General features: G+C 45.0%; 1 protein-coding gene across 2 annotated transcripts; it reads right to left on the bottom strand.

Moving 5' to 3' along the window:
* Nucleotides 1-60,036: 60,036 nt before the first annotated feature.
* On the bottom strand, nucleotides 60,037-143,018 carry DUSP10 (dual specificity phosphatase 10). 2 transcript variants are annotated; one of them, XM_077282235.1, is made up of 4 exons: nucleotides 142,901-143,018; nucleotides 140,885-141,741; nucleotides 67,990-68,358; nucleotides 60,037-60,447 (listed from the first exon to the last, which is right to left on the bottom strand). In XM_077282235.1, the coding sequence occupies exons 2-4, from the start codon at nucleotides 141,696-141,698 to the stop codon at nucleotides 60,182-60,184; spliced, it is 1,449 nt and encodes a 482-aa protein (XP_077138350.1). In that variant the 5' UTR covers nucleotides 141,699-141,741; nucleotides 142,901-143,018; the 3' UTR covers nucleotides 60,037-60,181. The 2 variants fall into 2 exon arrangements, with proteins under 2 accessions (XP_077138350.1, XP_077138349.1); XM_077282234.1 differs by having other exon boundaries at nucleotides 142,742-142,996.
* Nucleotides 143,019-144,179: the final 1,161 nt, after the last annotated feature.

The raw sequence follows: 144,179 nt of genomic DNA, 5'->3' as shown, positions 1-144,179 counted from the left end.
TGAGCCCAAGTCCAGTTCCCTACCTCCTCATAGGGACTGTGATTGTGCTATTAACTTGATTCCTGGCTGTAAGTTCCCCAAGGGTTGACTCTTCAATCTGTCTGTGCCAGAGCATGCCGCTATGCGGAGTTATGTAAAGGAGTCCTTAGAGAAGGGGCATATTCACCCGTCTTCGTCACCGTTGGGAGCGGGGTTCTTTTTTGTTGCCAAGAAGGATGGTGTCATGATTCTCAATGGCGAGAGAACATAGCCCAGCATATATGAGAACTAGCTCTTGGAAGATGGAAACTATACTGACCATGAACTAAACCTGTCGCACAACTAGAAGTGGCCGGGTAGCATGCCTACGTTTTTTATCCCTAGATGCCCAGCGCCAGCCGGAGAACTACCTAATCCTAGCAGAGGAAAAGACAGTCCTGGCTCACCTCTAGAGAAATTTTCCCAAAAGGCAGACAGAGGCCCCCACATATATTGGCGGTGATTTTAGATGAACTGACAAACGTAGTATGAAAATAGGTTTAGCAAAATCGAGGTCCGCTTACTAGATAGCATGAAGACAGAAAGGGCACTTTCATGGTCAGCAGAAAACCCTATCAAAACACCATCCAGAAATTACTTTAAGACTCTAGCATTAACTCATAACACCAGAGTGGCAATTTCCGCTCACAAGAGCTTTCCAGACACAGTAACGAAACAGCAGCTGTGAACAGGAACAAAATGCAAAAACACACAAGGACAAAAGTCCAACTTAGCTAGGAGTTGTCTAGTAGCAGGAACATGCACAGAAGGCTTCTGATTACATTGTTGACCGGCATGAAACTGACAGAGGAGCAAGGTTATATAGCGACTCCCACATCCTGATAGGAGCAGGTGAACAGAGGGGATGATGCACACAAGTACAATACCACAAGTGGCCACCGGGGGAGCCCAGAATCCAATTTCACAACAGTACCCCCCCCTCAAGGAGGGGGCACCGAACCCTCACCAGAACCACCAGGGCGATCAGGATGAGCCCTATGAAAGGCACGAACAAGATCGGAGGCATGAACATCAGAGGCAGTGACCCAAGAATTATCCTCCTGACCGTATCCCTTCCATTTGACCAGATACTGGAGTTTCCGTCTGGAAACACGAGAGTCTAAGATCTTTTCCACAACGTACTCCAACTCACCCTCAACCAACACCGGAGCAGGAGGCTCAACGGAAGGCACAGCCGGTACCTCATACCTGCGCAACAATGACCGATGAAAAACATTATGAATCGAAAAGGATGCAGGGAGGTCCAAACGGAAGGACACAGGGTTAAGAATCTCCAATATCTTGTACGGGCCGATGAACCGAGGCTTAAACTTAGGAGAAGAAACCCTCATAGGGACAAAACGAGAAGACAACCACACCAAGTCCCCAACACAAAGCCGAGGACCAACACGACGACGGCGGTTGGCAAAAAGCTGAGTCTTCTCCTGGGACAACTTCAAATTGTCCACCACCTGCCCCCAAATCTGATGCAACCTCTCCACCACAGCATCCACTCCAGGACAATCCGAAGATTCCACTTGACCGGAGGAAAATCGAGGATGAAACCCCGAATTACAGAAAAACGGGGACACCAAGGTGGCAGAGCTGGCCCGATTATTGAGGGCGAACTCCGCCAAAGGCAAAAAAGCAACCCAATCATCCTGATCTGCAGACACAAAACACCTCAAATATGTCTCCAAGGTCTGATTAGTCCGCTCGGTCTGGCCATTAGTCTGAGGATGGAAAGCAGACGAAAAAGACAAATCTATGCCCATCCTAGCACAGAATGCCCGCCAAAATCTAGACACGAATTGGGTCCCTCTGTCAGAAACGATATTCTCCGGAATACCATGCAAACGAACAACATTTTGAAAAAACAGAGGAACCAACTCAGAAGAAGAAGGCAACTTAGGCAAGGGAACCAGATGGACCATCTTAGAGAAACGGTCACACACCACCCAGATGACAGACATCTTCTGAGAAACAGGCAGATCCGAAATAAAATCCATCGAGATGTGCGTCCAAGGCCTCTTCGGGATAGGCAAGGGTAACAACAATCCACTAGCCCGAGAACAACAAGGCTTGGCCCGAGCACAAACGTCACAAGACTGCACAAAGCCTCGCACATCTCGTGACAGGGAAGGCCACCAGAAGGACCTTGCCACCAAATCCCTGGTACCAAAGATTCCAGGATGACCTGCCAACGCAGAAGAATGAACCTCAGAGATGACTCTACTGGTCCAATCATCAGGAACAAACAGTCTACCAGGTGGGCAACGATCAGGACTATCCGCCTGAAACTCCTGCAAGGCCCGCCGCAGGTCTGGAGAAACGGCAGACAATATCACTCCATCTTTAAGGATACCTGTGGGCTCAGAATTACCAGGGGAGTCAGGCTCAAAACTCCTAGAAAGAGCATCCGCCTTAACATTCTTAGAACCCGGTAGGTAAGACACCACAAAATTAAACCGAGAGAAAAACAACGACCAGCGCGCCTGTCTAGGATTCAGGCGCCTGGCAGACTCAAGGTAAATTAAATTTTTGTGGTCAGTCAATACCACCACCTGATGTCTGGCCCCCTCAAGCCAGTGACGCCACTCCTCAAAAGCCCACTTCATGGCCAAAAGCTCCCGATTCCCAATATCATAATTCCGCTCGGCGGGCGAAAATTTACGGGAAAAAAAAGGCACAATGTCTCATCACGGAGCAGTCGGAACTTCTCTGCGACAACACCGCCCCAGCTCCGATTTCAGAAGCGTCGACCTCAACCTGAAAAGGAAGAGCAACATCAGGCTGACGCAACACTGGGGCGGAAGAAAAGCGGCGCTTGAGCTCCCGAAAGGCCTCCACAGCATCAGGGGACCAATCAGCAACATCAGCACCCTTCTTAGTCAAATCAGTCAATGGTTTTACAACATCAGAAAAACCAGCAATAAATCGACGATAAAAGTTAGCAAAGCCCAAAAATTTCTGAAGACTCTTAAGAGAAGAGGGTTGCGTCCAATCACCAATAGCCTGAACCTTGACAGGATCCATCTCGATGGAAGAGGGGGAAAAAATGTATCCCAAGAAGGAAATCTTTTGAACCCCAAAAACACACTTAGAACCCTTCACACACAAGGAATTAGACCGCAAAACCTGAAAAACCCTCCTGACCTGCTGGACGTGAGAGTCCCAGTCATCCGAAAAAATCAGAATATCATCCAGATACACAATCATAAATTTATCCAAATAATCGCGGAAAATGTCATGCATAAAGGACTGGAAGACTGAAGGGGCATTTGAAAGACCAAAAGGCATCACCAAATACTCAAAATGGCCCTCGGGCGTATTAAATGCGGTTTTCCACTCATCCCCCTGCTTGATTCGCACCAAATTATACGCCCCACAGAGATCAATCTTAGAGAACCACTTGGCCCCCTTTATACGAGCAAACAAATCAGTAAGCAGTGGTAACGGATATTGATATTTAACCGTGATTTTATTCAAAAGTCGATAATCAATACACGGCCTCAAAGAGCCGTCTTTCTTAGACACAAAGAAAAAACCGGCTCCTAAGGGAGATGACGAAGGACGAATATGTCCCTTTTCCAAGGACTCCTTTATATATTCTCGCATAGCCGCGTGTTCAGGCACAGACAGATTAAATAAACGACCCTTAGGGTATTTACTACCCGGGATCAAGTCAATGGCACAATCGCACTCCCGGTGCGGAGGTAGTGAACCAACCTTGGGTTCTTCAAAAACGTCACGAAAGTCAGACAAGAATTCAGGAATCTCAGAGGGCATAGATGATGAAATGGAAACCAAAGGTACGTCCCCATGAGTTCCTTTACATCCCCAGCTTAACACAGACATAGCTCTCCAGTCGAGGACTGGGTTATGAGATTGCAGCCATGGCAATCCCAGCACCAAAACATCATGTAGATTATACAGCACCAGAAAGCGAATAACCTCCTGGTGATCCGGATTAACACGCATAGTCACTTGTGTCCAGTATTGTGGTTTATTACTAGCCAATGGGGTGGAGTCAATCCCTTTCAGAGGTATCGGAGCCTCCAATGGCTCCAAATCATACCCACAGCGTTTGGCAAAGGACCAATCCATAAGACTCAAAGCAGCGCCAGAGTCGACATAGGCGTCCGCGGTAATAGATGACAAAGAACAAATCAGGGTCACAGATAGAATAAACTTAGACTGTAAAGTGCTAATTGAAACAGACTTGTCAGGCTTCTTAGTACGCTTAAAGCATGCTGATATAACATGAGTTGAATCACCACAATAGAAGCACAACCCATTTTTTCGTCTAAAATTCTGCCGCTCGCTTCTGGACAGAATTCTATCACATTGCATATTTTCTGGTGTTTTCTCAGTAGACACCGCCAAATGGTGCACAGGTTTGCGCTCCCGCAGACGCCTATCGATCTGAATAGCCATCGTCATGGACTCATTCAGACTCGCAGGCACAGGGAACCCCACCATAACATCCTTAATGGCATCAGAGAGACCTTCTCTGAAAATCGCCGCCAGGGCGCACTCATTCCACTGAGTAAGCACAGACCATTTGCGGAATTTTTGGCAGTATATTTCAGCTTCATCTTGCCCCTGAGACAAGGACATCAAGGCCTTTTCCGCCTGAAGCTCTAAATGAGGTTCCTCATAAAGCAACCCCAAGGCCAGAAAAAACGCATCCACATTGAGCAACGCAGGATCCCCTGGTGCCAATGCAAAAGCCCAGTCCTGAGGGTCGCCCCGGAGCAAGGAAATTACAATCCTGACCTGCTGTGCAGGGTCTCCGGCAGAGCGAGACTTCAGGGACAAAAACAATTTGCAATTATTTTTAAAATTTTGAAAGTGAGATCTATTCCCCGAGAAGAATTCAGGCAAAGGAATTCTAGGCTCAGATATAGGTGCATGAACAACAAAATCTTGCAAATTTTGTACCTTTGTGGCGAGATTATTCAAACCTGTAGCTACACTCTGAAGATCCATTTGAAACAGGTGAACACAGAGCCATTCAAGGATTAGAAGGAGAGAAAGAGAGGAAGGCTGCAGTATAGGCAGACTAGCAAGTGATTCAATTAAGAGCACACTCAGAACTAGAGGGAAAAAAAAAAAAAAAAAAAAAAAAAAAATTGTAGCAGACTTCTTTTTTCTCTCCTTTCTCAGCCAGTAATTTAACCCTTTTTTGGGCCGGTCAAAATGTCATGATTCTCAATGGCGAGAGAACATAGCCCAGCATATATGAGAACTAGCTCTTGGAAGATGGAAACTATACTGACCATGAACTAAACCTGTCGCACAACTAGAAGTGGCCGGGTAGCATGCCTACGTTTTTTATCCCTAGATGCCCAGCGCCAGCCGGAGAACTACCTAATCCTAGCAGAGGAAAAGACAGTCCTGGCTCACCTCTAGAGAAATTTTCCCAAAAGGCAGACAGAGGCCCCCACATATATTGGCGGTGATTTTAGATGAAATGACAAACGTAGTATGAAAATAGGTTTAGCAAAATCGAGGTCCGCTTACTAGATAGCATGAAGACAGAAAGGGCACTTTCATGGTCAGCAGAAAACCCTATCAAAACACCATCCAGAAATTACTTTAAGACTCTAGCATTAACTCATAACACCAGAGTGGCAATTTCCGCTCACAAGAGCTTTCCAGACACAGTAACGAAACAGCAGCTGTGAACAGGAACAAAATGCAAAAACACACAAGGACAAAAGTCCAACTTAGCTAGGAGTTGTCTAGTAGCAGGAACATGCACAGAAGGCTTCTGATTACATTGTTGACCGGCATGAAACTGACAGAGGAGCAAGGTTATATAGCGACTCCCACATCCTGATAGGAGCAGGTGAACAGAGGGGATGATGCACACAAGTACAATACCACAAGTGGCCACCGGGGGAGCCCAGAATCCAATTTCACAACAGGATGGCTCCTTGAGGCCCTGTATAGATTATTGCCTTCTCAATAAGATCACGGTCAAATTCCAGTACCCTTTACCTTTGCTTTCTGATTTGTTTGCTCGGATTAAGGGGGATAGTGTCATGATCTCCATGGCCAGAGAACTAGCATAAGCCTCTATAGGAACAAGCTCTTGGAAGATGTAACTGTACTGACCATGAACTAAACCTACCGCATCATCTAGAAGTAGCCAGGTAGCATGTCCTACTTTTTATCCCTATATGCCCAGCGCCGGCCGGAGAACTAAATAATGCTAGCAGAGGGAAATATAAGACCTGACTCACCTCTAGAGAAATGCCCAAAAGGAGACAGAAGCCCCCCACATATATTGGCGGTGATATGAGATGAAACAACAAACGCAGCAGGAAAATAGTTTTAGCAAATTTGAGGTCCGCTTTCTAGATAGCAGAAGACAGAAAGCATACTTTCATGGTCAGTAGAAAACCCTAACAAAACACATCCAGAAATTACTTTAGGACTCTGGCATTAACTCATAATACCAGAGTGGCAATTCCTGATCAACAAGAGCTTTCCAGACACAGTAACGAAACTGCAGCTGTGAACTGGAACCAAAATACAAAAACAAAACATGGACGAATGTCCAACTTATCTAGTAGATGTCTGGGAGCAGGAACAAGCACAGAGAGGCTTCTGATAACATTGTTGACCGGCAAGCATCTAACAGAGAAGCCAGGTTATATAGCGACACCCAGATCTAATCAGAACAGGTGAACAGGGAAGATGATGTCACAAGTTCAATTCCACCAGTAGCCACCGGGGGAGCCCAGAATCCAAATTCACAACAGTACCCCCCCCTCAAGGAGGGGGCACCGAACCCTCACCAGAACCACCAGGGCGATCAGGATGGGCCCTATGAAAGGCACGAACCAGATCAGAGGCATGAACATCAGATGCAGTGACCCAAGAATTATCCTCCTGGCCGTATCCCTTCCACTTGACCAGATACTGGAGTCTCCGTCTGGAAACACGGGAGTCTAGGATTTTTTCCACAACGTACTCCAACTCACCCTCAACCAACACCGGAGCAGGAGGCTCAACGGAAGGCACAACCGGTGCCTCATACCTGCGCAACAACGACCGATGAAAAACGTTATGAATAGAAAAGGATGCAGGGAGGTCCAAACGGAAGGAAACAGGGTTAAGAATCTCCAATATTTTATACGGACCGATGAACCGAGGCTTAAACTTAGGAGATGAGACCCTCATAGGGACAAAACGAGAAGACAACCACACCAAATCTCCAACACAAAGCCGAGGACCAACACGACGGTGACGGTTGGCAAAAAGCTGAGTCTTCTCCTGGGACAACTTTAAATTGTCCATCACCTGCCCCCAGATATGATGCAATCTCTCCACCACCGCATCCACTCCAGGACAATCCGAGGATTCCATCTGACCGGAGGAAAATCGAGGATGGAACCCCGAATTACAGAAAAACGGGGAAACCAAGGTGGCAGAGCTGGCCCGATTATTGAGGGCGAACTCCGCCAATGGCAAAAAAGCAACCCAATCATCCTGGTCAGCAGACACAAAACACCTCAGATATGTCTCCAGGGTCTGATTAGTCCGCTCGGTCTGGCCATTAGTCTGAGGGTGAAAAGCAGACGAAAAAGACAAATCTATGCCCATCCTAGCACAAAATGCCCGCCAAAATCTAGACACAAATTGGGTTCCTCTGTCAGAAACGATATTCTCAGGAATACCATGCAAACGAACAACATCTTGAAAAAACAGGGGCACCAACTCGGAAGAAGAAGGCAATTTGGGCAGGGGAACCAAATGAACCATCTTAGAAAAACGGTCACACACCACCCAGATGACAGACATCTTCTGAGAAACAGGCAGATCTGAAATAAAATCCATCGAGATGTGTGTCCAAGGCCTCTTAGGAATAGGCAAGGGCAACAATAATCCACTAGCCCGAGAACAACAAGGCTTGGCCCGAGCACAAACGTCACAAGACTGCACAAAGCCTCGCACATCTCGTGACAGGGAAGGCCACCAGAAGGATCTTGCCACCAAATCCCTGGTACCAAAAATTCCAGGATGACCTGCCAACGCAGAAGAATGCACCTCAGAGATGACTTTACTGGTCCAATCATCAGGAACAAACAGCCTATCAGGCGGACAACGATCCGGTCTATCCGCCTGAAACTCCTGCAAGGCCCGCCGCAGGTCTGGAGAAACAGCTGACAAGATAACTCCCTCCTTAAGAATACCTGTGGGGTCAGAGTTGCCAGGTGAATCAGGCTCAAAACTCCTAGAAAGGGCATCCTCCTTAACATTCTTAGAACCTGGTAGGTACGATACCACAAAATTAAACCGAGAAAAAAATAATGACCAGCGCGCCTGTCTAGGATTCAGGCGCCTGGCGGTCTCAAGATAAATCAAATTTTTGTGGTCAGTCAATACCACCACCTGATGTCTGGCCCCCTCGAGCCAATGGCGCCACTCCTCAAACGCCCACTTCATGGCCAAAAGCTCCCGATTCCCAACATCATAATTCCGCTCAGCGGGCGAAAATTTACGGGAAAAGAAGGCACAAGGCCTCATCACGGCGCAGTCAGAACTTTTCTGCGACAACACTGCCCCAGCTCCGATCTCAGAAGCGTCGACCTCAACCTGAAAAGGAAGAGTCACATCAGGCTGACGCAACACAGGGGCAGAAGAAAAACGGCGCTTAAGCTCCTGAAAGGCCTCCACAGCATCAGGGGACCAATCAGCAACATCAGCACCCTGTCTAGTCAAATCGGTCAATGGCTTAACGACATCCGAAAAACCAGAAATAAATCGACGATAAAAGTTGGCAAAGCCCAAAAATTTCTGAAGACTTTTAAGAGAAGAGGGCTGCGTCCAATCACAAATAGCTTGAACCTTGACAGGATCCATCTCAATGGAAGAGGGAGAAAAAATATATCCCAAAAAGGAAATTCTCTGAACCCCAAAAACGCACTTAGAACCCTTGACACACAGAGAATTAGACCGCAAAACCTGAAAAACCCTCTTAACTTGCCGGACATGAGAGTCCCAGTCATCCGAAAAAATCAGAATATCATCCAGATACACTATCATAAATTTATCCAAAAAATCGCGGAAAATATCATGCATAAAGGACTGGAAGACTGAAGGGGCATTAGAAAGACCAAAAGGCATCACCAAATACTCAAAGTGGCCCTCGGGCGTATTAAATGCGGTTTTCCACTCATCCCCCTGCCTGATCCGCACCAAATTATACGCCCCACGGAGATCAATCTTAGAGAACCACTTGGCCCCCTTTATGCGAGCAAACAAATCAGTCAGCAACGGCAATGGGTATTGATATTTAACCGTGATTTTATTCAAAAGCCGATAATCAATACATGGTCTCAAAGAGCCGTCTTTTTTTGACACAAAGAAAAAACCGGCTCCTAAGGGAGATGACGATGGACGAATATGTCCCTTTTCCAAGGACTCCTTTATATATTCTCGCATAGCAGTATGTTCAGGCACAGACAGATTAAATAAACGACCCTTTGGGTATTTACTACCCGGAATTAAATCTATAGCACAATCGCACTCACGGTGCGGAGGTAGTGAACCCAGCTTGGGTTCTTCAAAGACGTCACGATAATCAGACAGGAACTCAGGGATTTCAGAGGGAATAGATGATGAAATGGACACCAAAGGTACGTCCCCATGAGTCCCCTTACATCCCCAGCTCAACACAGACATAGCTCTCCAGTCAAGGACTGGGTTGTGAGACTGCAGCCATGGCAATCCCAGCACCAAATCCTCATGTAGATTATACAGCACTAGAAAACGAATAGTCTCCTGGTGATCCGGATTAATACACATAGTCACTTGTGTCCAGTATTGTGGTTTATTATTAGCCAATGGGGTGGAGTCAATCCCCTTCAGAGGAATAAGAGTTTCCAAAGGCTCTAAATCATACCCACAACGATTGGCAAAGGACCAATCCATAAGACTCAAAGCGGCGCCAGAGTCGATATAGGCGTCAGTAGTAATAGATGACAAAGAGCAAATCAGGGTCACAGACAAAATAAATTTAGACTGTAAAGTGCCAATGGAAACGGATTTATCAAGCTTTTTAGTACGCTTAGAGCACGCTGATATAACATGAGTAGAATCCCCACAATAGAAACACAACCCATTTTTCCGTCTAAAATTCTGCCGCTCGCTTCTGGATAGAATTCTATCACACTGCATGCTTTCTGGCGTCTTCTCAGTGGACACCGCCAGATGGTGCACAGGTTTGCGCTCCCGCAGACGCCTATCGATCTGAATGGCCATTGTCATGGACTCATTCAGACCCGCAGGCACAGGGAACCCCACCATAACATCCTTAATGGCATCAGAGAGACCCTCTCTGAAAGTAGCCGCCAAGGCACACTCATTCCACTGAGTAAGCACAGACCATTTACGGAATCTTTGGCAGTAAATTTCAGCTTCATCTTGCCCCTGCGATAGGGACATCAAAGTTTTTTCTGCCTGAAGTTCCAAATGAGGTTCCTCATACAGCAAGCCCAAGGCCAAAAAAAACGCATCCACATTGCGCAACGCAGGATCCCCTGGTGCCAATGCAAAAGCCCAGTCTTGAGGGTCGCCGCGGAGCAAGGAAATCACAATCCCAACCTGCTGTGCAGAGTCTCCAGCAGAACGAGATTTCAGGGACAAAAATAGCTTACAATTATTTCTAAAATTCTGAAAGCTAGATCTATTCCCTGAGAAGAATTCCGGCAAAGGAATTCTCGGCTCAGATACCGGAGCATGAATAATAAAATCTTGCAAATTTTGTACTTTCGTGGTGAGATTATTCAAACCTGCAGTTACACTCTGAAGATCCATTATTAACAGGTGAACACAAAGCCATTCAAAGATTATAAGGAGAGAGAAAAAAAAAGAAAGACTGCAGCATAGACAGACTGGCAAGTGATCCAATTAAGAGCACAGAGAAAAAAAAAAAAAAAAAAAAAAAACTCTCAGCAGACTTCTTATTTCTCTCCTTTCTCAGCCAAGGATTTTAACCCTTTAGGGGCCGGTCAAACTGTCATGATCTCCATGGCCAGAGAACTAGCATAAGCCTCTATAGGAACAAGCTCTTGGAAGATGTAACTGTACTGACCATGAACTAAACCTACCGCATCATCTAGAAGTAGCCAGGTAGCATGTCCTACTTTTTATCCCTATATGCCCAGCGCCGGCCGGAGAACTAAATAATGCTAGCAGAGGGAAATATAAGACCTGACTCACCTCTAGAGAAATGCCCAAAAGGAGACAGAAGCCCCCCACATATATTGGCGGTGATATGAGATGAAACAACAAACGCAGCAGGAAAATAGTTTTAGCAAATTTGAGGTCCGCTTTCTAGATAGCAGAAGACAGAAAGCATACTTTCATGGTCAGTAGAAAACCCTAACAAAACACATCCAGAAATTACTTTAGGACTCTGGCATTAACTCATAATACCAGAGTGGCAATTCCTGATCAACAAGAGCTTTCCAGACACAGTAACGAAACTGCAGCTGTGAACTGGAACCAAAATACAAAAACAAAACATGGACGAATGTCCAACTTATCTAGTAGATGTCTGGGAGCAGGAACAAGCACAGAGAGGCTTCTGATAACATTGTTGACCGGCAAGCATCTAACAGAGAAGCCAGGTTATATAGCGACACCCAGATCTAATCAGAACAGGTGAACAGGGAAGATGATGTCACAAGTTCAATTCCACCAGTAGCCACCGGGGGAGCCCAGAATCCAAATTCACAACAGGATAGCTGGTTTACCAAGATCGACCTTCGAGGGGCGTATAATCTTGTTCGTATTAAACAGGGTGATGAATGGAAAACAGCATTTAATACGCCTGAAGGCCATTTTGAATATCTTGTGATGCCTTTCGGGCTCTCTAATGCTCCATCTGTGTTTCAGTCCTTTATGCATGATATTTTCCGGGATTATCTGGATAAATTCATGATTGTATATTTGGATGATATTTTGGTTTTTTCCGATGATTGGGAGTCTCATGTGAAGCAGGTCAGGATGGTATTTCAGATCCTTCGTGCTAATGCATTGTTTGTGAAGGGGTCTAAGTGTCTTTTTGGAGTTCAGAAGGTTTCTTTTTTGGGTTTCATTTTTTCTCCCTCGGCTATTGAAATGGACCCTGTTAAGGTCCAGGCTATTTATGATTGGACTCAACCCACATCTGTGAAGAGCCTTCAGAAATTTTTGGGCTTTGCTAATTTTTATCGCCGCTTCATTGCTAATTTTTCTAGTGTGGTTAAACCTCTGACCGATTTGACGAAGAAAGGTGCTGATGTGGTGAATTGGTCCTCTGCGGCTGTGGAGGCCTTTCAGGAGCTTAAACGTCGTTTTACTTCTGCCCCTGTGCTGCGTCAGCCAGATGTTTCTCTCCCTTTTCAGGTTGAGGTTGACGCTTCTGAGATTGGGGCAGGGGCCGTTTTGTCTCAGAGAAGTTCTGATGGCTCTTTGATGAAACCGTGTGCTTTCTTCTCCAGAAAGTTTTCGCCTGCTGAGCGTAATTATGATGTCGGCAATCGGGAATTGTTGGCTATGAAGTGGGCATTTGTGGAGTGGCGACATTGGCTTGAGGGAGCTAAGCATCGCGTTGTGGTCTTGACCGATCATAAGAATCTGATTTACCTTGAGTCTGCCAAGCGGTTGAATCCTAGACAAGCTCGATGGTCTCTGTTTTTCTCCCGTTTTGATTTTGTGGTCTCTTATCTTACGGGATCTAAGAATGTGAATGCTGATGCCCTTTCTAGGAGTTTTTTGCCTGATTCTCCGGGAGTCCTTGAGCCGGCTGGTATTCTCAAGGAGGGGGTGATTCTTTCTGCCATCTCCCCTGATTTGCGGCGGGTGCTTCAGGAGTTTCAGGCTGATAAACCTGACCGCTGTCCAGTGGGGAAACTGTTTGTTCCTGATAGATGGACTAATAAGGTAATTTCTGAGATTCATTGTTCTGTATTGGCTGGTCATCCTGGGATTTTTGGTACCAGAGATTTGGTTGCCAGGTCCTTTTGGTGGCCTTCCTTGTCGCGGGATGTGCGTTCTTTCGTGCAGTCCTGTGGGACCTGTGCCCGGGCCAAGCCCTGCTGTTCCCATGCTAGTGGGTTGCTTTTGCCTTTGCCGGTCCCTGGGAGGCCCTGGACGCATATTTCCATGGATTTTATTTCTGAGCTTCCTGTTTCTCAGAAGATGTCTGTCATCTGGTTGGTTTGTGACCGGTTTTCTAAGATGGTCCATTTGGTACCTTTGCCTAAGTTGCCTTCCTCCTCTGATTTGGTTCCATTATTCTTTCAGCATGTGGTTCGTTTGCATAGCATTCCGGAGAATATTGTGTCTGATAGAGGTTCCCAGTTTGTTTCTAGGTTTTGGCGGTCCTTTTGTGCTAGAATGGGCATTGATTTGTCTTTTTCGTCAGCATTTCATCCTCAGACAAATGGCAAAAATGGAGCGAACCAATCAGACCTTGGAAACCTATTTGAGATGCTTTGTGTCTGCTGATCAGGATGATTGGGAGACCTTCTTGCCGTTGGCCGAGTTTGCCCTTAATAATCGGGCTAGTTCGTCTACCTTGGTTTCGCCTTTCTTTTGTAACTTCGGTTTTCATCCTCGTTTTTCTTCGGGGCAGGTTGAGCCTTCGGACTGTCCTGGTGTGGATTCTGTGGTGGACAGGTTGCAGCAGATTTGGACTCATGTGGTGGACAATTTAACGTTGTCTCAGGAAAAGGCTCAACGTTTTGCTAACCGTCGTCGGTGCGTTGGTCCCCGGCTTCGTGTTGGGGATTTGGTCTGGTTGTCTTCTCGTCATGTTCCTATGAAGGTTTCTTCCCCTAAGTTCAAGCCCCGCTTTATTGGTCCTTATAAGATTTCTGAAATTATCAATCCGGTGTCTTTTCGTTTGGCCCTTCCAGCTTCTTTTCCCATTCATAATGTGTTCCATAGATCTTTGTTGCGGAGATATGTGGTGCCCATGGTCCCCTCCGTTGACCCTCCTGCTCCGGTGTTGGTTGAGGGGGAGTTGGAATATGTGGTGGAGAAGATTTTGGATTCTCGTCTTTCGAGGCGGAAGCTTCAGTATCTGGTCAAGTGGAAGGGTTATGGCCAGGAGGATAATTCTTGGGTTTTTGCCTCCGATGTCCATGCTGCCGATTTGGTTCGTGCTTTTCATTTGGCTCATACTGATTGGCCTGGGGGCTCTGGTGAGGGTTCGGTGACCCCTCCTCAAGGGGGGGGGTACTGTTGTGAATTCCGTTCTTGGGCTCCCTCCTGTGGTTATGAATGGTACTTTTGTGAGTTCTGCCCTTGGGCTCCCTCTGGTGGTTTCGAGTGGAACTGCTGCTCCTTGAGTTTATCCGTAGCAGCTGCTTTCACTAATCGGCTCCCCTGGCCTTGCTATTTAACTTGGCTCTTGTCTGTAGTTCATGCCAGCTGTCAATGTTCTCTGGGTTGGATTCAGATCTCTCCTTGGATTTCTCTGATGGCCTGTCCATTTCAGCATAAGATAAGTTCTTGCTAGTTCTTTGGTTGTCCATTTGCTTTGGACTTTACTGCTCAGTTTAAGTTATGTTTCTTTTTGTCCAGCTTGTCATTATGAAATATTCAGGCTAGCTGGAAGCTCTGGGGAAGCAGATTTGCTCCTCCACACCGTGAGTCGGTGTGGAGATCATTTTTGTAAATTCTGCGTGGATTTTTAGTTTTTAATACTGACCGCACAGTATCCTTTTCTATTTCTGTCTATCTAGATTAGAATTGGCCTCCTTTGCTAAAATCTGTTTTCATTTCTGTGTATGTCATTTCCCTCTCTACTCACAGTTAATATTTGTGGGGGGGCTATCTTTCCTTTTGGGAATTTCTCTGAGGCAAGATAGTTTTCTGTTTCCATCTTTAGGGGTAGTTAGTTCTTAGGCTGTGACGAGGTGTCTAGGGAGAGTCAGGAACACTCCACGGCTATTTCTAGTGTTGGTGTTAGGAATAGGAACTGCAGTCAGTAAAGCTACCACCTCCTCAGAGCTTGTCCCATGATTCATTTTACCCACCAGGTCATATCAGTGCTTCTCCGTAACCACCAGGTCATAACACACTACCCCCACCAGAGTGGACCACCGACCACGGCACCATAGATACCACTCCTGGAGTGTACGGACTCCGGCCTTTGTCCATCAGAAATACAGAGCAACGACATTGCCACCTGCAGGATGTCTTAATTGATGGATACAAAGTGTCGGGATTTAGAAACACAGGGGTATTCCTGACTATCGCTGACCCCCGTGTGGTTCGACCCAAGGCAATTCACCAGGGCCCGGGAATTCCCATTGTCCTTGCAGGGGGTGTCCACAAATATATACAGCGAGCTTTGGTACATTTGGATTATGGTTTTGGAGAAAAACTGTGTTGGATTGGAGTTATGGGAGGAGTTCCTGCAGATATCCTCCTTGGAAATGACATTGGGGAGTTACAAAGTCATTTTGTGGGAGCAGAAGGTCCGTGGGCCTCTCACTCTTCTGAAAGAACAATTGGAGGGAGATATCACAGATACCGGAATGGCCATCATTCCCTATGTTCTAGAGTTCAGAGACTGTCTCACCCAGGTTACCTTGGCTAATGAACATCAGTAAACGGCCAGTCAAAAAGCCTGGTAGAACCATAAAGTCAGGACCCGGGAATTTATGGACAAGTGCTCATGATTATTGCAACCCCTACCACTGTACAAGGAACTATATACTATTGAGCAATGTGGACTAAAGTGAGCAGGCCAGAGGTCTGTGTAGGCCTCATGGCGTGCTCACTTATTATGAGGGGGGAGAGGTTGTGATGGTGGGATATGTTATTATGTTATGTGGGTATCATTTTGTTTATATTTATATACTGATTATCATGTGTTCTCTTGTAGGATGAGTTATTTGCCAATTGATTAATTGCTGTTATTTGCCATGTGATATCAGCCCCCATAGTCCTGTACTGTTATCTCTCCACAGGGTCAGTGAATAATGTTGTTTGCTAATATGCTAATGACATATTGAACTAGCTTTTTGAAACAATGAGCCCCTGTGACCCACCCCCCTAACCTGTGAATGAGGAAGGGGGCTTGTAAATATCAGGGAGGTGACACACAGATCAGTCCTGTGTGGAATGATGATGGGTTCACAGCATATCAGAGAGAAAGAAGAGTATATGGACTGTTATCCTCAGTCTGCTGGATTGTTGGACATTTTTCCTGTTACTGAGCTGCATTCGTGTTCTGGACTATTTTATCCTTTATGTGGTGGATCGTATATGGACCTTTCATATTTTTGCCTAAATAAAGGTCTTGGAATTGTTTACTATACTCTAGCTCTGTTGATTGTGTGATAACGGAGAAGGACCCCGTGACAGTGGACAAAGAGGGCAACATTCTGTGAAAGGGCTGTGGGGACATCATACTGCTTGTGGGAAGCTGTGGTGGTATCATACTGTGGAGTGCCCGCTAGAGCCGTGGGGTACACGGACCGTGTCCGGCGATACTTAAAGGGGTGGTCACAGTGCCAGTGACCTGGTCCGTGGCACTGGGTGTCCAGTAAGAGGGGATGATTGGAAGTGGAGAATGTCTATAAAGGATAATTCGTGATGTCGCCTGTGGCATTCGGCCAGGGAAGGCCGGCGCTGCTTAAAGGCATCCAGTGGGGCTGATGTAGTTGCAGAGTTGGTATAGCTCCCCATAAGTAGAGCTTAGTCCCCAGGGCTACCGGTACAGTTGATAAGAGGGATGATAGATGGTGGGGTGCAGGATTGAGGGTGCAGGAAATAATTAAAGGACACAGGGATAGCAGTTTCCTTTACCTTTTACTGATGAAATGTAGGTACAGTCCAGGGTACTGGTAGCAGGTGGTGATGGGGTCCGGGCAGCCGGGAAACAGCTTGGGATCTGCCTAACCAGGTGGGTTCAGAGGCCTTCCTTCTGCGCTTTGTACTCTGACCCTTGCTGCCTGAAGCACTGCACAAGTTCCTCTCAGTGTCTTCCAACCCGTATGGCTGACAGCCTGAGTGTGAGATATTTTGGAACACCTGGAGTGGACCCGCAGATCCACGACAACAAACCTCCCAAGGGTGAGCAGACCAGGGAGACTATTGCCGCAGAAGCTGGAACCCGGAGACAGGTAGTAGGAGGTACAAAATAGAGAAGCTAGGACGGACAGAGCGGGGTAAGATGAAGCACAGTTTGGTAAGAGCTGAGCACAGGCGAGACCAAAGGAGCACTGGGAAGGGGGAGACACAAAGGAAGCAGGACAGAGACACTAGACTAACAGAGTACGGAGCGGACATCGGGAAGGCTAGACTGGATGAGAAGACAAGGACGTCTGAGAAAGGCAGAGAAGCTGAACTGGCTGGGGAGACTCAGAACAGGCAGTGCAAAGACAAAGATGGTCCTGAGTCACAGAAGCACAAATGACAGACAGGCAAGGAGCAGAGGAAGGAGTCGCCTTAAATACATGGAGTGCTGAAGGACTTCCGGGTCACGGTCCTCCAGGATCACAGAGAGGAGATACAGAGGGCCTGTAAATCAGAAAGAGGAAGTGCTGGAGTGAGCAGTGCGCACGCACACCCGACGAGAACCAGGGAGCGGAGAAGAATGAAGGAGAGGATGCGCGCCTGCAGGAGGAGCGCACCGCAGCGGGTAAGTATGAGCGGGTGGATCGGCGGTGGTCTCGGCAGCAGGCTCGGCCGCAGAAGTAGTGGCCGTGACACTGAGCCTGCCTTGGGCACTGCCTTCTCACTGGCAGCCCCAGGCTCCTGACCTGCTGTGTTGCCTCCTGATGTCAGTTGGGGCCAGAAGGCTTGGAATCTCCTGCCCTCTGGATTCGGTGGCTGAGTATGCAATCCGCTCACCACCATGGACTCCGGTGTCCGGTCTCTAAGCGCTTTGTCTTGGGGTGAGCCCAATCGCAGCTCCAGACCCCAGGCTCCTCTCTCTTGCTTTCTCTCCCTTCAGTGTCTCACACTAAACTCCCTAACCCCGCCTCCAGACCACAACTTATAGGGAAGCTATCCTGAAACAGGGTTTAGAGCTCCCCCTTCTGGTCTGGAGTTAGGAAGGTGTTGCATGTTTGTATTACCTGATTAGGGAATCCCTCCTTGCATCCAGGCATGACATCAACCCCCCTCTTGAGGAAGACAATGGCATTTTGGCAACCGGACCCTTGGGGTGCCACAACTGTATGTGGAAAGCTATGGAGAAATTGTGCTGTGTTTGGGGAACTGCAGAGGCATGTGGTGGACAAATAGGGCATCAACCTGTGGGGGCATCATACTCTGTGTGAGGAGCTGTGAGGAAATCATATTGTGTGGGGATCTTTGGAGAAATCATCATGTGTTTGAGAGCTGCAGGGACATCATACTGTGTACGTGGGGCATCATACTGTGTATGTGGGGCATCATACTGTGTAATAGGGAATGTACTATGGGAAACATCATACTGTAGGAGGTCATGAAAGGGGCTTCGCCCTCTATGGGAACACCAATGGTTTAGGGGACTGACACAAAATGAATTATGCCACAGAATATGTCCCTTGTTCCTACTTTTCACAGAGGGAGGTATGTAATCCTGTCTATGATGATACAGTAATGAGATGACTGCTGAGAAGTGATCTTTACAGAAGAGAACATGTCATCCTTGCACAAGGCTCAGGGGCCACTGTGAAAACTGTAACATTTCAGGATTTTTTAAATTATAGTGATTACATTTTCATAATTTAAGGATATCCGATAGAGAGGATACCTGGGGCAATGAAAGGTGGAACACAAATAAATTTGTGGCAGCAGGGAGATCCAGATGGAAGGAAGTTGGATGATGGCAGAAAGGCAACACCAGGGGCAAACGGGAACACGGGATCTGATGAAGCAGGCGAAACAGAGCTGTAGTTCTCAAGGAAGCAGAAAACTCCTAGCGATATACCACCCTCGTGGCTGGGTTACGATGGAGGTTCAAACCAGGATGGATCAGTGGTGAAGCGGTTAACTCTAAAAAGTAGCAGAATTCATCGAAATCGTAGCATCGCTGAGTTAGATACGAAGTCTCACAGATTTAGCAGAGCTGGATGTGTCATTAGATACATGTCAGAACTCATCAGATGGAAAAGCAGAGGCCCAGTGATGTAGCAGAGCTGGATTTTTCATCAGATCATAAGCAAAACTGACCAGTGGAACAGTAGAGTCACAGTGATGTAGCAGGGCTAGGTTTGTTGAAAGGTCCAAGTAAGAGCTGATTAGCAGAATAGCAGTGTCCCAGTGATGTTGCAGAACTGGGTATATTGCAACGTCCAATGTTGAGCTGATAAGCAGAATAGTAAAGTCCCAGCGATGTAGCAGACATGGCTTTTTCACTAGATCCAAGGCAAAATTGACCAGTGGAACGGCAGAGTCACAGTGATGCAGCAGAGCTAGGTTTGTTGCAAAGTCCAAGAAAATGCTGATTAGCAAAACAGCAGAGTCCCAGTGATGCTATAGAGCTGTGTAGTCGAAAGGTCCAAGACAGAGCTGATCAGCAGAGCAACAGGGTCCAGCGACGCAGCAGAGCTGAATTTGTCTCTAGGTCCTTAAAATGTAGAAAGGTATGGACAGCAAACACCTGACTATTCAGACAGCAATCTGTCACCTATACCAGCCTGGGAGTCCAGGGGGCATGACCTCAGAGATTCTTGCTAAGTTGGCATGACGTCCCAACAGGCCAAGCTAGAGCATCAGTAGGATCGAGGAAACGAGTGTGGGAAGTGACACACTTTACTCTGGACTTTAGATATAATGATGGAAAATAACCATTAAACAGCAGAGCTGCGAGCTGCTGTCTGACATTGTGCTGCCTGGTACGGCGCCTGCACCCTGCGCCACTCTGTGCAGTAGGTATAGTGGTGCCAGCTGCCGCGTTCAGTCACCAGTGGGAATTCTTCCACCTGCTGTCCCTGTGTAATCTCCACCAGCTGCTAATAATGATACCACAGTAAACCCTTTATTAACATAAAATCTTAATAATTTCATGTATGGAACAGGCGGGAGAGGAACCGGCTCTCAAATCCCAAATCTTATCCAGCTGCCTATTAATTAAAGCCGAGAACAACTGCATGGAGATTACAGTCCCAGCTTCCTGCAAAAACCACAATGAGAAATGTTAGAAAATGACATAGAATATGTACCAGAAGATGCTCATATTATACCAGCATGGTCCATGGTTATACTAGCTGTACATATAGAATTATATACAGAAGATACCCAGGTTATAACAGCTGTACATATATAATTATATACAGAAGATGCCCAGGTTATACCAGCTGTAAATATCTAATTACGGTATATACAGAAGATGCCCAGGTTATACCAGCTGTATATACACTACAGACTAAAACTTTGGACACACCTTCTCATTTAAAGATTTTTATGTATTTTCATGTATAATTATATACAGAAGATGCCCAGGTTATACCAGCTGTACGTGTATAATTATATACAGGAGATGCCCAGGTTATACCAGTTGTATGTGTATAATCATATACAGAAGATGCCCAGGTTATACCAGCTGTACATACATAATTATATACAGAAGATGCCCAGGTTATACCAGTTGTACATGTATAATTATATACAGAAGATGCCCAGGTTATACCAGCTGTACGTGTATAATTATACTAGATTGTGGCCCGATTCTAACGCATCGGGTATTCTAGAATATGCATGTCCCCGTAGTATATGGACAATGATGATTCCAGAATTCGCGGCAGACTGTGCCCGTCGCTGATTGGTCAAGGCAACCTTTATGACATCATCGTCGCCATGGCAACCATTATGACATCTACATTGATACTGTGCCCATCGCTGATTGGTCGAGGCCTGGCGGCCTCGACCAATCAGACGCGGGATTTCCATTATGACATCATCGTCGCCATGCTGTGCCCGTCGCTGATTGGTCAAGGCCTGGCGGCCTCGACCAATCAGAGATGCGGGATTTCCAGGACAGACAGACAGACAGAAAGACATACAGACAGACAGACAGACGGAAAAACCCTTAGACAATTATATATATAGATACAGAAGATGCCCAGGTTATACCAGCTGTACGTGTATAATTATATACAGAAGATGCCCAGGTTATACCAGCTGTACGTGTATAATTATATACAGAAGATGCCCAGGTTATACCAGCTGTATACTGTATACAGTACAGACTAAAACTTTGTACACACCTTCTCATTTAAAGATTTTTCTGTATTTTCATGACTATGAAAATTGTACATTCACACTGAAGGCATCAAAACTATGAATTAACACATGTGGCATTATATACTTAACAAAAAGGTGTGAAACAACTGAAATTATGTCTTATATTCGAGGTTCTTCAAAGTAGCCACCTTTTGCTTTGATGACTGCTTTGCACACTCTTGGCATTCTCTTGATGAGCTTCAACAGGCAGTCACCGGGAATGGTCTTCCAACAATCTTGAAGGAGTTCCCAGAAATGCTTAGCTCTTGTTAACCCTTTTGCCTTCACTCTGCGGTCCAGCTGTGTATCCACCAGACTTCTGCACAACACAACTGATGGTCCCAGCCCCATTTATAAGGCAAGAAATCCCACTTATTAAACCTGACAGGGCACACCTGTGAAGTGAAAACCATTCCCAGTGACTACCTCCTGAAGCTCATCAAGAGAATGCCAAGAGTGTGAATGTACAATAGTCATGAAAATACAGAAAAATCTTTAAATGAGAAGGTGTGTCCAAACTTTTGGTCTGTACTGTATATAGGGTAATTATTTACAGGAGATGCCCAGGTTATACCAGCTATACATACGGCTCTGGCAAAAATTAAGAGGCCACTGCAAAATGTTCAGTTTGTCTGATTTTTCTCTTTATAGGTATATTTTTGAGTAAAATGTAAATTGTTCATTTATTCTATTAACTTCTGACAACATGTCTCCGAATTTCTAAGCAATAAATTTTGTATTTTTTTTCTGAAAAGGAGAGATGGTCAAAATTAAAAAAAAAAAACTGCTTGTAGACCTCAAATAATGCAAAGAAAACAAGTTCATAATCATTTAAAAACAACAATAATAATGTTGTAACTCAGGAAGAGTTCAGAAATCAATATTTGGTGGAATAACCATGATTTTTAATCACAGCTTTCATGCGTCTTGGCATGCTTTCCATCAGTCTTTCACACTGCTTCTGGCGCAAAAATGTAAGCAGTTCTTCTTAGTCTGATGACTTGTGACTATCCATCCTCCTGATTACATTCCAGAGGTTTCAAATGGGGTTCAGTTCTGGAGATTGGGCTGCCCATGACAGGGTTTTGATGTGGAGGCCTCTTCATTTTTGCCAGAGCTGTATATAATTATATACAGGAGATGCCCAGGTTATACCAGTTGTACATATATAATTATATACAGGAGATGCCCAGGTTATACCAGCTGTACATATGTAATCATATGCAGATGATGCCCAGGTTATACCAGTTGTACATATATAATTATATACAGGAGATGCCCAGGTTATACCAGCTGTACATATATAATTATATACAGGAGATGTCCAGGTTATACCAGCTGTACATATATAATTATATACAGGAGATGCCCAGGTTATACCAGCTGTATGCAGCGCCCCAGAGTCCTGGTCGTTGCAGTACTGACGCTCCGCCACTAAGGGGGGCTATGGTACGTCTGATGGCACTGAAGGAGTTCATCTGACCAGGTATCACAGACACCAATACACTTCACAGTCTGGCCTCCAGGGGGAGCTAAGGGTGCTATGTATTAGGCCACTCCTCACAATCTGGTAAAACTGGGGGTTAGATAGGAAGTTAGTCAGAAGCTGATTGGGTTGGAAGCAGGCAACATCCTGTGGCAGAGGGTGTTGCAGGGGAAGATTCAGGGGGGTCCCTGTCAGGGGTGGGATCCTGACAGAGGCCTAGCGAACAGAAAGAGCGTTACGGGACCGCGCCTGCACTTCATCGCGGCGGTGCCCTAAGAAAGGACAAGAAGCGAGGTTTATTGTGCTGAGTGAGAAACGAGATCAACGCAACAAGGAGAATACCAGTAGGAGTCGTGCTGTAAGACGAGGCAACATCCTACTGAGGTGCGTAGCCGGTGGCCGGAAACGCCGAGGAAGTATTGAGCCTTACTTCAAACCTACGGCAGGACAGTCAGCTATAGGCGGGCTGTCTCACCTAAATCACCTAAGCAGACATAGGGGGCAACAATAGGAGAGGGGCGACTCTAGGGTCCCGGAAGACCTCCGAGCCTACCCGTCATACGGGTGCGTCCTAGCCATATCATCTGGGGGACGAAGAAGAACATCATAATCGAGTTGTGAGGGAACTTCAGAAACAGACACAACAGTTGTGGGGACTATCCCGTAAGCACAGCAGGGGAGGACTACAACACACAAGCGCTAGAAGGTAGGCACAGATTTCCACCTGCAAAGGGAACTCTGGAGGTGCCATCGGACCAGCCGGACTTGCGCAGCCTGGTTAACCGTATTCCGGACTGAGGATCCTGAAGCCTTCAGTAAAGAGGTAAAGAGACTGCAACCTGGTGTCCTCGTTATTCACCGCGACCTGCACCACACCACAGCATCACCACCTTTCACTGGACGCCCCTCAGCAGGGTCACGGACCGGGACTAGCCACCGTGACAACCCCAGAACCGAGACAGAGAGGCCCGGTACCGGGTGCCCCTTGGCCCTGCGGCAGTGGGGGCGCTCCAACTGCATATATAATTATATACAGGAGATGCCCAGGTTATACCAGCTGTACATATATAATTATATACAGGAGATGCCCAGGTTATACCAGCTGTACATATATAATTATATACAGGAGATGCCCAGGTTATACCAGCTGTACATATATAATTATATACAGGAGATGCCCAGGTTATACCAGCTGTACATATATAATTATATACAGGAGATGTCCAGGTTATACCAGCTGTACATATATAATTATATACAGGAGATGCCCAGGTTATACCAGCTATACATATATAATTATATACAGGAGATGCCCAGGTTGTACCAGCATGTCACAGATGAAGCTGTTCTGTGTCTCCAGTACGTCTGCATGTTGTCCTGTGCTGCTGATCATGATTAGCTCTCAGTACATGGATGTATTTTGGTTGGATGAGTTTTACCCTTTGCTCAGGCTCGGCTCGTATTTGTCGGAGACATTGACCTTTTCTAGATGTCTTTTGTGTTTCAGAACTAACAACAACACAGGTAAAATATCGATCATTTTTCCTACTGGACGTTTCACAGATGCATCAGGTCTCTGGAACGTTGGCAGCGGCTTCAACATTTCCCCTCTGTCTGGAGGGTTTTGGTTTCTGACAGATCTAACAGGACGAATTGCTAACATAAAATTTTCCCGCAATACAATATTGTTTTAATTGCAAAATGTGCAAAAACGATGATTATGTATCAATAAACTAAAAAGAGCCTCATATAAACTTGGACACCATTCTGAGGTCTAAAAACTCGTTAATCACCGGTATCAGAATTTGTTTTCCCCACTCTCTGGTGACAGCGCGGGAACAACTTCTGTGCCTGCAGCGGTTAGTAGATAGGTTCCACTGACCGTGAAGTACTATTATGTCCTGGGGTGCACAGAGGTTAGAAGGGTATCCAAAAATATGCAAGTTATGACATATCTCCATGTTCAATAGTTGCTCTTAAATTATTTCCACTGTTCCTAAGAATTCCGTTTTTGTTTTTGTTTTTAAAATGTGCCATACAGTTTGAGAAAAAGTTTTTGCATGGGCATGACTCATAGGATTCTGCGTGGGCGTGGCTCACAGGATTTTGCATGTGTGTGACTCATAAGTTTCTGCGTGGGCGTGACTCATAGGATTCTGTGTGGGCATGACTCATAGGATTTTGCATGGGCGTGACTCATAAGTTTCTGCGTGGGCGTGACTCATAAGTTTCTATGTGGGCGTGACTCATAGGATTCTGTGTGGGCTTGACTCATAGGATTCTGTTTGGGCGTGACTCATAGGATTTTGCATGGGCGTGACTCAAGTTTCTGCTTGGGCGTGACTCATAAGTTTCTGTGTGGGCGTGACTCATAGGATTCTGTGTGGGCGTGACTCATAGGATTTTGCGGGAGTGACTCATAGGATTCTGCAGGGGCGTGGCTTTAGGTGCCTCTGCATAATTACCCTGTGATCCGTGCCTGTTTTGCAAAGAGTATAAAAATTAGCACCAAATAAAAAGGCCCATAACTCTGGAACCATATGGCGAATAAAAAAAAACTAGCATCGCCACACACATAAGAACATAGGGAGCACAAAAGGGCAAAAACTGACCAGCTGACATGTCCTCTTTAAAAAAAAAAGACAGCCCAAAACCTTTCTTTTGCTATAGTGGTTATTGTTTTATTACAACTTCATGGCGGATGACCAAACATTCTGGGGTTCTTCACTTTGAATAATCTCTACTTGTTATAAATGTTCTTTGACAGTAAACTAACCGTAAAGTGTCCCCCTGTGACTCCCAGTAATTAGCTATGATGGGTTGAACACTAGAAGTAAGTGTTTATTTTTAACCCTCGAGCCTCTTCTCTGTCCGCCAAGTCACAGCAGATATACCTTCTCTCTGGGTGTTTAGGTTCTGTTATCCTTGCTTCAGTCTTTTTAGGGTGACAGGTGTTTTCATTTACTCATTTGTCTGTCCTATTACCTTTCAGGTGCGGCTTTATATACTTCCCCCAGCTGGTATTTCCTGTTGGTGATAGTCTCAGTTGGATGTCCAGCCAAACTGCTGTAGCTTAAACCAGTTAGTAGAAGACCAGCTAGGGTTTATCTCTTTGCTGTTTATGTTCTTTAAGCTACACCTAACTTCTGTTTCTTTTTAGGAAGTAGGCAGCATATTAAGTACAGTATGTACTTAATCCTTTATTTTGTATTGTGTGGTTGCTTTACTCACTCTGGGATCTTTCTATTTCAGCACACTTTCCCTTCTGTAGGTAATTCACACTCTGCTCTGCCTTTCGGTCCTTTAGGAGGAACATGAAGCGCTCGATGGCCTTCCTGGCAGCATAGGTCCAAGCTGCCATTGTCTAGTCTGTGGTTAGGGCTATCTCAGCTCACGCAGGAAGCACTAGGGACTGCGGAGACAGGATCTCTTGTCCGTACAGGAACTAGCAGGGTCAGTTGCAGTTTTTAGTGTATTTCCTATTTTTCTGAAACACGGGAAGCATGTGGTTCATATTCGCGCTGCCAGCTGGTGAAGAAATTGTCAAACACCAAAGATGATATAAAAGAAACCGTTAATTTGATATCATCTCTGGCAGTGCGGATATGAACCACAAACTTTCCATGTTTTTTATGCTTTTTTTGGTAATTTTATATATTCTATATTCTACAAGACGGATCCTCCAGTGCGAGAGTTGCTCTCTGTAACCATTCTCTATTTTGCATTAACTATGAGGATCCTAACAATAATGTTTTTAAAACCACTCTCCACTTTCATACCTCCTCCTGTACCATCCTGCCTATATTGGGGTTCCATGGTGGAAGCGGGAAACACAGATACGATTGAATGGACCAAAATCCCTAACAGATTTTGGGCATTAACCAAAAGACCCCGGACACGTCCTGGTGCCCAGTGGTTGCAAAGCCCCCTGAATTCTATTATTTTTTAAAACTATTGCCTTTAATGAGAGCAAAAACAAGTTACACACAAAAAAAAATGGGGAAAAACAACCTGGTGTGGTGCGACGCCTCCATATAACGCTGCCGCCTGTGCCTAATTCCACCCGCACAACACTTTAACATAGTTTTCCACCTGATTCATTTTGCTACTATTTAATTATAAATCCCCGTTATAAGAATGTTTTAATTCAGCCGTAGATAATCCCTCTCAATTTGTCACTGTCAGTTGCTCCGATTACACCGGGGCTTTGTTTCATCATTTGTTTGGCCACGATTCAAAGCTGAGTCTCCAAGATTTCAGCAGCGTTAATGCCGTGTACCCGGCTTTTATCATCCAGGCAAGTGGGCTCAGCACATTTATCATTAATGGGGGATTAAAGACATTTGAAAATACCTGTTTTCTATAAGGACTATAATTACGGTGAATATTCCATGAAAGTCCATTTCATGTTATTTTGGAAACATTTCTGAATTGACTATAATCGAGACGGATACAATTAAATATTAGGACGAAGTGGTCTGTGAACACTTGGGCAAAATGAGAAGTTCATTTTTTGGGTACTCTTGAAATCCTCACGCTCCTTTCATTTGAAACCATATATATTACTGTTTTCTGCCTCCATTGTTTAGCGAAGAAAGTGGTAATTGGCAGAGGAAAGTCTGCAACTTCCCAGAAAAATGATTTTCTGCATCCAGGGGTGTAATGTTCGTGGTTGCACCTCAGGCCCATGCAAGACGGGGACCCGCCAATGCCAGCACTTAATTCAGCTGGATGTGCATCGTAGGACACACATTCAACTGAAATATACTGCTTTGCGGAGCCCCACCAGCTCCCTACACACCGCTGTCCAGCTCCAGCACTTATTCCCCTTGTTAATTGTGCTGCAATTCCACTCCTTACCACTGGAGGCAGATATCGTGTTTCTGCAATTACCCTTTACCAATATGGAACTTACTCCATTGTCCTCTTTGTGAACAAGCCTACGCGAAACGTGCGTTAGAGGGGGTTAACTGAGCACCTCGGCACTTTTACCTGCCTCCATCATGGGTAAGAAAAGCATTTACTAAATGTATTACTATTTTCATGTATGCCCAAATGTGTGTCGATCACTACTATAGGCGTTTGGCACTTTTATTATAATAGAGTACGTACCCATATCCAGGTGTGAGTGACATTTACCTTTCATGCCGGGGACTCAATCGTCTTCAAAATAGGTGTTTCGTCCCTTTTATTACTTTGTGTATGTTTTGTATGTAATTCTAAATAAAGTTTACTATGTTTTTACATTACTTATGTGTATGGAACTCCAATTCCTTGCGTGGTTAAAATGTATTTTGGGAGTATACACTTACCAGTCCTATAGCATTTGGGTATAAATAGTCAAATCTGACAATTGGAACTTTATATATGGGACCCATGTTGCTTTTTCCTGTGAGTTGTTTCATACCTTTACCAATATGGCAGGTTCTGAACCTGTAGGTGCCATCTTGTTTCCTGTTTTGGCCTACTTAAAGCCACATGAAACTTTCACTCATTGCTTGAGTATTTTGTCTAGCGGTTGCCTTGTTCCAGTCTCCAGCTCCTGAACTGACTTTCAAACACTGTTCTCGCTCATTTCCGAATTGTGCCTATGACTCCCATTGCTTTATCCAAGAACTTCTACCACCGTATTCCAGCCGTTCCACCAGTATCATAACAAAGTTCTGTTTCCTGAAAAAAAAAGGAAGTTAGAGTCTAAAAAAGACCCACTATCACAAAAAATTCAACATTTAGAATCATACTTTCTGCATCAGAGGCAGGATTACAATGACAAGTAACATCTCTATATACTTCTGATAACGCAGGATCCACCAATCACAATAGTCTGAATCTGCTCTCCTTCCTTTCACAATTAACTTTTCACACTCTCATTAGACACATAAGTACAAATGATAGGGTCGAAATCTGACCATTGTACATGTGTTGTTTCCTGAACCCAAAGGAAGTTAGGACCCGATTCATGAAGACTGGCATTTCGTACAATGATTCACTCTTATGTCTTTTGGTCACAACAGACATAAGTGTTATTACTGACACAGCTCTGAACAGAAAATGTTAGGGGAGTAGCAGTACAACACAGATGACAGTTCTGTGAGAGGAGAAGAGCTGATGGAAGGGTTTGTAATGTGACACAGCTAAACCCAGCTGTGCTGCTCCTTCATCCACAAGGACCTTATCTGAAAGGTGCGAGTCATCTGTACTCTAATCTTGCAGCATTTTCCAATCATGCAGGAGGTTAGACCAGGAGATCAGAGCTGTATTACATCTCACACATTGGAAACCTGAGCTATTGTGGGGGTGTGTTCTTTTTCTACTGTTTTGCTGAATGCTCATGATTGGACAACTCATACAAGGAAAAGTACACGCCCCCAGTGAAAAATATCTGATAATATCCAGTTGGACTTAACAAAACTTAACTCATAAGGTGGCAAATACTTTGATTTGGTGAAAGGTTAACTTTGATCAATAGGTCATTTTCTGATTAGGCATTGCCTTTAAGTTTCAAAATGTTCTGGGTAGCATTAGTGGAACCAAAACAAAAAAGCATAAATCATAATGGAAGTTTCATTGCCATCTAGTTGGGTCAAGATAAATAAGTTCAGTACAAAGACAAAGGTAAAACAAATTAATAAGTAGGGATTGAACGTAGTACAGAACCTAAACACAGAACAATGGGAGACAGAAAACTTATAGACAAACTCCAGGAAGCTGATACAGGAAAATGGAGAAGATCAGCAAAAGTAGTGAGATACAAAGAGGTCAAAAACTAATTGAGTAGTCAAACACAAAGCGATCATCATAATCATCGTGCTTTTGGTGGATGGCGGTAAAGACATTAGATTGCTCTCACCGGAGAAAAGATTGTGAAGCTGTTTACTAGACAACACAATGACGAATGGGCTGCCAGGACTGAGTCACAATGAAAGAATATCTTCAGCGTGGAGTTAAAAATAGTTGCCAGAGATAACAAAAAAAGGAAGCTATCTCTTTCGACCACATAAATGTAAATTGTTAAGCAGGAAGATTTGATTTTCGAAAGTAATTAAATAAAACACTAACCTCACGTTACTAAAGCTAAAAGAGTGAAGATCACAAAAGGGGAGATACTTTTTAGCCAATTTTGTGGTTAACGTGTTTCACGACATTTTGTATCCTGGATTCCTGGCCAACAATGTTTGGTCTGATCTGATCCTGGAGTGAGAACAATTAGCTAAAAGGAACACACAAAACAAAAAGCTACACTCATCATTGGTGCCACTTTGTCTCAGACACTGGATTTGGTCCGTTGTCCCCTAGAAAAAAGATTTAAGGAAATACAATGGCAGAATAGTTAGCCTTCAGCTTTGATTCCCTGCTTCAACCATTCACTCTAGCCGACCAGAGGCCACTTTAGGTCTGTGACCTACAAGACTCACTGGATGGGTGATAGGCTCAACGGGTGAGGTGGATCCTCTAATTCTTTAGCTCGGGTAGGCACACAGACCCCAGGTGTCAATGCAGCAAGCAGGAAGACACATGAATAGTGAGGACTTGGTACACACAGGAACCTCAAGAGCAGCACGACAGATGTAGAGGTGCCCAGCAGAAATGAAATTGAAGCACAAGTAGCACAGATTGCGGAGCACACCAAACATAGGACCAGAGTCTCAATCCCAAGACACAGGTGTGTGTCTAAATGGGTCTTAGAAAATTATGTCATTGATCCACTCTGGGCAACTTGAAAACCCGAGGAGGAGCACAACATAAGGCGGCGGACCCAAGGGAAGGAAGGGGAGCCCGGATATCCAGGACAGATGTGTAACAATGGGATTCTGATCTATACAACTTAACTCAGAAGCAGGTTTGAGGAACTTATATTTTTTTAATTTCTTTTTTGGCAACGGTGGGCACAATTAACATACTGGGATTGCAAAAGGTCCTGCTGAGCCGCTGCTTCTAAGACTTTCAATGTGTTTATTCCAGCCATATTCTGGGGTGCAAAACCATCCATATTAAGGGCGTGGTCAGACAGCCACATAAATCGGATCGAGATAAAACTGCAATGTCGGAATAGCCGCGGCCAGTTTGAGCATTGGGGTCCGATCTCGATCCAATTTGTATAGCTGTCTGACTGCATCCTAACAGAGACTGACAAAGACCCTTCGACCAGCGAGTCTTATGGTGGCACCTTTACCTTGTATCTGTCCAGTTCTTCTGGATGTTTAAAAGGTACATATATAGTACAGAACTGCGCTGCAACATTTCAAAATTCTAAAAAAACAATTCATGAAAATACTATAGCTCCTTCATGATCAAAATAATGAATACGTAGCGACTGCAAAATGATATGAAATGACTACTATCTCACTTCCAATAAGAACCCTATGGAGAATGAGAGGGAAGTAATCATTATGTGTGTGGGCTGAAATGCTCTCCAATTACAGCCACTGTGTGCACTCCCACCGTAGGTTGCCTAATTAAAAACCTGGAGAAAAACAAGAATTAATTTATAAACAAAATTACTGCAGAGTGAAAAAAATAGATTTAGTTATAGAAAAGCAAAAATGTGATCATGTCTGATTGTAAGAGTAGAAGTCATTTACTGGAAGTAAATTGGAGGCTCTACCAAATCTGTAGCCAGAGGTTGACGTTGGCTTGATTTCTTGACGATGGCACGTGGATTGATAACAAATATTGGTAGTGGAATTCAAAGACTTATTAGTAGTAGTGATGAGCGAATATACTCGTTGCTCGGGTTTTCCCAAGCACGCTCGGGTGATCTCCGAGTATTTGTGACTGTTCGGAGATTTAGTTTTCATTTCCGCAGCTGAATGATTTACAGCTACTAGACAGCTTGAATACATGTAGGGATTCCCTAGCAACCAGGCAACCCCCACATGTACTCAGGCTGGCTAGCAGCCATAAATCATCCAGCTGCAGCGATGAAAACTAAATCTCCGAACACTAACAAATACTCGGAGACCACCCGAGCGTGCTTGGGAAAACCCGAGCAATGAGTATACTCGCTCATCACTAATTAGTAGTAATTATGATTTTGCATGTGTTAGGGGTCAATACACTTTAGATCTGTGGGTTAAGCAGGTAATAACCCTGGTGGACTCAGGTAGTGAAGGACCATTTACGTTTTGCAGGCACAAATGTGTTACTTTAACCATGTGGCGTACAAAGGGGGCAAAATAAAGGAGGGCACAAAAGGGGGCACTAGAACTGTATGGGGTTAGAAATGGAGGCATTATTAGGACTCCAAAAAAGTGTATATCTTTGGGACTTCAACATATGGTGGATATTTGTCAATTTTCTCTGAATGTCCAGGAGGTTCCCAGAATAAGGGAACCTACCGGACTACTAGAAGAGTCAGTAAATCTCTTACCCTCCACCAAACCTGTCTAAAAACTTTTGGAAACTCATGAAGGTTTCTTCATTCAGAGAGATGTAGAATGAGGGGGGGAGAGGCTGGGAATGGACATTGAGATGGTGGAGTCCAAAAAAAGACATAACTACAGCCTAGATCAGATCTGGGCAAAACGCACACATCACATCCGACCCTCTGGCTGTTTCAGTCCAGCCACCGGACCGAGACAACCGAAGGGCTGAAGCAATAGCCCACGTGCTGCACAGTGCCTTCCTCCGCCCGCTGTCCATCCGCCATTCGTTGTCACCGCTCTCCGCATCCTCTGAATGCAGACGGAATGAGGACAATAACGATGGCTCCAATTTCCACTAATCAGCCTGTGAGCAAGCACTCGCGATGACGTTTCATCGTGTCAGCTGTGGACTGTGGAGAGTCAATGCATTGGATAGAGCAGAGGCAAAGCACCGGGAGAACGGCAGCAAGGTGAGTGTGTTGTTGTTTTGTTTTTTTCATGTGTATGGGATATGTCACGATTCCTCCTATTTGAGTGTCTGGATGCAGTGAATGACAGGTCTTCCGTTCAATCCAGGAATGGTGCATGCTGAGCTGTGAGTGTGGTGATGGACAGCTCAGTCTTCCAGTAGAATGCTGGGGTGTGCTAAGCTGTCAGTGTCTGGAGTGACAGTCTAGATGTCCAATCAGGGCCAGGGTGTGTCGGGGCTTCATCCTTGTGTCTCTTGTCCAGAGTAATTACCCGGCTATTTAACCAAGCTCTCTGCCTTTGATTGCTGCTCATTGTGCTTGCTCTGTGCTCCTTGTCTGGTATTCTGATTTTTGCAGCTCGACCTAGGATTTGTATCAACCATTCGTTTGCCTTGCCCTTGTTGTTGTGATTCGCTACCTTCTTGGAATATTGACCTCGGACTGTTTCCTGACTACGCCCTTGTCTCACCCCTCTGTATATGACGTACTCTCTTGGCTTTTCACCTTGAACCTCTTGACTACCCCGCTTCATAGCTTATCCATGAGTAGTCGCTAGCATCACAGAATATAGGGGGCGGTGTGGTGCTCATACCGTAAATAGGAGGCTCATGCTGTATATAAAAGGCTATGTGAGGCTCATGCTGTATATAAGAGGCTATGTGGGGCTCATACTGTACATAAGGGCCTATGTGGGGCTCATAGTAGATATAAGAGGCTATGAGGGGGGCTCCTGCTGTACATAAGAGGGCTACATGGGGGACATGCTGTATTTCAGATGCTACGTGGGGCACATGCTATATATCAGAGGCAATGTGTGGGCTCATGCTGTATATAGGAGGCTATGTGGTGATTCATACTATAAATATGATGCTATGAGGGCTCTTACGGCATATAGGGTGCGTTGTGTGTTGGCTTTTACTGTATGTAAGGGGCAGTGTGTAGGCTCATATGGTATATTGGGGGTTGTGTGAGGGCTCATACAGTATATAGGGGATGTCAGCATACTTAATTCTGCTCTATATTAAGTCATTCAATTAATATTAATACAGTATAAAATAATATGTCAATATTAATATTGAATTGAATTAATTTCAGCCTATTGGTTCGGCCTCTACAACAGCCATTCCTGATCTAGATCATGGCACAAAATGACAGCACAAACCCTGAAAAGTTGGCAAATATGAAATGGGAGCCATTACCACTCTCACTGAAACATTTTACAACAGAAACCCTAATATTTCTGCAACTCGAGATACGAATGGTACAGAGGTGTTAAAGGTATGAGAATGTCGGTGCACTGCTTGGGGCTTTTGATTTAGCACATTCTAATTTTTGTCTTTTTTTTTTCTGTGGATGATAATGTATGCTGTAACCTAAACAGAATGCAATTACTTTCATAATGTTCTGTGGTCAGCTACACCCATCATGCCCCCACTAACATGCTCAATTGGCAGAGCAGAACATGCAGGAAACCTCTATAGAGGCAGGAATTCATGGATTGTCTTATTGTATGCAGATGTACAGTAAGTGTAACACCCCAGGGGACCGGTTGTTACAGTAATGTTGCCTTCCTTTCGGGGAGGGTGATATCATGCTTGGAAGCAAGGAGGATTCTCTTTACCAGGTAAGGACACACATGCACCACATTCTGAATCCAGGCTAGAAGGGGGAGCTCTGAACCCGAATTCAGGGGAGCGTCCCCCAGCTAGATGTGCTCTGGCCTGGAGGAGGAGTTAGACAGTTGGTCCAAGGAGACCAAAGCAGACAGTCTTGGCGACACAGTAGACGGAGAAGGAAGTCTGGAACTGAGTGCAGACAACGGAGTCATGCAGCCAGAGAAGTGCTGCAGCTCCAGGAAGGAAAGAGAACCTGAAGGGTGGAATTGCAGTGGAGTATTGAGGGAAGAAGCACAGGAGTGGAAAAGGGCTCAGAGGGGAACTGTGACCAGGCACCCTCAGAGCCAGAGCGCAGAAACTGGGTACCCGGAGCCCGAGGCTTTTGTGGGACTCTAAGACACAGAGCAGAACCGGAGGGCATTGAGCTGTATGCGATTTGCCCGCACTACACCTGAGGCGAAGGAGTAACTGAAGAGCCCAGGTCGTGATAGTGTAAGAGGGTGGTGCTGTTATGCATAATAAGAAACACGCTGTCACTTTAAGAGGCTGCACCCCCCTTTGTCTATGTGATGGTATGTTCTGTGGTTCTCCCCTGCTCTTGTTTTGCTATGGACTGCTCAAGGCTGAGTGAAGAGGTGGAGCTGTAGCAGCGTGCAGGAAGAAGTCTCCAGAGGGAAGATAGAAAGACTGTGTGTTGTGTTCCGTCCTGTTTTGCAAGGAAGAGACTTTGGCTGCAAGAAAGATTACACAGCTTGAGATGAACTGTGTTTGTCAGATAGACTTTCCCGTTTACAGCAAAGAGTGGCTGTTCTGCGCTGGTTGGTGAAGCCACGAAGATACTTGAAAGGGGACTTACAGTTTCCAGGAGCAAGGAGAAGACCACGCTTAGCAGAGCTGATAGGAATCCGTGCGCACCACCGTTGTGGACTTTTGGGGGCCCCCTGGGACTGGACCTGTGTCCCCAACATCACCGTGAGTCTGTTCCTGCCTGGTGCACCAGTTAGGGTCTAGTGCAGGCTACAGTAGCTAGAGCACGGTATCCGTGTGGCCTGCTTAGTAGAGGCCAGGGAGGATATATGCAGAGTAGCATTGAGATATATATGTTTTATTGTGTAAAGTTGCTGGTGAGATAGATTCTGAGTTTATGATTGTTGAAGCACTGTGCGGTTATATAGACAAGTTGACTCATGTGCATTATCTTTTGCTATTGTAAATCCGCTTTTGCATCTTCCATGTCCCCTCCATTCCCTGTCTCCCAATAAATCTATCCTTTGTTGATTGCACCTCGTCTTGTGTACAGTAGTCTCCTGCACCGTGGTGGTCCCCGGGCCATCGCTTCAAGTGGCGCTGCGAGCAGGGTCCTGTCACTAAGATGGAGGCAGCAGACAGCAATGGCGGGAATGCTAACATTAATGGGGATGCTGTGGGCATTGGTGGAACCCCTGCAAGGACACTCCCTATGGGCACCATATTTAGTGTGCTCCCAAAATTTGACGGCAAGAATATGCCACTGTCCGACTGGGTGTCTCGGCTGCAATGCACCCTGAAGATTTATAACATAAGCCCAGTCCTTGAAGTGGACATTGCTTTAACTGCCTTAGAGGGGGAAGCCCGCAGAAACGTCTGCCTACAACCAGAACTCACCCGCAGTACCCTGAAGGAGCTAGTGAAGTTCCTGGAAGAGATCTACGGTGAGACCGCTAGCGCGGGACATCTTCGCGCCAAATTTTTCTCTAGGCTGCAGCGGGAAGAAGAAGGAATTTCTCAGTATGCAACAGTACTGCAAGAAGTGTTCGAAGAGGTGCAGAGAAAGGAGGCAGATGGACTTGGCGGCATGGGCTCTAAAGACCGGATACTCCGGGAGCAATTCATTCTGGGACTACACAGTACATCCTTGAGGAGAGCACTGTCAGAACGGCCCTTACGTTTCGTCAAGTCCTGGCGGAAACAGTGGCCCGAAGTAAAGAAGAAAGCTATGCGTCTGGAGTGATGCGTGTCCAGAGCACCAATGCCAGAGGGGACCCAAACCCTCAAGAAGTGCTGGTCCAGGTAGTGCAAGATTTGCAGCGGTCCCTTGTGAACGTACAAGAGAAACTGACCCAGATGGAGCGGAGAGTGGGGGAACTACAAGAAACTGGCCCACCATACTCATACAACCATTCTTCGGCCCGATCGACAAGGGATCAGTGGGAACAAGCCCCCTCCCGTCAGACATCGGCGGCCCGAGGACAGGCTGGAAGTACCCCTCGGCGAGGGGGAGGCGTTCAATGCTGGGAGTGTAGAGGACGGGGGCACCTCGCCAGAGACTGTCGGAACTATACTCAAGGCCAGTGGAAGCCGCCGTTAAAATACCAACCCCCGCAGTAGTGCGGCACTCTGCGGGGGAGGCGAGAAGAGAGGCCGCTCCATATCATAACGAACACTTGATCGCTGGGAGCCCCATCCTACGTGCTGAATTTGAAGGAGTTCTGGTGGATTGCCTGGTAGATACCGGGTCACAAGTGACAACGATGCCAGAAGCATACTTCAAGCAGCATTTCCAGGACCTGGCCAAGCCAGAGAAAGAGACATTGATCCGGTTGTTTGCTGCCAACCAACAACCGATCCCGGTCACAGGGGTCGTGTGGATGAATATTCGAATCTGTGGCCAAGAAGTTGGGAGAAAAGGGATCCTGCTAGTCCCTGAGCCTATCAAGAAAGATGTGCCTGTAGTACTGGGAATGAATATCCTACGTGAACTCGATCAGATTATGTTTACCAAGCGGGGACCTGGATATTGGAAGAAGGCTACCCCACATAAGCCTACTCAAGAAGCCCTTCAACGACTGATCCGCGTCTGTGGGACGCAGAAGAGTGTGCCATCTTATCAGACGGTAGGGGTCATCCGGGCTCCTGGGAAAGAACCTGTAATCCTACCTCCCGAGCAAGAAACTATAGCGTACCTCCCAGTGGGGACTCACCGCAACCTTGATGGGTTGGAAGTGGTTGTTCAGCCTGTGGTAGGCGGAGGAGTGGATCAAGAAGTCATGATAGCTCGTACGATAGCTGTGGTCCAGCGAGGACATGTCCCCATAAGAGCTTTGAATGTGAGCCCCAGGGAGGTCGCCTTGCCACGAGGGACAGATCTGGCCCTGGTGTACCTGCATAAGGGTGAAGTGGTGAGTCAGAAGGAGATGTCTTTATCACCGAAAGAAGGCGTGGAGTGGGCCCTGGCAGTTGCTGCGGAAGACGAAGAGACACCATCCCCGGAGTGGAGTGGACGGGTCATCCTTGAGCAAATGGAAGTGGATGTGAAGGCTATGGGCCCTGAGCGTGTGCAAGCGATAGAAACTATGCTGTGGAAGAATCAGGCCGCATTCGCCCGTCATGCCGAAGATTTCGGCTGTACTGAAGCCATCACGCATGAGATCCCGACTGGGGAAGCTCGTCCAATTCGAGAACGATACCGGCAGATCCCGCCCAAAATGTACCAAGAGGTGAAAACATTACTGAGGCAGATGCTGGATTCAGGAGTGGTGCAGAGTAGTCAGAGCCCTTGGGCAGCCCCGGTGGTGCTCGTCAAGAAAAAGGACGGGACCATCCGGTTCTGTGTAGATTACAGAAAACTCAATGCCTGCACTGTTCGAGACTCGTATCCGTTGCCCCGCATCGAGGAATCCTTGACAGCATTGGGGAAAGCCAAGTACTTCTCCACCCTGGACCTAGCAAGCGGATATTGGCAAGTAGCCGTGGCAGAGAAAGACAGAGAGAAAACTGCCTTCATTCTCCCTATGGGACTGTTCGAGTTTAACCGGATGCCCTTCGGGCTCTCCAATGCTCCAGGCACCTTTCAACGGCTGATGGAAAAGTGTTTGGGAGATCTAAATTTCGAGGCTACCCTGATCTATCTGGATGACATCATTGTGTTTTCGTCCTCTTTCGAAGACCACCTTGCCCGGCTTGGACAGGTACTCGGAAGATTGCGTGCTCATAACCTGAAGTTGAAGCCAAAGAAATGCCACCCCACCTCTTCAAGAGGGAGATCGAGTACCTGGGTCACATTGTGTCACAAGATGGAGTTCTACCCTCGCCAGAAAAAGTGGCTGCTATCCAGAAGTGGCCAGTCCCTCAAACAGTGAGAGAACTCCAGGCCTTCCTGGGACTCGCGGGTTACTACCGTCGGTTTGTTAAAGACTTCGCGAAGATGGCCGGTCCTCTCAATGAGTTGCTGAGGGGGACCGCTGGAGTGCCGAAGACCCAGCGCATCCCCTGGGCACAGGGACAACACGAGGCCTTCCAGGCTATAAAGAGTGCCCTTACTTCGGCCCCGATTTTGGCCTACGCAGACTTCGATCAACCGTTCTTGTTGTACACCGATGGTAGCCTACATGGACTCGGTGCCGTACTTTCTCAGATACAGGATGGACATGAGAGAGTCATCGGGTATGCTAGCAGGTCCCTGCGAGACAGCGAAAGAAACCCTCACAATTACAGCTCCTTCCGGTTAGAGCTCCTGGCTCTGGTGTGGGCCATGACAGAAAAGTTTGCAGGCTTCCTGACAGGTACAAAAATTCAAGTTCGAACAGACAATAATCCCCTGGCCCACCTTGAGAATGCTAAACTGGGGGCCTTAGAACAACGGTGGATGGCTCGCCTGGCCAAGTTCGACTTTACTATCCGCTATCGCTCTGCTACCGAAAACGCAAATGCGGATGGGCTGTCCAGAGTGCCTGTGGAGACTCCAGTGGGGGATCTTGATGAACAACTTGAAGAGGAGGAAACCCCAGACTTTAATAAGTTCAAGCCCCCGATGGTTGTGGCCCAGTCAAGAAGGGAGGCCTGCGCCTTACCTCGGTCCCTGGGAAGAACCAATGAAGAATGGGGACACGTTCAGGATGAAGACGAAGGGCTGAGACAGATGAAATGGTGGGTAACGCAAAAGCGGAAGCCTGGCAAACAAGAAAGAGATGATCTGGACTCTGAAATGAGGAGTGTGTTGCACCAGTGGGATAGACTGGAAGTGAGAGAGTCAGTACTATATCGTAAGAAGCAACAGCCAAAAGATATGGAAGTAAGGTGGCAAGTGGTCATCCCAGGAAGAATGGCTCAAGAAATAGCTAAAGAAGCCCATGAATTCGGAGCGCACTTTGGCTCCACAAAGACCTACCAATGGTTGCAGCGGCATGTCTATTGTCCTCGGTTGGAGCTTGTGGTGGAAGAGGTTTGCCGGCAGTGTCGAGTATGTGACCTCATTAAGAGTACTGAACAGAGGGCACCCGTCCAGACCATACAAACTAAGGAGCCATTGGAAGTCTTGATGATCGACTATCTCCTCGCGGGACACTCGGCCCGGGGGCTGCAATATTGTTTGGTGATGACCGATCATTTTTCTAAGTTCGCAGTAGTAACCCCGACTAGAGACCAGACTGCGGAATCGGCGGCGCGAGCCATCTGCCAAGACTTCATCCGGGTGTATGGGTGCCCAAAGCGCATCCACTCCGACCAAGGCGCGTGTTTCCAAGGCAAGGTGATGGAAGAATTGTATCGCATGTATGGCATCGAGCGGTCCCGGACCACCCCTTATCATCCTCAAGGCAATGGAGCTTGCGAACGCTTTAACAGAACCTTGCTTCAGATGCTGAGAACATTGGAAGAGGATAAGAAGGTGTGTTGGCCAGACTATCTGCCGGAATTGGTCTGGACCTACAACAATCGGGTCCACTCCACCACGGGTTACACCCCCTATCTACTGTTGTTTGGAAGAGCTGGACGAGAGATCATTGAGCTGAATCTGGAACAGCCAGAGGAGCTGATGGAGCGAAATGTCACCTCATGGGTGAAAGAGCATCGACAACGTTTGCAAACGATACGGCGGTTGGCGGGTCAGCAACTGCAAGAAAAAGAACATACGGCCCGCAAACCGACTCAAGAATTACCGCTCCAACCTGGAGACCGAGTGTTGGTCAGAGAGAAACGCCCCAAGGGAAAACTAAGTGAGAGATGGGAAGTACAGCCGTACAAGGTTATCGAGAGAGTGTATGCTAACGGCCCTGTCTACAAGGTACAGATTGAGAATGGGGCATCCGCCCCTAGAGTACTTCACAGAAATATGCTGCGGCCTTGCCGGTCTGAGGTCTGTTCTACGCCATTGTCGCCTGAAGGCGCCACTCCACCTCCTGAATCTGTCATGCCTGATGGCCAAATCGATGAGGAGTGGAGGACCGTCCCTGACACAGTAGGGGGTCCTCAGCCGCCCAGAAACGGTAATCCCATGGATGTACCAGTACCGCCATGTGAAGATGAAACCAGACAAGAGCTCACAGTGTCCCCTGCAACAAGTGTTCCTCTGGAAGATAGTCAAGCCTTGCCTGACAGCCAAGAGCTTCGGAGATCCCAGAGGTCTAATGCAGGGGTTCCACCAGTCCGATATGTAGAACAGTGTGCTCTGTCTGTTTGTATACCTTTGTTGTCTCCTTCATTATACTTTTACCATGAAGCTGTGATGGCCGAGGACGACCATCATTAAGAAGGGAGGCATGTAAGAGGGTGGTGCTGTTATGCATAATAAGAAACACGCTGTCACTTTAAGAGGCTGCACCCCCTTTGTCTATGTGATGGTATGTTCTGTGGTTCTCCCCTGCTCTTGTTTTGCTATGGACTGCTCAAGGCTGAGTGAAGAGGTGGAGCTGTAGCAGCGTGCAGGAAGAAGTCTCCAGAGGGAAGATAGAAAGACTGTGTGTTGTGTTCCGTCCTGTTTTGCAAGGAAGAGACTTTGGCTGCAAGAAAGATTACACAGCTTGAGATGAACTGTGTTTGTCAGATAGACTTTCCCGTTTACAGCAAAGAGTGGCTGTTCTGCGCTGGTTGGTGAAGCCACGAAGATACTTGAAAGGGGACTTACAGTTTCCAGGAGCAAGGAGAAGACCACGCTTAGCAGAGCTGATAGGAATCCGTGCGCACCACCGTTGTGGACTTTTGGGGGCCCCCTGGGACTGGACCTGTGTCCCCAACATCACCGTGAGTCTGTTCCTGCCTGGTGCACCAGTTAGGGTCTAGTGCAGGCTACAGTAGCTAGAGCACGGTATCCGTGTGGCCTGCTTAGTAGAGGCCAGGGAGGATATATGCAGAGTAGCATTGAGATATATATGTTTTATTGTGTAAAGTTGCTGGTGAGATAGATTCTGAGTTTATGATTGTTGAAGCACTGTGCGGTTATATAGACAAGTTGACTCATGTGCATTATCTTTTGCTATTGTAAATCCGCTTTTGCATCTTCCATGTCCCCTCCATTCCCTGTCTCCCAATAAATCTATCCTTTGTTGATTGCACCTCGTCTTGTGTACAGTAGTCTCCTGCACCGTGGTGGTCCCCGGGCCATCGCTTCAATAGAGACCCTGTAAAAAGGCTCAAGCTGCCCGCTATGCAGGTACCTGTCCCAGGACAGGGGAAAAAAGGACTTTGCAAGTAAGCTTCAGGCAGCAGGGACCTCATATAACAGCGTAAGGAGGAAAGGCTTACGGACCTCACCTGGGAGAGAGATCCCCTATTGCCTCCAAGCCGGCCGGACTTCATCACCACCTGTGCGTGGTACCCTAGACTGTGGACTACTACCACCAGTAAACCAGGTAAAGACTTTATCACTCTGTGTCCTCCACTTATTCGTCGGCCTATACCATCTGGCCCATACACCTTGGGAGCCCTGGGGACCCCGCTTCACCTGTGGGAAGCGTCACCATCAAGCCGCCATACCATCACCCCAGAGGACCCCCTTTAAGCAGCGTCAGTCCCCACTGACCAAACACCACAGGTGGCATCACGACAAACTTTATTCAAAAACCCCTTTAAAGACCATTCCCCTTTAATTGAGCGCCCAGGGCACAGACCGGGTCGCAGCCACCGTGACCACCTCTTTAACTGCGACCGGACCCGGTGCCAAGTACCCCACTGCCCAGGCAGGTGACTCATAAGTGAGGGAGGAAATTGCATTTGAGGATACATATCATTCTATAATTTAAACCAGGATATCCATCTCAAAAGCTATTAAATGGTGCCTGGAGAAAGCCTGTGAGGCCTGCTTCCCTGGCCCACTCATAGAGAAAGCCTGTGAATTCTGCTCCACCCACTTATAGAGAAAGCCTGTGAGTCCTGCTTCCCTTGCCCACTCATAAAGAAAGCCTGTGAGTCCTGCTCCACCCACTTATAGAGAAAGCCTGTGAGTCCTGCTTCCTCTCATGATCATATAAAAATCCTTTGGGTCCTTCTTGCTTGCCACAGATTAGGTCACAACAATCCTTCTCTTCTGTGAACGATGACAGCTGGCAACCGAGTGAGAGCTACATGCAATTTATGATTGCCTTTCATTGGGGGTAAAATTACTTTATTCCTGTATTTGACCAAGACCTTGCCCACCCAGTCTGTAAAATACAGGTTTTTGACCTCATTTGATTGCAGGAATCCTATTATATAATCGCAAGTTGGGACTTCCGTCCGCTGTCCCCAAAATCCCATAAGGCACTGTGGCGCCCCAGGGTCCTGGTCGTCACAGTAGCATTGCTTTCCTCACGGGGAGAGTGATGTTATGTTTGGAAGCGATGAAAGATAACTCTCATCAGGTAATAATCACAATGCACACAACATGTTCACACTCCAGGCCACAAGGGGAGCTTTTGATCCTATTACTAGGTGACTCCCCTATATACATTGTGGTTTGGAGGGAAAGAGGGATCAGATTGTCAGAGAGACAGAAGAGAGCAGATGGACCTAGAGGGTGAGAATGTCTGAAGGGGCCGTGTGGTCTGAAGTACCACAGCTCCTGGAAAGAGACACACAGAAAGCCAAACGTTGTTCAGTGAGTGTGCAGGAGAGTCACGTCAGGGGAGACAAGCTGCAAATGAACTATCTCCTTCTGAAGCGCAGATAACCGGTAGCCGGACCACCAAGGTTGTAAGGGACTCTGCGACTTACATCAGAGACCGGCAGGACAGCTTAACTGCAAGTTACCTGTCCGCCACACACACCTGAGACACAGTAACACATAGAGCCCGGGGCGTGCTAGAGTCCCTATAAACAGGCTCGAGTTACCTGTCATGCAGGTATTGTCCTATCCTATATGGAGAACAGAGAGAAGAACTGTGAGGAACTTATCTGAAGCCATAGGCAGTAAGAGACTACAACACCACCGCGCTAGAGGAAGGCTTTTAACTCCACCTGGTAAAGGGGACTCTGGATTCGCTTCCAAGCTGGCCGGACCCTGCCTGCCCTGTGATCTGGTGCTCTGGACTGTGGCTGCCTGAAGTCTTCAGTAAATAAGGTAAAGAGACTGCAAACCTGTGTCCTCGTTCTTCACTGCACTTCTCACCATCTTTCATCTACACACCGGGAGCCCTGGGGATATATTTCACCTGTGGGAAGGTATACCATCTAGCTGCCATAACATCACCCCAGAGGACCCCTTAAAGCAGCGTCGGTCTCCACTGACCGAATACCACAGGTGGCGTCACGAACATAAACTTTATTCCCTTTAAAGACCTTTCCCCTTTTACATTGGCGCTCAGGGCTACGGACCGGGTTGCCACCGTGACATCCCCCTGTGAACGCAGGACCCGGTACCAAGTACCACACGGCCCTGGTGGGCGACTCAGCACCGAAGCAGTGTCACTTGCGCAGGTGCAGTTCGTGGCTGCAAGGCCACGAACTGCGCCTTCGCAAGTGACATACACGTCTCCGCTATTCCCACGCAGGCGCAGTAACAGCCGTGTCGTTACTATCCATGCGCAGGAACAGCGGTGGCATTCAGGTTACTGCTATTCCTGCGCATGCGCAGTAACAACCACAATTGTGCGCTCTACCCACGCATGCGCTGCAATGACGCGGCTGTTACTACGCCTGCGTGGGGAATAGCGGTGACGTCTATTCACCGCACTCCTGATGCAATAGCATCGGGTCTATTTCTAGTTTTACTATAAATCTGTGTTCTCCTTTGCGTAATTTCAGGGCGCTGGCTCTTTTTTGGAGAGTTGAACCAAATGATCCAGATCACCAAAAAGAGCCAGACTATCCATCACCACTGATTGACATCGCTATACGAATAAAAAAAATCATGGAGGAAAAGCTGTCAATCACTCTCTTCACTCTCCGACAATCTTTGAGCTTTTTCTTTTACACAGTTTTAATAAATTAGGCCCAAAGTCTGATTATTTAGGATTATTTTCTATGTTCGGAAGATCCTTTCTTTTACCTTTTTGAGTGTTTTCTACCAGTGCCAATCCCTGCTGCTGAAGATATTACAAAAGACGTGACCTTCATCTTGGCTTTAGCTGAAATGTGGAGTTGACGATGTGTCAAAGTAGAGCATTATAAACAAGATACGTGCTAGGAATCTTCTGATGACAGATGAAAGTGCGGGCTACCCAAAATAGCGCAGGCACCGGAGGTGACTAAAACGCTCGTCCACCGCTACATTTCTAATTAGCTCACAGATGACCCTTGAAATACTATATTATTAACATGACTCGTCTGTTACTATTAAAGTGCAAGATTTAAAGACGGCCATAGAGTGAGGATCAAGGACCGCCGAGCGCCCACCTGGGCTACACTGATCTGTCAGCACCGGCAAGCTCTGTGAAGTGGACACAAGGCCCAGGCTTCCTTCATTTTATTCTGGGCTTTGTTTGCTTTTATTAGGACACGTTAACGATGAGTATAAAATGATAATCTCGATTCTGGTGATAATTGACACTAACCACCAATATTTATCAGAGCTGGAAGCCATATGTATCACTTTCACAAGTTGGCCATTTTTAGACCTTTGCACTTTTGTTTTTTCCTCCAGTTTTTTAGAAGCTATAATTTTTCTTTTTACCATCTACACAGCCATATGAGGACTTGTCATTTTGCCTGACTGCGTATCGCCAATATTGGTCCTTCGAGATCCGCATAGGGCCTAACCCCGACCACATTCCCCCAAAGTTATTCTTCTTACCCTCAATTAAGACATGACCATTATTTCTTTGGATAATTTGGCCACAGCGGCCATTTTTATTAACAAAACAAACATAAATAACAACATTTATACATTTGTATAAAAACTTGAGGGGAGGGTTCTTGGAGCTAATAAATCTGGCACCCAATAGGCAAAAGCCGAAACCAACTTTTTAACGAAAACCTTCTTTACCCTCAGCCGTAACCACCAGCTCGAGGGCACCATGTAACCCTTTTTCTGGGCAAACAAACCCCAAAGCTCCCGAGGTAAACTCCCCATCCAGAGTCAGTAAACCAAAGCCAGATCACCCCATAAAACACCAACTCCAAGAACCCCGCCCCCCGCCAACCAGCCACTGTGACGACAGTACAACTCGAACCCCTCCGGAAAAAGACTTAATTAAAACCCGAATCCCCCTACTACTCCCCCCCAAGCCCAACAAAACACTCAAGTCAAGAACTAAAAACAAGGGAGGGTGGGTGGGCTTCTCTCTTCGCTGACCAGAAGGTAATGCCCCCCTTTCCCGCACTTTTCCCTAAAGACCCGCCCTACAAGCTCCAGACCACCCCTTTCCTCCTACCCCTTAAACCAATCCCCACTGCCCCTGACCTATTTTAAACAATGCTCCCCCAGTTCCCTTGGCAACGCAGTCAAGGGGAGCTTTCGTTTAACTGCGTTCCTACAGCCCCCCCCCGCTGGACCATTTTTTTTGTTTTGAACAACATCATTTATATTAGAAATTCCAAGTAGGGTGAAAAAAGAAGAAGCAATTTTCAACATTGTTTTTTTGGCTTTGTTTTTACGACATTTATTGTGCTTTAAAAATAACCTGAAAATATGTTTTACTACGGTGATAACAAACCTTTTTTTATGTATCACTGGTTAAAAAAAAAATTTGAACTTTGTTTAAAAAAAATTGTTTGGGGTACATATGATATTTTAATCACTTTTTATTGCATTTTTTTGGGAAAATGTGGTGACTGAAAAATGGCGGTTATATTTATTTTGCTTTTTTCCGTTTAATATGCAGTCTAAATAATTTTGTATTTTGATAGAACAGTTGGAGCGCCCCCAGACGCAGGGCCGCGGGGTACTCGGTACCGGGCCTCTCTGTCTCAGTTCTGGGGATGTCACGGTGGCTAAACCCGGTCCATGACCCTGCTAAGGGGCGTCCAATGAAAGGTGTGATGGTGGTACGTGGTGTAGGTCGTGATGAATAACGAGGACACAGGGTTGCAGTCTCTTTACCTCTTTACTAAAGGCTTCAGAATCCTCAATCCAGAGCACTGCTAACAGGGCTGGCTGAGACCGGCCGGTCCGATGGCACATCCAGAGTTCCCTTTGCAGGTGGAAATCTGTGCCTACCTACTAGCGCCTGGGTGTTGTAGTACCTCCCTGCTGAGCACCACGGGATAGTCCTCACAACTGTTGTGTCTGTTCTGATGTTCTTCTCCGTCCCCCAGATGATATGGCAAGGACGCACCCGTATGACGGGTAGGCCTGGAGTTCTTCCGGGACCCTATTGTCGCCCCTCTCCCACAATTGCCCCCTATGTCTGCTTAGGTGATTTAGGTGAGACAGCCCACCTATAATTAACTGTCCTGCTGCTGTTTGAAGTAATGCTTGGAGCCTAATACTTCCTCGGTGTTCCGGCCACCGGCTACACGCCTCAGTAGGATGTTGCCTCGATCTTACGGCACGACTCCTACTGGCTTTATCTTCTTTTTGCTGCGATCTCGTTTCTCACTTCTCCACAACAAACCTCGCTTCGTTTCCTTCCTTAGGATGCCACCGCAACGGGTGCAGGCGCGGCTCCGTAACGTTCTGTTCTGTTCGCTAGGCCACTGTCAGGATCCCACCCCTGACAGAGACCTCCCTGAATCTTCCCCTGCAACACCCTCTGCCACAGGATGTTGCCTGGTTCCAACCCAGTCAGCTTCTGACCAACTTCCTATCCAGCCCCCAGTTTTACCAGATTGTGAGGAGTGGCCTAATACATAGTACCCTTTACTCCCCCTGGTGGCCGGAGTGTGAAGTGTAATGTGTGACTGTGATACCTGGTCAGGTGAACTCCTTAAGTGCCATCAGACGTACCATCCTCCCCTTAGTGGCGGAGCGTCAGTACTGCAACGACCAGGACTCTGGGGCGCTGCAACAGACTCTACAGACACAATAATACCAAATATGTTTATTTTTTATTTCTGCATTTTTGAACAGGGAAAATGAGGGTGATTTAAACTATTTCTTTTTTTAACATTTTTTAATCCCTTTAGGGGCCTTGAACCTGCAATCACTTGATCACTGATACTATACATTGCAATGCTACAGCATTGTAGTATATTGTGAACCTGCCATTCTCCTATGAAGCCCAGTCACAGGTGCAGGCTGGGCTTCATAGGATGACTAAGATGGCAGCCATGGAGATTTTCAGGAGCCTACGGGCTGCCATGATAGCCCTTTCCTTCCCCCAAGAAGGCCTTGATGCTGTCAGAGAATAAATGTGGCATCTAAACGAGTAATCAGTACAGATCAGAGCTGGCTCCAGGTGTTGCTCCTACAGGCAGAGGCTGGCTATGTAGCACAGATGGCACCTGCCTCATATGGCTCCTGAGCCTACACTATGCATCATACATTTGTGGTGAAAATATACATAATAGGTCAAGTCTCCTTACCCTCCAGAAGATCTCTTGGAAAAGTTGCCAAATCTCCTGGATGCCTAAGCCCTCAAAAACCTCCTGAAAAACTGAACATCTGAGGGTTTCTCAGGCCTAAAGCTTCTTCATGAGATGGAGCCTGGGAGTCCAAATGATGTTCAGGGAGCAGAAAACAGAGTGTGTGGGGGGAGCAAGGAAATGTCATGGAGGATGAATTGCCTGAAAAGTGTGCATGGTTAAGGGTAAACATTTCCTACGATGGCATTAGCGAGCTTTCTGGACAAACATTACCACAAATTGGCAAGCGTGAATGTAATGTCGATATGGAAAGAGCGGTGTATGTTCACTTATCTTTTTTTTATAGCCTATAGTTATAAAAACAGCAGAGTCATCACGAACCAAAAATTCAGTAGCCAAAAACAGAATGTTTAGATGTTCCCTTGGGAATGCCAATGACCTTCTAAGGGTATGCTACCCCAGACCATCAATGGCCTACCAGAAAACCGCTTATGGTAGATGATGTTATGGTCAGCATAAAGTACAACAAGGCATCTCCAGACTTTTTTTTGCCTGGCACATGTACATACAGTCAACCTTCTTTTATTTGAGAAGAGAACGGGTGCCAATGAAGGACCTGCCAATTTTGAGGTTCTCTGATGAATGCCAATCAAGCTGCAAGTCCTGGGGAGTGACCACAGGTCCCATTGCAGAACATCAGGTTTTCATGCCACTATAAAAAGTATGTCTCTGGAAGGTTGGTCGTTCACACCAGTAGACGCTGGAGGTCATTTTGAGGGGTTCTGGTAGGGCTCCTTCTGTTCCTCATTGTGGAAAGGAGCATACACCGGTCCTACTAGTGTTGGGCTCAGGAAGAACTACGTCTTTGCTAAAGACAAGGCATGGTAATGCTAAATCACCATGTCACAGTAATGTCCCGAGTAGGCGGGGGTGGGCTCATATATGGGAGAGGTTTAGAACAAATATGGAAGAGAGTGTGGACGACAAAAGGTGCTAGACAAAGCCTCCAAATTATCATTAATGTTTCCCCAGTTTTTCTGCAGTAATTTGATCTTTATTAGTGGTGTTAGTATTTTCACCTTATTCAGAGGCTCCTCATACAGACAAATCAGATCTCCTGATTTGCACTGATGAGGGGCAGTACCCCGAAACACGTGTCTGAAAACTGAGATTCTGGTTTGAATTTTATCCTAAGTCATATTGCAAGGCTCGTTAAAGAGTCGATATTGACTTTTAGAATTGCTACATCTATAGGTGGCGCTAGAGTTCTAGTGCTCTTCCTCTGAAGAGGGAAATTACATCCTATTCTCTATAAGTTTAGCGCCATTTTTAGGTTGTCTTTCTTTTTCTTCTTCGTTTTTTCTTTGTTTATCCAAATATTTTAGACAAATTCATAGAGTGCGACTTTTCCCAAATGTAACATAAATATAATCGAGCCTCGAAGACGGAGGTAATACGACTGCTTTATCAAGAAGACGTACAGCAGCAGAGCCTCTGGCAGTGCCGGCAGTGCGAGCCGGAGTCTTGGAACCCATAAAACATATTGGACCTGATTCATAATTTAAGGATTTTTTTTCAGTCACTTTATTTTTGTGTCTTGTGTTATTCACAAGCATTTTTTTGCACTACACTCATTTGGCACAAAAGTAAAAAAAAAAAATTTTTTACCCTCTTTAACCATTTTTGAGACTCTTTTGGCTAAGTTCACACAGGGCGTTTTTTATGCATTTTTCAATGCTAATTTTCAGCTGCTTTCTACAGTGCCAGCAAAGCCTATGAGATTTCAGAAATCTCATGCGCACACATTGTTTTGTTTTTTTTTGTCATGCTTTGCGTGCTTTTTTGGACATAGAGCATGTCACTTCTTTCAGCGTTTTTCACCCATTGACTTGAATGGGTGTTGAAAAAAAAACTCTGAAAAAAATCAGGTAAAATGTTTTGCAGTGTTTTTTGTGCCAAAACCTAATTCTATGGAATAGGACTATTTTTTTCAACACTAATCTTTATCATCATGCACAAGAGACAAACCGCCGCAAAAAAAAAAGTGCACAAAAAAAGGCAACAAAAAGGCTGCAATAAAAACAAGAAAAAAACAAGGAAAACATGTTCTTTTCTGCAGTTTCTTTCCTGCCAAGAGATCAGGCTTTTGCTGCAGAAAAAAAAAACTCTGAAAAAACACCTAGTGTGAACTTACCCTTAGGACAAGAAGTTCACATAAAATTGCACAAAAAAACTCCTGGTGTACATGGACACACGCCAGGTGTGATGAGACTGGGGTAACAAATTTAGCAACTTTTTTCAAAGTCGAAACTGATTAATTAGGCAAAAAAAAAAAGTAGTAAATCCTTCCTAAAACATCGGCACACTATAAAAAAAAGAAAAACAGCTCAAGCGAACACATATAAAGCAGACTTTTAAAAAAAGCGCAAATGGAAAGATGAATTTTGGCGCAAACAAATTAAAAAAAGGTGCAAAACAGCAAAAAGTCCACAAAAACCAGACGCAAATGGAATAATGAATTGGGCCCATCGTGCCCCTTAAACTTAAATGTGGAGTCCGATTGTCTTTTTTTTTTAAAGGGTTCCACTCTAGAACCCAGTCTTACCGGCTCGTATACTCAATGCTGTTCTCGAGCACCACAGTCTAGCTCGGCTATGTTGTAACCTGACGGTCATCTTGATAACCTAATTAAAGCCCTCACGGGGCGACAGGCAGTAATATTTGGGTGCAGCTGGGAATAATTTTAGCAGTAAGAAGACCACGCGGGGATCTGGAGCTGCTATTTGCAGGTCTGAAAAAGACCTTTGCAGATAAATATATCGGTGTGACACAACCAGCAAGGCATCCGACAGCTGATATTTTTGCTATTTTTGAATGTTGACATACGCCGGGCGATGTATAATCTGTATGTGCGGCATTAAATATAGCTTAGGCAAGTCTATCATGTGTCGTCTTGGAGGGGAGAGTATAAGGTTCAGCTCAGTTTTCAGAAGGAACCTAAACCATTAGTGGATCCAAGTGCAAATTCTCCAGCTGCAAAAATAGTCCTGTGGACAGCCATGGCTGGCTCCAAAGTGGCCGCTCTCAGTCTATCCTCTTAGGGTATGTGCACGCAACATCTTTAAGTTGGTCTTACCATCTTTTTTTTGCAACTGCATCGGTGTCTTTTTATTATAATTTAAAGGGAATCTGTCAGCAGGTTTTTCCTATTTAATTGAGAACAACATAATATAGAGCTAGAGACCCTGATTCCAGCAATGTGTCGCTCACTCAGCAGATTTCTGTAGTTTTGATACAATCAGTGTTTTATCAGCAGAAGATTATCACTACAGGACTATGTGTCGTGTGCTAGACAGTCCAGCCAATCTGTGTAACCCCGCCTCCACTATCGATTGATTGGTTGCTGACAATGCAGTGTGTACAGCTGCCAATCAGTGATGTGGGCGGGGAATCTGAGCTCTGCAGAGAAAATGGGGATTCTATCAAAACTGCACCAAGTAGCCCAGTAAGTGATACATCACTAGAATCAGGGTCTCTGCCACTACATGACGCTGCTCTCAGATGAACCCTTGTGATAAATTCCCTTTAAACTACGATCAGAGAGTTGCTTTCCAGCTGAAGCCACCCTAAGAACGAACATACTACTTGTTTTTTAACAGAAATTTTCTTCATTTTCCTCCTGGACTGATCATTCATTTTCAAAATTCTCAATTCTTGAGTAAATCTGTCTACAGTGAATATGGACTTTCCCATTACAGAGACAGGAGACAGCAGTTGGCAGGAGCATAACGATCATGGTTACAAAGGTCGCTACCGTGATCAAGAGCGTGCTGCAAGGGGGGACCTGACACCGGCACAAACTTCAACTGGATGTGCATCCTTGGATGCACATTCACCTGAAGTGTATTGCAGCACAGTGGACCCACTGAGTCCGTGCACTGATATACATGTGTGGCACCCCAGGAGTTTGGGTACCACAGTAGTGCTGCCTTCCTCTCGGGGAGGGTAGTGCTATGCCTGGAAACAAGAGAACAAGAGGGATTTCTTTAGCAGGTAACCATGACTGGCTCACTTGAGGACCGGCCCAGGAAAGGAAGACCAAGAGTCACCTCTGCTTCTGAGGGTAAGTTTATCCGAGTCACCAGCCTCAGAAATCGCAGGTTAACAGCAGCTCAGATTAGAGACCAGGTCAATGCCACACAGAGTTCCAGCAGCAGACACATCTCTACAACAACTGTTAAGAGGAGACTTTGTGCAGCAGGCCTTCATGGTAAAATAGCTGCTAGGAAACCACTGCTAAGGACAGGCAACAAGCAGAAGAGACTTGTTTGGGCTACAGAACACAAGGAATGGACATTAGACCCGGGAAATCTGTGCTTTGGTCTGATGAGTCCAAATTTGAGATCTTTGGTTCCAACCACCGTGTCTTTGTGCGACGCAGAAAAGGTGAACGGATGGACTCTACATGCCTGGTTCCCACCGTAAAGCATGGAGGAGGAGGTATGATGGTGTGGGGGTGCTTTGCTGGTGACACTGTTGGGGATTTATTCAAAATTGAAGGCATAATGAACCAGCATGGCTACCACAGCATCTTGCAGCGGCCTGCTATTCCATCCGGTTTGCGTTTAGTTGGACCATCATTTATTTTTCAACAGGACAATGACCCCAAACACATCTCCAGGCTGTGTAAGGGCTATTTGACCAAGAAGGAGAGTGATGGGGTGCTACACCAGATGACCTGGCCTCCACAGTCACCAGACCTGAACCCAATCGAGATGGTTTGGGGTGAGCTGGACCGCAGAGTGAAAGCAAAAGGGCCAACAAGTGCTAAGCATCTCTGGGAACGCCTTCAAGATTGTTGGAAGACCATTCCCGGTGACTACCTCTTGAAGCTCCTCAAGAGAATGCCAAGAGTGTGCAAAGCAGTCATCAAAGCAAAAGGTGGCTACTTTGAAGAACCTAGAATATAAGACATATTTTCAGTTGTTTCACACTTTTTTGTTAAGTATATAATTCCACGTGTTAATTCATAGTTTTGATGCCTTCAGTGTGAATGTACAATTTTCATAGTCATGAAAATACAGAAAAATCTTTAAATGAAAAGGTGTGTCCAAACTTTTGGTCTGTACTGTATACCATGATGGGCCCAGGTGTAATGCTGGCATTCCTGCATGCCTCTGTTCCTCCCTCCTGGCAGGGATGCCAACTTACTCACTGCGCTGCTGCCTCTCCTGCTCCGGCTCCCATGTCCCAAGTACTGTGCCCACCACACAGGTCTCCTGGCAGCGCGCTCCCTGTATCTTAAAGAGACAGCACGCACACTCTTAATGTGTCCCCAGCCAATAGCTGGGAGGCACTTCATACTTAAGGCAACTACACCTGTTGGGAGGTGCCTGGGCAACAATTGTTTTAGTCATTCTGCAAGCTGCTAGTCTATTGTTAGGTCCCTGCACCTGTGCAGTTTACCTGTACCAGTACCAGCCTTCTCTGAATCAGTACCTAAACCACAAACTTAATATAGTGCCAACATATTCCGCAGCACTTTACAATTATATAGGGACATGTGCAGACAATAAAAACAATACAATGTAACACACATTTCAACAGTTACAGGAGGAGTGAGGTTCCTGCTTGGAAGCTTACAATGTATAAGGAAATAGGGGGACACAATAGGTAGAATGTGCTCGTTATATACGGTCCAGCCATCAACATAAATAAGAGTTTTCATATTAGGGCAGTCTCACACGTCCAGATAATTCCGGTACCGGAATAAATCGGTACCGGAGTTATCCGTGTCCGTGTGCCTTGGAACTCACGTAGGCCATACGTGCGGCACACGTGTGCCGCCCCTATGGCGAGTGGGTACCACATGGAGCGTGTGGTACCCACGCGTGTGGTACCCTGCATTGTGCTGAAGCCGCGATTCATATGTTCCCTGCAGCAGCGTTTGCTGCAGAGAAAATATGAATAATAGTGTTTAAAATAAAGATCTATGTGTCCCCCGCCCTCCCACCCCCTGTGCGCCCCCCCCCCCCGCTGTTCAGAAAATACTCACCCGCTCCCACGTTGGCTGTCGCGGCTTCCTGGTCTGGCCCCATCTTCTCCTGTATGCGGTCACGTGGGGCCGATCATTTACAGTCATGAATATGTGGCTCCACCTCCCATAGGGGCGGAGCCGACTATTCATGATTGTAAATGAGCGGCCCCACGTGACTGCATACAGTAGAAGGCGCGGGGTAGAGAGGAAGGAGTGACAGCCAACGTGGGAGCGGGTGAGTTTTTTCTGAACAGCGGGGGGGGGCGCACAGGGGGTGGGAGGGCGGCGGACACATAGATCTTTATTTTAAACACTATTATTCATATTTTCTCTGCAGCAAACGCTGCTGCAGGGAACGTATGAATCGCGGCTTCAGCACCATGTGGGGGGGACAGCGCTTACTGTAGCGCTGTCTCCTGCACGCACACGGACCCCAGACGGAGAACGTCCGTGTGAGGTCCGTGTTTTACACGGACCCATTGACTTTAATGGGTCCGTGTAATACGTGCGCTCCCACGAACACTGACATGTCTCCGTGTTTGGCACACGGAGACACGGTCCGCAAAAAATCAATGACATCTGAACAGATGCATTGATTTTAATGGGTCTACGTGTGTCAGTGTCTCCGGTACGTGAGGAAACTGTCACCTCACGTACCGGAGCCACTGACGTGTGAAACCGGCCTTAAGCTGTATGATCCAGTATCAGCCAGGATCTGTCTAGGTGCAGTCACCAAGTGCAATTGGGTGCATGAAGGGTGTGGAGACAGATAAAAAGGCATGAGTATATTATGATCAACATTTAGGAGGGAATATGGGAGAGTTAGGATGAGTTGAGGTGATAAACTTGTCTAAAGAGGTGTGTTTTTAAAGCATGCTTAAAAACATGGGGCTAGATATTAGTCGGATCGTTTGGATAGTGTATTCCAGAAAACTGGTGCAGCACAAGAGAAGTCTTGGAGACAGATGTGCGAGGTTTGGATTATGGAGGATGTTAGTCTTAGATGAGTTGCAGAATAGAGGGCACAGGTAGTATGATAGACAGAAGTAACGGATGAAATATAGGGTGGTGCAGAACTGTGGACGGCTTTGTGGGTGAGAGAGATTAGTTTGTAATGTTTTATTCTGTAGCATATGGGTAACCAGTGCAACGACTGGCACAGGGTGGAGGCATCACTGAAGCAGCCTGATAGAAATATGACCCTGACTGCACCATTCAGGAGGACGGACTGGAGAGGAGAAACTTTGGTTAGAGGGAGTCCGATCAGAAGAGAGGTAAGAGAGAGGTCGGATCCTGGAGATGTTTGTAAGGTGGAGGTGACACGAGAGAGTGATTGGATATGGGGAAAAAAAAGAAAGTTCTGTGTCAAATACAACCCCAAGACAGTGAACTTACTGCTTGAGAGTTATAGTTCCATCACCCAAGGAAATTGCAAAGTCGGGTATATTGGGTACAGGTAGGCTAGTAGAGTGAGGAAACACAAGGAGTTCTGTTTTGGAGAGATTCAGTGCCAGATAGAGGGAGGACATGATGTTAGAGTCAGTGGAGAGACAATCCCTGGTATTTCGCATTAAGGTCGAGGTGATGTCAGGAGGCGATGCGTATAGTTGGGTGTCGTCAGCATAGAGATGATGCTGGAAACCAAATCTTCTAATGGCTTGTCCAATAGGGGCAGTATATAAGGAGAAGAGGAGGGTGCTTAGGACACAACCTTGAGGAACCCTGATAGTAAGGCGAAGATTAGAGTATGAACAGCCGGTAAAAGATACCGTGAAGAAGCGATCAGAGAGATAGGTGGAGAACCAAGAGAGGACTGCATCATTGCCGATAGAGTAATAATAATAATAATAATAATAATAATCTTTATTTTTATATAGCGCTAACATATTCCGCAGCGCTTTACAGGTTGCACACATTATCATCGCTGTCCCCGTTGGGCTCACAATCTAAATTCCCTATTAGTATATCTTTGGAAGTGGGAGGAAACCGGAGTGCCCGGAGGAAACCCACGCAAACACGGAGAGAACATACAAACTCTTTGCAGATGTTGTCCTTGGTGGGGTTTGAACCCAGGACTCCAGCGCTGCAAGGCTGCTGTGCTATCCACTGCGCCACCGTGCTGCCCGTGAGGAGTGAGGAAGAGCTGGTGATCCACAGTGGCACATATGGCAGAGATCCAGAAGAATCAGCAGGGAGTAATGACCATTGGATTTTGCTGTTAGTAGATCAATAGAGACTTTAGTAAGAGCAGCGGATGAGACAGGAGTGTACCAAACGTTCCAGGAGTTTAGAGATGAAAGGATGATTAAAGACTGGTCTGTAGTTAGCAGTGCAGTTATGGTCCAAAGATAACTTTTTGAGTAAAAGGGTTATGATGGATAGTTTGAATGAAGAGTGAAAGATACCCGAAGAAAGAGAGTGGTTAAATATTTTAGATAGGTGGATATTGACAGCTGGGGAGAGGGACTGAAAGAGGTGTGAGGGAATAGGGTCACTGTTGCAGATTGTAGAGAAGAAGCAAGGAATCTAGCCACTTCTTCTTCTGTGACAGGCTCGAAGATGGAAAGTTAACTTGAGGTGCCGGTGCAAAAATGTATTGATGGATATGATTGATTTTTTGTAGGAAATAAAAGGCCAGATCGTCAGTGCTTAGGTTGGTGATGGGGGTCTGTACTTTAGGGGTCAGGAGGGAGTGGAAGGTTTTAAAGAGTAATTTTGCATTGTTGGTTAGAGATGTGACGAGGGTGGTAAAGTAGACATGTTTAGCCAGATGGAGAGCAGAGCTATAAATTTTGAGCATGAAACTACAGTGGATGAAGTCTTCTGCTGAAAGTGATTTTCTCCACAGACACAGAGCACACCATGAGCAGCGCTGGAGAACATGTGTCTGCAGCATGTGTTAGGGCTGCCGTCTATGCCGGGTAGTTCTGTGTAGTGATGCTTCATCCAGGGCGCTGTTCAATGTATTGTTATAATGTGACAATGCTGAGTCTGGACAGGAGATGAAGGAGATGGGAGCTAAACAATATCTGTAGATATGAGCTGCTGGGTATTGATTTTGTGTGTGTGGTAAGTGAGGGTGTCTTGGGTGTTGAGTGTCTTGGGTGTCGAGACAGTTCTTGACAGAGAAGCAAAGAAGGTTGTGGCTAGAGAGTGTGAGAGGGGAGTTAGCAAAGCCATGCACTGAGCAGAGTCGTGAGAAGATCAGGTCCATAGTATTCCTGTCTTCATGAGTAGGAGAGTCAGTAAGCTGTGAAAGGCCAAAGGAGGAAGTTAGAGAAAGAAGATGAGACGCAGAAGGGGAGAGCGGGTCATCAATGGGGATGTTAAAATCCCCCATGATGAGACTGGGAATATCGCAGAATAGGAAGTGGGGAAGCCAAGTAGGAAAGTGATCCAGAGCCTGATGGGAGGAGACTGGGGGAGATACACGATCGCCACTCGCAGGGAGAAGAGTTTGAAGAGTCTAACAGTGTGCACTTCAAAGGAAGGAAACATAAGTGAGGGAAACAAGGGGGATGACCTGGAAAGTGTAGTGTGATTAAAGAAACAGACCAACACCAACACCTTGTCTGCTCTCAGGTCTGGGGGTATGTGAAAATTGTAGCCCACCATACAAGAGAGTAGCTGTGGTGCTGGTGTTCGACTGCTGGATCCAGGTTTCAGTGAGAGCCAGAAAGTAAAGGGACTTTAAAAGGAAGAAATTTTGGATGTAGAGGAGTTTATTGCATGCTGACCTTGAGTTCCAAAGGGCATAATTAAGAGAGACAGGAGAAGTCTCGCAGCTGTTAGACAATCCCTCTATGTGTTGCAGCTGTCTAACAGCTGCGAGAGATGCAGCCGCGGGGACTCAAACATAGTTTTCGAGCACGCCAAAGATACTCTGTTAGCACCCGAGCATGCCTTATCCGAGCACATTCACTCATCACTAGTGCTCGGATAATGTGTTATCCTAGTATTTTGGGCATGCTCGAATAATATGTTCAAGTCCCTGCAGCTGTTAGACAGCTGCAACACATGCAGGGATCACTCAACAGCAGCGAGACATGGAGCCGCAGGGACTCAAGAGTATTATTCGAGCACGTCGAAGACACTCGGATAACATCCGAGCATGCTCAGATAACACCTTATGGCAGCACGTTCGCTCATCACTAATGCCCAGAGATCGGGAAGTTATCCCCCATCCATCGCATAGGGAATAAATTACAAACGTGAGAATACCCCTATGGGTGCAGGAGGATTTGCACAGCGATTCCCTGCGGCCCGTACCTCTCCAGCCCCTTTGCTTGTTTTCATGGCGCTGCCCTTGACTCTATTGCTCGCTGTATTTGCTGCTTACATCAGGTGGTCATGCAGCAGTTTGGGGGTCCACTGTGACTTCGGACCCGGTTGCACCCTTTGCCACAGTGATCGTTACGAACCCCTGGGTGATAAAATTGTATCCAGACTTGTCCATCACCGGTGAGATAAACGCATCACCCTGAGGCTCAGCTCACAGAAGATTGTCTGGACTAAATACAACTGTAGCAAATCCTCTGCTGCGATAAGCATTAGGTCTGAACAGGTTTTCAGCTCTCAGGATGCAGATAAAGTGCTCCAATTCACTGACAGCAAGCGGAGATCTTGACGGCATCGAGACTTGTCTTCTGGAGTTTCTGTTGGGTTTGTGGTTAAATACAACAAGAGTAATTATAATGACGAGGACAGTAGGGGGCGCAGTTGTACTGACTATTGCCGTTCACGTATTCCCTCTTGTGGAGGTATCATGCTATATAATTCCTGCTTCAATACCATTCATCCCTACACCTTATAGACAATGCTTCGCGAGCTTCCACACTGGGTGCTAATACTTACATTATGCAGCAAGTCTGAAGAATCAGAGCTGCAGCGTAAAGCACAGGGGAGAGACAAAGCAGCACCAAACCTGAATGTGAAAACCAAGGGTGTAATAACAGAGAGTGAGCCTAGGATAGAAGATGTTCCAGGCTAATCCCAGTCTTCTTAGTTATTGGCTGGTGAGAATCTGCACAGGTAACCCCTCCCCTGAGGAACTGCTATTTTATAAACAAGGGCACTGGGATTTGGATCAGGGTTTCTGTAGGGGGCAACAAATCCCAAACATCTCTGTAATGGATGGCAAATCATAACAACACTATGGGGGGGTCTGTTTTCATGTTTCTATTTATACCCTTACACCACAGGTGTGAATTTAGCCCCATTCATAGGTTAATGAAATCAATCAAACAGACACATGATCAAAATTAGTTTTTGCCGGTTTTATAGTCAAAATGACATTTTACACAGACAACAGGAACACGCCTATATTTTTGTGCAAAAAAATAGTTAAAATAAAACCTCTTATTTTTACATTCTGATATACATATTTAACAAGGTTTATGGCACCATAACCAGATTCAAATGAAAACAAAAATAGATAGAATAATAATTGCTTTTTTTTTTTTTTTTCTATACCTCTGTCTTAGTGCTGGCGCTTTTTCACCACTTTAAGTGGACCTGTCTCATACACATAGTGAGCAGCACCATTTTACAGGTCGGACAAGATGCATCAAGCCTCACAAACATTTAAATTCCTATTTGAGGAATATATTAAGCCCCGCCCCTGAGGAGCTCAAAAACATCCTGGAATTTCTTTGGGGGGGTCAGAATTTTTTATTTTTTTCTAAGGGGCAGTTTCATAAAAATTAGCGAACTTTGGGAGTTAGGGGGGCATCCGTGGACATTCTGAACAAAGTATGCCTCGTAGGCTCTAAGGAACTCTTTATAATGGACAATGGTCCACCACAACTATGGATAGATTCACTCTTGAAACATTCTCACACTCAAAACAAAAATTATTGCACATTAAGCCACTGAGGCCAAGTAATGGTCAAGGTCTCGGTTGTAGATACCGTATCAGCCTGAATACAAAAATATAACATTGAACACCAAAAATTAACCCTTCCTGTTCTGGCCGTAAGACTATATATATATATATATATATATATATATATATATATATATATATAGTACTATGGCTGATTTCGTCCTCAACTTTTTTTCCGTCATTGCTATCTTTGGAGCTATCATCTCGAGTAACGTGTTACATTTTTATTCTACACAGTAGGTGAATGCCTGACAACATTGCTTTCCTCAGTCTATGAACCTGCACAGACTACGGATGCTTATGACTTTTTTTTTCTCAAAAATTTACCAAAAAAAAAAAAAGGTTAACATCCCTCTTTAGATTTTTTTTTTCTTTTTTTTTTAAATCTGGTTGATGTTTTTGAAAAATATTTCTTAGATATTCATAATTTTTTTTTTTGCTACACCACAGTCTCCACCCCAATAAGCTTTGGTGTAAGAATCCTTGGTGTTATCCCGTTATTTAAGTCTTCTTCGAACTCCAGTAATTGTCCCATAAAGTTCAGATTGGGTGATATGATTGGTCGCTTTCCTTTGACGAACTTGTAGGCGTCGGTCATAGTCATCCGCGTGTGCTTCATTAGGTAGGCAATCACAATGGTGGCAGAACGAGAGACACCTGCTTGGCAATGGATGAGAAGGCCTTTCCCGCACTGGTGAGCTTCCTCTAGAAAATAAAGTGTTGAATAGTTTAGAAACTGGACCATAGGGTCATTTGACCACACTATGTCGGTGACCTTTTGAAGTACTGCACTAAGTAGGGTGGAATACTGAAGTTTGGTTATCAATGTTAGACATGGTTCTTCTAAACAGCACACCAAGAGGATAGGCATGGTACTGCAGGTAGAATTTATTTAGTGGGAATATATTACTTAGATGTTCTAAATTGTCTCTTCAGAGAGGAAGAGGACTAGAACTGTAGTGCCACCTACTAGAAGCAGCAATCCTAACAGTCAATATCGACCCTCTAACAAGCCTTGCCATATGACTTAGGATAAAAGCTAAAACCAAAATCTCAATTTGCAGACACCGTTTCAGGGTACTGTTCCTCGTCAGTGCAAAGTGTGAAACAATTTTGGCTGGGTAGGAGGCATCTGACTGGGATCCAAGGGGTAACATTTCTCCTTGTGGAGAGTGACATGTCAAGTATGACATGCAGGGCTTAAAAGTCTCCTCACCTTGGCATGTCAGGTTTGACATATCACTCTCCACAAGGAGAAACGTTACCCCCTGGATCTCGGTCAGACGCCTCTCACCCAGCCAAACCAGATCGTACACTTTGCACTGATGAGGGGCAGTACCCCGAAACACAGTGTGTGCAAATTGAGATTTTGGCTTTTATCCTACTTCATATTGAAAGTCTCGTTGGAGGGTCGATATTGACTTTTAGTATTGCTACTTCCAATAGGTGGTGATGGAGTTCTAGTGTTCTTCTCTGAAGAGACAATTTGCATATTTCCCAGAGGAGCACTGCAAGGCTTAAAAGCAGGGCTGTGGAGTCGGTGTTGGAGTCGTGGGGTTGGAGCCCATTTTGGTGGAGTCGGTGTCATGAAAATTGAGGAGTCGGAGTTGGAGGTTTGGCTTACCAACTCCACAGCAGTGGCAGAGCTGTGGAGTCAAAGTCGTGGAATCGGAGACCATTTTGGTGGAGTCGGAGTCATGGAAATTAAGTCGTCGAAGGTTTGGCTTACCGACTCCACAGCCCTGGCAAGGTTGTGGAGTCTAAGTCGTGGAGTCGGAGACCATTTGGTGGAGTCGGAGTCGGTGTCATGGAAATTGAGGAGTCGGAGTCGGAGATTTGACTTACCGACTCCACATCCCTGGCAGGGCTGTGGAATCTAAGTCGTGGAGTCGGAGACCATTTGGTGGAGTTGGAGTCGGTGTCATGGAAATTGAGGAGTCGGAGATTTGGCTTACCGACTCCACAGCCCTGGCAAGGCTGTGGAGTCGGAGACCATTTTGTTGTGAAATTGGATTTTGGGCTCCCCCGGTGGCCACTGGTGGAATTGAACTGGTGTGCATCATCCTTTCTGTTCACCTGTTTCCATCAGGATGTGGGAGTCGCTATTTAGCCTTGCTCCTCTGTCACTTCCATGCCGGTCAACATTGTAATCAGAAGCCTTTCTGTGCATGTTCCTGCTGCTAGACAACTCCCAGCTAAGTTGGACTTTAGTCCTTGTTTGTTTTTGCATTTTGTTCCAGTTCACAGCTGTAGTTTCGTTTCTGTGTCTGGAAAGCTCTTGTGATCTGAAATTGCCACTCTGATGTTATGAGTTAATACTAGAGTCTTAAAGTAATTTCAGGATGGTATTTTGATAGGGTTTTCAGCTGACCATGAAAGTGCCCTTTCTGTCTTCCTGCTATCTAGAAAGCGGACCTCAATTTTGCTAAACCTATTTTCATACTACGTTTGTCATTTCATCTAAAATCACCGCCAATATTTGTGGGGGCCTCTGTCTGCCTTTCGGGGAAATTTCTCTAGAGGTGAGCCAGGACTATATTTTCCTCTGCCAGGATTAGTTAGTCCTCCGGCCGGCGCTGGGCGTCTAGGGATAAAACGCAGGCTACGCTACCCGGCTACTGTTAGTTGTGCGGCAGGTTTAGTTCATGGTCAGTTTAGTTTCCATCCTTCCAAGAGCTAGTTCTTATGTTTGCTGGGCTATGTTCTCTTGCCATTGAGAACCATAACAGTTTGACCGGCCACAAAGGGTTAAATTAATTGACAGAGAAAGGAGAGAAAAGAGAAGTCTGCTGAAGATTTTTTTTTTTTTTTTTTTTTCTCTTCAGTTCTGAGTGTGCTTGTAATTGAATCTCTTGCAAGTCTGCCTATATTGCAGCCTTTCTCTCTCTCTCTCCTTCTAATCCTGGAATGGCTCTGTGTTCACCTGTTTAAAATGGATATTCAGAGTTTAGCTGCAGGTTTGAATAATCTCACCACGAAAGTTCAAAATTTACAAGATTTTGTTGTTCATGTTCCTATATCTGAACCTAGAATTCCTTTGCCTGAATTTTTCTCGGGGAATAGATCTTGCTTTCAAAATTTCAAAAATAATTGCAAGTTGTTTTTGTCCCTGAAATCTCGCTCTGCTGGAGATCCTGCTCAGCAGGTCAGGATTGTGATTTCCTTGCTCCGGGGCGACCCTCAGGATTGGGCTTTTGCATTGGCTCCAGGGGATCCTGCGTTGCTCAATGTGGATGCGTTTTTTCTGGCCTTGGGGTTGCTTTATGAGGAACCTCAGTTAGAACTTCAGGCGGAAAAGGCCTTGATGTCCCTATCTCAGGGGCAAGACGAAGCTGAAATATACTGCCAGAAATTCCGTAAATGGGCTGTGCTTACTCAGTGGAATGAGTGCGCCCTGGCGGTGAATTTCAGAGAGGGTCTCTCTGATGCCATTAAGGATGTTATGGTGGGGTTCCCTGTGCCTGCGGGTCTGAATGAGTCCATGACAATGGCTATCCAGATCGATAGGCGTCTGCGGGAGCGCAAACCTGTGCACCATTTGGCGGTGTCTACTGAGAAGACGCCAGAGAATATGCAATGTGATAGAATTCTGTCCAGAAGTGAACGGCAGAATTTTAGACGAAAAAATGGGTTGTGCTTCTATTGCGGTGATTCAACTCATGTTATATCAGCATGCTCTAAGCGTACTAAGAAGCTTGATAAGTCTGTTTCAATTGGCACTTTACAGTCTAAGTTTATTCTATCTGTGACCCTGATTTGTTCTTTATCATCTATTACCGCGGATGCCTATGTCGACTCTGGCGCCGCTTTGAGTCTTATGGATTGGTCCTTTGCCAAACGCTGTGGGTATGATTTGGAGCCTCTTGAAACTCCTATACCCCTGAAGGGGATTGACTCCACCCCATTGGCTAGCAATAAACCACAATACTGGACACAAGTAACGATGCGGATTAATCCGGATCACCAGGAGATTATTCGCTTTCTTGTGCTGTATAACCTACATGATGTGTTGGTGCTTGGATTGCCATGGCTGCAATCTCATAACCCAGTCCTTGACTGGAAAGCTATGTCTGTGTTAAGCTGGGGATGTAAGGGGACGCATGGGGACGTACCTGTGGTTTCCATTTCATCATCTATTCCCTCTGAGATTCCTGAATTCTTGACTGAATATCGTGACGTTTTTGAAGAACCTAAGCTTGGTTCATTACCTCCGCACCGGGAGTGCGATTGTGCCATAGATTTGATTCCGGGTAGTAAATACCCTAAGGGTCGTTTATTTAATCTGTCTGTGCCTGAACATGCTGCTATGCGAGAATATATAAAGGAGTCCTTGGAAAAGGGACATATTCGTCCTTCGTCATCTCCCTTAGGAGCCGGTTTTTTCTTTGTGGCTAAGAAAGATGGCTCTTTGAGGCCGTGCATTGATTATCGGCTTTTGAATAAAATCACGGTTAAATATCAATATCCGTTGCCACTGCTGACTGATTTGTTTGCTCGCATAAAGGGGGCCAAGTGGTTCTCTAAGATAGATCTCCGTGGGGCGTATAATTTGGTGCGAATTAAGCAGGGGGATGAGTGGAAAACCGCATTTAATACGCCCGAGGGCCACTTTGAGTATTTGGTGATGCCTTTTGGTCTTTCAAATGCCCCTTCAGTCTTTCAGTCCTTTATGCATGACATTTTCCGTGATTATTTGGATAAATTTATGATTGTGTATCTGGATGATATTTTGATTTTTTCGGATGACTGGGACTCTCATGTCCAGCAGGTCAGGAGGGTTTTTCAGGTTTTGCGGTCTAATTCCTTGTGTGTGAAGGGTTCTAAGTGCGTTTTTGGGGTTCAAAAGATTTCCTTTTTGGGATATATTTTTTCCCCCTCTTCCATCGAGATGGATCCTGTCAAGGTTCAGGCTATTTGTGATTGGATGCAACCCTCTTCTCTTAAGAGTCTTCAGAAATTTTTGGGCTTTGCTAACTTTTATCGTCGATTTATTGCTGGTTTTTCTGATGTTGTTAAACCATTGACTGATTTGACTAAGAAGGGTGCTGATGTTGCTGATTGGTCCCCTGCTGCTGTGGAGGCCTTTCGGGAGCTTAAGCGCCGCTTTTCTTCCGCCCCTGTGTTGCGTCAGCCTGATGTTGCCCTTCCTTTTCAGGTTGAGGTCGACGCTTCTGAAATCGGAGCTGGGGCGGTTTTGTCGCAGAGAAGTTCCGATTGCTCCGTGATGAGACCTTGTGCTTTTTTCTCGCATAAATTTTCGCCCGCCGAGCGGAATTATGATGTTGGGAATCGGGAGCTTTTGGCCATGAAGTGGGCTTTTGAGGAGTGGCGTCATTGGCTTGAGGGGGCTAGACATCAGGTGGTGGTATTGACTGACCACAAAAATCTAATTTATCTTGAGTCCGCCAGACGCCTGAATCCTAGACAGGCGCGCTGGTCGTTGTTTTTCTCTCGGTTTAATTTTGTGGTGTCCTACCTGCCGGGTTCTAAGAATGTTAAGGCGGATGCCCTTTCTAGGAGTTTTGAGCCTGACTCCCCTGGTAATTCTGAACCTACAGGTATCCTTAAGGATGGAGTGATATTGTCTGCCGTTTCTCCAGACCTGCGGCGGGCCTTGCAGGAGTTTCAGGCGGATAGACCTGATCGTTGCCCACCTGGTAGACTGTTTGTTCCTGATGATTGGACCAGTAAAGTCATTTCTGAGGTTCATTCTTCTGCGTTGGCAGGTCATCCTGGAATCTTTGGTACCAGGGATTTGGTGGCAAGGTCCTTCTGGTGGCCTTCCCTGTCTCGAGATGTGCGAGGCTTCGTGCAGTCTTGTGACGTTTGTGCTCGGGCCAAGCCTTGTTGTTCTCGGGCTAGTGGATTGTTGTTGCCCTTGCCTATCCCGAAGAGGCCCTGGACACACATCTCGATGGATTTTATTTCGGATCTTCCTGTTTCTCAGAAGATGTCTGTCATCTGGGTGGTGTGTGATCGTTTCTCTAAGATGGTCCATTTGGTTCCCCTGCCTAAGTTGCCTTCTTCTTCCGAGTTGGTTCCTCTGTTTTTTCAAAATGTGGTCCGTTTGCATGGTATTCCGGAGAATATCGTTTCTGACAGAGGTACCCAATTAGTGTCTAGATTTTGGCGAGCATTCTGTGCTAGGATGGGCATAGATTTGTCTTTCTCGTCTGCTTTCCATCCTCAGACTAATGGCCAGACCGAGCGGACGAATCAGACCTTGGAGACATATTTGAGGTGTTTTGTGTCTGCAGATCAGGATGATTGGGTTGCTTTTTTGCCTTTAGCGGAGTTTGCCCTCAATAATCGGGCCAGCTCTGCCACCTTGGTGTCTCCCTTTTTCTGTAATTCGGGGTTTCATCCTCGATTTTCTTCTGGTCAGGTGGAATCTTCGGATTGTCCTGGAGTGGATGCTGTGGTGGAGAGGTTGCATCAGATTTGGGGGCAGGTAGTGGACAATTTGAAGTTGTCCCAGGAGAAGACTCAGCTTTTTGCCAACCGCCGGCGTCGGGTTGGTCCTCGGCTTTGTGTTGGGGACTTGGTGTGGTTGTCTTCTCGTTTTGTCCCTATGAGGGTTTCTTCTCCCAAGTTTAAGCCTCGGTTCATCGGCCCGTACAGGATATTGGAGATTCTTAACCCTGTGTCCTTCCGTTTGGACCTCCCTGCATCTTTTTCTATTCATAATGTTTTTCATCGGTCATTATTGCGCAGGTATGAGGTACCGGTTGTGCCTTCCGTTGAGCCTCCTGCTCCGGTGTTGGTTGAGGGCGAGTTGGAGTACGTTGTGGAAAAAATCTTGGACTCCCGTGTTTCCAGACGGAAACTCCAGTATCTGGTCAAATGGAAGGGATACGGTCAGGAGGATAATTCTTGGGTGACTGCCTCTGATGTTCATGCCTCCGATTTGGTCCGTGCCTTTCATAGGGCTCATCCTGATCGCCCTGGTGGTTCTGGTGAGGGTTCGGTGCCCCCTCCTTGAGGGGGGGGTACTGTTGTGAAATTGGATTTTGGGCTCCCCCGGTGGCCACTGGTGGAATTGAACTGGTGTGCATCATCCTTTCTGTTCACCTGTTTCCATCAGGATGTGGGAGTCGCTATTTAGCCTTGCTCCTCTGTCACTTCCATGCCGGTCAACATTGTAATCAGAAGCCTTTCTGTGCATGTTCCTGCTGCTAGACAACTCCCAGCTAAGTTGGACTTTAGTCCTTGTTTGTTTTTGCATTTTGTTCCAGTTCACAGCTGTAGTTTCGTTTCTGTGTCTGGAAAGCTCTTGTGATCTGAAATTGCCACTCTGATGTTATGAGTTAATACTAGAGTCTTAAAGTAATTTCAGGATGGTGTCTTGATAGGGTTTTCAGCTGACCATGAAAGTGCCCTTTCTGTCTTCCTGCTATCTAGAAAGCGGACCTCAATTTTGCTAAACCTATTTTCACACTACGTTTGTCATTTCATCTAAAATCACCGCCAATATTTGTGGGGGCCTCTGTCTGCCTTTCGGGGAAATTTCTCTAGAGGTGAGCCAGGACTATATTTTCCTCTGCCAGGATTAGTTAGTCCTCCGGCCGGCGCTGGGCGTCTAGGGATAAAACGCAGGCTACGCTACGCTACCCGGCTACTGTTAGTTGTGCGGCAGGTTTAGTTCATGGTCAGTTTAGTTTCCATCCTTCCAAGAGCTAGTTCTTATGTTTGCTGGGCTATGTTCTCTTGCCATTGAGAACCATAACACCATTTGGTGGAGTCAGAGTCGGTGTCATGGAAATTGAGGAGTCGAAAGTTTGGCTTACTGACTCCACAGCCCTGCTTAAAAGTCTCCTCACCTTGGCATGTCAGGCTTAACATGTCACTCTCTGCAAGTAAAATCATTACCCTTTAGATTCTCTAAGTAACAGGTCCCCCAAACCAGGATTATTACGGATAAGAGCCACACGCCAAGGAAATATCTCAGCCAGTGGCTTCTGTTTGCACTAAACCAACTTCTATTGATAGGGACAGGATTAGTAGTAACAGGATTAGCGGTAATGGTAATAAGGGAAATTTGCAAGGCTAGGGAAACCTGACAGTTTCCCTTTAAATTGGATTTATTTGCAATACCAGACACAAACACAGACAGGAGTGGCGCTGTTTATAGGAAAAAAAATTAGATCCATTTTTTCTAATCTCAGACAATAATGGGGTTTCACTTAACACCCCCCCCCCCCCCACCCAAAAAAAAAAAAATAAAAAAAAAAAAATTGAGGAATTTACCAATAAATTCAAACGCCTCCTCGAAGTACTGCCTGAGATTCTGCTTGTTGCTATCCGTTGCTGGTAGACGTTTGTAGTTGAAGATCCCTTTCTCGTAATGATACAGGGGTAGATGTGTGGTGACGTTGACGATGTATCCGATGTTCATCCTCTGCATCTTCTCCAAATCTTGGGCATCATGTTCATTTCCGAGAAAGAGGAAGGGTAGAATGGGGGTGAGTTCTGCGTTCTCAATGTCCGGAGTACTGGGGACGGCCTGAGGTAGTGTGATTGTCACCGCTGATGCGCCGCCTCCATCTGGACAGTCTTGGAGTTGGAGGGAATTGTCACACAGGTTTTCATGGTTCTGTTTAAAACTGCTGAGGCCACCTGGAAAAAGAGTGAAAAAATATTAATTTACTAACTTTCAAGACATCAACAAACTAAAAAGAAAAAAAAAACAATTCAATGCTGGTAAAACAATAAAAACAACAACAACAAAAAGGTAACAAACAACACAAACATCACCAAAAGAAAAGGAGCTGCTGAAGATGGGTACAACATTTTTTGGACTTAATGCACCACCTGTTTATATAAAAGACATATAAATAACAAAATGAATGCAAACTATACTCTATACCCCCTAAATATACAGTATATAGACCCCAGAGCAGACACTTAACAAATACAGACCCATAAATAAAATCAGATTAGTTCCTAACCCAACCCCACATTAATGGAGATCCTGGACCAGCCAACCTAAATACTGATCCTTTTAATATACAGGAACCCAATACAGATCCTCTAGAATATATAGACCCCTCCTGTTCTGGGACCCCAGACCAGACCCTTCTATAGAGACCTTAGATTCTTGTATACAGAATAAAAAGATGCCCTTTATAAAAGGTCTAGGGTCTGCATACAGAGATACCAAATGTTGAGGGTTATTCAAGCACTGCCCTTTTATATAAGACCCAACTTCAAAAGTACAGAACAGTATATACGATACCGTATAAAGGGGTATTCTCATCTCCAAGATCCTATCCCAATATGTCGCAGGTGTAAGAATAATAATAATATTAGCAAATACCTCCAATAAGAAATGTAGTACAGTTCTTCTGATTATCTACGTTGCTTACTTTATGTGCAGGACCTTCCAGTAGCATAGGTTACGTATCCATGGTTACGACCACTAGTAACTAACTGTCACTATGTGAATGGTCATAACCATGGATACCTAGGCTACTGTGATGGCCTACACATGAGGTAAGCGACATAGGCTATCAGGAGAACTATACTACATTTCTAATTGGAGGTATTAATTAATTTTATTATACTTACTACATATTAGAATAGGATCTTGGAGATGGGAATGCCCCTTTAAACAGATCCCAAAATACAAACCACACACTAGAGCCCTAAATAAATACAGATTTATTACTAACACCCAAATTAATGGAGATCCTGGACCAACTAACATAAATACAGACCCTCTAAATGTATATGATCCAAGTAACAGACTCCCTATAAAAGGTAGAAGACTCAAGTCCCCCTCATTCAGAGACCCCAGATAAGACCCCTGCTTACTGACCTAAGATGAGAAGAAACCTTTATAGAGACCCACAAATGCTTGACGTGTGGACAGACGTCGGTCCTGGGGTCTGTGTACTAAGGTGCCAAACTTTGCAGGATATTTTAAGCCCCTCCATGTTACAGCCAGGGCCCCTCCTTTATGCAAACCTATAGGCCACGTCTCTTGGTGGTCTTTTGGGAATTCTCAATAAAGAACAAGTTTGGTCCTACAGAAGTCAATCTTGGATAAGTCTTGAAAAAAAAAAATTGTGTTGAATGAATTCTAGTCATGGACCTCAAACCATTATACACCGTCCCCTTTTGCTGGACGTCTGCGTCCCAGAGCTGTGAGCGTAGAACGACCTTGCGTCTGTCCTCATTATAACCACACAGCATAGAAATGAGCGGCGCGTGAGGTCCAGGCTGGGAAATCTCACCCACATCAGTAGATCGTGAAGAGAGGTTTCCACCATTAGATAAAGCACAGTCATCTCCTACATAAAGCGCAGAAAAGGGCTGTAATCTATAGTGACCATGCTTTATGAAGCACAGGTGGAAACTGTAAAAAAGAAGAGGAATTCTGAAGTATCTAAGTGTATCTCAGCTTCGTTTTAAAGATTTGTTTTATTATTCTACCATAAAAAATGCAACTTAGAATTAGAAACACAAATTACATGGTCATCTGTCCATCCAATGACATTGCCTCTTGAAGCTAAATGCTTAGCTAATTGGATTGGTCACTGCTTCCATAAAAATCAACACATTCCTCCCCTGCTATGATCATAATTATCCTTGATCTATTAGCAATATGGCTCATTATAACAGTACCCCCATGAAGTATGGACCTGCCACCCATAGCATAATCATTTAATCTGACAGGTCACTGCCTCCTACAAAATCAACACACTGCCAAAGATAATTTATCACTATGATGGAGTTCTCCTAAACAGTGATAACTCGACAGGTCACTGTCTCCATCAAGCTCAGCACCTTTCTCCTCTAATACTGTCATAAATACTAGCTACATCGCATTCTTCCAGTCTCTTCATGATGGGGAACGGTCCTGTTCTCAATAACATAATCGCTTGGGCAGACAGATCTTTGATTCCTACAAAATCTGAGCCCTTCTATGGCCAATGACAGCTTTATATGAAATAATTTGCATACACAAGATAATATGAAATCACTCGGCAGTTCGAATAGCAAAGATAACTGGACAGGTCACTGTCTCCGTCAAGATCAACACATTTATTATCTCCTGCTGCTGTCATCATTTTAATTATCTCATTGGCAACACAGTGTTTCGCCCTCGATTTTCTTCAATGAAGTACCTGTCCTGGATTATGTAACCATTTGAACAGACAAGTTATGCATTGCCATGAACCATGACCGATATATAGAGAAATTCAGCATACAAAAAAACAGGTCACTGTCTCCATCAAGATCAACATACTTCTCTCCAGCTGCTAATATCATTAGCATGATCTTATTGGCTACATGACATTCTGCCATTATCATCATGACACTCTATGAAATACGATCGTGTCCAAAATAACAATCACTTCAGCAGACAGTGATTTCAAGTGCTCAGGTCACTGTCTCCATGAAGATCAACATATTCCTCTCCTGCTGCTATATCATTACCAAGTTCTTACCAGCTACATATCATTTTCCTATTGTCATCACCCATATTTGTATTATACTCTGTATTTTGCTTACAAAAGAAAAATTTGTTATCACGCTGCAATTCTTTTAAGAGTGATCATCAGTGAACAGGTCACTGTCTCCATCAAAATCAACACATTGCTCTTAGCTGGTGTCTTTAGCATAACTATGAACTCATTGGCTGCATTCTCTTAACAAGGCAACATTCACACGTTCAGTATTTGATCAGTATTTTACATCAGTATTTGTAGCCAAAACCAGAACTGGGAGAAAAAATACAGAAGTAGTGACATGTTTCTATTATACTTTTCCTCCGATTGTCCCACTCCTGATTTTGGCTACAAATACTGATGTAAAATACTGACCAAATACTGAACGTGTGAACGTGACAGTACCTCCAATTAGTATGATCTTCCTCAATAAACTTAATCACTTGAGTAGACAGGTCACTTTCTCCATCGAGATCAACATATTCTTCTCAAGCAGCTGTCACCGATAGCTACCATAATCTTACTGGTTATATGGCATTTTTCCATTCCTATGACCCATATTCTGTGTGTACTAAGTATTTTGCTTACAAAGGAAAAATGTATTACCCCTATAAGTGATAAGTGGACAGGTCACTGTCTCCATCAAGATCAACACATTACTCTCCTGCTGGTGCTGTTAGCATTACGATGAACTCACTAGCTACATGGCATTCTCTTAATGACAGTACCTCTATGTAGTATGGTCGTCCTCATCCATTTGAGCACACCGGTCACTGCCTCCAGCATAATCATCACACTCACATGATCGCTGAATACCGGCTATTTTGGATATGGCATTCTCTTTATGACAGTACCTCGAACTCACTAGCTACATGGCATTCTCTTAATGACAGTACCTCTATGTAGTATGGTCGTCCTCAACCATTTGAGCACACTGGTCACTGCCTCCAGGTCCTCAACCATTTGAGCACACTGGTCACTGCCTCCAGGTCCTCAACCATTTGAGCACACTGGTCACTGCCTCCAGCATAATCATCACACTCACATGATCGCTGAATACCGACTATTTTGGATATGGCATTCTCTTAATGACAGTACCTCGAACTCACTAGCTACATGGCATTCTCTTAATGACAGTACCTCTATGTAGTATGGTCGTCCTCAACCATTTGAGCACACTGGTCACTGCCTCCAGCATAATCATCACACTCACATGATCGCTGAATACCGGCTATTTTGGATACAAAAGATCATTTCTTTTACCCGTTCCCATGGTAGCGATATAGTGTCATATACAAGACTTTATCCCTTTTATTTTTTAGTTTGACACCTGTGAAAGTGTCCCGTGAACCTTATAACTGCGAGATCAATACAGAATAGAAAGGGGAAAGCCCGAAGGTAAAACAAGCAAATCACAGGAGTAATAATAAATAATAAACAGACAAAACCGAGGGGATTTACAGGTTATTGTCAGGCACGCCAACGCCCAGACATGCGAGAGCGACCTCAACTTACACTTTGAAATGAGGGCGCAGTCCTAAAAATATGAGGAAGCGTTGCTGTAAACAATCACAGCTGAACATTTCCTGAAAAGTCAAAAATCAATAAAAACATACAAAAAAAACTTTAACATGTTTCATTTATTTCATGTAGATTTTTTTTTATTAAAATGAAAAAATAAACTAAAAAGATTTAAAAAAATGTCTATGCATTGTAAAGAGATTTCCTGTCCTGTTCCCATCCCATAATGTTCCCATCCCATAATGTTCCCATCCCATAATACACACAACTCATATGTGCGTTAGGAAATGTGTCCGATTACCAAAATTGCGCCATTTATATACGATCTTTTGCTGGATTTTCTTTTTTTTATTGAGTCCGTCATACTATTCCAGCTGTTTGACGGATTCTGGAGCAGTTTTCTTTTTTCTTTTGTCCCAAGTTATGTCGAGCCACAGAGCGGGGTTTGGCTTGTGCTCACCTTTTATAGGTTTTATCCAGGGGGAGGGACTTAAAGGGGGACTTTTTACAGAATTTGTTTAATTCGAACTGAGTACCTCCTACAATTGGTGCTTTTCCACTGATTCTGGAACAGCTTTTCCTTTTCTTCTATGCCCCTCTGTTCCAAAGTTATGCCTCCTGGTAATAAAAAGGTGCAATTTTTCGCTTTAAGCAACAGAACGTCTATGCATATAAAAAAAAAAAAAAAAAAAAAAAAAAAATCGCATGTGTTTTCATTGCATTTCCATAACAGAAACGTGGGACAAAATGCATGTAATCCTCACATGACTTTACCAAGAAAGCTTTGAAAAAAACAAAACAGAAAACAGGAAATTTTCAAAACAATGTAGTAAAATATAAAAATGACGGACCAAAGTGACCAAAAAGCATCTAAAAAGTATAAAAAAAATTGCAATGAAGAAAACTCAAAATAACCTAATAACTGGTTAAGAAATTCTGCATTATCAAAACACACCAAATACGTAATTTACAGATGTGACTGTTCTGATAAGTTTAGCGCTCGTCTACGGTTAAAGGGGTACACTCACCTCCAAGGTCCTATCCCAATATGTAGTAGGTGTAATAATAATAATAATAATAATAATATTAGCAATACCTCCAATTAGAAATGTAGTATAGTTTTTCTGATTCACTATGTCCCTTTCCTCATGTGTAGGCATGGCAGGACCTTTGGTATCCATGGCTACGACTACTAGCAACTAGCTGTCACTATGTCAGTGGTCGTAACCATGGATACCTAAGGTCCTGCAATGCCAGCGCATGAGGAAAGGGACATAGGGAACCAGAAAAACTATACTACATTTCTAATTAAAGGGATTTACTAATTTTATTATTATTATTACTACATCTACTACGTGTTGGGATAGGACCTGGGAGGTGGGATAACTCCTTCAAGTTCTGATGAGCTTATATTATCGGAATCTCACCACAAGTTTTGCCAAATGACAAATTCAGTTCTATCACATCTTTGTCGATTTTTTTTTTGTTCTGACCAAATAAATTTCCATAGCAGGCAGGGTGCTCAGCATCCACGTGTCGCTCTTGTTGATTTACCACGCGCTTCGCCTTGGTTTTGTGTCTTCTTCATAGTGTCATCATTGTGAGGTTCCCCCACCTGCCCGGACTCTGTGGCAGCGAGCACACAATGATGTCAGCCCTCGGACAATACAGAACAGCGGCTCTGTGTCGTGCCCGTCGCTCTCTTCCCGGGGAACGGATGATGTCATGTGAACAGGTGCAGGGGATTTTATTTGGCCGAGTGAAAAAAAAAAAAAAAGGGAACTGAGACTGATCGCGCGTCTGCCCGATGGTAATCCTCAACTGTATTGTTTTATTGCTTCATATGGAGCGGCCGGGCCCCGCCCGACTTCCATAAATCTGTTCCGCCACCTCGCCTACATGGGAACATATGTCAGACACATTCTATAGACTGCACTCGCCACTCGGTGTCAGCCATTTAATCGCCACCTTCTTGGTTGTACAGGGTTAATAAAAAATGTGCACCTGAAAAAACAGCGGCCCTTTGCATTAAAAGGGATATATATCACCTAACCACGTGATAGTTCATAACTTTGGGGTCCAACCGCTACCAGAATGGGGCACTTTTTTTTTTTTTTTTACTCCTATCAGAATACCACTCCATTCATTCTTTATGGGGATGGCAGAAAAAGTTGAGCTCAGCAGCCCACAGGGGATAAATGGAGCAGTGGTCCGGTCTGCTGATTGATGGTCAGGTCCAATAAATCTATAAATTATCATTTATCCTAGGGGGATATGTAGGAGAGGGGGAGGAGGGGGATGCAGCTGCAGATTCTCGCTCTGTGAGGCTTCATGCTGTGAGAGGGGAGGAGGAGAAGGTGCAGGACGCGATATCTGATTGGCTGTAACAACCATGCCTGGTGATGTGAACCAATCATGAAAAGCATGCCCATTTATCAAGCATGATTAGGAGAGGGAAGAAAAGAAGAACCCAAATCTGCAGGTCAAAAGGGCCCATTTTTCATAAACGCGGTATCGCTGCAACTCTGCTAATAAAGGACTAGATTCAATGTCAACATTATATAACTATGAATACTTAGAGGACTTGTCACCAAGTCGATAGAGTCCAGTTTTTACTCATTTTTGTATTTCCACTGCTCCCTGAACATTCAGGCTTTTTTCTTTCTTTTTTCTTTCTTTTTTTATCGAATCCGCCATATGGTTCTAGAGATATGGCCCTTTGTATTGGATGGTAATTTTTATGTTCAAGGGGGCGTGGTTCACAGGATAATTATGCAAAGCAGCCTAAAGACACTCCGCCAGATAATCTTATGAGCACCGAAGCCCTTGAAAAAGACCATAAAAATGAGCACCAAATAAAAAGGCCCATATCAATCAATCAATGGCAGATTTAATAAAAAAAAACAAACAAAAAAACCCAGAAGACTCAGGGAAGGAGCGGGAATAAAATAAGAGCATAAACTGACCATTTCTGACTTGGTGACAAGTCCTTTAAGTGTTCATATTTAATGTTGACATTCTAGTTCTTTGTTAGTAGAGTTCTTGCAGCGATACCGCTTTTATGAAAAATGGACCCTCGTAACCTGCGGATTTCGGTTCTTCTTCTCTTCCCTCTGCTAATCATGCTTGATAAATGGGCAGGTTTTTCATGATTGGTTCACATCACCAGGCATGGTTGTTACAGCCAATCAGATATCGGTACCAGCACCTCCTCCTCCCCTCTCACAGCATGAAGCCTCACAGAGAGAGAAATTGCAGCTGCATCCCCCTCCCTCCTCTCCTACATGTCAAGTATGATTTTGACTTAGGGACTTTCTAAAAAAGGGGAACAACAAGCTCGTGAAAGATAAGGAAGACATCACTTACTTCTTTTTACCTTATATTACAGTTTCAAATAGTCACAATGATTACTGATTAATGGAAAAAAATAACGTAAAGTGGCGTGGAAGGTGACAAAACCCACCCCGTCCATTATACAACCCTTTTACAGCTGAACAGAACAGATCAAGCTCTGCTCTAACATGGGAAGGAAAACAAAGTCTTGTTAGTCGTTTTGTGTACACAGCAGTAATTCCTTGTGATACGGTGAGATCATTTATTTATATAGAAACAGAACACCCTGGAAAGCAGGAGAAAAGCTACCGCATTACACCCCACACCTGGCAGACGGCGGATTACCGAGGGTAACGTGGAGGGAGCGATGCAGTTGTACGACATCTGATGGAGGATGCGGGTCTCATACCTAAATCCCCCCCAAAAAAATCATAAAATTGTGAAAAATGTCCTTTTCAGCCATCATAAATCTGGGCATAACTAGTTGCAGCCGTTACTACCACTATGGTGGTTGCCACCTTGGCCGCTAAGGGTTACTGGAAAGATGGGTGAGGATCTGGTGCACACGTTGGCTGTCAGACAAGTATTGCTAATGGACAGAAGCTCCATTACTATCTATATCATTGGTGCAAAGTCTACGGGATGATTTGTTCTACATGGTAACACTTATTTCATGGACTTTCCCAAAGGGAAACCCCAGCTCATCTCACAGCAAATCACCTAGGATGTGCTGGCCCTTTAAGAAAGCATGGATGGCTATGTAGGGTTGTCTGGAGGGGGATGTCAGCCATAGTGATGAGCAGCTGTAGGAACATATTGGATTTTAGAGTTAGCCAAAAACAAATATTAATTATAAAGTGATAAGTGGAGAATGATGATGTCACTGATTCAGGATATAACTTCAGTGACAAAGAAGATTCTGCAGCCAATCAAAACAGGGCATAATGGGACATCATCATGTGATAGAATGTTAGCATTGACCTTCTCTTCATAAGATCTAAACCTATAGCGTTCCTCTATCTAATCCAATCCCATAGAATTCCTCCATCTGGTCCGGTCCTATAGAATTCCTCCATCTGGTCCAGTCCTATAGAATTCCTCCATCCGGCCCAGTCCTATAGAATTCCTCCATCTGGCATTGTTGTATCTGGTCTGGTCCTATATAATTCCTCCATCTGGTCCGGTCCTATAGAATTCCTCTATCTGGCATTGTTGTATCTGGTCCGGTCCTATAGAATTCCTCCATCTGATCCAGTCCTATAGAATTTCTCAATCTGGCATTGTCGTATCTGATCCAGTCCTATAGAATTCCTCCATCTGGCATTGTTGTATCTGGTCTGGTCCTATAGAATTCCTCCATCCGGCCCAGTCCTATAGAATTCCTCCATCTGGCATTGTTGTATCGGGTCCGGTCCTATAGAATTCCTCCATCTGGTCCGGTCCTATAGAATTCCTCTATCTGGCATTTTTGTATCTGGTCCGGTCCTATAGAATTCCTCCATCTGATCCAGTCCTATAGAATTCCTCCATCTATCATTGTTGTATCTGGTCCGGTCCTATAGAATTCCTCCATCTGATCCAGTCCTATAGAATTCCTCCATCTATCATTGTTGTATCTGGTCTGGTCCTATAGAATTCCTCCATCTGATCCAGTCCTATAGAATTCCTCCATCTGGCACTGTTGTATCTGATCCAGTCCTATAGCATTCCTCCATCTGGTCCGGTCCTATAGAATTCCTCCATCTATCATTGTTGTATCTGGTCTGGTCCTATAGCGTTCCTCTATCTGTCCGGTCCTATAGTATTCCTCCATTTGTCCGGTCCTATAGCGCTCGCTCTTATGTAAAGCCTCTTACTTTTGTATCAGGAGATGAGAGATGCTACTGACATTGGGTCTGCCGGCGGCTTGCCAGGTATTGGCAGATATTGTACAGACATCTCAGTCCAGTTACCAGGACTGGAGTAGGACATTTGCTGGCTATGCAGAAGAACTTGCAACTGGCCAAGTTCATGTCAATAACGCCTTCACCTTCCATTAAGGAGGATAATCCTTGTAAAGTGTTCACTATAAAGTAGGTCATGCACTTTAAATAGTTGTCCAAAGAGACATTGTTTGGTTCGCAGCTATTCCCCCTGACTTAAGCGGGCGAGCATTTACAATGGGGGAAGAAATGCAGAAATAGAAGTCAAAGTTGTATATTATATATCAATGTGAAAAAAATGTTCAAAGGACGAGGCTGAACAGCTACAAAGCTGATGGAGAAAATCCCAGGATCCAAGACCCAGACAGAAGACAGGACATTGGGCGGACATATATACCAGGAAGGGGGTCACATATACCGGGGAGGAGCCCAGGATGGGGGACATTTATACCAGGAAAGGGACCATAATGGGGGACATATATAACAGGATGGGGGACATACATACCATGAAGGGGCCTAGGATGGAGGACATACAGTGGGGCAAAAAAGTATTTAGTCAGTCAGCAATAGTGCAAGTTCCACCACTTAAAAAGATGAGAGGCGTCTGTAATTTACATCATAGGTAGACCTCAACTATGGGAGACAAACTGAGAAAAAAAAATCCAGAAAATCACATTGTCTGTTTTTTTATCATTTTATTTGCATATTATGGTGGAAAATAAGTATTTGGTCAGAAACAAAATTTCATCTTAATACTTTGTAATATATCCTTTGTTGGCAATGACAGAGGTCAAACGTTTTCTGTAAGTCTTCACAAGGTTGCCACACACTGTTGTTGGTATGTTGGCCCATTCCTCCATGCAGATCTCCTCTAGAGCAGTGATGTTTTTGGCTTTTCGCTTGGCAACACGGACTTTCAACTCCCTCCAAAGGTTTTCTATAGGGTTGAGATCTGGAGACTGGCTAGGCCACTCCAGGACCTTGAAATGCTTCTTACGAAGCCACTCCTTCGTTGCCCTGGCGGTGTGCTTTGGATCATTGTCATGTTGAAAGACCCAGCCACGTTTCATCTTCAATGCCCTTGCTGATGGAAGGAGGTTTGCACTCAAAATCTCACGATACATGGCCCCATTCATTCTTTCATGTACCCGGATCAGTCGTCCTGGCCCCTTTGCAGAGAAACAGCCCCAAAGCATGATGTTTCCACCACCATGCTTTACAGTAGGTATGGTGTTTGATGGATGCAACCCAGTATTCTTTTTCCTCCAAACACGACAAGTTGTGTTTCTACCAAACAGTTCCAGTTTGGTTTCATCAGACCATAGGACATTCTCACAAAGCTCCTCTGGATCATCCAAATGCTCTCTAGCAAACTTCAGATGGGCCCGGACATGTACTGGCTTAAGCAGTGGGACACGTCTGGCACTGCAGGATCTGAGTCCATGGTGGCGTAGTGTGTTACTTATGGTAGGCCTTGTTACATTGGTCCCAGCTCTCTGCAGTTCATTCACTAGGTCCCCCCGCGTGGTTCTGGGATTTTTGCTCACCGTTCTTGTGATCATTCTGACCCCACGGGGTGGGATTTTGCGTGGAGCCCCAGATCGAGGGAGATTATCAGTGGTCTTGTATGTCTTCCATTTTCTAATTATTGCTCCCACTGTTGATTTCTTCACTCCAAGCTGGTTGGCTATTGCAGATTCAGTCTTCCCAGCCTGGTGCAGGGCTACAATTTTGTTTCTGGTGTCCTTTGACAGCTCTTTGGTCTTCACCATAGTGGAGTTTGGAGTCAGACTGTTTGAGGGTGTGCACAGGTGTCTTTTTATACTGATAACAAGTTTAAACAGGTGCCATTACTACAGGTAATGAGGGGAGGAAAGAGGAGACTCTTAAAGAAGAAGTTACAGGTCTGTGAGAGCCAGAAATCTTGATTGTTTGTTTCTGACCAAATACTTATTTTCCACCATAATATGCAAATAAAATGATAAAAAAAAACAGACAATGTGATTTTCTGGATTTTTTTTTCTCAGTTTGTCTCCCATAGTTGAGGTCTACCTATGATGTAAATTACAGACGCCTCTCATCTTTTTAAGTGGTGGAACTTGCACTATTGCTGACTGACTAAATACTTTTTTGCCCCACTGTAAATACCAGCATGGGTTATATACAGTATATACCAGGATGAGGGATAAATATTCACCAGTAAGGGGCCTAAGATGGAGGCCTTATATACCAGGATGGGGGATATATATAGCAGGAAGGAGCCCAGGACGAGGGACATGTATATCAGGAAAAGGACCAACATGGGGGGACATATATACCAGGATGGTGCCCATGATGGGGCACATATATACCAAGAAGGTTCTCAGCATGAGGGAAAGTAAAGCAGGAAGGAGCCGTCATAGGGGATATATACCAGGATGGGAGACATATATACCAGGATGGGCCCAGAATATGGGGCATATTTCAGGATGGGGGACATATACACCAGGATGGGCCCAGAATATGGGGCATATTTCAGGATGGGGGACATATATACAAGGATGGGCCCAGGATAAGGGGTATATTTCAGGATGGGGAACATATACAGTACAGAGCTAAAGTTTGGACACACCTTTTCATTTAAAGATTTTTCTGTATTTTCATGACTGTGAAAGTTGTACATTCACTCTGAAGGCATCAAAACTATGAATTAACACATGTGGAATTATATACTTAACAAAAAAGTGTGAAACAACTGAAATTATGTCTTATATTCTAGGTTCTTCAAAGTAGCCACCTTTTGCTTTGATGGCTGTTTTGCACACTCTTGGCATTCTCTTGATGAGCTTCAAGAGGTAGTCACCGGGGATGGTCTTCCAACAATCTTGAAGGAGTTCCCAGAGATGCTTAGCACTTGTTGGCCCTTTTGCCTTCACTCCGCGGTCCAGCTGACCCCAAACCATCTCGATTGGGTTCAGGTCAGGTGACTGTGGAGGCCAGGTCATCTGGAGTAGCACCCCATCACTCTCCTTCTTGGTCAGATAGCCCTTATACAGCCTGGAGGTGTGTTTGAGGTCATTGTCCTGTTGAAAAATAAATGATGGTCCAACTAAGCGCAAACCGGATGGAATAGCAAGCCGCTGCAAGATGCTGTGGTAGCCATGCTGGTTCAGTATGCCTTCAATTTTTAATAAATCCCCAACAGTGTCACCAGCAAAGCACCCCCACACCATCACACCTCCTCCTCCATGCTTCACGGTGGGAGGCAGGCATGTAGAGTCCATCCGTTCACCTTTTCTGCGTCGCACAAAGACACGGTGGTTGGAACCAAAGATCTCAAATTTGGACTCATCAGACCAAAGCACAGATTTCCACTGGTCTAATGTCCATTCCTTGTGTTCTTTAGCCCAAACAAGTCTCCTCTGCTTGTTGCCTGTCCTTAGCAGTGGTTTCCTAGCAGCTATTTTACCATGAAGGCCTGCTGCACAAAGTCTCCTCTTAACGGTTGTTGTAGAGATGTGTCTGCTGCTAGAACTCTGTGTGGCATTGACCTGGTCTCTAATCTGAGCTGCTGTTAACCTGCGATTTCTGAGGCTGGTGACTCGGATAAACTTATCCTCAGAAGCAGAGGTGACTCTTGGTCTTCCTTTCCTGGGGCGGTCCTCATGTGAGACAGTTTCTCTGTAGCGCTTGATGGTTTTTGCCACTGCACTTGGGGACACTTTCAACATTTTCCCAATTTTTTGGACTGACTGACCTTCATTTCTTAAAGTAATGATCGCCACTCGTTTTTCTTTACTTAGCTGCTTTTTTCTTGCCATAATACAAATTCTAACAGTCTATTCAGTAGGACTATCAGCTGTGTATCCACCAGACTTCTGCTCAACACAACTGATGGTCCCAACCCCATTTATAAGGCAAGAAATCCCACTTATTAAACCTGACAGGGCACACCTGTGAAGTGAAAACCATTCCCGGTGATTACCTCTTGAAGCTCATCAAGAGAATGCCAAGAGTGTGCAAAGCTGTCATCAAAGCAAAAGGTGGCTACTTTGAAGAACCTAGAATATAAGACATAATTTCAGTTGTTTCACACTTTTTTGCTAAGTATATAATTCCACATGTGTTAATTCATAGTTTTGATGCCTTCAGTGTGAATTCACAATATTCATAGTCATGAAAATACAGAAAAATCTTTAAATGAGAAGGTGTGTCCAAACTTTTGGTCTGTACTGTATACCAGGAAGGGGCCCAGGATAAGGGGCATATTTCAGGATGGGAGACATATATAGCAGGAAGGGGTCCAGGATAGGAGACACTACTCATGATATCAAGAAGTGGAGTTTTGAATAATGTGGCTGCTTTGTTTCTGCAGCTCATTGAACTGTAATACCACAAACCGCCCATGGTCAAGAGAGGCGACGTGGTCATTCATTTCATACAGCCCTGTTAAACCCTTTTCCCTTTTTGGCTGGGGTGAATTATTGGTCTGCCGAGGGTATGTCAATAATATAGTGTTAATTCCACATAATGTCTGAACGAGTAGAACGGCCGGAGTGGTCACTGTTAGAAGCCCCATTATTGATGGGAAATCCTATAAACCTTCAGTGTATTACACACCCGGTGAGCCACATTTCAGGATATTATCACTCATGGTGACACGCCTGTGTGTATTGTCCTCGGGGGTATTGCTGCCGGCCGTTGGGCACTGCGCACACTGTCCTCATCCGTGTGCACTCAGCAAGGAGAAAGCAAACAATACAAAGTCAATACAGGCAAGAAATAAAATCCCCAAACACGGGGCTACAAGACAGCGCAGTCACATCGTGCACGGTACATTACGCTGCTATAATCAGGTTAGCAGAAGGAAGAGGAAGAGCTGGATTCTCAGACTCGGACGTCGTGCTGTCTGTCTATCAATCTACCACAAATCTATTATCTATTTATCAATCATCATCTAGCTATATATTATCTACCTACAGGTGCATCTCACAAAATTACAATCTCATCAAAAAGTTAATTTATTTCAGTTCTTCAATACAAAAAGTGAAACTCATATTATATAGAATCATTACAGAGTGATCCATTTCATGTGTTTATTTCTGTTAATGATTATGGCTTACAGCCAATGAAAACCCAAAAGTCATTATCTCAATAAATTAGAATATTTTCTAACACCGGCTTGAAAAATGATTTTAAAATCTGAAATGTTGGCTACTGAAACGTATGTGCAGTAAATGCCCTCAATACTTGGTCTTGGCTCCTTTTGCCTCAATGCAGCGTGGCATGGCGGCGATCAGCCTGTGGCACTGCTGAGGGGTTATGGAAGCCCAGGTTGCTTTGATAGCTGCCTTTAGCTCGTCTGCATTGTTGGGTCTGGTGTCTCATCTTCCTCTTGACAATACTCCATAGGTTCTCTATGAGGTTAAGGTCAGGCGAGTTTGCTGCCAATCTTATCTATTATTTATCTACAGTATCTCCTATAAACACACCATTCCCCTTGTCTCATATTTTGTGCTTGTTTTGCTTCTAGTAATGTGCCCTTTGTAAACCCTATTCTTTATTATTTCACATACTGTACTTATTTACTGACCCGGAGATCAGTGTAAATATTTTTTTCTGAAATATTACCAATTTTTGAAAAACATAAGTAAAGACAAATACACAAAGTATTAGGTTGTCTTACAGTCAACTTCATGGGAGAAAGGAAGTGAATAGAGGAGATGACTGTGGGTTACCTGACCTGTGAAACACGCACACACCACAATGCAACACGGAACATTCTGCAGAACAGTTATGTACATGTACTAACAGACAGGTATTATCCCTGACTTAAAGAAAGCTCACAAAGCTTCCTACATTATTCCTTTTAGAGACCTTCATACGGCCCAAAATTTGAAAAATAAAACAAGAATATAACTACTATAATACTACCCCCTATGTACAAGAATATAACTACTATAATACTGCTCCTATATACAAGAATATAACTACTATAATACTGCTCCTATATACAAGACTATAACTACTATAATACTGCTCCTATGTACAAGAATATAACTACTATAATACTGCTCCTATGTACAAGAATATAACTACTATAATACTGCCCCTATGTACAAGAATATAACTACTATAATACTGCTCCTATGTACAAGAATATAACTACTATAATACTGCCCCCTATGTACAAGAATATAACTTCTATAATACTGCTCCTATGTACAAGAATATAACTACTATAATACTGCCCCTATGTACAAGAATATCACTACTATAATACTGCTCCTATGTACAAGAATATAACTACTATAATACTGCTCCTATGTACAAGAATATAACTACTATAATACTGCCCCTATGTACAAGAATATAACTACTATAATACTGCTCCTATGTACAAGAATATAACTACTATAATACTGCTCCTATGTACAAGAATATAACTGCTATAATACTGCTCCTATGTACAAGACTATAACTACTATAATACTGTCCCTATATACAAGAATATAACTACTATAATACTGCTCCTATGTACAAGAATATAACTACTGTAATACTGCTCCTATGTACAAGAAAATAACTACTATAATACTGCTCCTATGTACAAGAATATAACTACTATAATACTGCTCCTATGTACAAGAATATAACTACTATAATACTGCTCCTATGTACAAGACTATAACTACTATAATACTGCCCCTATGTACAAGAATATAACTACTATAATACTGCTCCTATGTACAAGAATATAACTACTATAATACTGCTCCTATGTACAAGAATATAACTACTATAATACTGCCCCTATGTACAAGAATCTAACTACTATAATACTGCTCCTATGTACAACAATATAACTACTATAATACTGTCCCCTATGTACAAGAATATAACTACTATAATACTGCCCCTATGTACAAGAATATAACTACTATAATACTGCTCCTATGTACAAGAATATAACTACTATAATACTGCTCCTATGTACAAGAATATAACTACTATAATACTGCTCCTATGTACAAGAATATAACTACTATAATACTGCTCCTATGTACAAGACTATAACTACTATAATACTGCCCCTATGTACAAGAATATAACTACTATAATACTGCTCCTATGTACAAGAATATAACTACTATAATACTGCTCCTATGTACAAGAATATAACTACTATAATACTGCTCCTATGTACAAGAATATAACTACTATAATACTGCTCCTATGTACAAGACTATAACTACTATAATACTGCCCCTATGTACAAGAATATAACTACTATAATACTGCTCCTATGTACAAGAATATAACTACTATAATACTGCCCCCAATGTACAAGAATATAACTTGTTGTGAATTCCGTTCTCGGGCTCCCTCCTGTGGTCATGAGTGGTACTGTGTGAGTTTGTTCTTGGGCTCCCTCTGGTGGCCTTTAGCGATATGGCTGGGCTCAGCTGTTTCATCTCCTGCTAGGCTGGGCCTATTTAACTCACCTGGACCTTTACTTGTCGCCTGCTGTCGGTGTATTCAGTCCTGATCCTGTGCTCTCCTGAATATTCCTTGTGACCAGTCTCCTGCTATGAGAAGCTAAGTTTGCTTGTTCAGTTTCTCATTATTTCCTTGAAAACGTTTCTCAGTATATGATGAGTTTAGTCCAGCTTGCTTTCATGTAATTTTTTGCTTGCTGGTTAGTTCTGGGGTGCAGAGTGCGCCCCTCACATCGTGAGTCGGTGTGGGGGTTCTTGTATTCTCTGCGTGGTTTACTTTTGATTTGTACTGACCGCACAGACTCCTATCTTTATCTGCCTATCTAGTATTAGCGGGCCTCATTTGCTAAACCTGTTTCATCTCTACGTTTGTGTTTTCCCCTTAACTCACCGTTATTATTTGTGGGGGGCTATCTAAAACTTTGAGGATATTTCTCTGAGGCAAGTGAGGTCTTTGCTTTCTCTCTAGGGGTAGTCAGTTTCTCAGGCTGTGACGAGGCGTCTAGGTTTTCAGGTAACGCTCCACAGCTGCCTTTAGTGTGTTTGGATAGGATCAGGATTGCGGTCAGTATAGCGGTCAGTATAGCTTCCACATCCCCAGAACTTGTCCTATATATTCAGGGTATATGTGTCAGGTCAGTTTGAGATCCTACCACCAGGATCATAACAATAACTACTATAATACTGCCCCTATGTACAAGAATATAACTACTATAATACTGCCCTTATGTACAAGAATATAACTACTATAATACTGCCCCTATGTACAAGAATATAACTACTATAATACTGCCCCTATGTACAAGAATATAACTACTATAATACTGCTCCTATGTACAAGAATATAACTACTATAATACTGCCCCTATGTACAAGAATATAACTACTGTAATACTGCTCCTATGTACAAGAATATAACTACTATAATACTGCCCCTATGTACAAGAATATAACTACTATAATACTGCTCCTATGTACAAGAATATAACTACTATAATACTGCTCCTATGTACAAGAATATAACTACTATAATACTGCTCCTATGTACAAGAATATAACTACTATAATACTGCCCCTATGTACAAGAATATAACTACTGTAATACTGCTCCTATGTACAAGAATATAACTACTATAATACTGCCCCTATGTACAAGAATATAACTACTATAATACTGCTCCTATGTACAAGAATATAACTACTATAATACTGCCCCTATGTACAAGAATATAACTACTATAATACTGCTCCTATGTACATGAATATAACTACTATAATACTGCCCCTATGTACAAGAATATAACTACTGTAATACTGCTCCTATGTACAAGAATATAACTACTGTAATACTGCTCCTATGTACAAGAATATAACTACTATAATACTGCCCCTATGTACAAGAATATAACTACTATAATACTGCTCCTATGTACAAGAATATAACTACTATAATACTGCCCCTATGTACAAGAATATAACTACTATAATACTGCCCCTATGTACAAGAATATAACTACTATAATACTGCTCCTATGTACAAGAATATAACTACTATAATACTGCCCCTATGTACAAGAATATAACTACTGTAATACTGCTCCTATGTACAAGAATATAACTACTATAATACTGCCCCTATGTACAAGAATATAACTACTATAATACTGCTCCTATGTACAAGAATATAACTACTATAATACTGCTCCTATGTACAAGAATATAACTACTATAATACTGCTCCTATGTACAAGAATATAACTACTATAATACTGTCCTATGTACAAGCATATAACTACTATAATACTGCCCCTATGTACAAGAATATAACTACTATAATACTGCTCCTATGTACAAGAATATAACTACTATAATACTGCTCCTATGTACAAGAATATAACTACTATAATACTGCTGTTATGTACAAGAATATAACTACTATAATACTGCTCCTATGTACAAGAATATAACTACTATAATACTGCTCCTATGTACAAGAATATAACTACTATAATACTGCTCCTATGTACAAGAATATAACTTCTATAATACTGCCCCTATGTACAAGAATATAACTACTATAATACTGCCCTCCTATATACAAGATTATGGATCCTTCCAGGTAGTAAAACTCTAGAGATATTGGTCTTGTTCTAATATTTAACTAATAAAGCTAAAAAAAATCCCCAAAGGAAACAAATCATGAAATAAATCTATAAAATAACATCTTGACATAAATGCTGGGACTGAATTCTAAACCCCCAAATAAGACAATAGACGGAGCTCATTACAGGAAGGGACGCTCATCTATGTAATTAGCAGCCGTGCTTATAAATAAGCTGAGGGTATCCGGAGAACGCTGACTGATGACCTCAGCACATTATCCACAGCAGTTAATTTCTGCTTACAATTGCCATAATTATGTCCTTGCCATTGGGAGGCGACGCGCCCCTTTGTTGTGCGTATGTCCAGATTTTTCCAAGGTCACAAATTGGTCCTTTCCATCTGGCTTGGAGCTATTGGCTGTCCAGAGAAATAATTTTTACTTTCTTAACACTAACATCAAAAGCAGTCATTCTAGACCACGTAATACTGCCATACAGTACCAAGATAATACTGCCATATCAAGCCCATGATACCACCAAATGGTGCTTAAATAAGACGATAAATGAAAATATCAATTTCTAAAGCAGTCTACAAAATACTACCATTTGCTTGTAATAATACCACCATATAGTGCTTTTCAGCCTTTGGAGGCTCTTCTGACATGGAGACCCAGGGCAATTGCCCAGTTTGGCACCCCTTATTACTCCTATTTGGATCTTACCTGGATTTATTCTCACTCTACGATGCTTTAGATACATTGATCCAGGTGTAAGGCACAAGGGAGACAACAGACTGTGCCTGCTGTGCAGCAACACATCACAAGCAGAGGCAGTCTCAAGCCTGCAGCAGTGAGGATCAGAAATGATTGATCAGGAATATCGTTACGCCATCTACGGGAAATCGGACGCAGCCTGGTGAAAAATTAAAGGATCCACAGGGTTAAGAATGTTTTGTGGTGTATTATTTTTGGAACAGGTAACATCAGATGAGATTACAAAAATAAAAAAATAGATCATCGATATCAAAAGCCTGGAAAACCCCACTTTAGGGGAGTTTTAATAGAATGCCTTCAATATATAAAATGTGTAGTTTCCCTTTAAATAAAGTAAAGTTACGTCATGTGGCGCTTCCATTCATGTTTATCTGCCGGTTTGGTTCATTGTCAGAAAGAACCTGAAATTCAGGTGTTACAGTGCATTACGTCAGGCAAACAGCGCGCTGAGCCCCGGCGGTGCTCGGTACACATCCTGATTCCCTCACATGCTGGCATCAGTTCAGCCACAGACAAACGTACCCAGACAGCAGCTGCCGGGCTGAACTTACATAATAATGCTGCACCCTGAGCCGCCAACCGTGTAGATGGACTTATATAATAATGCCGCACCCTGTGCATTGCCAACCGTATAGATGGACTTATATAATAATGCTGCACCCTGAGCAGCACCAACCATATAGATGGACTTATATAATAATGCCGCACCCTGAGCAGCGCCAACCGTATAGATGGACTTATATAATAATGCCGCACCCTGAGCAGCGCCAACCGTATAGATGGACTTATATAATAATGCCGCACCCTGAGCAGCGCCAACCGTATAGATGGACTTATATAATAATGCCGCACCCTGAGCAGCGCCAACCGTATAGATGGACTTATATAATAATGCCGCACCCTGAGCAGCGCCAACCGTATAGATGGACTTATATAATAATGCTGCACCCTGAGCATCGCCAACCGTGTAGATGGACTTATATAATAATGCCGCACCCTGAGCAGCGCCAACCGTATAGATGGACTTATATAATAATGCCGCACCCTGAGCAGCGCCAACCGTGTAGATGGACTTATATAATAATGCCGCACCCTGAGCCGCCAACCGTATAGATGGACTTATAAAATAATGCTGCACCCTGAGCAGCGCCAACCGTATAGATGGACTTATATAATAATGCTGCACCCTGAGCAGCGCCAACTGTATAGATGGACTTATATAATAATGCCGCACCCTGAGCAGCGCCAACCGTATAGATGGACTTATATAATAATGCTGCACCCTGAGCAGCGCCAACCATGTAGATGGACTTATATAATAATGCTGAACCCTGAGCAGCGCCAACCGTATAGATGGACTTATATAATAATGCTGCACCCTGAGCAGTCCCAACCGTATAGATGGACTTATATAATAATGCCGCACCCTGAGCATCGCCAACCGTGTAGATGGACTTATATAATAATGCCGCACCCTGAGCAGCGCCAACCGTATAGATGGACTTATATAATAATGCTGCACCCTGAGCAGCCCCAACCGTATAGATGGACTTATATAATAATGCCGCACCCTGAGCATCGCCAACCGTGTAGATGGACTTATATAATAATGCCGCACCCTGAGCATCGCCAACCGTGTAGATGGACTTATATAATAATGCCGCACCCTGAGCAGCGCCAACCGTGTAGATGGACTTATATAATAATGCCGCACCCTGAGCAGCGCCAACCGTATAGATGGACTTATATAATAATGCCGCACCCTGAGCATCGCCAACCGTGTAGATGGACTTATATAATAATGCCGCACCCTGAGCATCGCCAACCGTGTAGATGGACTTATATAATAATGCCGCACCCTGAGCATCGCCGTGTAGATGGACTTATATAATAATGCCGCACCCTGAGCCGCACCAACCGTATAGATGGACTTATATAATAATGCTGCACCCTGAGCAGCGCCAACCGTATAGATGGACTTATATAATAATGCTGCACCCTGAGCAGCGCCAACCGTATAGATGGACTTATATAATAATGCCGCACCCTGAGCAGCGCCAACCGTATAGATGGACTTATATAATAATGCTGCACCCTGAGCAGCGCCAACCGTGTAGATGGACTTATATAATAATGCCGCACCCTGAGCAGCGCCAACCGTATAGATGGACTTATATAATAATGCCGCACCCTGAGCAGCGCCAACCGTGTAGATGGACTTATATAATAATGCCGCACCCTGAGCAGCGCCAACCGTATAGATGGACTTATATAATAATGCCGCACCCTGAGCAGCGCAAACCGTATAGATGGACTTGTATAATAATGCTGCACCCTGAGCATCGCCAACCGTGTAGATGGACTTATATAATAATGCCGCACCCTGAGCAGCGCCAACCGTATAGATGGACTTATATAATAATGCCGCACAATGAGCATCGCCAACCGTGTAGATGGACTTATATAATAATGCCGCACCCTGAGCATCGCCAACCGTATAGATGGACTTATATAATAATGCCGCACCCTGAGCCGCGCCAACCGTGTAGATGGACTTATATAATAATGCCGCACCCTGAGCAGCGCCAACCGTATAGATGGACTTATATAATAATGCCGAACCCTGAGTAGCGCCAACCATATAGATGGACTTATATAATAATGCCGCACCCTGAGCCGCGCCAACCGTGTAGATGGACTTATATAATAATGCCGCACCCTGAGCAGCGCCAACCGTATAGATGGACTTATATAATAATGCTGCACCCTGAGCAGCGCCAATCGTATAGATGGACTTATATAATAATGCCGCACCCTGAGCAGCGCCAACCGTATAGATGGACTTATATAAAACTGCCGCACCCTGAGCAGCGCCAACCGTATAGATGGACTTATATAATAATGCCGCACCCTGAGCAGCGCCAACCGTATAGATGGACTTATATAATAATGCCGCACCCTGAGCAGCGCCAACCGTATAGATGGACTTATATAATAATGCTGCACCCTGAGCAGCGCCAATCGTATAGATTGACTTATATAATAATGCCGCACCCTGAGCAGCGCCAACCGTATAGATGGACTTATATAAAACTGCCGCACCCTGAGCAGCGCCAACCGTATAGATGGACTTATATAATAATGCCGCACCCTGAGCAGCGCCAATCGTATAGATGGACTTATATAATAATGCCGCACCCTGAGCAGTGCCAATCGTATAGATGGACTTATATAATAATGCCGCACCCTGAGCAGCGCCAACCGTATAGATGGACTTATATAATAATGCCGCACCCTGAGCAGCGCCAATCGTATAGATGGACTTATATAATAATGCCGCACCCTGAGCAGCGCCAATCGTATAGATGGACTTATATAATAATGCCGCACCCTGAGCAGCGCCAACCGTATAGATGGACTTATATAATACTGCCGCACCCTGAGCAGCGCCAATCGTATAGATGGACTTATATAATAATGCCGCACCCTGAGCAGCGCCAACCGTATAGATGGACTTATATAATAATGCTGCACCCTGAGCCGCGCCAGGTGCGAGAGTGTTTGAGGGGAGGCCATAGAGCAGGAGGTTGTAGTAGTCAAGGCGAGAGATGATGAGGGCATGGACTAGGGTTTTTGCAGATTCTTGGTTGAGGAATGTACGGATTCGTGAAATATTTTCGAGTTGAAGTCGGCAGGAAGTGGAAAGGGCTTGGATATGTGGTTTGAAGGAGAGATCAGCGTCAAGGATTACCCCGAGGCAGCGAGCTTGTGGGACTGGGGAGAGTGGGCAGCCATTTACTGTAATGATAGGTTCGTTGGGGGGGTCGCGTGAGATGGGGGAAAGATGATGAATTCTGTTTTGTCCATGTTAAGTTTCAGAAATCTAGCGGAGAAGAAGGATGAAATAGTGGACAGACATTGAGGGATTCTGGTTAGTAGGGAGGTGATATCGGGTCCAGAGATGTAGATCTGTGTGTCATCAGCATAGAGATGATACTGGAAGCCATGAGATTCTATGAGCTGTCCCAGGCCAAAGGTTACAGATAATTCACCTATACGTTATCAATGGCTCGTCATTAGCAGGTGGAGATACATTGTTCCCATGATAAAAAAATGTCAGCGGAGAATCTAGTGTCGACCTTTGCACATCTTTGCATAGAGAACGAGGCTTTACCTAGACTGTTAAGTCCTGTGCACGAGATGATCATACATTTACATATTACTGAGCTACAGGCAGATATGGCCATATGGTGACACAGACTTTCCTGGAAGCATTTCCTCTGAAAAATAATGCTGTATATATACTAGGCAATGTTACACAAGTGATTTTATATTACTGATCCTGAGTTACATCCTGTATTATACTCCAGAGCTGCACTCACTATTCTGCTGGTGCAGTCACTGTGTACATACATAGAATCCACCATTCACAATAAGTGATGTCACAGCTCACCTCCTCCTCCTGTACAATGACTGATAACACCTCTATATACAGCAGATAACACAGTATCCACCATTCACAATAGGTGATGTCACAGCTCACCTCCTCCTCCTGTTCCAGGACTGATAACACCTCTATATACAGTAGATAACACAGGATCCACCATTCACAATAGGTGATGTCACAGCTCACCTCCTCCTGTACAATTACTGATAACACCTCTATATACAGTAGATAACACAGGATCCACCATTCACAATAGGTGATGTCACAGCTCACCTCCTCCTCCTGTACAATGACTGATAACACCTCTATATACAGTAGATAACACAGGATCCACCATTCACAATAGGTGATGTCACAGCTCACCTCCTCCCCCTTCTGTACAATGACTGATAACACCTCTATATACAGTAGATAACACAGAATCCACCATTCACAATAGGTGATGTCACAGCTCACCTCCTCCCCCTTCTGTACAATGACTGATTACACCTCTATATACAGTAGATAACACAGGATTCACCATTCACAATAGGTGATGTCACAGCTCACCTCCTCCCCCTTCTGTACAATGACTGATTACACCTCTATATACAGTAGATAACACAGGATCCACCATTCACAATAGGTGATGTCACAGCTCACCTCCTCCTCCTGTACAATGACTGATAACACCTCTATATACAGTAGATAACACAGGATCCACCATTCACAATAGGTGATATCACAGCTCACCTCCCCCTGTACAGTGACTGGTAACACCTCTATATACAGTAGATAACACAGGATCCACCATTCACAATAGGTGATGTCACAGCTCACCTACTCCCCCTTCTGTACAATGACTGATAACACCTCTATATACAGTAGATAACACAGGATCCACCATTCACAATAGGTGATGTCACAGCTCACCTACTCCCCCTTCTGTACAATGACTGATAACACCTCTATATACAGTAGATAACACAGGATCCACCATTCACAATAGGTGATGTCACAGCTCACCTTCTCCTCCTGTACAATGACTGATAACACCTCTATATATAGTAGATAACACAGGATCCACCATTCACAATAGGTGATGTCACAGCTCACCTCCTGCTCCTGTACAATGACTGATAACACCTCTATATACAGTAGATAACACAGGATCCACCATTCACAATAGGTGATATCACAGCTCACCTCCTCCTGTACAATGACTGATAACACCTCTATATACAGTAGATAACACAGGATCCACCATTCACAATAGGTGATGTCACAACTCACCACCACCTCCTGTACAATGACTGATAACACCTCTATATACAGTAGATAACAGGATCCACCATACACAATAGGTGATGTCACAGCTCACCTCCTCCTCCTGTATAATGACTGATAACACCTCTATATACAGTAGATAACACAGGATCCACCATACACAATAGGTGATGTCACAGCTCACCTCCTCCTCCTGTATAATGACTGATAACACCTCTATATACAGTAGATAACACAGGATCCACCATTCACAATAGGTGATGTCACAGCTCACCTCCTCCTCCTGTACAATGATGAAAACACACTGAGACATTTTCTAACTTCCCCTGTTCCTTTCCAGCTCCTCAGGCTTCAGAGGATTTTCAGGACTGTTACATAATGTCACGAGTTCTGCGTCTTCTGCGAGGGTCTCCGGGGCCCTTCCACATGACGATCAGTCCGCCCTCCACACGCCGCCGAGACATCGATTCCACTGACACCAAATGGTTTCTAATCCCATCCTAAAATAAGTCTTTTCCTAAAATGATGATTAAAGGAAACCTCCTGCCGTCAGCGCTGCCGCTCCCGGTCACAAATCACAACACTGACTCATCCGGAGTAATCACTTTCCTCAGTCCTGAAATCCAGCATTCAATACATCGCCGGGGCCGAGTGTGTAATACCAAACAATCCACCCGAAAAATGGATTTCTTTTAAGGATCAGAATTTAACATCTCCTGTTCTGCAAGTTATTAAAGAGACGGCGCTCAGCGATTCACCCAGACACAAACACAACGACACAATACTCAAAAAACCATATACAAAGTGCATAACATAAAACACAAAAGACACATATAACAAGGCAGAGTCACACAAGGCATACTTTACCCTGTAGATTTGGCAGCAGAGAATCCACAGCAAAATATTAATGTGCTGCCCAATCTACTAAAGGTTCAAATAGCAGAAGCGTCTTTCTTTTATGTTGGCATGTTGTGGGGGCTTTTTCCCCTTTTTTTAGCGTTTTTTGCCCTGGGAGTGGGGTGTAATGCTGACACCCACACAAATCAACATATATGTATGCAATAGATAAGTTGGTACTTGGCACGAGAGTTGGAGACACATTATTGGGGATTCACCTCTTGTTTCCCTCTTGTGATTATAGAGGGTTAGTAAAGAGGGTAAAAAAAATTAAAAAAAAACCCAAAAAAGTATACCCACCTTGACACTCACCTGCTTCTCCCTGCAGACCCCAACCAGAGCCATCATCTGCTTCCTAGACTTTTGGTCCCCTGACCAGAGCCATCATCTTCTCCCTCCACCTTCGGTTTCTTCAGATCTTTATGGCAGATAACGTCCTCTTTTGCATCTTCCTCCACCCTGCTCCCACTGTATAAACTTCCGGGAGTACCGGTACAGAGAGAAGGAAGATCCTAAAGAGGAAACCACCAGCCATGAAGACCAGAAGAGACCAAAGGTGGAGGGAGCCGATGATGGAATACTGGGTCCAGTTCTGGGCGCCACATTTTAAAAAAGACAACGAAAAACTGGAGCAAGTTCAGAGAAGAGCAACGAGGATGGTGAGCGGACTACAAACTATGTCCTACAAGGAACGGTTAATGGATCTCGGATTGTTTAGCTTGCAAAAAAATAAGGCTAAGAGGAGATTTACCAAAATCCACACAACAGAATAACTACAGGGTCAAAATAATATATGAAAAGATTATAATTTATTAGTTAAAATGACCAAAACATTAGGTCAACCAACAAATCAAATTCCAACGTATAAGAGGGAAATATGCAAAAAGATTGAAAATACATTATGGAATGTTGTACATGTCAGAAAAGACCGGGACATTGGGAGATAATTGAGGCAGAAAACTATAACCTCACATATGGGCGAAAATACAATTACACCGTATGGACCCTGGATCAAGGGTTAACGACTATTACTGCCCTACCGTGCCCATGCTCAATGCCGTAGTGAATCCCCACAGCTCATGCTAGTATAAGGTAACCACCACACTATCATATCATAACCATAATTACCTGAAAATAGGTGATACCAGGTACCAATCTCCCAATGACCCGGTCTGTCCACCCCGACGCGCGTTTCGGACCTTCCTTCTTCCAAGGGGGCCTGCTATCCCATGACATGTCCCACCTTATATACCTACACCACAGAATGCCGGCCAGCAAAGTGTGGCCGCCAACCGGAAGTCGCGGACCCGACCGGAAGTGACGCGCGCATCTCCCCAGCAACCACGACGCCGGCCTGCAAGGACACTGCCCGCCACAAAGAGACGCCGAAAGCCGCCCGGGGCGCAGAGCCAGGGAGACAGGCGTGTACAGGTACGGGAGCGCCACTTACCACAGCAGCACAGAAATAGGTGTGATCACCTGGTGCAGCCCCTGTTATACCCAAACTACATCACTAGGTAAAGAATGTATAAGATTATCACAGATAAAAGATGGGAAACAAGGCAAAAACCAAACATAACAAAAAACCAATATTACACCAGAAACAACACCAAACAGCATATGACTGAATCACAGATGACTCAATAAATGGCAAGATAATTGGACACTATCACATGAAGTAACAGCCATTAATTTTCATAATGACTTCAATAGGATTATCTCCATCACTTGTCCCTTAGTATCTTGACACCAGATCTTCAGTCGGATAGGAATATAACGGAGACATTCAAAAACTACAATAAAAATATATAAAACAGTTAAAACCAAAACGCAGGGTAACACAACGACCACAGGGCCAAAAGTGCAGATAATCACTAATAAACAGATGGGTGATACACAGAGGATGGGTAATCATAAGAATGGAGCAAAGCTTACCGGTCCCGGTGTTTTCTGACATGTACAACATTCCATAATGTATTTTCAATCTTTTTGCATATTTCCCTCTTATACGTTGGTATTTGATTTGTTGGTTGACCTAATGTTTTGGTCATTTTAACTAATAAATTATAATCTTTTCATATATTATTTTGACCCTGTAGTCATTCTGTTGTGTGGATTTTGGTGCATTTGTGCTAATGATAGGGGTGGATAGTCCGTATTGCATACACAGGGACCCTTTAGTTGTTTACTGGGATCCACTGTGTTACTATGAGGCTCTGTTTGTTAGGGATTGTGTATCTAAGAGGAGATTTAATAGATGTCTACCAATATCTGAAGGGCTGTCAGTGTAGAGGGATCATCCTTATTCTAAGTTGCACATGGAAACACGAGAAGCAATGGAATGAAACTGAAAAGGAGAAGATACAGATTAGATATTAGAAAAAACTTTTTGACAGTGAGGGTGATCAGTGAGTGGAACAGGCGGCCACGAGAGGTGGCGAGTTCTCCTTCAATGGAAGTCTTCAAACAGAGGCTGGACAGACATTTGTCTGAGATGGTTTAGTGAATCCTGCGTTGAGCCGGTGGTTGGACACAATGACCCTGGAGGTCTTTTCCAACCTTAATACTCTATGATTCTATGTCTGAAGACAGATTACTAAAATATCCAATTGTTAGCATTAGGGTCCTGGATTCAAATCCCATCGATGATAAATCTCCATGAATTTTGTATGTTTGTATGTTCTTCCTGTTTCCCCAGATTTCTTTTGCCGTAGTTTTTGGCTAATTTGCATCCTATGAAATTGCTCTCTGTGTGAGTCCCAAAGACATCAAGCACTGATGCGAGTGAGGACAATCTCTGTACAGAATATGATGATGCTACCTAAAATGAAACATCCCAAACTTACCTTGAAGTTGGCCAACTAGAGGTTGGTCTTGTCAGAGAAGATGGCTAGAATTCATAATTAGTGTTGAGCATTCCGATACCGCAAGTATCGGGTATCGGCCGATACTTGCGGTATCGGAATTCCGATACCGGTATTCCGATACTTGCCGCGTATCGGATACCGGAATCGGAAGTTCCAAGATTCAAAATTCTGAAATTCAGCCAATGAGAATGATTCCAAGTGTGGGCACATCCTGTTTAGCATGGAGGGCATGAAAGTACTGGCAAGGCTGTGATTGGCTGCTGAAATGATGTCATGATGCAGTTTAAAAGTCGCTGGCGCCATTTTGCGATCACTCTGCTGTGAATTCAGTTAGTGACAGGACGCTGTTTGCTGACTGAGGGACAGTTTAGAGATAGCGATTTGCTTCTTTGTGCTTTCCAAAGGCTAATTTAGCAACCGCTGTGTTCACCTACTATTCACCTTGCTTTTGCCTTGTAGCGCTGTTTTCACAGCGATCTGCAGGGTCTGTGTGTGTGTGTGTGTGAGTGCAGCCCACTCTCTAGTCTGAGTGCAGCCACATAGGCCATCCATAGCTGGTTGTATTCAGTGCAGGGAGGGTGGTTCATTGCTTCATACTGTTCTTTTTTATTTATTTTTTTCAAGTAGTGTAGTCTGCTGCTAATTTATTCAAAAAAATCCTATTAGTGTCTTTCCACCCGTCTCCAGCTAATTTGTGGAAAAACACTACATAGGATAAAGTAGAGGAGGGTTTTTGGGCCTTGCAGCGCCGTTTACGGCTGTCTGCACGGTCTCCGTGTGACTGCAGCTCGCCCTGTAGTCTGTGAGCAGCCGTAGCCTGGTTGTCTGCAGCTCAGGGTTGTTCACTGCGTCATACCGCCAAATCAATTTTAATTTTTTTTCAAGTAGTGTAGTCTGCTGCTAATTAATTTAAAAAAATCCTATTAGTGTCTTTCCACCCGTCTCCAGCTAATTTGTGGAAAAACACTACATAGGATAAAGTAGAGGAGGGTTTTTGGGCCTTGCAGCGCCGTTTACGGCTGTCTGCACGGTCTCCGTGTGACTGCAGCTCGCCCTGTAGTCTGTGAGCAGCCGTAGCCTGGTTGTTTGCAGCTCAGGGTTGTTCACTGCGTCATACCGCCAAATCAATTTTAATTTTTTTTCAAGTAGTGTAGTCTGCTGCTAATTAATTTAAAAAAATCCTATTAGTGTCTTTCCACCCGTCTCCAGCTAATTTGTGGAAAAACACTACATAGGATAAAGTAGAGGAGGGTTTTTGGGCCTTGCAGCGCCGTTTACGGCTGTCTGCACGGTCTCCGTGTGACTGCAGCTCGCCCTGTAGTCTGTGAGCAGCCGTAGCCTGGTTGTCTGCAGCTCAGGGTTGTTCACTGCGTCATACCGCCAAATCAATTTTAATTTTTTTTCAAGTAGTGTAGTCTGCTGCTAATTAATTTAAAAAAATCCTATTAGTGTCTTTCCACCCGTCTCCAGCTAATTTGTGGAAAAACACTACATAGGATAAAGTAGAGGAGGGTTTTTGGGCCTTGCAGCGCCGTTTACGGCTGTCTGCACGGTCTCCGTGTGACTGCAGCTCGCCCTGTAGTCTGTGAGCAGCCGTAGCCTGGTTGTCTGCAGCTCAGGGTTGTTCACTGCGTCATACCGCCAAATCAATTTTAATTTTTTTTCAAGTAGTGTAGTCTGCTGCTAATTAATTTAAAAAAATCCTATTAGTGTCTTTCCACCCGTCTCCAGCTAATTTGTGGAAAAACACTACATAGGATAAAGTAGAGGAGGGTTTTTGGGCCTTGCAGCGCCGTTTACGTCTGTCTGCACGGTCTCTGTGTGACTGCAGCTCTATCTGTTGTCAGTTCAGCCCCCAAAAAAGAAATAAATAATAAAGTTCACCAAACACACCAGTTACACCACTTTACATTTGTGTAGGCCACATTAGCTCATATTAAAGTCTAGTCCACACTTTAGAAAATTAGTGTTTCTTATACCTGTTAGGAGGAGTTGCTCAGGAATAAGCACACAAATCCGTTAGTACTTTTCTGCTTATCTTTATCAGTCAACCAAGATGAAGAAGGCAGTGAGTAAGGCACGTGGGCGTGGGCGCGGAGCAGGGAGGGGACGTGGGGATTCTGTGCCTGCTGCGGGCACCGGTGACTCATCAGCACCCACTTTCACCAGGCAACAGTCGTTCATGCGCAGCTTTGTGTCAGAGCGCCGTACACCGCTGCTGCGTCAAGACCAAATTGAAGCTGTTGTCGGATGGATGGCAGCTAATGCATCAACTTCCATTAGTGCCACATCCTCTCAGACACAGAGCACTGGAGAGCAGCCATCTGTCTCTTCACCACCTGCCAAATTGCCCAGGCAGACAGAGAGCCCAGGACAGGAGCCGTCTCTACTTCTGTTCTCTGAATCTCTTGGCTTGGAAACAGGGGGCCAGCCAAGCAGCATTGGAGAAATGGAAGAAGAGGCAGGGTGCAGTGATGCCCAACAGCTTTTTCTGTCTTCCTCTGAAGAGGCGGGTGGGCCAGTGGCTCCGGTCACCACATCGCAGGCCGCATCAGCTGATGATGACACTCAGGTGCCACTTACTGGTGCGTGCTCTGCTGCTGAGACTACCCAGGAGGAGCAGTTGGGGGCAGAGGGTAGTGTAGATGATGAGGTCCTCGACCCATCTTGGCGTGAGGGACAGGAAGGTGGTGGGAGCAGCTCTGAGGAAGAGATTCCCCGTACGGCCCAAAGAGGGAGAGGGAGGGGGAAGACTGCGGATCCTGCAGCCTCCGCTTTGGCACCCGTTAGGAGCATGTCTCTTCCAAAAGCCAAAAAGGGCGCTCCCAAGACTTGCAGTGCCTGGTCCTTTTTTGACACAGTTGCAGATGACATTTGCTATGTCAGATGCAACGTGTGTCATCACAAAGTCAAAAGAGGTCGAAATGTCAGCAGCCTCAATACCTCCAACATGTGGAAACATGTGCGCACCAGGCACCCGGCGTTGTTAGAAAAACACACTGAAGAGGTAGGCCAACCAACAGCGGCAGCTACCACCTCTTCAGCTCGTGTTGCCTCTTCCTCTAGCTCACACGCAGCTGGTTCGGCTTCCTCCCAGGATCGCCGTGGAAGAACCTCTGGCCCTGTTGTCCAGAGACCCGCTGTAATTCCACCCGCAGCACCACTTTCCCAGTCATCCACACACTCCCAGCCCAGTCTACAGCCATCGGTAGTACAGGCATGGGAGAAAAGGCGGCCTTTCTCGTCAAACCACCCACGAGCACAGGCTCTGACTGCAGGCATTGCCAAACTTCTTTCACTGGAAATGCTGTCATTCAGGCTGGTGGAGACTGACAGCTTCCGTGACTTGATGTCATTGGCAGTCCCACAGTACAATGTGCCCAGCCGCTTTTACTTCAGCAGGCAAGCCGTCCCTGCCCTGCACAAGCATGTGGAGGGACACATAAAACACGCGCTACTGAACGCCGTCAGTAGCAAGGTCCACCTCACCACCGATGCGTGGACCAGTCAACATGGACAGGGGCGATACCTTTCCCTCACTGCCCATTGGGTTAATGTAGTTGAGCCGGGTACAGACCGTGCGAGTGGCGCAGGACGTGTCCTGCCCACTCCAAGGATTGCAGGAATCCATTCTGTACGCATTGACTCCTCCTCTTACACCAGTTCCTCAGAATCATCGCTGCAGGAGCCGTCACAGTCCACCTCCACATGGACCCGTGATGAACGTGTACCTGTTACGACCGACATGAGCACAGCCGTGGCCAAACGTCAACAGGCCGTGTTGAAATTAATTTTTTTGGGGAATCGTAGCCACACAGCGCAGGAGCTCTGGAATGCCATCAAGCAGGAGAGCGATGTGTGGTTTGTGCCAGCGAATCTCCAGCCAGGCATGGTAGTGTGTGATAATGGCCGAAATCTGGTGGCAGCTCTGGGCCTCGGCAACCTCACTCACATCCCATGTCTGGCACATGTGCTCAATTTGGTCGTGCAGAGCTTTTTGAGGGACTATCCGGATCTTGATGCACTGCTGCACAAGGTCCGCCTAGAGTGTGCTCACTTGCGGCGTTCCAGCACGGCAAAAGCGCGCATTGCGGCTCTGCAGCGCCGACACCGCCTGCCGGAACATCGCATCATATGTGACCTACCTACCAGGTGGAATTCCACGTTACATATGTTGGAGCGGTTGTGTGAGCAGCAGCAAGCTGTAATGGAGTACCAGCTGCTTCAGGCGCAAAAAAGTCGCAGTCAGCGCCGTACAGACTTCACAACCACAGAGTGGGCCACTATGAATGACGTCTGCCAGGTTTTGCGTCCCTTTGATTATTCCACGCGGATGGCGAGTGCAGATGATGCACTAGTCAGCATGACTGTCCCCCTTATCTGCCTGCTTGAAAAATCACTGCAAGCGCTAAGGGATGATGTTGTGGAAGAGGTGGAGGATGAGGATTCACCATTTCCATCATCTTCTGGACAGTCAGCGCCACGTGGTTCCTCACAAACGCGTAGGCAGGGGACAGTTTGTGAGGAGGATGAGGAGGAGTCAATGGAGGAGGAAGACATCCGTCCAGAGGAGGGAGTTACACAATTGTCCAGTACTCAGTGTGTACAGCGAGGGTGGGGTGATGACGAGCGGGCAGAGATCACGCCTCCAGCAGGGGACAGCGTTTCTTGGGCAGTTGGCAGTCTGCAGCACATGGTGGATTACATGCTGCAGTGCCTGAGAAACGACCGCCGCATCGCCCACATTCTCAACATGTCTGATTATTGGGTGTTCACCCTCCTCGATCCTCGCTACCGGGACAACGTAGAAAGCCTCATCACACCGTTGAACCGGGAGCGAAAAATGCGGGAGTACCAAGACACACTGGTCAATTCCATCATCTTCTCCATTCCAACTGAGAGAAGTGCTGCTAGTGCATTCCAAAGCAGCTCAGTGCGTCCAGGCAGTGGTGGAGGCTCTGCACAAAGAGGGAGCAGAAGCAGTGCCTCTGCCCAAGGCAAGACCAGTATGGCCCAACTGTGGCACAGTTTTCTGTGCCCCCCACAAAAGTCTACACCATCACAGACGGCTCCAGTCAGCAGGAGGCAACGGTTCCGTCAGATGGTGACAGACTACATGTCTTGCCCTCTTGCTGTACTCCCAGACGGCTCTTCCCCTTTCAAGTTTTGGGTCTCAAAGCTGGATACATGGCCAGAGCTAAGCCAGTATGCATTGGAGGTGCTGTCTTGCCCTGCGGCCAGTGTATTATCGGAACGTGTCTTTAGTGCTGCAGGTGGTGTACTAACTGACCGTCGCATGCGACTATCCTCCGATAACGTTGACCGGCTTACTTTCCTGAAAATGAACAAGGCCTGGATCTCGCAGGAATTTGCCACTCCTCCTCCTGATTAAATAATTAGGTCACTGTATACGTTATCCAGGTCTCCTGTTGTGTTCATCTTTCTACCACCTGAACTTAAATTCCTGTGCTCCAACACCGCCAGTTGAGGCTCAGAAGTGCCGTCTGCACAGTCAAAACATACGACCCAGTGTTATTGGGTTTCAGTAACGTCAGCTGATCCCCAGCTGTGTAGCCGGCAATGTGTCATGCGACCGCCACGCTGACACAACAACTGAAATGTAAGGGAATCTGTCCCCCCCCCCCCCAAGGCGTTTGTTACTGAAAGAGCCACCTTGTGCAGCAGTAATGCTGCACAAGGAAAAGGTAGCTATTTTTGTTTAGCTCCTTGCACACGCAGAACTTAACACTTATAAAATGTGTCCCCTGCAACCGTAAAACCGTCCCGGAGGTGGGACTTTCCTTCGTAATGTGACGCAGCACAGCCGTCATTCCTACCCCCCCGGCGCCGCGCACCGGCTCCTCAGCGTTGTTTTATTCCGTCCCGGAGCCTGCGCTGTTATGTTATCCCGTGGCCAGGCACACTTAGCGCTGCCCGTCTTCTGGCATCATTTGGTGTCAGGATGGCTGCGCCTGTGCGGCCGCGCTGGCAGAGAGCCCGCCTCGCAGTGTCTTCTGATTTAATCCCACTGGGGGCCTGGGATCCATGGACATGCGCAGTGCATATCTGAACCTCCACCTCTCACTCATTTCCCTATGGCTTCTTCAGACTGTTCGGTGTCAGCTGGTCCCTAATAGCATGCCACGGCCGTGACACCGCACAGTCTTAAGAAGCCGTAGGGAGGGGAGTGAGAGGCGAGGATATGCACTGCGCATGTCCATGGATCCCAGGCCCCCAGTGGGATTAAATCAGAAGACACTGCGAGGCGGGCTCTCTGCCAGCGCGGACGCACAGGCGCAGCCATCCTGACACCAAATGATGCCAGAAGACGGGCAGCGCTAAGTGTGCCTGGCCACGGGATAACATAACAGCGCAGGCTCCGGGACGGAATAAAACAACGCTGAGGAGCCGGTGCGCGGCGCCGGGGGGGTAGGAATGACGGCTGTGCTGCGTCACATTACGAAGGAAAGTCCCACCTCCGGGACGGTTTTACGGTTGCAGGGGACACATTTTATAAGTGTTTAGTTCTGTGTTTGCAAGGAGCATGATGAAAAGAGCCACCTTTTCCTTTTGCATCTTTTGTGCTGCACAAGCTGGCTCTTTCAGCTACAAACGCCTTGGGGGGGGGTTAAAGGTTCCCTTTCGACTTTCTCAGGCTTCGGCCTACATTGTGTTCCTCTGCTTTTCCACCTGTCCCTGGGCTCCAACACCGCCAGTTGCCGTCCAGAAGTGCTGTACGCACAGTCAACAGTCGCTCCTCTGTTATTGGGGTTCAGTAACGTCAGCTGTTCCCCTGCTGTGTGTGTGGCAATCCCTCCTACCTCCTCCAACCTCCTCCTCCTCCACCTGTCCCTGGGCTCCAACACCGCCAGTTGCCGTCCAGAAGTGCTGTACGCACAGTCAACAGTCGCTCCTCTGTTATTGGGGTTCAGTAACGTCAGCTGTTCCCCTGCTGTGTGTGTGGCAATCCCTCCTACCTCCTCCAACCTCCTCCTCCTCCACCTGTCCCTGGGCTCCAACACCGCCAGTTGCCGTCCAGAAGTGCTGTACGCACAGTCAACAGTCCCTCCTCTGTTATTGGGGTTCAGTAACGTCAGCTGTTCCCCTGCTGTGTGTGTGGCAATTCCTCCTACCTCCTCCAACCTCCTCCTCCTCCACCTGTCCCTGGGCTCCAACACCGCCAGTTGCCGTCCAGAAGTGCTGTACGCACAGTCAACAGTCGCTCCTCTGTTATTGGGGTTCAGTAACGTCAGCTGTTCCCCTGCTGTGTGTGTGGCAATCCCTCCTACCTCCTCCAACCTCCTCCTCCTCCACCTGTCCCTGGGCTCCAACACCGCCAGTTGCCGTCCAGAAGTGCTGTACGCACAGTCAACAGTCCTTCCTCTGTTATTGGGGTTCAGTAACGTCAGCTGTTCCCCTGCTGTGTGTGTGGCAATCCCTCCTACCTCCTCCAACCTCCTCCTCCTCCACCTGTCCCTGGGCTCCAACACCGCCAGTTGCCGTCCAGAAGTGCTGTACGCACAGTCAACAGTCGCTCCTCTGTTATTGGGGTTCAGTAACGTCAGCTGTTCCCCTGCTGTGTGTGTGGCAATCCCTCCTACCTCCTCCAACCTCCTCCTCCTCCACCTGTCCCTGGGCTCCAACACCGCCAGTTGCCGTCCAGAAGTGCTGTACGCACAGTCAACAGTCCCTCCTCTGTTATTGGGGTTCAGTAACGTCAGCTGTTCCCCTGCTGTGTGTGTGGCAATCCCTCCTACCTCCTCCAACCTCCTCCTCCTCCACCTGTCCCTGGGCTCCAACACCGCCAGTTGCCGTCCAGAAGTGCTGTACGCACAGTCAACAGTCGCTCCTCTGTTATTGGGGTTCAGTAACGTCAGCTGTTCCCCTGCTGTGTGTGTGGCAATCCCTCCTACCTCCTCCAACCTCCTCCTCCTCCACCTGTCCCTGGGCTCCAACACCGCCAGTTGCCGTCCAGAAGTGCTGTACGCACAGTCAACAGTCGCTCCTCTGTTATTGGGGTTCAGTAACGTCAGCTGTTCCCCTGCTGTGTGTGTGGCAATCCCTCCTACCTCCTCCAACCTCCTCCTCCTCCACCTGTCCCTGGGCTCCAACACCGCCAGTTGCCGTCCAGAAGTGCTGTACGCACAGTCAACAGTCGCTCCTCTGTTATTGGGGTTCAGTAACGTCAGCTGTTCCCCTGCTGTGTGTGTGGCAATCCCTCCTACCTCCTCCAACCTCCTCCTCCTCCACCTGTCCCTGGGCTCCAACACCGCCAGTTGCCGTCCAGAAGTGCTGTACGCACAGTCAACAGTCCCTCCTCTGTTATTGGGGTTCAGTAACGTCAGCTGTTCCCCTGCTGTGTGTGTGGCAATTCCTCCTACCTCCTCCAACCTCCTCCTCCTCCACCTGTCCCTGGGCTCCAACACCGCCAGTTGCCGTCCAGAAGTGCTGTACGCACAGTCAACAGTCGCTCCTCTGTTATTGGGGTTCAGTAACGTCAGCTGTTCCCCTGCTGTGTGTGTGGCAATCCCTCCTACCTCCTCCAACCTCCTCCTCCTCCACCTGTCCCTGGGCTCCAACACCGCCAGTTGCCGTCCAGAAGTGCTGTACGCACAGTCAACAGTCCCTCCTCTGTTATTGGGGTTCAGTAACGTCAGCTGTTCCCCTGCTGTGTGTGTGGCAATCCCTCCTACCTCCTCCAACCTCCTCCTCCTCCACCTGTCCCTGGGCTCCAACACCGCCAGTTGCCGTCCAGAAGTGCTGTACGCACAGTCAACAGTCCCTCCTCTGTTATTGGGGTTCAGTAACGTCAGCTGTTCCCCTGCTGTGTGTGTGGCAATCCCTCCTACCTCCTCCAACCTCCTCCTCCTCCACCTGTCCCTGGGCTCCAACACCGCCAGTTGCCGTCCAGAAGTGCTGTACGCACAGTCAACAGTCCCTCCTCTGTTATTGGGGTTCAGTAACGTCAGCTGTTCCCCTGCTGTGTGTGTGGCAATCCCTCCTACCTCCTCCAACCTCCTCATCCTCCACCTGTCCCTGGGCTCCAACACCGCCAGTTGCCGTCCAGAAGTGCTGTACGCACAGTCAACAGTCCCTCCTCTGTTATTGGGGTTCAGTAACGTCAGCTGTTCCCCTGCTGTGTGTGTGGCAATTCCTCCTACCTCCTCCAACCTCCTCCTCCTCCACCTGTCCCTGGGCTCCAACACCGCCAGTTGCCGTCCAGAAGTGCTGTACGCACAGTCAACAGTCGCTCCTCTGTTATTGGGGTTCAGTAACATCAGCTGTTCCCCTGCTGTGTGTGTGGCAATCCCTCCTACCTCCTCCAACCTCCTCCTCCTCCACCTGTCCCTGGGCTCCAACACCGCCAGTTGCCGTCCAGAAGTGCTGTACGCACAGTCAACAGTCCCTCCTCTGTTATTGGGGTTCAGTAACGTCAGCTGTTCCCCTGCTGTGTGTGTGGCAATCCCTCCTACCTCCTCCAACCTCCTCATCCTCCACCTGTCCCTGGGCTCCAACACCGCCAGTTGCCGTCCAGAAGTGCTGTACGCACAGTCAACAGTCCCTCCTCTGTTATTGGGGTTCAGTAACGTCAGCTGTTCCCCTGCTGTGTGTGTGGCAATCCCTCCTACCTCCTCCAACCTCCTCCTCCTCCACCTGTCCCTGGGCTCCAACACCGCCAGTTGCCGTCCAGAAGTGCTGTACGCACAGTCAACAGTCCCTCCTCTGTTATTGGGGTTCAGTAACGTCAGCTGTTCCCCTGCTGTGTGTGTGGCAATTCCTCCTACCTCCTCCAACCTCCTCCTCCTCCACCTGTCCCTGGGCTCCAACACCGCCAGTTGCCGTCCAGAAGTGCTGTACGCACAGTCAACAGTCGCTCCTCTGTTATTGGGGTTCAGTAACGTCAGCTGTTCCCCTGCTGTGTGTGTGGCAATCCCTCCTACCTCCTCCAACCTCCTCCTCCTCCACCTGTCCCTGGGCTCCAACACCGCCAGTTGCCGTCCAGAAGTGCTGTACGCACAGAGCCAAACACCTCGCCAATGTGTTAGTGGGGTTCAGCACCGCCAGCTGTTCCCCTGCTGTGTATACGGCAACGTGTACTGCGACCGCCACGCAGGCACAACAAGTTAAATTTAAGGGAACCTGTCCCCCCCCCCCCCCAGGCGTTTGTTACTGAAGGAGCCACCTTGTGCAGCAGTAATGATGCAAAGGGAAAAAGTTCCTCTTTTCGTGGTGCTCCTTGCAGATGCTGAACCTAACACTTATGAAATGTGTATCCTCACAGCGTTCAACCGTCCGGTATGTGGAACTTTCCTTTGTCATGTGACGCAGCACAGCCGTCATTTTTACCCCCTTGTCGCCGTGCGCCACCTCCTCAGCGTTGTTTGAATCTGTCCCGGAGCCTGCGCTGTTAGGTTACCCCTTGGCCATGCACACATTTTGCGCTGCCCGTCTTCTGACATCATTTGCTGTCAGGCTGGCTGCGCCTGTGCGGGTGCGCTGTCCGAGATTCAGCCTCACGGTGTCGTCTAATGTAATCCCACCGGGGGCCTGGGATCCGTGTCCATGCGTAGTGCATATCCTCGCCTCTCACTCCCCTCCCTACGGCTTCTAAAGACTGTTCGGTGTCAGCTGATCCCTAATAGCATGCCACGGCCGTGACACCGCACAGTCTTAAGAAGCCGTAGGGAGGGGAGTGAGAGGCGAGGATATGCACTGCGCATGGACACGGATCCCAGGCCCGCGGTGGGATTACATTAGACGACACCGAGAGGCTGAATCTCGGACAGCGCACCCGCACAGGCGCAGCCAGCCTGACAGCAAATGATGTCAGAAGACGGGCAGCGCAAAATGTGTGCATGGCCAAGGGGTAACCTAACAGCGCAGGCTCCGGGACAGATTCAAACAACGCTGAGGAGGCGGCGCACGGCGCCAAGGGGGTAAAAATGACGGCTGTGCTGCGTCACATGACAAAGGAAAGTTCCACCTACCGGACGGTTGAACGCTGTGAGGGGACACATTTCATAAGTGTTAGGTTCAGCATCTGCAAGGACCATAATTAAAAGAGCTAAGTTTACCTTTTCCAGCATTAGTGCTGTACACGATGGCTCTTCCAGCTACAAACGCCTGGGGGGGGGGTTAAAGGTTTCCTTTCAACTTGCTCCAGTGCAGGCTTCGGCCTACACTCTGCTCCCCCTGCTCCTCCTGCTGACCCTGGGCTCTAACACCGCCAGTTGGGGCCCAGATGTGCTAGCTGCACAGAGAAAAACACCTCGCCAATGTGTCAGTGGGGTTCAGCACCGCCAGCTGTTCCCCTGCTGTGCAGCCGGCAACGTGTCCTGCAAAAGCCACGCAGACACAACACACCCAAAGCTGCCGCCAGTGCAGGCTTCGGCCTACACTCTGCTCCCTCTCCTCCTCCTGCTGACCCCGGGCTCTAACACCGCCAGTTTGGGCCCGGTACTGCTAGCTGCACAGAGAAAAACACCAGCCAATGTGTCAGTGGGGTCCAGCACCGCCAGCTGTTTCCCTGCTGTGCAGCCGGCAACGTGTCCTGCAAAAGCCACGCAGACACAAGAACTGAAATTGAAGGGAACCTGTCCCCCCTCCCCCAGGCGTTTTTACGTTATCCAGCCACCTTGTACAGCGGTAATGCTGCATGTGTGCAAGGTGGCTCAGAAACGTATTCTCCTCGCACATGTGGAACTGAAAACACGTCTGCAATGTGTCCTCTGTGTGACCATTTAACCGTCCCGGTGGTGTGACTTTCCTTTGTAATGACACGCTGCAACCCCCTTGGTAGCGCTGCCCGTCTTCTGGCATCATTGTTTGGCTGCCTGCGCCTCTGCGGCCGCCCTGACCCACACAACGCCCCTCGGTGTCTTATTTATTGGGACTGCGAGGGTGTGTTTGATGGGCAGGATCAGTGCATCAGTTCGCCTGTCCCTCATCTCCTTCCGCCTTCTTCGGACTGTGCGGCTTCATGGCCGTGGCATGCGATAAGGGATCAGATGACGCCGCACAGTCTGAAGCGGGTGTAAGGACCCGAGTGTGAGAGGCCAACATATGTGCTGCGCCAGGCCCTGAATCCCAGCCCCGCAGTGTTTTTACAATGTTAAGACACTGCGGGGCTGGGATTCATGGTCATCGCGAACCGCACCGGCCGACATTAAATGATGTCAGAAGATGGGCAGCGCTAACAGCGCTAGGCCAGGGGATAACACGACAGCGCAGACTCCTGTACAGCAAATAACAACGCTCAGGAGGCTGCACCCAGCACCAAGGTGGGATTCTTGACATCTGTGCTGCGTCTCATTACAAAGGGAACTCGCGCCTCCAACACAGTTTGACTGTATAAAGGGCTAAATGTTATACGTGTTTCATTCAGCGTGTGCAAGGAGCGAAATTAAAAGAGCAACCTTTGACTTGTGCAGCACTACTGCTGCATAAGCTGTGGCTCTTCTACTTTCTAACCCCTGAGGGGGGGTTAAAGGTTACCTTTGAAATTGGTTCAAGTAGGCTTCGGCCTACACTCTGCTCCCCCTGCAGAGCCCGGGCTCCAACACCGCTAGTTGCTGTCCGGAAGTGCTGGCTGCACAGAGCCAAACACCTCGCCAATGTGTCAGTGGGGTCCAGCACCGCCAGCTGTTCCCCTGCTGTGTAGCCGGCAACGTGTCCTGCGACCGCCACGCAGACACAACAGACCCAAAGCTGCCGCCAGTGCAGGCTTCGGCCTACACTCCCCTCCCCCTGCTCCTGCTCCTCCTCCTCCTGCTGACCCTGGGCTCTAACAAACCGCCAGTTGGGGCCCAGATGTGCTAGCTGCACAGAGAAAAACACCAGCCAATGTGTCAGTGGGGTCCAGCACCGCCAGCTGTTCCCCTGCTGTGCAGCCGGCATCGTGTCCTGCAAAAGCCACGCAGACACTTGCTCTTGGACCTTCTGCTCCCCATCCTGGTTCCAGTACCGTCAGCTGGTTCCGGGCAGAGCCTTTGGCTTAGGTGCCTCCCTTTGGTATCCGAGTTCCACCAACGTCAGGTGGTCCTTGGTAGTGCTTTCAGGCACGGGTACCTCCTGCTTAGTAACCGGGTTCCAGTAACGTCAGCTGGTCCTCGGTAGTTCCATTGGCTCTTGGACCTTCGGCTACCCATCCGGGTTCCAGCACCGTCAGCTGGTTCTCGGCAGTGTCTTTTGCTCTTGTACCTTCTGCTCCCCATCCTGGTTCCAGTACCGTCAGCTGGTTCCGGGCAGAGCCTTTGGCTTAGGTGCCTCCCTCTGGGTATCTGAGTTCCACCAACGTCAGGTGGTCCTTGGTAGTGCTTTCAGCACAGGTACCTCCTGCTTAGTAACCGGGTTCCAGTAACGTCAGCTGGTCCTCGGTCGTTCCATTGGCTCTTGGACCTTCGGGTAGCCATCCGAGTTCCAGTTCCATCAGCTGGTTTGCGGCATTTTCTCAGCCTTCTTGTACCTTCTGCTACATTTCCAAGTTCAAGAGACTAAACACGATGACCCGGAAGACCACCCCTAAGATGACGACGACACCAGAGACGACAACCACCGTGATGACGACGACCCTGGAGACGATGACCCTGAAGACCACCCCGATGACGACGACCCCGGAGACCACCCCGATGACGACGACCCCGGAGACGACGACCCTGGAGACGACGACGACCTGGAAGACCGAGAAGCAGAAGAACAAGAGGCTGCAGAACAAAGAGCAGAAGGACATTAAGCATAACACAAAATATCAGAGCAAAAAATATTATGTAAATTATAAGCAGAAGAAGACTAAGCAGTGTATGGGGGTGAGTCCGTTCCTCCTCGTGGTGCCCCTGGATAAAGCCTGATGCTGCAGGCCAAACTGAACGCGGACAAATGTAACTGTTTTGTGACAGGCAGAACGGAAGGTGTAATCTTCAAACTTTTATAGATAACAACTACGGGAATGCCTGTCACAAATAAGAATATGATGAAGAAGTAGAATATGATGAAGATAATAGTAAACTAAAAACAATATGAACAATGTAACCCAAAAAATAATAGGTAGAAGATGAAGAAGAAGATGAATAAGGTGAAGAAGTTGATGTCAAAGAAGCTGATGATGAGGATAATTAAGAAGAAAGCGTGGGAGAAGTAAAAAAAAAGGTGAAGGGCGTGGAAGCAGTGAAACATCAATATCTGACATTAAAAAAAAAATTAACATAGTCAAATTCTTTCTAACGCCGAACGTCATAAAAAAAAACACAAAATCCTGCTATTCTATTACATTGGGCTAAACCTCTGTGCCTTTAATATCTCCGCCACGTCCCCCAATACATCCTACATTATTCTTAGTTGTTTTCCTTCATGTAGAATGAACCTACAAGTGTATAAAGGGTTTCTTTTAATTCCGATATTTTCGTCCCATTGACTTGCATTGGGATCGGGTATCGGTATCGGATTGGATCCGATATTTTGACGGTATCGGCCGATACTTTCCGATACCGATACTTTCCGATATCGGAAAGTATCGCTCAACACTATTCATAATATATGGTGGAACTGAAAATGTCTCACAGGACGTGTGATCTTTAGAATGGGGTGGTTTCCCAAAAATGAGGACTTTTGGGGATCCCTAACATACCCACAGACACATGAATAGTTAAATATGCACACAAATACTCAGACAGATACACACTACTTGGATGGTGAATGAATATGAATGATGTGACGTCTAATAACATGGCCTACTGATCATCAAGTCTACAGATAGAGATCAGTTCCTTTGGTTGAAGCCCAGGGTCCACCATTGGACCATTGGGGATTCACTTCTTGTCTCCATCTTGCGACTTTAGAGGGTTATTAAAATGGGATAACCACCCCAAAAAAAACGGTATACCCACCTTGCCACTCACTTGCTTCTCTCTGGAGACCCTAGCCCATTCCATCATCTGCTCCCTCCACGTTCGGTCTCTTGAGATCTTCATGACAGATAAAGTCCTCTTTCGCATCTTCCTTCACCCTGCTCTCACTGTGTAAACTTCAGTACATAGTGAGGGAAGCTCCTGAAGAGGACACCACCTGCTATGAAGACCAGAAGAGACCAAAGATGGAGGGAGCTGATGAAGGAATACTGTGTGCAAAATCCAAACAAGATCCTTTAACGTTCCTCGTAGGACATAGTATGCAAATATTTAACAAGCTAAGACCACCCAATGTGAAGGAGAGTGAGGGGCTCTATGTTTTTCCTCTAGGGTAAATACATACCTCCTCAAAACAAGACCACTATCACATGAAAGGAACGAAAGTGGCTCAAACAACACATCAATATCCATTAAGGTGAGCGGGGATCATTCAGCAGCTAATTAAGGGTTGTCCTGCTCGGCTCTATCGTGAAGAAGGACCTGAGCTCTGGTAATCGAGAGACAACGATTAAACTGTATGTAGCCTTTTGATAATTATAGTTAATAGGGTTAATGGTGTTTCCGCATCTGCTAAAAACACAGCCAGGTGACCAAAAAATGTAGACCCTTCCTCAGCTTCCCTTTCTCTAAAATGTCACCAAATTCCGGGCTTTCCTGCAGCTTACAGACATTGAGAGCATATCAGATCGGAACGGCTGTATATCATTAGACCTAACACAACTGCAATTTGGGACATTTAGATGTGAAGCCATCTTATACCTAAGCCAAAAGGCATGGGACCAGGATGCTGGGACCAATGGGAGGTTTGAAAGGTCCTTCACGGCTTCTACTATGGAACCCATCTAAGAAATCATTAACAAACAGTAAAATGTTCTGGTATAAACTGATACAAAAAGGTAAAAGGATGGAAATGTTCAGTGTAGGATGCAAGTCTCATTGTAAGATCCCCCCGGGGTGCAGAGACGTGAACGGACAGTGGCGGTTACACCGAATATTGGCTGCTCCTGTGATGTATTGTGTATTTATTAGCGGATAGACATACTGTATATGGTGTTCCTCAGGATCTTACTGGCAGGGAGTAATCAATAATTCACTCACACTTTCAGCAAAGGAAAGCGAAAAATTCCACCGCCTCACTGTGTCTCATCACTGTCACTGTGCTGGCCGAAAGTGTATAATGGAAAAACGTGCATCCTATATGATATACCGTAAAGGGGTCTCCGAGGGACACCGCGATACAATGTCCAGGCCATGATAGGAGTTAGGAGCGACAACCCAAATTGTTAAAAAGCATCACAAGATTACAAAAAAACAGAGATGTGAACACTTGTCTCACTGTCGCAAAAAATGCCTTACTAGCTAAGAAACTACCTTGATATCTGAAGAACTGCCTTATCATCTCAGGAATTACTTTCATATCTCAAGAACTGCCTTATAATCTCAGGAATAATCTTCATATCTCAAGAACTGCCTTATTATCTCAGGAACTACCTTCATATCTCAAAAACTGCCTTATTATCTCAGCAACTACCATCATATTGCAAAAACTACCTTCATATCTGAAGAACTGCCTTATTATCTCAGGAACTACCTTCATATCTCACGAACTGCCTTATTATCTCAGCAACTACCATCATATCTCAAGAACTGTCTTATTATCTCAGGAATTACCTTCATATCTCAAGAACTGACTTATTATCTCAGGATCTACCTTCATATCTCAAAAACTGCCTTATTATCTCAGCAACTACCATCATATTGCAAAAACTACCTTCATATCTGAAGAACTGCCTTATTATCTCAGGAACTACCTTCATATCTCACGAACTGCCTTATTATCTCAGCAACTACCATCATATCTCAAGAACTGTCTTATTATCTCAGGAATTACCTTCATATCTCAAGAACTGACTTATTATCTCAGGATCTACCTTCATATCTCAAAAACTTTGTTATCTAAAGAACTGCTATATTATGTCAGGAACATCCATTATATCTCAATAACTACCTTATCTCAAGAACTGGCTAATATGTCAAAAGTTGGCTTATCTAAGAACTGCTTTATTATCTCAAGAACTGGCTTATATCGCAATAACTGCCTTATCGCAAGATCTGCCTTATCTCAAAAATGGGCTTATGATCTCATGAACTGGTTTTTTATCTCAAGAAATGGATTACTATGTCAAAAACTGGCTTATCTAAGAACTGGTTTATAATCTCAAGAATTGGCTTATTATCCATATCCATATAACTAACTTATTATCTCAAGAACTGCCTTATCACAAGATCTGCCTCATTACATCAATAAATGCCTAATTATATCAAGAACTGCCTTATTATCTCAAAAGTTGGCTTATCACAAGATTTGCCTCATTATCTAAAGAACTGCCTAATTATCTCAAAAGTTGGCTTATCTCAAGAACTGTGTTGTTAACTCAAAAATCTGGCTTATTATCTCAAAAACTGGCCTACAATCTTAAGAACTGGCTTACTACCTCAAAGACTGGCCTATTATCCTTAAGTCCTGAGTTATTACTTAAATAATCTAATTCATTATTTGAAGCTTTGACTTATTATCCCAAAAATCTCAAAGTACTGACTTATCTCAGTTGATTGACTTATTATCTCAGAGTTCTGGATTACATCCCAGACATCTGACATTATAATTTAGGTCTAGGCCTTTACCTTGGACGGTTAATATACAGTCTTAGAAATTTGACTTATTATCTCAGATGTATGACTTATTGTATTACAGATCAGTAATGTTATAACATAAGTAGAGCCTACTATCTTTATCAGTGCTCTGACTTATTATCCCATTGTCCTGAGTTAATATATTAAAATGCAATCTGTTCTGCCTTATTATCTCACAGACAAAAGTCTGGAATATCATCTATTTACTTTACTAAAGTCTGAAATATCACAATGGTCTGAGTCATTATCATGGAGGACTGATTTATTATCTAAGAATATCTGGAATATTATCACACAGCTATGGAATTTTATATCCGAGATATGTTTTATCATATCAGAGCCTCAAAGGTCAGACTTATTGTGATAAATGTCTGACTAATTAGCTCAACAATCTGAAATATTATTCCCATTGACTGGACCACAATCTCAAACACATTCATTTTATGTCAGAAGTGCTGGAGGCCTGAATTATTATCTCAGACAACTGTGGTATATTTGACATATCTCACTGTCTGACTTATTATCTCAGAGGGATGGATTATCATTATAAAGAATACGTTAGATAATATTTGGCATATTGGCTCACGTAAAAAGGTCAGAAACATATCTAATCATATAAAGGGTCTGACACGCTGTGTTCGAGATCTGACTTACTATCTCAGAGAGCCGAGTTATTTAATAGATATGTTTTATTATAACAGTGGTCTGACTTACTGTGTTAGAGAAAGAGGAGTTATATCAGAAATATACTTCATAGGTCAGAGGTGTGTTAGAGACCTGACTGTCTCAGAGAGCAGAGTTATCATCTCTAAGACATGCTTTACTATGTCAGAGGTCTGACTTATGTGCTAGATAAAGCGGAGTTATCATCTCAGAGGTGTGCTTTTTATATCAGAGGTTAGAGATCTTATGTCTCAGAGTTAAATTATTGTCTCGGAGACATATTTTACTATGCAAGAGGTCTAAGTTCATGCGTTAAAAATGCAGAGTTCTCAGCTCAGAGATATTTTTTATCGATCATAGTTGTATTAGAGATCTGACTTATTGTCTCAGAAATCCGACTTATCTCAGAGACCTATGTTATTATGTCGTAGATCTGACTTAGTGTGTTAAAGAAAAAGGAGTTATCATCTCAGAGATATCCTTTATGTATCAAAGGTGTATTTGAGATCTGACTAGCTGTCTCAGAGAGCCGAAATATCATCATAGAGGCATGTTTTATATCAGATCTGACTTAAATTAGAGAAAGCAGAGTTATCATGTCAGAGATATGCATTATAAATCAGATGTGTGTTTGAGCTCTGACCTTACGTCTCAGAGAGCTGAGTTATTGACTCTGAAACATGTTTTAGTATGTCAGAGGTCTGCCTAAATGGTTAGAGAAAGTGAAGGTATCAGTTCGGAGATATGATATATATATATATATATATATATATATATATATATATATATATATATATCAGAGGTGTGGTAGAGATCTGACTTTACGTCTCAGAGAGCGTAATTATCATCTCAGAGACATGTTTTACTATGTCAGAAGTCTGACTGTGTTAGAGATCTGGCTTATTGTCTCAGAGGGCAGTGTTATTTCAGAGGTATATTTTATTGTGACAAGTCTGGGAGCTTCAGTATAAGAGATCAGACTTACTGTTATCTGAGTTATCATCTCACAGATATGATTTATTATTTCAACTTCAGAATTACTGTTTTAGAGATCAGAAATACTGTCTCACATGGTTTAGTTATCTGAGAGACTTGCTTTATATACCAGAGCTATGACTGTGAGTGAGATCGGAGTTATTGTCTCAGTTGGTTGAGAGATCAAAGTCCTGACATATTATCTCAGAGGTCTCTAATATTATTTAATTTTCCCTTTTCTTACGATTTTAGAAGGGATCACCGTTATATTACACTTTCAGAAACGCCAATGCCATATCTTGAGCAATGTTGGGTCTTACTTCAGGAGGAAAACAATGCAGCCCTTATACAGTACATAGGTATATCTATAGAGCCGTGATGTTAAATGTGACTCCCTGGAACATTGTCCTATAGTAAAATGTGTCAGTGTCACAGAAGATCTGGACATGATGATGATCACTGCATACAAACTTCTTGTATTCTTTTAGTTCCAGAAAAGAATAACATACCGGGGAATTATAACATAAAGGAGGACACTGTGCAATTCCAGAACAGGGCATGAAGCCATCTAGAAAACACTTGGAAAACCATTGCTGTCAGATTTTAGACAATTAGATATGTAAAAGGGTTATTTATTCAGTACTGGACTCCTCCTACTTAATTAATTCAGGACCCCCTTCCCACAGCGGCGCCAATGTTCCCGCAAGATGAAACACTGTTGTGCCACGGGTCAGCCCATAGTATCTCCATAATTTTTTTACTGCAGCCATTGCCATCATATACAATGTTTATACTATGGGCTTTAAGTTCATTAGGAACGCGGGCTGAGTAGCGAGTCCCTCTCGGGCACACGGCTCCCTATATCCTTATGGGTTTACGCTCAACATGTACTGAGGAGTTGACCTCATCCAAGATGGCGTGAGTGTCTCAGGAACACTCAGTGCACCTGTCTAGCTTGAGCATTCAATGAGTTGGTTTTTTTTTTAGACAATTTCATCTAATAGACGCCGGATTTTGGTGCTTATAATGATGTTATAATGGGGTGAGTCCGGACATAAAATTATACACACCTTACACTTTATATTCATTAACTTTGCTGTAACATGCTCTTTGTACACTAATCATGTTTGTAAGCTGACAGGCTGTGCAGATGGGGGAGCAAGCTGAGGGGCTGTGCAGGGAGGGCATAAAATGAGGGGCTGTGCAGGGAGGTCATAAAATGAGGGGCTGTGCAGGGAGGGCATAAAATGAGGGGCTGTGCAGGGAGGGCATAAAATGAGGGGCTGTTCAGGGAGGGCATAAAATGAGGGGCTATGCAGGGAGGGCATAAAATGAGGGGCTGTGCAGGGAGGGCATAAAATGAGGGGCTGTGCAGGGAGGGCATAAAATGAGGGGCTGTGCAGGGAGGGCATAAAATGAGGGGCTATGCAGGGAGGGCATAAAATGACAGGCTGTGCAGGGAGGGCATAAAATGAGGGGCTGTGCAGGGAGGGCATAAAATGAGGGGCTGTTCAGGGAGGGCATAAAATGAGGGGCTATGCAGGGAGGGCATAAAATGAGGGGCTGTGCAGGGAGGGCATAAAATGAGGGGCTGTGCAGGGAGGGCATAAAATGAGGGGCTGTGCAGAGAGGGCATACAATGAGGAGCTGTACAGGGAAGGCATAAAAATGAGGGGCTGTACAGGGGGGCATGAAATGAGGGACTGTGCAGGGACCATAAAATGAGGGGTTGTCCATTTGGGCCATGAAATGAGGTACATCAAAGTAAATGAGGAGCTGTGGTGACCATACTGTTTATTGGGCTGTGAAGGTCATTAAACTGGGGACTGTTGTGATCATACTGGATAGGGGCTGTGGTGAATATCATATTGTTTTGGTTCTTGTTTGTGGGCCATAATACTGTATAGGGTGCTGTGGGGCCATCATGGTATACATGGGGACTGTTTGGGGCAGATGTGATGACCATCATATTGTATAGGGAGACAGTGTGAGGAGGGGGTACAGTTTGAAGAGGGCAGCGTGGTGGGCAGTATGAGGACATAGTGTGAAAAAGGGCACAGAATGGAAATGGAAAGGGAATAGCGTAAATTAGAGGCACTATATGGAGAGTGGTTAGCATGGTGGGGGACAATGTGGAGATATTGAAAGTGTAATGGAAAAATAGAGAGGGGACAACCATGGTATAGGCCGTGGGTACATAATATAATGGTGGATGGTATGGCGGTTATAGCTCATAACGGCAGAAAGTGTGGAGGCCGTATGCTATAGGAGGCTTACTTACGGTCATAATATTGACAGATATTTTTATGTAGAGAGCATTTTAATAGCACTCTTATTTTTAAGGGCATCGTGTCGGGTTTTGCTGTAAAAGACCGGAGAAGAGGGAAACTGTGGAAGTGAAAACTCATCATGGCACCTAGACAAGATGGAGATGAAAAGAAAGAGAGAGCTGGAAAATCTTTAAGGTTCCTGGATGTAAAATTTGCTTGTGATACTGACTAATTCTCATCAGAACTGTGGTTCCTGTATGGTCCGCAGTCTGATGATAGCTGTAAATAACAACTCCCAGTATCTCTTTACCATTGTTAAGGACATACGGGAGTTGTAGGGTTGTAGGATCATGCCATATAATTGTTTATGGGGCTGACTTGATATTACAATTGATTGTTGTACTAAGTTTGGTTCTTCTATTCAAGTACTCTTGGTTCTGGTATTGTTTTCATGTACTTATGGTGGTTCTGGTGATGTATTCATGTACTGATGGAGGTTCTGCTAACATATTAATTTACTGATGGTGGTTCTGGTAACGTAGTCAAGCACTGATTGTGGGACTGTTGATGTACTCATGTACTGATGGTGGATCTAGTGATGCATTCATGTACTACTGGTGGTTCTGGTGACATATTAATGTACTGATGGTTGTTTTGGTGACATTCATTTACTCATGATGGTTCTGGTGATGTGCTCATTTACTGATGATGTTTCTGGTGCCATATTCATGCACTATTGATAGCTCCAGTGCTCCTATCAGACGTATCCCTTTATTTATAATGGGGGTCTGTTTATTTTCTATTAAGGTAGTTGCCAAATGCTGGATACCTTAATTGAAACCAAGCATCCCCGATTATAGTTACGCTTTATTAGTTTCCACAACTAACCTTGGGTTCTACATTTAAAATATGGGACGTCGGGGATGAATATTGATATTTTTTCTCCTGTATTGTGTAAAGGGTCAGTAAAAAAAAACGATTGATTCTGTATCTAACTTTCAAAGTCACATCCCTAAAGTGCACCACTTTTTTAAAAAATTTGTCATAAATTTTGATGAAAAGGTAACAATTCTAGTGGAAGTGGTCATCAGAGTTTGCTACCTAACACATCGGAGGGGAAGGGTGGGATGTGCATTAGGGGTCTGGGGATGGTGGGGGTGGGGGTCATTGGCTTCATTTGCCTAGGGCACCAAAATACTTTATCCCGCCCCTGACTTGGACTATAAACTTTCGGACACTTGGGTAGTCGCACCTCCATTTTTTTTTATTTTACCAGTGCTGCTTTCCTCCTACTCTTTGTAGCCAGGCAGTACGGAGATGATAGATGAGACGTCAGTGCCCCCAATAGTCATTGATGATGTATATATATGACATGTGGAGGTCCTGTGCAGTCCCCGCTGCCCACACAGTGCCTCGGAGCAGAGGCAGTCATTACACCCCCGGGCTGTGATCACTTTCTATCCTGTGTGATGTCGCAGTGCTGATCCCCGGCCAGACCGCCTGCCTGCGATGTAGGACCAAACATGGCCTGCGTGGAAGGCGGTGGGGGAAGGCGGGATAATCTTGGCCTGTCGGATAGCAACCAATGTTTATAAACACCAAAACACGGGGATCAGTTGTCCCGGCGATAAATTATGACTGAATAGTAGAGTGCAAGAATACATCTCCCAAAAATAAAGCAGGCGGCCGCAGGAGGACGGCAGCGAGACACGCAGGCCGCACTAGACCTTATACATGGCGGGTGGTGTATGTACAGCTCAGGGTCATCCTCAGGGCAGGATGGAAACTTGCTGCCGCTTCCAGGGAGATCATCTCTGAATCTATAACCGCACAGACGTAGCAGAGACCAATTTGTCATCCAACTTCTGTGGATGTGCAGGGTGTACATAGTATCTTATGGAAATCCACAGGACGGGATTCCAGAAGACAAACTCCGCTCTGCTACATCTCACTGGCAAATAACCCTGCAGGATCCCCGCGCTAAGAAGAAAAGGATCCCAAAGATTATGCGCAGTCTCAGGGACCAGCCGACTTCTTGAAGTCAGTTTTTCTGGAGTCTGCGTTGCCTCCATTTGCACCAACGTGATGATAAATCTGAGGCATCTTTGCCCATCACACTTGCGTCCAGAATGGTTTCTCCTGTCCATACTACACCCCCATGGTGTAATGGTGTAGCCCGGGCTGCCAGCACCCGGGGGCTGTTCAGCACCCATTATAATAGAATACTAAAGTCATCATAGTTTGGCCTGTAACCTTGTTCTTTTCTGATTTTGCAGAAATCTGACTTAAAATTGTAAAAATAAAAAGTTACATAATTATTACTTTTTTTTTTGTCACGGAGAGGGGTCAGAAGATCACGGCGTCTGGTTTCACAAACTCTTGCTCTGGTTAGAAGTACTTCACCATCTTATTAAACAGCGCAGTTTTTTTTCCTTGCTAGCCGTGCAAGGGTTAATATGTTCAGTTGAAGCTCCTGGATCTTTCCTACCTGGATTGTCTCAGCTGTTCAGTGTTGGTCACTCCCCTTTGTTATATATGCTCGCCTCTGACAATACTATATACGGTACACAAGTCTATGACCAGTCTACAGTATATACCCTATGATCTATATACAGTAGAGAACCCTATGACAAGTATATAGTATATACCCCATGATCTATATACAGCACGGAACACTATGACCAGTATATAGTATATACCCCATGATCTATATATAGTATGGAACCCTATGACCAGTATATAGTATATACCCATGATCTACAGTGGGGCAAAAAAGTATTTAGTCATTCAGCAATAGTGCAAGTTCCACCACTTAAAAAGATGAGAGGTGTCTGTAATTTACATCATAGGTAGACCTCAACTATGGGAGACAAACTGAGAAAGAAAAATCCAGAAAATCACATTGTCTGTTTTTTTGTCATTTTATTTGCATATTATGGTGGAAAATAAGTATTTGGTCAGAAACAAACAATCAAGATTTCTGGCTCTCACAGACCTGTAACTTCTTCTTTAAGAGTCTCCTCTTTCCTCCACTCATTACCTGTAGTAATTGCACCTGTTTAAACTTGTTATCAGTATAAAAAGACACCTGTGCACACCCTCAAACAGTCTGACTCCAAACTCCACTATGGTGAAGACCAAAGAGCTGTCAAAGGACACCAGAAACAAAATTGTAGCCCTGCACCAGGCTGGGAAGACTGAATCTGCAATAGCCAATCAGCTTGGAGTGAAGAAATCAACAGTGGGAGCAATAATTAGAAAATGGAAGACATTCAAGACCACTGATAATCTCCCTCGATCTGGGGCTCCACGCAAAATCCCACCCCGTGGGGTCAGAATGATCACAAGAACGGTGAGCAAAAATCCCAGAACCACGCGGGGGGACCTAGTGAATGAACTGCAGAGAGCTGGGACCAATGTAACAAGGCCTACCATAAGTAACACACTACGCCACCATGGACTCAGATCCTGCAGTGCCAGACGTGTCCCACTGCTTAAGCCAGTACATGTCCGGGCCCGTCTGAAGTTTGCTAGAGAGCATTTGGATGATCCAGAGGAGTTTTGGGAGAATGTCCTATGGTCTGATGAAACAAAACTGGAACTGTTTGGTAGAAACACAACTTGTCGTGTTTGGAGTAAAAAGAATACTGAGTTGCATCCATCAAACACCATACCTACTGTAAAGCATGGTGGTGGAAACATCATGCTTTGGGGCTGTTTCTCTGCAAAGGGGCCAGGACGACTGATCCGGGTACATGAAAGAATGAATGGGGCCATGTATCGTGCGATTTTGAGTGCAAACCTCCTTCCATCAGCAAGGGCATTGAAGATGAAACGTGGCTGGGTCTTTCAACATGACAATGATCCAAAGCACACCGCCAGGGCAACGAAGGAGTGGCTTCGTAAGAAGCATTTCAAGGTCCTGGAGTGGCCTAGCCAGTCTCCAGATCTCAACCCTATAGAAAACCTTTGGAGGGAGTTGAAAGTCCGTGTTGCCAAGCGAAAAGCCAAAAACATCACTGCTCTAGAGGAGATCTGCATGGAGGAATGGGCCAACATTAGGGCCCGGATGGGATACACCCCCGAGTACTGCAGGAACTAAGTACAGTCATTGATAGACCATTATTTTTAATCTTTAAAGACTCCATAATAACAGGGTCTGTACCACAGGACTGGCGTATAGCAAATGTGGTGCCAATATTCAAAAAAGGGGCAAAAACTGAACTCGGTAATTATAGGCCAGTAAGTTTAACCTCTACTGTGGGTAAAATCCTGGAGGGCATTCTAAGGGATGCTATGCTGGAGTATCTGAAGAGGAATAACCTCATGACCCAGTATCAGCACGGGTTTACTAGGGACCGTTCATGTCAGACTAATTTGATCAGCTTCTATGAAGAGGTAAGTTCAGGACTGGACCAAGGGAACCCAGTGGACGTAGTATATATGGACTTTTCCAAAGCTTTTGATACGGTGCCACACAAAAGGTTGTTACATAAAATGAGAGTAATGGGGATAGGGGAAAATATGTGTAAGTGGGTTGAGAGCTGGCTCAGGGATAGGAAACAAAGGGTGGTTATTAATGGAGCACACTCGGACTGGGTCACGGTTAGCAGTGGGGTACCACAGGGGTCAGTATTGAGCCCTCTTCTTTTTAACATATTTATTAATGACCTTGTAGGGGGCATTCAGAGTAGAATTTCAATATTTGCAGATGACACTAAACTCTGCAGGGTAATCAATACAGAGGAGGACAATTTTATATTACAGGATGATTTATGTAAACTAGAAGCTTGGGCTGATAAATGGCAAATGAGCTTTAATGGGGATAAATGTAAGGTCATGCACTTGGGTAGAAGTAATAAGATGTATAACTATGTGCTTAATTCTAAAACTCTGGGCAAAACTGTCAATGAAAAAGACCTGGGTGTATGGGTGGATGACAAACTCATATTCAGTGGCCAGTGTCAGGCAGCTGCTACAAAGGCAAATAAAATAATGGGATGTATTAAAAGAGGCATAGATGCTCAAGAGGAGAACATGATTTTACCTCTATACAAGTCACTAGTGCGACCACACTTAGAATACTGTGCACAGTTCTGGTCTCCGGTGTATAAGAAAGACATAGCTGAACTGGAGCGGGTGCAGAGAAGAGCGACCAAGGTTATTAGAGGACTGGGGGGTCTGCAATACCAAGATAGGTTATTACACTTGGGGCTATTTAGTTTGGAAAAACGAAGACTAAGGGGTGATCTTATGTTAATGTATAAATATATGAGGGGACAGTACAAAGACCTTTCTGATGATCTTTTTAATCATAGACCTGAGACAGGGACAAGGGGGCATCCTCTACGTCTGGAGGAAAGAAGGTTTAAGCATAATAACAGACGCGGATTCTTTACTGTAAGAGCAGTGAGACTATGGAGCTCTCTGCCGTATGATGTTGTAATGAGTGATTCATTAATTAAATTTAAGAGGGGACTGGATACCTTCCTGGAAAAGTATAATGTTACAGGGTATATATATTAGATTCCTTGATAAGGCGTTGATCCAGGGAACTAGTCTGACTGCCGTATGTGGAGTCGGGAAGGAATTTTTTTCCCCATGGTGGAGTTACTCTTTGCCACATGGGTTTTTTTGCCTTCCTCTGGATCAACATGTTAGGGCATGTTAGGTTAGGCTATGGGTTGAACTAGATGGACTTACAGTCTTCCTTCAACCTTAATAACTATGTAACTATGTAACTATGTAACATACCAACAACAGTGTGTGGCAACCTTGTGAAGACTTACAGAAAACGTTTGACCTCTGTCATTGCCAACAAAGGATATATTACAAAGTATTGAGATGAAATTTTGTTTCTGACCAAATACTTATTTTCCACCATAATATGCAAATAAAATGTTAAAAAAACAGACAATGTGATTTTCTGGATTTTTTTTTCTCAGTTTGTCTCCCATAGTTGAGGTCTACCTATGATGTAAATTACAGACACCTCTCATCTTTTTAAGTGGTGGAACTTGCACTATTGCTAAAGGACTAAATACTTTTTTGCCCCACTGTATATACAGCATGGAACACTATGACCAGTATATAGTATATACCCCATGATCTATATATAGTATGGAACCCTATGACCAGTATATAGTATATACCCCATGATCTGTATACAGTACAGAACCCTATGACCAGTATATAGTATATACCCCATGATCTATATACATTACAGAACCCTATGACCAGTATATACCCCGATGATCTATATACAGTACAGAATGCTATAACCAGTATATACCCTATGATCTATATACAGTACAGAACCCTATGACCAGTATATAGTATATACCCCATGATGTATATACAGTACAGAATGCTATGACCAGTATATAGTATATACCCCATGATCTATATACAGAACAGAACCCTATGACCAGTATATAGTATATACCCCATGATCTATATACAGTACAGAACCCTATGACCAGTATATAGTATATACCCCATGATCTATATACAGTACAGAACCCTATGACCAGTATATAGTATATACCCCATGATCTATATACATTACAGAACCCTATGACCAGTATATACCCCGATGATCTATATACAGTACAGAATGCTATAACCAGTATATAGTATATACCCCATGATGTATATACAGTACAGAATGCTATGACCAGTATATAGTATATACCCCATGATCTATATACAGAACAGAACCCTATAACCAGTATATACCCCATGATCTATGTACAGTACAGAACCCTATAACCAGTATATAGTATATACCCCATGATCTATATACAGTACAGAACCCTATGACCAGTATATAGTATATACCCCATGATGTATATACAGTACAGAATGCTATGACCAGTATATAGTATATACCCCATGATCTATATACAGAACAGAACCCTATAACCAGTATATACCCCATGATCTATGTACAGTACAGAACCCTATAACCAGTATATAGTATATACCCCATGATCTATATACAGTACAGAACCCTATGACCAGTATATAGTATATACCCCATGATCTATATACAGTACAGAATGCTATGACCAGTATATACCCCATGATCTGTATACAGTACAGGATTCTTTCAGACCTCAAATAACGCAAAGAAAGCAAGTTCATAACCATTTAGAAACAACAATACTAATGTTTTAACTCAGGAAGAGTTCAGAAATCAATATTTTGTGGAATAACCATGATGTTTAATCACAGCTTTCATGCGTCTTGGCATGCTTTCCACCAGTCTATCACACTGCATCTGGTGCAAAAAATGTAAGCAGTTTTTCTTTGTTTGATGGCTTGTGACTATCCATCATCCTCTTGATTACATTCCAGGTTTTCAATGGGGTTCAGGTCTGGAGATTGGGCTGCGCATGACAGGGATTTGATGTGGTGGTCTCTTAATTTTTGCCAGAGCTGTATATATATATATATATATATATATATATATATATATATATATATATATATATATATATATATATATATATATATATATATATATATATATATATATATATATATATATATATATGTTCAACATTGTATTTCAATAAATGGAAACATTGGAGGATTCATCAAGGGTTTTTCTCCATTTTTTTTGCCAAAAAAGTTGTAAATTTGATCAAACGCCTTTTTTGTGGAAAAGTTTGAGACTTATTGCTGTTTTACGTTACTCTCGCTACCCCTCTGGGCGCGGATATCTGTGCAAACAAAGCTCAGACCACATTGAGGAATCGTGACTCGTGACTTTATAGAAAGTTGCAGAACAAGTCAACAAACTGATTCCAGTAAGGGGAGCCGGGACAAAAAGTGAGAAATAAGTTGTGGCCAGAAGTAACAGCATATCGAAAAAAATGCTCCAAAGTTACCAACAATCGTGCGAGGCAGTGATAAATTTGGTGCAAATAACAACAGCGCGGCCGCAAGGAAAAACAGACTTAAAAAAATGCCCCTGATGATAAATTCCTCCCATTGACTCTGTTGGACATTACCGTCACCTCCGCATCTGCCAGGGGTCATTCACCAAGAATGGTGAGCCTGGGTAATGAAAGGTCAATAGTTAATGCCTTCTGTCACCCAGTACAACTCAAGAAAGCAGACATCTTGCAGTAATCTGGGGAATTCTCTAAGTTTCCATTATACAAAAGTTTTAACTTTCTTTGCTATAACCGAGATGCCCCATAATGTTCACAGAGGTAGGTGGAGACGCTCCGCACCTCCTGATGTAGAAGGCGGCTTCAGACAACACATCAAGCTGATCCAGATGGTCGTCGTTAGCAGAAGATTAATTACTTAATTGACTGATTAAATGTTTCTTTCCATCTCCATGACATCCCCAACCCACGGTGGAGGCAACCATGTTCTAGGAAGACCTCATGTTAAAGCAAGCTGAGGAATGGGAACTGATCCCTCAAAAGGTATTACCACCAGATTGTAATAAGAAAGGTGATAGCTGATGCTTACAAGTATGGCTGATAACAGAGACCAATAAATAACATCATATGTATCGGGCTGCTCTTAGGTATCACTCCTAGCATGACTCCGAGATCCTGTCTTTGGCTTTCTTGATTTCCTCCACCTTTGTTCTAGTATGAGTTTTGTCCTGGTGACTTACGAGATATCTCAACAGCCATAAATCAACTCCCTGGTGGTCCAGTGGCATAATGTCCACATCACAGACACCCAGTGGACAATCACTCTTCTCTGTTCAGCCATAAGGTAGGACTAGTAGTTCAGATGATCTTCCACCACCACATACATCAAGTCCCTGGTGGCACAATAGCAATGATATCCTAGGGGTTAATCATAGAGTACCTGAAGTTTCTGGTTTTCATATTTAAAGGGAATCTGTCAGCAGGCTTTTGCTATGTAATCTGAAGACAGAAGGAGAAAGAGGCTGAAACACCGAATTCAGGGATGTGTCACTTGTCAAAACGCGTGCTGTAGTTTACTAACTGTGAAGGATTTATCACTAAGAGATTAACATTTCTGGGACTAGTCTGGCAACGCCCCTTCCTGTGATAAGCACCTCACTGTCTATGGACTTTGTACATGGAATGCCTGGTGTGGGCAGGGTCGGCTTTCTCAGCTCTGCTTTATTCTAAATCTAAAAGCTTCGATTGTGTGAGAATGGCTGCACCCAGTAATCTAAGTGATACATCGTTAGATTCAGCTTCTCTTTGCCTCCATTATGCTGCTATTAGACGAGGTAGCAAAAACCTGCTGACAGATTCCCTTTAAATACATTCTATGCCAGCAGAATGAAGTTGGATGATGGTTCAGACTATATGATCAGTCCCATCTACAAGTTTTAAGGGTTTGTTTTCCACTTAAAATTTCTGCAACCAAAAAACCTACGGAGTGGCCTGTTACAATAACACACTCATATCCTCCACTGGGATAAAGATTACACTGGCTAATGATGGCCCATCTACATCTGACAGAAGTGTCCATGCCCTGGTGGCACAGTGTCCGAGGCGTTCTCGTAGCTTAGCCTCCAGTACGTAATGCTCGGCCCTAACTTTTTGGGCTAGTAAACCAGTAAGACGAGCATGCACAATCACACCAACTCTCCTGAGGCTTGTGATACAGTATCCCTGGTGTCCCAGTGGCTGGGTCTAGGGGATTATCAGGTACATGCTCCTTTTCTCCATGAAGCACATCAATCTTGGGCTAGTAAACCAGTAACACAATCATGCACAATCACGCCAACTCTCCCGAGGCTTGTGGCACGGTGGCCCTGATGTCCTAGTGGTTTAGTTCCCAGTAATCGCTGATTTAGGGGATTATCACCACATGCATAAACCTTGGTTCCATAAAAAAATATGACTACTGGTCTAGTAAACCAATTAGAAAAGCATTCACAATCTCATCTCCTCCATGGTGCATTGTGACACAAAGTCCCTGGCATCTGGGTGGCTTTATCCTCAGCACATGTCCCTCAGCTCTATGAAGATTATGTTGTATCTTGGGCTAGTAACCCAAATAGATAAGCATTCACAACCTGAGGAAGTGTCTACCTTCTGATGGCACATTGTCCCTGATGTCCCGGTGGCTTGGTCCCCAGTACCTGCTGGACTAGTGGATTATAACTAGACCACTGACACCATCAACTGAATTCTAAATCCATATAATAGGAAGGGTTATGTTCCCCAACTCTGAACGACAACCACATGGTAACACCAAAACTAGCGGAGGACCGTATCGTTTGGTTTGTGGATCGGAGAGTAAACTCTTGAGGCAGTGGTCTCCCACCAGTCCAGTTCGGAGACGGCTGAGGAGCCACACAATGCCTACAAGGTCCCACAAATGGCCAATATCTACAGTGAATGGTCTTCTCTTGTCTTTGCCAGTACCAGGATCCGTTCGCCCTGCGACAGAGCTCAGAACTTTGCCCAAGTATCAGTAGACGTAGTTCACCCGGTCACTGAAACTAAAGCAGGCTCGCCTATATTTAGCCTGTGCAGCCCGAGTCTCGAGTGAAGTTCATAACCTCTTGAAAGTGACATCCATGTTTACAGGGAGGTCAGAAAAACTTTGAGAAAATAGTAGAAAAAATGCATATTAGTAGATAAACCAGACAGAATCTCATTAACAGCTGATCTCCGGCCCTTCTCATCTATTTATGGCTGCGTAATGGCGATTAGAACGTTCTGGATCCTCTAAACAATTGCACATTACAACCTTTGGCTTCTGCCTGCAATATTTCAAGCTTCATCCAAAGTTGCAGCTGTGACGCTGCGCAGAAGGACAGTTTGATTGCCGAGGGCGGCGTAAGTGGCATTTGCTTGAAAAGTTGACATCATGCCAGTGTTCTGGAAGGAGCAAAATCCCAAGTAGAGCATAAAGGACGTGCAGTAATGTCGGTCAACGGCGTATAAGTGACCCAGGTCTGGTGTCAGTCACAAAGAACTTTTCTTCTACACTTTATTAACTTGTTTTTGTTACAGCAAATATTGTTCTTTCCTTATCTATCATCTATCTATAGTATTAATTGTATCCATTATCTATCTATTACCTATCTATAGTATATCTATTATCTATCTATCTAATATCTATCATCTATTATCTATCTATTATCTATTATCTCTCTATCTATTATCTATCTATCTATTTTCTATCTATCTATTATCTAGGTAACTATTATCTATCTATCATCTATCTATCTATCTATCATCTATTATCTATATATTATCTATCTATATATCTGTCCATTATCTATCTATTATCTATATATTATCTATCTATCTATCTATCATCTACCTATCTGTATTATCTATCTATCATCTATCTATCATCTATCTATCTGTATTATCTATCTATCTATTATCTATCCATTATCTATTTCTATCTTCTATCTATCTATTATCTATCATCTATCTATCTATCATATATCTATTATCTATCTAACTATCTATTATCTATCTATTATCTATCTATCTATCTATATATTATCTATCATCTACCTATCTGTATTATCCATCTATCATCTATCTATCATCTATCTATCTGTATTATCTATCTATCTATCTATTATCTATCCATTATCTATTTCTATCTTCTATCTATTATCTATCATCTATCTATCTATCTATCTATCTATCTATTATCTATCTATCTATCTATCTATCTATTATCTATCTATCTATCTATCTATATATTATCTATCATCTACCTATCTGTATTATCTATCTATCTATCTATCTATCTATCTATCATCTATCTATCTGTATTATCTATCTATCTATTATCTATTTTCTATCTTCTATCTATCTATTATCTATCAGTTATCTATTACCCATCTATCTACCAACTTTGAAAGGCAAGACACACATTTTCATGCCCCTACACAGTATGATGCCCCCTTGATGCTGCCTAAAGAAGACCTCAACCACTACAGTATAATGCTCCCACATTGAGTCTCTACCCTGTAAATTGCCCCCACTGCGCCCCCAATTTGGTAAGATGCCCCCACAGTGCCCCTTCTCAACAAAGAACAATGTCCATGTGGTGTCCCCAGTGTGACATGATTCCCCCACAGTACCCCTCATACATCACGATGCCCGCGCAGTGCCACCACTGTTTCCTCTAAAACTAATGCAGAGTGGTACATCTGTAAATGGGCTCCTTAACCTCATTATCAGGCTCTTTTAACAGTTTCCTTTCCAGATTCCTCATCTTAGAGGAAACACTAAATTCCACCCCAACACTTACGTAGCCCTGCTCCCCAGATTAGCAGAGCAGACCTGCATATCATGGTGCATGGTGCTGTACAGGTCTGCTCTGCTAATCAGGGGAGCAGGACTAGGTAAGTGTTTAGTTTTTGCTCATTTTAGTTGGGGTTGAATTTAGTGTGAGGTTCAGTGCAGCAGGCGCCTTCTAGTGAGGTCATTGCACCTCCTGCTCTAAGCCTCAGATGGTGCAGTGGACGGTGGAGCAGAGACCTCACGGCTCCCTGCTCCACCATTGTGTCCAATTGTATCCTCCTCTAGATATTTTCCTTCCTCCTAGTGGATGATTTGAAGGGTCCACTTAACTGGTGGAGGAGGTTGTGACAGCTATATGGGGTGCCAAGATGTCACCCACACTCAGGCCTTGGTACTGTGAGGCTCATGGGTCTTCTTGCCACAATATTGTCAATGGAATATATTAAGTAGGGGTTGGTAACAGATTTTGGTCTGGTCTCTGCTTTCTTCCTACAGCAATCACAGTCTGTACAACATTCATGTGACCACTGCAGCCAATCACTGGCCTCAGCATTGATGTAGCATTTAAGCCATTGGATGACTGAGGTTAGTGATTGGCTGCAGCAGTCACATGAATGTTTGTACAGAAGGTACATGGCAGCGGGAAATAATCAGAGACAAGCGGGGAAAAATGCTCGAGTTCGAAAACCTCTCAGCCCCGATATGAAGGATGTTGTCATATATGTTGAAAGGAGGATGACACCCATCATTGTATATTGATAAGTGAAATTCTCCCCCCCATTAGTTCGCACTCATGACTAATGATTAGTGTTGATGAGCATTCCGATACCGCAAGTATCGGGTATCGGCCGATACTTGCGGGTATCGGAATTCCGATACCGAGATCCGATACTTTTGTGGTATCGGGTATCGGTATCGAAACAACATTAATGTGTAAAAGAAAGAATTAAAATAAAAAATAGGGATATACTCACCTCTCCGACGCAGCCTGGACCTCACCGAGGGAACCGGCAGCCTTCTTTGCTTAAAATGCGCGCGTTTACTTCCTTCCGTGACGTCACGGCTTGTGATTGGTCGCGTGCCGTCCATGTGGCCGCGACGCGACCAATCACAGCAAGCCGTGATGTAATTTTCAGGTCCTGAATGCCTAATTCTAGGCATTCAGGATTTTAAAATTACGTTCCGGCTTGTGATTGGTCGCGTCGCGGTCACATGGGCGACTCGACCAATCACAAGCCGTGACGTCACGGGAGGCAGGAAACGCGCACATTTTAAAATTACGTCCCGGCTTGTGATTGGTCGCATGCCGCCCATGTGGCCGCGACGCGACCAATCACAGCAAGCCGTGACGTAATTTTCAGGTCCTGAATGCCTAATTCTAGGCAAGCCGTGACGTAATATCAGAATTTCTAGGCAAGCCGTGACGTCATGGAAGGAAGTAAACGCGCGCATTTTAAGCAAAGAACGCTGCCGGTTCCCTCCGTGAGGTCCAGGCTGCGTCGGAGAGGTGAGTATAGCAATATTTTTTATTTTAATTCTTTCTTTTACACATTAATATGGATCCCAGGGCCTGAAAGAGAGTTTCCTCTCCCTCAGACCCTGGGAACCATCAGGAATACCGTCCGATACTTGAGTCCCATTGACTTGCATTGGTATCGGGTATCGGTATCGGATTAGATCCGATACTTTGCCGGTACCGGCCGATACTTTCCGATACCGATACTTTCAAGTATCGGACGGTATTGCTCAACACTACTAATGATGATTAGCAGCAGTTATTTCCTATGCCGCCTCGCTGCGATACGTCACTTCTGAACATCCATTGAAACATGTCATTCTCCCGTGTTGTGTAATTACAGCGGCGCGGGACACATGGGTGTACACATACAAAACAGATGAAGAAGAAAGGAGTTGACGGCTCACACCCTGTACATCAAGCGTGGGAATAATCTAAATCACCTTCCGATCTGAACTTAAAGAAGCCATTAATTATAGTGTGGAAAGGAAAGAACAGCTTTACCGCATCATTTCTATTATGGACCTAAAGAACTCAGGACCAGATTATGGCAAAGAGGGAAATTTGCCCGCATCCTCCACCACTTGCAGGTTCCACCACCATATCTCCATGCATTACTTGCTGCAAACTTCCACCTGTCAAATTTTGTTTGAATGCAGATTGCACATTTTCTGTTAGTACAATAAACCTCATTTCAAGGCAGAAACATTACTGTGTCCAACAGTTATTAGATATATGAAACTGAAATAGCTGTTGCAAAAAAAAACAATTTTTATAAAACATTAAGCTTAAGATTAATAGGGGTGCCCAAACTTTTTCACATGACTGTATCACAATATGACACCATTATATACAGCACAGGTACTGTATGACAATATTATGTGGCCCAGTGCTGATCAATTGGCAACATCATGGGGGCCACCAATACCCCCTTAGCTCCAGGGGCCACACATCACACAGTCAGGATGGGGATAAGTATACAGACGCATAACCCTAGATCGCATTTGTGGTTTCCTCTCAGAATACTACAATAATCACGACAGATTTTGTAAGGAATTGTCAAGTATGGATTTACCCTTTATGCTGTGCATGGTGGAACTTCCCTCGAAGAAGGGATTAAAATGGTAAACTATTATATTTGCTTAATATACGGTATTTTAGAAGCCAAAAATTGGGGGCACATCCCAGATGAACACACAGATATATCCTAAGTATAGACAGTGGAGCCCCCTACAGTGACACCTGGAGAAGCAGCTGCCAGCGATCGAAGGTCATCACCAATAGGCCTGGTCCTGACATGTGGCGAAAGGTTTGTGGTCAAGCCCGTTTCATCATACATGAGGCCACTTTTCTGCTTCGGAAACGTCATATTTAAAGTCATTATCACTTATATATTATATTTTTAATTATTTAAACCTAATTCTGATAAATGTTGTTTTTTTATTTTGTCCTAATCTATTTTTGGAGATTTTCTATTCCATTTACTTTACATGATTATGTGAATAGCAATATGGACAAGAGGAAGGAACGGACTGAAGAAGACTCACTGACTGAGGCCGTGGTCTGTGACCTGTGCATACATCATTGGGCATGGAGACAGAGGAGGTGATCTGTGACATCACCTATTGTGAATGGTGGATCCTGTGTGATCTACTGCATATAGAGATGTTATCAGTCATTGTACAGGAGGAGGAGGTGAGCTGTGATATCACCTATTGTGAATGGTGGATCCTGTGTTATCTACTGTATATAGAGGTGTAATCAGTCACTGTACAGGAGGAGGAGGAGGTGAGCTGTGACATCACCTATTGGGAATGGTGGATCCTGTGTTATCTGCTGTATATAGAGGTGTTATCAGTCATTTTAACAGAGGAGGAGGTGAGCGGTGACTTCACCTATTGTGAATGGTGGATCCTGTGTTATCTACTGTATATAGAGGTGTTATCAGTCATTGTACAGGAGGAGGTGAGCTGTGACATCACCTATTGTGAATGGTGGATCCTGTGTTATCTATTGTATATAGAGGTTATCAGTCATTGTACAGGAGGAGGTGAGCTGTGACATCACCTATTGTGAATGGTGGATCCTGTGTTATCTATTGTATATAGAGGTTATCAGTCATTGTACAGGAGGAGGAGGTGAGCTGTGACATCACCTATTGTGAATGGTGGATCCTGTGTTATCTAATGTATATAGAGGTGTTATCAGTCATTGTACAGGAGGAGGTGAGCTGTGACATCACCTATTGTGAATGGTGGATCCCGTGTTATCTACTGTATATAGAGGTGTCATCAGTCATTGTGCAGGAGGAGGAGGTGAGCTGTGATATTGCCTATTGTGAATGGTGGATCCTGTGTTATCTACTGTATATAGAGGAGTTATCAGTCATTGTACAGGAGGAGGAGGTGAGCTGTGATATCACCTATTGTGAATGGTGGATCCTGTGTTATCTACTGTATATAGAGGTGTTATCAGTCATTGTACAGGAGGAGGTGAGCTGTGACATCACCTATTGTGAATGGTGGATCCTGTGATATCTACTGTATATAGAGGTGTTATCAGTCATTGTACAGGAGGAGGTGAGCTGTGACATCACCTATATTCAATGGTGGACCCTGCGTTATCTACTGTATATAGAGGTGTTATCAGTCATTGTACAGGAGGAGGAGGTGAGCTGTGACATCACCTATTGTGAATGGTGGATCCTGTGTTATCTACTGTATATAGAGGTGTTATCAGTCATTGTACAGGAGGAGGAGGTGAGCTGTGACATCACCTATTGTGAATGGTGGATCCTGTGATATCTACTGTATATAGAGGTGTTATCAGTCATTGTACAGGAGGAGGTGAGCTGTGACATCACCTATATTCAATGGTGGACCCTGCGTTATCTACTGTATATAGAGGTGTTATCAGTCATTGTACAGGAGGAGGAGGTGAGCTGTGACATCACCTATTGTGAATGGTGGATCCTGTGTTATCTACTGTATATAGAGGTGTTATCAGTCATTGTACAGGAGGAGGAGGTGAGCTGTGACATCACCTATTGTGAATGGTGGATCCTGTGATATCTACTGTACAGACAGTTGTTGTAATTCTGTCTATGATGATGACAAAATGACTGCTGAGAATGGCACTCTATGGAACAGGACGTATCAGTTTATTTTAAGGCTCTGTGTCCAGAGTAAAAAACATTAACATTTTAGGATTTCAATAATAGAGATAATTACATGGAAAATAAATAATATATTTTTTTTATTGGCACACTCCCTTTAAGATGGCCGCAGTCATTACATAGACACCAGTTCCCCTATTAAAAAATGTACAAAATGTGTATGTTGTTTCTAAAGAGAGAGAAACACTGAGCAGGTACCACACACCTCCGGCACCGCTCATCCCTGGGGAGGTCATTAGATCAGCAGAATAAATCCCGCAGACCTCATCCTCTACGTTCTCAAGCTGTGATGCCCGGCGCGGTCTGTAAGCACCCGCAGACCTCACCTGCCCTCCCCAGGTCTATACTGCCCTTCCACAGTTAATACGGGCATGCATATAATGAAGTGGCCTCAACACATTCAGGAATGACAATGCCACCACATTATTCTTCCCGCTGACCTTAACATATCCTGGCTTCCGTTAACGGATCTGCTTATTTTCTGTAAACATAGGGTTAATCATTAGGACAAAGATCTGTTTATTCACAGAATAATATTTATCCTCAGAGCATTGATGCCAACACAAGGTGCAACATTAACCCCTAAAAGTCACTGTCTTCTGGGAGGATGTCTGGTCACTAAAAGGCCCATAATGTTTTGCCCAAGTGTGTCCAGATCATATCTAATAGAAAACATACAAACATCTTGTCATATTCACAGCAGGAAACCAGAGATCTTGGCCTGAGGCACATGAGAAATGCCGCAGACCAGGCCCTGTGCAGCAGCATGCATGTCACAAGCATTGTGTCTAACATCTCTATTTGTGGAAAGCGCCAGTCTGGCGTAAGGAGACTTAAAGGCCATGCAATGCTCTTCTGGAAACTTGTCTCTTCAGAGAGGAAGAGGACTAGAACTTCACTATTGGAAGTAGCAATCCTCAGAATCAATATGGACACTTTAACAAGCCTTGCGATGTGATTTAGAGGGTCTGGTTTGGCTTTTATCCTATTTTCAAACACCTGGTTTGGGGTGTTTGCTCTTACTCAGTACAAACAAAAGAGGTCCGATGTGGCTGGATGAGAGGTTTCAGACAGGGGTCTAAGAGGTAACGTCTCTCCTTTTGGAGTGTGCCAAGCCGTTGTAAGGGGACTTATAGGCCATGCAATGTGTAATGCTCCTCTCTGAAGAGACAATTTGCATGTCTAATTTCCCAGACGACCGTTGTAATGTCTTGAAGTCTCCTTACGCCAACTTGGCACTCTTCACAAAGAGAGCAGTTACCCCTTAGATCTCCATCAGAGGCCTCTTAAACAGCTAAATCAGACCTCTTGCTTTGCGCTAATGAGGGGCCATCACCCTGAAACACGTGTCTGGAAATAGAGTGTCTGGTTTGGCTTTTATTCTAAGCCATGTGGCAAGACTCGTTAAAGAGTCGGTATTGACTTTTAGGAATGCTGCTTCCTATAGGTGGCGCTAGAGTCCTCTTCCTCTCTGAAGAGACAATTTGTGCAAGTAGTGTGCAAACACTAGACCACTGCGGGGGAAGGGTAGAGGTGATCCGCTGGCAATACTCAGGACATCGCTACAATGGACGCTTTTGTCAAGGATGTTTTTCTTTTTGGGATTTATATTATATGCTTTTTCCTGGGAAGCTATATATGATATTGAGCAGGGAGATACCGTCGGTAAGGCAGACATTTGGCTGAACTCCTTGCACTGAGCGTTGGCTACAGGTGACATTCAAGAGCCATCAACACATTGTGACAGATCCTCTGCTCCATCTTCTTACAGAAGTCAGCCTGTTCTACTGACTGTGCCAGAGGGACGACCGTGGGGAAGTTAACTCATCATTACCCAAAAGTCTAGATAGATAGATAATAGATAGATAGATGGCTAATAGGTAGATAAATGATAATAAATAGATAGATAATAGATAGATGATAGATAGATAGATAATATACAGATAGATAATAGATAGATAATAGATAGATAAAAGATAGATAGATAATAGATATATAGATGATAGATAAATAGATAGATAGATCTATAGATAGATAATAGAAAAAAAGATAGATAAAAGATAGATAATAGATAGATAATTGATTAATAAATAGATAGATAATAGATAGATGATAGATAAATAGATGATAGATAATTGATTAATAAATAGATAATAGATAGTTAGATAATAGATAGATAATAGATAGATAGATAGATAGATATAGTCCTGTCACCCCACATTAAATGCGCAATGACATATCATTGGTGAAACCTGTGCAGCTTCACAGGGGCCCAAGAGGTAAGGGGGCCACCACTACCTCCAAGGTAAGTGGAATTGCGCGTCCACTCAGCTAACCCACCAAGGAAAACACTAAGGATGTATTAGGACATTACTAAACCCAAAAGCAGTGAAGCCCTTTAAATCTTTAAAGGGTACTTTCCGCCTTATAAGATATTGGCATATGGTAAGGGCATTCCATCTCTTTATGATCGGGCGCTCAATCTCTGATACCTGCCACCATAGCTGAGAATAAAGAGGCAGCATCAGTGATTTAGAGCTGTGCCCCCCATGGTTTCTCCTCATGCTCAGACGCCCCGATCCCCTCACTAAGCTGTAGAACACATCCTAAAATAACACCTCACTAATGAGTATAAATCTCTCCCCATTTCTTCTTACGGTGTGATCCAACTCTCCTAAATACTGTTGTATTCGTATTATACTGTAAAGTGATGGAGTTGGCGCCGGGCAAGGATCCAACGTGGCAGCTAAGTAGGGCAGCCTCCGGTGGTTGTCAGCAGATGTAAGACCCGTTTGCCATTAGGCAGGAGGTTTTGTCACTTCACTTGCAGGGACCATAGTCATTGGGAACCCTGGAGTGATGCTGGAAAGTGTGGACGCATGGACGATATTAAATAGGGTTGGTCCATCACAGTGGCCAGCATAGAACTTCTGGGAGTCCTGACATAGTGCGGTCATGGTGGAGAACACCCGGAAGTCTAGCAAATGATGGCAGCTGCTCAGAACTCGAAGCCTGAGGGTATGAGAGTTGTCCATATGGGCTTGAAATAAGTTTCAGATGAGGGGTCTATTCCCGGCTGACATACAGGTGACATATATGGTGAAGCAGTAAAGATATAGACTGTATGTATCTGAACCCTACTTACCAGGAATAAACTCATGCAACCATCCCCCATGGTCTACCCTCCGACACATCTACTGATGTCCCCATCCCACCAGGAGGTGAGAACTTTACTGTACTCTAGGAGGTGGCTCTAGTTTTACAGACTTTCCTCTAATCGCTGCCGTGGTTTAAGAAGACAGTGCCTCCGTCTATGTGTGACCACCATGCTTGTGCCTCATCTGAGTTGTTACCATTAAGTGTAATGCCTCCCCATGAGAAAGTCCTGTCTGAAAAGAGCGCTCCACATATGAAGTCACATTTTACACCTTCACCCACACAAGTGTCTATCTAGGAGTGAGCTATTGGTGTGTGCGCCTGGGGGGCCAATGGGGAGGTGTCCACAAGCCAATCAACTTGGGAGGGATACATAGCTAGAGCAGCCAAATGAATATTTGCCCCAGGTAAATGAAAGCCTAGCTGCACCTCCAGTGATTTGCTATGAAAAAATCCTGACGCACTGGTTTACAATCTTTATACATGGCAGCCATGTTGTTACCCAGATTTTCTAGGAACAGATACATTTAAGGGAACCTGTTTTCCTATATGAACTGTCACCACCACATCATTATCCATTTCTTTCCATTCACTACAATCCCTCTATAGCACCACTGCTGCCCACCACAGCTTGAAATTGTCCTGTGGGGTATGGTAATGGGCACGGTCAGCACCCCGTCTGTCGCTGATTGATGTGGATGTCATCTCCTACAGCATCTGAAATATCACCATTGATTAGAAGAGCGGAAAATGCATGATTCATGCTACCCTGTTGAGGGCAGTGCAAAGTGTTCCTCCAAGCATGCGCAGACACAAAATTTCATAAGGAGCATCATCCACATCAGAGCCGGTGTGGCCATATTGGAAGGACAAGAGTGGGCACTGAGCATGATCTGGAGATGTCAATCAGACCACTTGGCACAATTTTATCTGCCTCTGAAAAGGTATGAATGAAGCATGGGTACCATAGAGGGTTTGCAGGAAAGTAAGAAAATTTGTCAATAGCGGGGTGCGCCAGATTAGGAAGACCTGATGTCAGGTCTCCTTTAAAGAAGACCTTTCCCTGGGTCAAAAGTGGCTAGGTTTTGCTCTTTTTTTAATTCCCACTGCTCTACTGAGTATTTTACATTTTTATCTATTTATTTTTTTGTTAAATCTACCTCCTTTACAAGGGGGTGTGGATCACATGGTAATTATGCAAAACAGCCTAAAGACATTCCCCTGAGGAATCCTGTTTACACCATCCCCTTGCTATAGATTATAAAAATTGTACTAAATTAAAAAGATTTATAACTCAGGAATCGTATGGTGAATTAAAAATTGTAATACTCAAGCTGTGAAAATAAAATAAAAGCCAAAAAAAGGCCCCTTGTGACCTGTCGACGGGTACTCTTTAACAGATGATACAATGTTTACCGATTTGGAAGAAATATTTACATAAAAAATAGTAAATAAATAATGTACTTGTCTATCGCTCTTATTATACTGTGAATATTACCTTTGAGCACCAGAGGTTCCTTCCCTTCCCGCTTCAGCGACTCGAGGACCGTATGGAGCGGCTGGGACGGGATGACCCGGCTCGGCTCGTTGGTATTATCGTCGTAAACGATGATCTCTTTGGAAAATATCCTCTTGAACGAGTCTTTGCCTTCCCTGCATGATATTAAATCCAACACGGTTATCTTTCCCTGCTGAAGCCTCCTCCTGCTGATCTTATCCGAGCAATTAATATGAACGGCCCCTTGGATATGGCTTTTGTTATACTCCATGAAGGGTCTGCAGTCGATGATGATAGGCCCCTGGTTGGGGAGATGAGTCTTGCTGCATTTCGCTATCTTCTTGGCCAAGTCATTGGGATAAATGATTTTGATGTTGGCAAACTGTTTGGTGGTGGTGGTGGTAGACACAGGGCTGCCTACCCCGCCGGATGGACTTAACGCGCCACTGTTTTCATTATTGTTGACCATTGGGTTGGGAGGGCAAGAAGAGGTGGAGGGTCCGGCGGCACTGCTGGTGATTGTGGTACTGCTTATAGTCTGGCTCTGAGTGTCTTTTTCGTACGCTGCCACACTGCAACAGCTGGCACTGCTACATCCACAACCCAAAGAGCGAGCAGAGCCGTTGGAAGAGGGCATATACGTCAGATTAGCAGCGGTGAGGGACACTACGCTTGTGCTGAGTAAAGACCTGCAGCTGCCACTCACTGAGGCGGTGTCACAGTAGGAAGAGTCTAGGCAGAGGTTAAGCTCTTGTGGTCTCACGGGTCTGGATAGTGCCACAATAACAGTGTCGTCCAGAGGAGATGGAGGCATCGGGAATCTCACAGCACCGACGGGTTCAAGTACAACTAGTGGTCTGCAAAGCAGAAGAGACACATCAGGCGAGAACAGCAAACACCGCAATACATCCATTCTTAAACTGATGTAGCAGAGCCGAGTCAGTCATCATCAAAAAAATGTAAAAAAATAAAACATATGGCGATACCGATGCTTTTTTCTCTCTCAATCTCCTGCATTATTTTAACCCAGCGATTTGTCGCTAATCTCAGAACACTTCGTCAACCGTTTCAGCTCTGCTACATCTGCAAGAATTAATGTCAAATGACCAGAAAAGTTTCCTTTGAAGCCGGAGTCAAGTCACTGTTTATGCATGGTTAATTTCACTTGAGTCTATCTGACAAGTCTGTACAGCGGATAACTAATGACCTGAGGATTTTTTTTTTTTTTTTTAATGGTAAGTATACAGAGCTGCTAAAAATATCGCCTGTGGACGTGCAGCCGAAATTAAACGACCCTTTATGGACCTTCATATGTCTCTACTGGAAACATATCCACAAAAAACAAACGATGTAGCCGGATGGATCTATGTGTGTGTGCTACAACGCTGCAGTGTCCGTCTATTAGGCTGCAGCAGCCATCATTATAATGCTATAATATTACAGCACGGAAAACCTAATAATGTAATATACCGGATATGAATGAATGATTGAATGAATGAACTGCAGACAGGAGAGGAGGGATGATTTCTTAAAGTTACGGACGGTCTAATATTCACCTAGACATCATCCCTCAGACTCCCCAGGATTATGAACCCTCTATACGTGACACATATTGCGGTACTATTTATGAGCATGATATGAGCCTGACATGCAGCAGTTAACTTCCCAGCCATCCCTTACAAAAGTAAGCATTAAAAACATCCGCATCCCTGCAGTAAGAAGCAGCGGTGCTGCTGATGATACTAATAATGCAGAGGTGATAGACCTTCAATATCAATATACAGAATAAATCAGATCAGAAGCTTCCAGATCTTATAAAGGCAATGGAATGGGGGGTGGGAGACAAAAGGTGCTCACCTCAATGCCACTGCAGCAGTGTCACAGCACACAGCAGCGAGCCTGAGCCATGCAGGGGGTGAGGTGTCACAGATGAGCTGCAGCCCCTGGAATAACAGGAGAGCCCTCGTGCACCCAGACTTAGAAAGACTTGCAGGGCTTCTCCATGCAGGCACTTACTGCTGTGAGCCTGCCCTCCGCCGCTGGCTCGGCCCCTGCTCCTAGCTCTTCAGCTCCCCTGCTCCCATTCACTCGCTTCCATTGATGTGATACAATGTTACTTTCTTTCTTCGCTCAGAGTAATGAAACGTTCGAAATGGGCGTGGCCAGAGGAACAGACACCGAGTGAGCTGAGAGGGGGAGGAACTTGTTTACTCCTACTGAGAGGCGATTGGCTGAGGAGTCAGGGGGCGCGGCTAGGGGCTGGCTCTCATTGGCTGATGTCATTATCCAGTGTTCCAGGCTGTCAGGCAGCTCTGTTCAGAGTTGGGACTGTGACCTGGTCCCATCACATTGCTTTATGTTCTGCCTTAAGATTGTATTCAATTCTATAGTCAGAGAAATGACTCCGCAGTTTTCGACAGGTCTTATTCCCGCGTCAGGGATATTTTTTTTTATTTCTCAAAAAAGTGGTCAGAATTTCCTAATAGTTTGGTCAGAGCTACAGTTTTTACCATAAGGCTATGCGCACACGTCAGGATTATTGGCAGAAATTTCCTGAACAAAACCAGACTTTTTCCGCAGGAAATCCGCATACGTTTTTTGTGGGGATTTTTTGCGTTTTTCCGGAGCTTCCCAATGCATCAAATAGCGGGAAATCCGTGAAAAATCCGCAAAATTGATGAACATGCTGCGCTTTTTTCAGCAATGCGTTTTTATCGCGGAAAAAAACGCAACATATGCACAAAAATTGCGGATTGCATTCTATTAAATAGGATGCTTAATGGATGCTGTTTTTTCACGGTTTTATTGCGTTTTTATAGCGAAAAAACGTGAAAAATCCAGAACGCGTGCACACAGCCTATGGGCTCGAGCGCACTTCCGATTTACTCATACGAGAGCTACGGGTGGTTTTCACGGATAGTACTCGTACCTGCGATAGTCTATGGGGCTATTCACATGTCCGAGACCTGCGGAAAATCACAGAGATATGTCCGATTTTGATCCGAGGGTGTAATCAAAATTGGCAATGCAAGTTTATGAGTCTGTGAAAAAAATCTGACTGCACTCTGATTCCATCTGAGTGCGGTCCAATTTTCATGGAGTGTCACATAAGAAGTGGAGAATCTTTTTTTTTCTCCATGTACGTGAAAAACGACACCCGGACCGCCCGCTGATAAAACTCGGAGCACACTAGGACAAAACTCAGTCCACACTCTGATAGAATTCAGACCACAGTCAAGACAAAACTCGGACCACTCTTTAATCACACTCTAACCACACTCTGATCAAATTGATA

Source organism: Ranitomeya variabilis, chromosome 2 (genome assembly GCF_051348905.1).
Source record: "Ranitomeya variabilis isolate aRanVar5 chromosome 2, aRanVar5.hap1, whole genome shotgun sequence".
Lineage (NCBI taxonomy): Eukaryota > Metazoa > Chordata > Amphibia > Anura > Dendrobatidae > Ranitomeya > Ranitomeya variabilis.
The sequence above is the reverse complement of the archived record's forward strand: the minus strand, read 5'-3'. Positions and strand labels throughout refer to the sequence as shown.

Excerpts from the sequence above, each read along its gene's own strand:
- DUSP10 (XM_077282235.1), bottom strand. The coding sequence starts at position 141,698 with ATGCCTCCATCTCCTCTGGACGACACTGTTATTGTGGCACTATCCAGA. Across the intron at positions 68,359-140,884 it reads GGAACCTCTGGTGCTCAAAG|GTGGCCTCAGCAGTTTTAAA; the intron begins GTAATATTCACA and ends CTCTTTTTCCAG. Across the intron at positions 60,448-67,989 it reads GGAGGCGTTTGAATTTATTG|AGGAAGCTCACCAGTGCGGG; the intron begins GTAAATTCCTCA and ends TTTATTTTCTAG.